Source organism: Hordeum vulgare, chromosome 3H, assembly GCF_904849725.1.
Source record: "Hordeum vulgare subsp. vulgare chromosome 3H, MorexV3_pseudomolecules_assembly, whole genome shotgun sequence".
In the NCBI taxonomy this organism is placed as follows: domain Eukaryota; kingdom Viridiplantae; phylum Streptophyta; class Magnoliopsida; order Poales; family Poaceae; genus Hordeum; species Hordeum vulgare.
The window spans coordinates 132,585,514-132,729,692 of NC_058520.1; the positions used below are offsets into that span (position 1 = coordinate 132,585,514).

Consider the following 144,179-nt stretch of genomic DNA (forward strand, 5'->3'; position numbering starts at 1 on the left):
GAAGTATTTTAGACTTAGATGTGATTTTCACATGCTTTATGATGCTCCCGTTATGCTTCAATTCTTGTCTTTTGTGTGAGCATCATTCCATCACCTTTTGCCTAGCTAAGGGCGTTAAACAATAGCGCTTGTTGGGAGGCAACCCAACGAATCTATCCTTTTTCTTTCTGTTTTGTGTTTTCCACACTTTCATAATTCTGTTATGATTGTGTTTTTTGTGTTTCTTTTTGCGTTTGTGCCAAGCAAAACCGTTATGACTAGTCTTGGGGATGATTGTTTGGTCACGCTGGAAACGACAGAAACTTTCTGCTCACGAAAAGAATTTTCATTTTTGTTCTGTAAGAGCTTGTGAGTTGATTCTTTTTGCTGCTGATTGCTACGCAAATTTTTCATACTGTCGTAATTTTTCAGAATTTTGGATGTACCAGAGGTATATGAAATATACAGATTGCTACAGACTGGTCTGTTGTTAACAGATTCTGTTTTTGTTGTGTTGGTTGCTTATTTTGATGAAACTATGGATAGTATCGGGGGGTATTAGCCATGGAAGATTGAAAATAAAGTAACCCAAAATCAGCATAAGTAGAATTTAAGTTTGCTACAGTACCTAAGGAAGTGGTGGTTTGTTTTCTCAAACTAATGTTATCACGAGTTTCTGTTTAAGTTTCGTGTTGTGAAGTTTTCAAGTTTTGGGTGAAGTTCTTATGGACAAAGAGATAAAGAGTGGCAAGAGATCAAGCTTGGGGATGCCCAAGGCACCCCAAGAGATTCAAGGATGTCTTAAAAGCCTAAGCTTGGGGATGCCCCGGGAAGGCATCCCCTCTCTCATCTTCAATCCATCAGTAACGTTACTTGGGGCTATATTTTTATTCACCACATGTTATGTGTTTTTGCTTGGAGCGTCTTGTATCTTAGGAGTATTTTATTTTTTTGTTGTGTCACAATCATACTTGCTGCACACCTAGAGAGGGAGACATGCACTCACCGTGATTTTGTCGAGCTTCACTTATATCCTTTGTGAGACAATTCAGCTCACATGTGCTTCACTTATATCTTTTGAGCTAGATACTTTTTCTCTATGTGCTTCACTTATATCTTTTAGAGCACAGCGGTGCGTGGCTTTGTAGTTGATCTATGCTTTGAAAGTAGTCTCAAAAGGGGTAGTTATCAAAAGGGATACGAAAACTTCCACCTTCATGTGCATTGAATAGTTAGAGAAGTTTGATTCATCTCAATTAGTTTTGAGTTGTGGTTATGGTAATTTTGAGGTCATGCTAGTAAGGTGTTGTGGATCTAGAAATACTTGTGTTGAAGTTAGTGATTCCCGTAGCATGCACGTATGGTGAACCACTATGTGATGAAGTCTGAGCATGATTAGTCTTTTGATTGTCATCCTTTGCGTGGCGGTCGGGATCGCGCGATGGTTTATGCCTACCAACCCTTCCCCTAGGAGTATGCGTTGAATGCTTTGTTTCGATTACTAATAAAACTTTTGCAACAAGTATATGAGTTTTTCATGACTAATGTTGAGTCCATGGTTTAGATTCACTTTCACCTTCCACCATCACTATCTTCTTAGTGTCGTGCAACTTTCGCCAGTGCACAAAACCCACCATTAGCCTCCCTCAAAACAGCCACCATCTACTATGGCTTTTTCAAAGTCATTCCGAGATATATTGCCATGCAACTACCACTATGACATATGCCACCACGTCTACATTTCCATTGCATGATCATAAGATAGCTAGCATGATGTTTCCATTAATTTCTATGCCATGCTAGATCATTGTCACGGTACACTACCGAAGGCATTCCATATAGAGTCATCGTTGCTCTAAGTTTTGAGTTGAAAGTGTGATGATCATCATTAATGGAGAATTGTCCCATGTGAGGAAATAAAAGAGGCCAAAGATGCCCACCAAAATTAAAAAAAGAGGCCAAATAGCCCACCAAAAAAATAAAAAAAATGAGAGAAAAAGAGAGAAGGGACAATGCTACCACATGTCCACACTTGTGCATATTAAGCACCATGATCTTCATGATTGAGAGTCTCTCGTTTTGTCACCACCATATAGCTAGTGGGAAATTTTCATTATATAACTTGGCTTGTATATTCCAATGATAGGCTTCCTCAAAATTGCCTTAGGTCTTCGTGAGCAAGTAAGTTCGATGCACACTCACTAGTTTTCCTTAAGAGCTTTCACATACTCTTAGCTCAAGTGCAGAATTTGTATGGCAATCCCTACTCATTCACATTGATATCTATTGATGAGCATCTCCACAACTCATTGATATGCCTAGTTAATGTGACCATATTCTCCATATTTTGTCTTGTAACCTCCACACCACTTATAGTGCTAAAACCATGTCTCACGCTCATGTATTGCGTGAGAGTTGAAAAGGTTTGAGAAAGTAAAGGTGTGAAACAATTACTTGGCCAATACCGGGGTTGTGCATGATTTAAATTCGTTGTGCAATGATGATAGAGCATAGCTAGACTATATGCTTTTGTAGGGAAAACTTTCTTTTGGCCTTGTTATTTTGAAAGTTCATGATTACCTTGCTAGTTTGCTTGAATTATTATTGTTTCCACGTCAATAGCGAACTATTGTTTTGAATCTAATGTTTCTGAACATTCACGTCACATAAGAGGAGTTACAAAGGACATCTATGCTAGGTAGCATGAAAGCATCAAAAATTCATTCTTTATCAGTTCCCTTCTCGAGGACGAGCAGGAGTTAAGCTTGGGGATGCTTGATACGTCTCAAACGTATCTATAATTTTTGATGGTTTCATGCTGTTATATTGTCATCTTTGGATGTTTTATGTACCTTTTATATCTTTTTTGGGACTAACTTATTAATTCAGTGCCAAGTGCCAGTTCATGTTTTTTCTGTGTTTTTGGCTCTTTTCAGATCCGATTTTGGAACGTAGTCCAAATGGAATAAAATCCCCAAAATGATTTTTTCCTGAATGGAAGAAGATCAGGGGCCTTGTAGGCCAAGCCAGGAGGGCTACAGGGAGCCCACAAGCCCCCATCCGCCACCAGGGGGCGTCGGTGGGCAGGCTTGTGGCCTCCCTGGCGTCCCCCTGACCTAGATCCTTCGCCTATATATTCCCTAAAGTACAGCAAAAAATCAGGGGATCCTCGAAAATACTTTTCCGCCGCCGCAAGCTTCCGTTTCCGCGAGATCTCATCTGGAGAACCTTCACGGTGCCCTGTCGGAGGGGACTTTGGAGTTGGAGGGCTTCTACATCAACATCATCGCCCCTCCAATGACTCGTGAGTAGTTCACTTCAGATCTACGGGTCCGTGGTTAGTAGCTAGATGGCTTCTTCTCTGTCTTGGATCTTCAATACAAAGTTCTCCATGATCTTCATGGAGATCTATCCGATGTAATCCTCTTTGTCTGTGTGTTTGTCGAGATCCGATGAATTGTGGATTTGTGATCAGATTATCTATGATATATATTTGAGTCTTTGCCGATTTCTTATATGCATGATTTGATATCCTTGTAAGTCTCTCCGAGTCTTGGGTTTTGTTTGGCCAACTAGATCTATGATTCTTGCAACGGGAGAAGTGCTTGGTTCTGGGTTCTTACCGTGTGGTGACCTTTCCCAGTGACAGTAGGGGCAGCAAGGCACACATCGTGTAGTTTCCGTCAAGGGTAACAAGGTGGCCTCTGTCGTAGATATGGGATTGTCCATCTACATCATGTCATCTTGCTTAAGGCGTTACTCTGTTCTTTTGGACTTAATACACTAGATGCATGCTGGATAGCGGTCGACGTGTGGAGTAATAGTAGTAGATGCAGAAAGTATCGGTCTACTTGTTTTGGACGTGATGTCTATAGATATAATCATTGCCATAGATGAAGTCACGACTTTGCACGGTTATATCAATTGCTCGACAGTAATTTGTTCACCCACCGTCTACTTTGTTTCATGAGAGAAGCCACTAGTAAGCACTACGGCCCCCGGGTCTATTCACACCTATCGTTTCCACTTTCCCTTTTACTTTGCTTTGTTACATTGTTGCTTTCAGTTCTCACTTGGCGAACAATCTATAAGGGATTGACAACCCCTTCATAGCATTGGGAGAAAGCTTTTTGTGTTTGTGTAGGCACTTGTGATACTCCTTCACTGGATCGATACTTTGGTTCTCAAACTGAGGGAAATACTTACCACCGCTACGCTACGTCACCCTTTCCGCTTCGAGGGAACACCAACGCAAGGCTCCAAGGCCACGGGGGAAATCCTTTGCATATTTGCCTAAGAAGTCCCTTAAGGCGTAGCCGTAGCGGAAGGATTCCTGGTGTCGTCAACACGACTATTTCTGGCTCCATTGGAAGGTCTTTTGTTGTAGTAGCACATAACTCACCTCCTTTTGCCATGGCGAATTAGAATATCCCTATAGATACACCTATCATTTTGGTTGGCGAGTTGTAATACCCTTGTAGATACACCTTAGATTATTTAGGCGGCAAGTCGCCATTCCGCAGTTCCTAACAACCCACCCTGCTCTTTTTCCTTTTGTAGTTACGAGTACTATCTCGAAATGCAACTGGCTGCCAACAAAAGTTAATGATGCCTATCTTGACAATTTTGTAAAAACGGGTAATCTAGATCCCATGGAAGTTATTGGGTGGTGGACAAAATTCGGAGAAACAATTCCCCAACCCGCCGAAGGAGAGGTAGTCGTGTTTGCTGATCACTTGGAGCGAGGTTTCAAGCCGCCTGGCTCAAAGTTTTTTAGAGACGCCCTGCATTTCTTCCAACTTCATCCTCAAGACTTGGGACCAAATTCCATCAGTAATCTTTGCCAGTTTCAAGCTTATCTGCAAATCGGGCCCACCGTGCTATTGTTTCGGAAATTTTTCTATCTGAACCGCCAAATAGAGTTTGCCCATGGGCCTAGTTTAGAACTGGGGGTAGTCAACATCCAGCGGCGCCATGAATGCGGGTTTCCGGCTGTTAATTTGCCCAGTCATCCCAAAGGTTAGGCAAAGTCTTGGTTTTACTGCGGCGACACTTCTCCACCTAACGAGAACCCTCTGCCAGGCGTCAGGGAGGATCGCCTACCCATGGACTTTGAGCTGCCTGAGAAGTTGTCTGACGAGGAAGAAGCCACACTCGTTCCTATCTTTGGGAAACTAAGGGCCCTTACCACCAACGGTCTTAATGGCATCGACTTGATCCATTGTTGGGTAGAAGGGATGATTCTGCCCTTAAGTCGCGAGAATAGTTTGACGTGTGAGTATGATGGCGACTTGAACCATCCCCAATGCTATTTCAATGTGACGCTCTCACAAGAAGACATTGTCAATATCATACAGACGCTGTGTGGCGAGCCTATTGAAAATTGCTCCCAAATTGGGCTCAAACCTTTTTGCATCACCAACCTAGCTCTAGAGGTAAACAACCCCGCTCCAAAACATAATTCTTTCATATACTCATTCATATTTCTAGTCCTAAACCTTCCACCATATTTAATCAGAGGGGTTCAGCGTTCTGGACCCGGAGAACCAAAACTATCGTCAAGAAGGCAACCAAACCTCCCTCCAAGACGAAGAAGAAGAAGAAGAAGAGCAAAGGCAAAGCTGCAGCCAAAGAGTCATCTGTCGTTGGCGAGTCTCGTGCTGTTGAAGAGCTGTCAGAGGTAAAATTCCTCGTTTTTATTGCTTCATTCTGACTTGTACTTATTCTTTACCGCCTGTTGTTTATAGGATGATGACTATGAGAGCCAGGATGAAGATGTCGAGGTAATTTCTGTGTTTTCCGACTCAACTTCTTCCCTCCCCAAGCCAGCCAGGCGAATTTGTAAGAAAGTTCCCATGTCTCACCCTGATGCTCATCTGGACCCCAATTTCCTTTTGAAGAAGGCGAGTTACACATCTAAAGGCCATACTCGAAGCCATTCTGGAGACCTAGTGTCCGGCTTTCCTGAAAGAGTAGCTGGTCGAAAACGGCAAAGCGAGGTATATCTTTATGAGTATCTTTTCCTTCTTGTGTAAAATATTCCCGCAATTCATGCAGTCCTTGAATTCTTGTTAGGTCTCACCTCCTCCGTATGGCGACTCCGCAATGTCGACTCTCCCCCCGATGATTCATGTTCAGGGGTAAGTTTCTTTACTAACACATTATTTGAATCATCAATGTCCTTTGTTACAGCATGGGTACCTTTGTTTCTCAGAGCACAAGCACAGAAGAGAAAGACACGCGACTCATCTTCAGCCCCCAAAGTGGCTGAAATGGCTGGTAAAGGCGCCTCCGTCCCAGAGGCTTCACAAGATCCACCTGAACTCCAAGGCGAGGCCTTTGAGGATATTCCTGATATCCGGGTTGAGCCTCCAAGCCCTCCAAAGGAGGAAACTGAAAATGTTAACCCGCCCAATCCAGCTTAGACGCGTCAAGATCCAGATGCAGTCATTGTTACTGGTATTGGTTACTCTAAGCCTGCAACTGCGGTGTTAACCAGGCATACGCCAAAAGATGCCCAAACATCAGAGAAGGATATCACCAAGCTGAAGCTTCCCCATTATGAAAAATTGGAATTTGAAGAATTATACTCCAGTTTTGTGAGCCACTTGGAAGCTAGCCGAGAGATGGAGAAAAGCCTGACCAACTTGATGCGAGTGAAACATGAGGTATGACATTTTTATTTTTGTGAATATATCCTCCCATTAACCCTTGAAAAGGGCGGGTCATCCATGATAAATCGTACTTTTGCATTATTTCAGCAATGTGTAGCCCCCAAGGGCCGGGTCTTCTTTTGAAAGATGAGCCGGGTCTTGAATATAAAATTTCTTGAACCTCTAGCCCCCAAGGGCCGGGTCATCTTTTGAAAGATGAGCCGGGTCTTGAATATAAAATTTCTTCAACCTGTAGCCCCCAAGGGCCGGGTCAACTTTTGGAAGATGAACCGGGTCTTGAATATAAAATTTCTTCAACCTGTAGCCCCCAAGGGCCGAGTCATCTTTTGAAAGATGAGACGGGTCTTGAATATAAAATTTCTTCAACCTGTAGCCCCCAAGGGCCGGGTCATCTTTTGAAAGATGAACCGGGTCTTGAATATAAAATTTCTTCAACCTGTAGCTCCAAGGGCCGGGTCATCTTTTGAAAGATGAACCGAGTGTTGAATATAAAATTTCTTCAACCTGTAGCCCCCAAGGGCCGGGTCATCTTTTGAAAGATGAACCGGGTCTTGAATATAAAATTTCTTCAACCTATAGCCCCCAAGGGCCGGGTCATCTTTTGAAAGATGAGTCGGGTCTTGAATGAAGGTATGACTTGAAAAGAATCATACATCAGTCCCCAAGTGTCAGGGATGTTTCTTGCATTAGTTATGAAACTTGCTTCCCCGAATTTTATTTGCAGGAATCCTTATCTCGGGCCGACTCAACCTTGGCTGTTTTAAAAGAAAACTTAGCCGAAAAACAGGATGCTCGAGCTAAGTCGGAAGAGAAATATTGCCTGACCCTTTCTGACATGGAGAAGATGAAAGTTGAACACCAGAAGTTTGAAGAGAAAGCCCATGCTGAGCAGGCCACCATCTTGAAGCGGGCGGAACAAGCCGAAGAAAAGCTAAAACCCGCTCTTCAAAACTTGCCAGCTTAAAACATCATGTCTCCAACATGACCCAAGCTATTTTTGGTAAGGGTCAATCCCCTTCATCTGAAAAGAGCTGCAAAGCATATTGCAAATTTCTAATCATCTCATTTTGTCCTTCGTAGGTCCGCGAGCCGCCACCCTTGCGATTTGCGTTTGGATTTTGCCGCTTTCATTAATATGAATCGCCTTTCCCAATTGCTTTGTCATATCTTGACAAAAAATGTCCTTTGCCCTGTGTATCAGAGAAAAGAATAAGCCGACTGAGTGAGTCGCGGCGGGTTGTGAACAATAAGCCGGCTCAGTGAGTCGCAGCGGGTTATAGGGATTTTATGAAACCTTTGGGCGATGCCGCAAAGATAGCCATAAAGTACGTCGGCTCGATGAGTTACGACGGGATAGGACGAGTTTGCAAAACTCTAGTGCTACCCCAAGAATGCTTTTGCAACAGCGTTTAATTGTTTTAGACCGGCTGATCAGGCGCAAGTCAAGCTTCAGTGAAGAAGGTTTAGTGAACCCATGGTTTGTCTATTTTCCATATGTCAACTTCCCCCAGTACCTTTCATGTTTTACCAAGGCAAGTTCAGGGTCCAAAAAGTGGATTGACTCGCCAAGAGTACATGGGACCATAGGGCGAGTCGTCAAACACATAGTCCAGTATAACCATTGTAATGCGTTAGTTTTTCGCTAGCCAAGAGGGTAATCAAGCTGAACTTAGTGAGTTGAAGCCCCCAAGTGACCTATGATTAGGTAAAAGCCAGACATAGGATTGCAGAAGCGTATACGCTCTTACTGCAAAACAACTTGGGAGCTAGTAGCCCCCAAGTAAGCCGGCTTAATTCTCAAAACCATATAAGGTGCCCATGTTTGAACCGTGCAACGTGGCAAATTTGGTTCTCTTTGGCGTATCAACATCCAGGTTTGAAATAAGCGCAACGTGGCGACTTATGCTCTTTGATGTTGATAGCGTCCATGCTTGGACGACTTGTAGAACAATAAAGACTCATGCTTTCAAGAAGCTAAAACGGCAAAGGACCCCGAAGTTTGTGGGTGCCGGCTTTATTGCTTTATAAATAAAATAAAGGATTACAAATTAGAAATTGTAAACATAAGTACGGAGCCAGTGGCTCTAAGTATACTATGGCCGCAAGTGGGCGATGTTCCATGGGCGAGTTGTCTCAACCTCTGTCGTTGGCCGATCCAGGCGAAGATCCACCAAGTAATATGAACCGTTACGAAGATTCTTGCTGATGATAAATGGTCCTTCCCATGGAGGGGATAGCTTATGCATACCAGTATGATCTTGAATCCACCGGAGCACTAAGCCGCCCTCTTGAAAAGCTCGACTCTTAACTCGTCGGCTGTGATAGCGTCGCAAGTCTTGTTGATAGATCGCTGATTGCGACGTGGCCAAATCATGCTCCTCCTCCAAGGCGTACAACGAATCTTGACGTGCTAACTCATTGTCATGTTCCACATAGGGAGCAACTCGTGGTGAATCGTGTCCGATGTCACTTGGCAATACTGCCTCTGCCCCGTAGACCAGGAAAAAGGGAGTAAAACCCGTAGATCGATTTGAGGTGGTTCTGATGCTCCATAAAACTGAAGGCAGTTCGTCAACCCAACATCCCAGGGTACGTTCCAGAGGTACCATAAGCCCGGGCTTGATTCCTCACAGTATTTCTTGATTCGCCCTCTCTGCCTGCCCATTGGACTGAGGGTGCGCAACTGCAGAAACGTCAAGCCAGATGTGCTCCCTTGCGCAAAACTCTTGCATAGCACCTTTTGATAACTTAGTACCATTATCAGTAATGATACTATGAGTATACCCAAAGCGGAAAATCAACTTCTTCAGGAACTTGACGGCCGTGTCTGCATCACAGCTACTAACCGGCTCTGCTTCAACCCACTTGGTGAACTTGTCAACCGCCACCAATAGGTGAGTATTTCTATTGGAAGACATTTTGAAAGGACCAACCATGTCTAGCCCCCAGACCGCAAACGACCATGTGATTGGGATCATCCGTAATTCCTGAGCCGGCACATGCATGTGACACCCATTTTTTTGGCAACCATCACATCGGTGAACTATATCCTTGGCATCCGCATGAGCCGTCAAACAGTAAAACCCAAGCCTAAAGGCTTTGGATACCAGGGAGCGTGAACCGGCATGATGACCACAGTCGCCTGCATGAATCTCGTTAACAATCGGACATCCTTCCTCAGAAGAGACACACCTTTGAAATAGTCCGGAGGTGCTTCGCTTGTGCAACTCGCCATTATGTATGACCATGAACTTGCATCGACGGACGATCTGGCGGGCCAACAACTCATCAGTAGGTAACTCACCTCGTGCCAGATACGCCATGTAGGGGATTACCCAATCCGGGGTAGCACGGAGAGCCGCCACAAGTTGAGACTCATGATGAGGAACCGCCAAGTCTTCCTCTGTAGGCAGCCTTACTGATGGGTTATGTAATACATCCAAAAAGACATTACGAGGGACCGGCTTATGCTGTGAACCGAGGCGTGAAAGTGCATCCGCCGCCTCATTGAGCCGATAATCAATGTGATCCACTTGATAGCCATGAAAATGACCCGCCACGTCTGACACGGCTCGCCTATAAGCCGCCATTAAGGGATCTCTGGAATCCCACGTGCCAGAAACATGCTGTGCTACTAGATATGAGTCGCCCAGACATCTGACTCAGCTGAGATTCATCTCTTTGGCGAGTCGCAACCCATGGAGCAGAGCTTCATATTCCGCCACATTGTTCGTACATGGGAACATGAGTCGGAGGACATAACAAAACTTGTCACCTTGAGGCGAAGTCAACACCACGCCAGCCCCCGAGCCTTCCAACGTCCTAGACTCGTCAAAATGGATGGTCCAGTATGTATGATCAGGTATGTCTTCTGGAATCTGCAACTCGGTCCAATCGTTGATGAAATCTACTAGTGCTTGAGACTTAATGGCAGTACGAGGGGTATATCCCAGATGGTGAGGTCCTAACTCAATGGCCCACTGAGCAATTCGTCCAGTCGCTTCTCGATTCTGTTTGATATCACCGAGTGGAGCAAAACTAACCATCATGATAGGATAAGTAGTGTTTCAACTTCCGACTCGTCATAAAGACCCCAAAGACCAGCTTCTGCCAATGTGGGTAGCGCTGTTTGGAGAGGGTTAGGACTTCGCTGATAAAGTATACTCGTCGTTGAACCGGGTATTCCTTCCCAACCACTGCCACACTTACCTCTTTAGAATTGGCCGTGATATACAAGAGCATAGGCTCCTTGTCAGTTGGAGCAGCCCATACAGGCGGCTTAGCTAGTTGTTGCTTCAGGGCTTCGAAGCCTTCGTTGGCTTAATCCGTCCAAACAAAGCGATCAGTTTTCTTGAGCAACTGATAAAGAGGGATGGCTTTCTCCCCAAGGCGACTTATGAAATGGCTTAGAGCCGCGATGCGATCCGCCATGCGCTGAACTTGACTGATATTGGCCAGCTTGCCTAGCGAAGTGATCGCTTCAATTTTATCCGGGTTAGCTTCAATGCCTCGCTCTGACACCAGAAATCCCAATAACTTTCCTGCCGGAACACCAAAAACACACTTGGTAGGGTTAAGTCTCATCTGGTACATGCGCAAATTGTCAAAAGTCTCCCCGAGGTATTCCAAAAGTGATTCCTTCTTCTGGGACCTGACTACGATATCGTCAACGTAGGCGTGAAAATTGCGTCCGATCTGGGTATGCACGCAATTCTCGATGCAACGTTGATAAGTCGCCCCCGCGCTCTTGAGCCCGAACGGCATGGACACGTAACAAAAGGCTCCAAAGGGGGTTATGAAAGATGTTTTCTCCTGGTCCGCCACAACCATCTTTATCTGGTGGTATCCTGAGTAAGCATCCAAAAAACACAACCGCTTGCAACCCGCCATAGAGTCAATGATTTCATCAATGCGGGGAAGGGCGAAGGGATCCTTTAGGCAGGCCCTGTTGAGGTTGGTGTAGTCGATGCACATGCGGAAGGTGCCATTCTTCTTGAGCACCAAGACCGGGTTAGCCAAGCATTCAGGATGGAAAGCCTCAATGATGAACCCGGCGGCCAAAAGCCAGGCAACTTCCTTTCCAATTGCCTTACATCGTTCTTCATTAAACCGACGAAGATACTGCCGAACCGGCTTTACTTTAGGGTCAATATTAAGATGGTGCTCAGCAAATTCTCTCGGCACACCTGGCATGACTGAGGGTTTCCATGCGAAGATGTCCCGATTCTCATGGATGAATTCGATGAGCGCGCTTTCCTATTTGGGATCCAGACCCGTCCCAATGGTGAACTGCTTGGTTGAGTCATCAGGCGTGAAGTCTATCACCTTCGTGTCATCCGTTGGTTTAAACTTGAGGGGCGGCTCTGAGTCGATTGTGGGTCTCTTGAGCGGTGTCATATCTGTCGGGTCAACATTGGCTTGTTGAAACTTGAGGTCCTCGGCCGCGCAAGCCGACTAGGCATAAGCCGTTTCTCCTTCCTCGCATTCTTGGGCTATTTTCCTATCCCCATTGATAGTAGTAGTCCCCCTAGGGCCAGGAATTTTGAGATTGAGGTAAATGTAACATGGGCGGGCCATGAACCGAGCGTAAGCCGGTTTGCCGAACATCGCGTGGTAAGGGCTCTTGATATTGACCACCTCAAACATGAGGGACTCGCTCCTGTAATTAGAATCCGTGCCAAAAGCTACGTTAAGTTTGATTCGCCCAATAGGGTATGCCGACTTACCCGAAACAATACCGTGGAAAACCGTGGAAGATGGCATCAAGTCTTTTTCTGAGAAATTCATCCGCCGGAAGGTATCAAAATATAAGATGTTAATGCTGCTGCCACCATCCATAAGGACTTTGGAAAGGGTGTAACCTCCGACTTGGGGAGCCACGACCAAAGCCAAGTCGCCGGGATTATCAACTCAGGGCGGGTAATCTTCCCTACTCCAGGTAATGGGTTGTTCAGACGAATTGAGGTACCTAGGGAGCGCCAGCTCAACCATCCTAAAAGTTCTATGTTTCACCTTTTGGTCCCGTTTGCAAGTGCTGGTGGTGAACACGTGATATTGCCCGCTGTTCAACTGCTTACGATTATTCTGAAAACCGCCATTGTCATCCTGCTGCTGGGGATCACCTTGTGGGGGCGTTTGCTGAAATACGCCCTGCGTGTTGTACCACTATTGATTGTGAACCTGGTACTGCCCGGCATTAGACTGTGACCCGCCCTGCGGGCCTGGGTTAGGGAACCCAACGAAAGGGCTTCGGTGTGACCCGGGCGTGCCGAACTGTTCCTGTCGCCCGCCTTGGTCACCTCCTTGACCTTTCTTGAGCGCCTCAGCTCGAAACTCCTGTATCACATAGCAATCCTCCCAAGCGTGGGTAGACGGCCCTTTGGCGGTGCCGTGTTGTGGGCAGGGGCCTTTGAACATCTCGTGATAGTTGCGTGGTTTCTTCCCGCTGAAGCCCCTTTTCTTCTGGCATTAGTTCCCGTTGCCAGCATTTGTATTAGCGATGAAGTCTGTGACACCTTCCTGCTATCTCCTTTTACTTTGTCCCACGTGGTTGTGGTTACCCCGCCCCTCGAATTGGGAGTGGACTTTTGATGACTCGCCTCTCCTGGCCGTGCTAACCTTGTCGTCATCCTCCCCGGTATCTTTAGTGTCGTTTGACTCGGCGTACCTGGTCAGGGTGTCCGTCAACTCGCCCTTGTCCTGCACCTTACGCTTGAGTCTCCCAAGCTTCAGCACTAAAGGCTCGGTAATGACAAATTTTCTCCAGAATTAGCACTGCCTGAGCCGCCGAGATGCCATCTGATGAATGAATGACCTCTGCAACCCACCGCGTCCAATGATGGGCCGACTCATCTGGGCGTTGGACGCAGTGTTGTAGGTCAACAATGGTCATCGGGCGTTTGCAGGTTCCTCGGAAATTTTGATGAAACGTTCCTTCAACTCGGCCGATGTGTTGATGGAATTGGGCGACAGGTTTTTCAACCATGTGCGCACCGTTCCCTCGAGCATCATGGTGAAATACTTGGCGCAGACCGCCTCATTCACATTGAGCATATCCATTGCAAGCTCGTATCTCTCGATCCACGACCCTCTCTCGAGATTTGGTGTGTAATTGGGTACCTTTCTCGGTCCTTTGAAATCCTTTGGCATACGCTCGTTGCGGAGGGTGGGCGTTAGACAGGGCACCCCAACGTGCCTGCCGCCTGTATCGGTCAATGTGGGAGGAGGCTGGGGGTAAGCCGGATAGCCTTGACCCGCCGGAGCTATCATCTCCATCAAGCGGGCGGCTCGTGCCGCATCCACGAGATCTTGAGCTCGTGTATCACGCATCCCGGGCGGGTTGGTCTGCGGAAGACGCCATTGCTCACTGGTCACCGCAGGCAGGTCAGCATGGCGACTTCTGGTATGACTCGCCTGGGGCGTGGAGTGTAACCGGTCAACGCTATGTGAATATTGTGCATGTTGGACCACCGCCGTTTTCAGCATCTCGATGGCGTTTCTCGCCTCTATTTTAGCCAGGGAGTTTCCATAAATTGAGAGACTCCAGGTGGCGGCTTGCCGCCATCACGTTATCCATGGGATTCGAGAAGTGACCACGTGGTGTCTGGAAACGGGGCGCACGGGCCTCCGTTGGCTGAGGTGGCTGCGGGTTAGGCGGCGGGCAAGCCGTATCATCCCCTAGAGCGGCCTGCCATGGTCGATCGGGTCCCATCCCGGGGGTATGCGGGCTGTCGAAGAGGCGAGTTGGGTTTAAATCGGCCGGGAGGTGGCAATGATGTCTCCTCTGGTGGATCGCATCGGAGGCACACTATTGTTGCTCAAGACGCCAGCCTCTACTGTTCAATCGCTCTGTCTCCGCGGTGATCTGGGCCTGCCGTGTTGCCATTCTGGCGGATTCCGCTTCCACGTCCCGCTGAGTCTTGGCCATCTCCACCCACAGTTTCGCCAGTTCGGCGTTGATTGTTTCCTGGTTCTCTGCTGTCACACGGATCGCCATGAGTTTGGCTATCTCTGTTGCCAAGTCTGCCATGATCTGAGCCGGAGCTTTTGACGACCCGCCAGTCTCATTGTTGCCCCCCGAGTTTGGCTGAGGCGGTGCCGCCCCTGCCATGTAGATGGCGACTTGCTGATGAGGTCCCTCAAAGTCCTTAGAGTTTGCTGTCCGTGGTAACCCCCCGACATCTCCCTCGTAGAGAGGGTAGATTGAATATGTGTCGCCCATAGATGACTCGTCGTCCGAGTTGGCGGGGGTGATCTCCTGGACTACCGGATCATCCTGCGTAAAACCAACGAAAACGTGATGTCCCCTCACCTGATGTGCGGTGGGGTGGGCGTACCGGGCAGGCTCGAGGATGTCGGTGAAGGTGTCTAGCTCAGGTACGGGCGCCCCAAACTTGTCGATGAAGACGTGGATCTTGCCTAAGGGGACCCTGTAACCAAATCCGATTGAATCGGCTTCAGGCCCCCACTACGAGTTGTCGATGTAGTATTTTCCACAGCGGCTCTGCGTCATGATGCCGACCGCATGGCTTCCTGACACTGGAAGGACTCCCTTTGAGAACTCAACTCCACCGTGCGCTAGACCCATGGTGGGCGCCAACTGTCGTGGTTTTGTCACGGCAGATGTCCTCGTGAAAGGACTTAGTGGAGGAGCCACCGCACGTTGGTGGCGACTCAAAGGGGGTGAGGAAGCGAGACTCAGACTTACCCAGGTTCGGCCCCTCGTATGGAGGTAAAAGCCTACGTCCTACTTGTGAATATTGATGGTGGATTCGATTACAAGGAGGGCGTAACTCGCCTCACCTAGCTCTCGATGATTTCTAACTTGATCTATTTGTCCCAAAGACTCGCCTTTATATAGAGGTCGAGGCCCCAGGGTTTACAAAGTCTTGGCCACGTTACAAATCATGGCCTTCGTTATCTCTAAGCCATCGTGTACCTCAAGCCAAGGAAGACTCCTTGGCGTCTTATCTTCTTTGTCCTTCTTGAACCGCCATCCGGCTCATGGGCCGTGGCGGCCTTCTTACAAGATCTCCCAAGACGCCCCAGGCCCAAACCATGATTTATGTTGGTCACGTATGTATGAGTTGCCACTTTCCTGACCCGGCCCAGTAGGGCGGGTCATACCGCAGGTAATATCCCCAACACTATGTGTGAGGAGCAGTCGGAGTACCGTTTCGTCAAGGCTCACCTCCAAAACCTTCCTAAAGTGCAACTCGGTGTGACCAACCAAAAAATCTTGGTTCCACTGAATGCCTAAGGTTGATCTATTTTTGGATCTCGGTACCACCAATACCATAATCTCGGTCGTAGCGAGTTCCCTTGTCAACTGGCAGTAGAGGAACTCGGTGACACCTAAATTTCAGTATTGGTGACACCGACAATGAAGGGTACTTATACCAGCGGACCCGACGTTTTCAAATTCTATCATCAAATGCCCGTGTCTCCAACCCTAATCTGCCGCACCAGAACCCTTGGTCGTCGCCCTTCTTGTCCCTAGCGCCTTCGTCATTGGTATCCTCGCCGTCAACGGAAATCTACACCGCCGTCGTCGCTGTGGTCGGACCATTGCCAAGTTAGGGTATGGTTCCGATCTCCTCATACGTTTCCAAGTCTGATTCAAGCGCATTAGTAAGTTTTCGTCTATAATCCACAGTGTGCAACCTTCCTATCCAAGAAAAAACCTCCATAGGTTAGAAAACGAAGGAATTTTGGATCTGATCTCCCGCAACATGCATCTCGGTGACACCGAGTAGATAGAATCGGTTACACCGATTCAGTGTTTAGGGTTTTCGAGAACCACTTCGGTGAGACCGAGTATTTCTTTTCGGCTACACAGAAAGTCTACCTAGGTTTGTGTTGATGCAAGTTGTAAGTCTCGGTGACTCCGAAAACACCATGTCGGTGCTACCAGAATTCATTCTGCAGTAGTTCATACCCAAAGTTTCTAAGTTAATTTTTTGAAAAATCTTTGTGTTTTGTGATGCTCAACCCCTCTTCTCTTCAATACTCTATTCACATGGTCAGACACGTCAGGTTCATATGACAGCCATAACGCTTCAAGAGTGCTTAGCATTGATGCACATCTAGTCACTAGTCGTGAGGCCAGTTCATCTTCCTTAGATGAACAAGGCACCCCTAGATCTCATGGGTTGCCTAAGGATCCTACAATAGCAAGAAATAAGTTGAACTTAGATGAAGAAGATACTTATTTTGTGCCAGAAGAGATTCTTGCCAATAAGCAAGACAAAGCAGAAAAAGCTGCCAAGAAATCTGCTACCGAGGCCACTTGTGCTAAGAGAGCTTAAGCAAAGTATATACCAGTTCTCATGCTTTGAGAGCACGTGAGAGTGTTAGGGCAACCAAGACCATTGAGAAGAAGTCATTGCCCAAGCAAGCAGGTATGAAGATCACTCTTGAGAAGCCTACTCATTATCGTACGAGGAGACTTGCAAAGAGGGAGAGAAACACATCTGTCTGTGTGAGATGTGACAAGGAAGCCGGCTACTATGTTAAGGACTCCTGAGCAAAGTAAGGCCGAGGAAGAGGAAGAGCCACCTGCTGAGGCTCCTCCTAAGAAGAAGAAGAAGCTGCTTGCTGATGCCATGCTCAATCAGGCCCCATCTAGGACCAAGCTAGCTGCACCCAAGAAGCCCACTGCTCCTAAGACTAAGAGGACAACTAGAGACATCCCAGCTGCAGCCAAGAACAAGGGTGATGCTTCAAGAGCTGCTGCTGAAGAGGATGAGATGTCTGTTTTGATGAAGCTGGGCCCCACCTTCCAGAGCACAATACCAACCATCTAGTTGCCGAGGACATGAAGAAGAGGAAGGATTCAAGGCTGAGAGAATGGAGAGTTATTGATCCTTATTCCCACAGGTGGAGGACTACTGTAGACTACATGTTCTACAACAAGAAGCAGCAAGACTTGTATGAGACTATTCTGCTTGATAAGAGCCCAGCTGTCAGTGATATGAGGTATGTGGATTGGAAGTGCATCAAGGAGAACCGGGTTTACTTTCCATGTGTGCAGGATAACTTTCACTACATTGTCATTGTAGATTTTGTTGGGAGAGAGTTCACTGCATGGAACGATGAGATGATCATGCTATTCTACTCCACTTCTCATTTCTATGAAGATGGTAGGATTGTATGGATGACTGAAGGCACCAGGTATGAATCCACTGTTGAGGAGTGGGCTGCCATCTTAGGAGCCCCATAGGTTCAAGAAGGTGATTTGTATGTCTACTTTGATTCCAAGATGAACCACAACACCATGGTCAACATGTACAAGAAAGTTCCAGCTTCTCATGTGCATTCACATAATATTGGCTCCATCTACTTTCTTCAGGATGGTCTTCGCACTACCAACACCATCTTGACGCACACCTTGATGCCTAAGTCTGGAGATGACAAGATGATTAGAGGTTACTTCATCAACATGTTGCACCACATTGACCTTCACACCAGATTTAGAGTGATGGAATTGATCGTTGAGACTATGAAAAGAACTACTGCTGATGAGAAGAGATCTTGTAGATATGCCCCGTAGATTCAGATGCTTATCAACTCCAAGCTGGAGAAGCACGTGTGTGCACTTGATCAACCACATTTGCCACTCCTGCCAGAATTTGAGGATAATGTTGTGGTGATGGATACTATACATCCCACTTCATCTACTACACAGGCAAAGACTGAGGCAGCTAGAGCCACTAGTGCTCCACTGCCCAGGTCCACGAACAAGCAAATGGATCTTCTTCTTACCATCGTTCTGAGATTGCAAAAAGACATCGGACACATTTTGGAGAATCAGTAGAATCTTGAGAGGATTGTTGAGGACAAGTTCCATACGCTCAACTACAAGGTGGAGGGGCTGACCAAGACCATGGATGATCTCAAGAAAGAAGTGGATGCAGTTCTTATTCCCCACACTTCTTCAGATGATGAGGAGACCACTCGCCCTCTCAGGCCCGATACTCAGTTCCCTACTCAGGCCAGATCTGCTATAGTCCAGTACAAGACTTGACACCATATTCATCAGTTCCTCCTATAGATCCTTTAGTTCCATCAGCTCCTCCAGCATCTCTAGTGACTACACCGACTCCATCCGTGACGTCCACCGATGTCTTCGTTGAAGCCGTTCTCTCGTCTCCTACAGCAGCTACCGAGGAGATTTGCCCCCAAGAGACGTTTAGTTCTATACGTTTGAACTTTTTAGTAACTTGTTGCCAAAGGGGGAGAAGTTGTATAGATCATAGGGCTTCGAGAGAGGGAGAGTGTTGCTTTTTATCGCTCTTCAAAAACATTGATATCTTTTGGTTTACCTTCTGTGTTAAAATTGTTTGTTGTTTGATCATACACTTCTTGTGTGTTGCCACTATTTCCTATCTTTGAGATGTTTATATGATGATCATTCACTCTTGCTTTTCGAGTTGTGCTATGTAGTTCATTCATATCATTCTCGCACACCACCAAGATATATATGACATGGAAGAGTGCCCCATGAACCTAATCGATTGTGCATTTGCATTCAAACGCAAATTCAAAATAGTGCACAAATTTTGGGGGAACTCTTTCTTATCACATACTTCTCAAAGAAACGATTACATCCATTCATAATATAATATTTCAAAGCTTTGATCTATATGTTGTCATTAATTACAAAAAAAGGAGGAGATTGAAAGAACATGTGCTCCCTTAGTGGTTCTGGTAATTAATAACAACATATAGCTCATTGGACTAATCTTTCCACTAAGCATATTTCAGGAAAAGTTCAATGATGAGATGACAAAAGGATTGTGGAGAGACCCCAAGATTCCATGAATAAGATTGGCAAAGTTTCAAGCTACAAGACTCTACATTTTACTTTGTGAGAAATCACTTTGACTCTATAGGAAATCCAATACTATTAAAAGGGGGTGAGGTAATGTTCGTGAACAAAATACTCCACGTGCAAACGTGATAGTCACCAAACACACCCACAAGCTCTTCCACAAATATTCTGTCCAAAGCCAAACACGCAAAATCGATGCCACCAATATTTTCCACTCGGCCCTACCGATTTTCAATCCTAGACAGAACCCTGCCAAAACCCACTTTTTGGTGCCACCAAGTGCCCAGTTTCGGTCTCGCCGAGAACATGAGCAACTCACCGGTATATCAAATTTTAGGATCGGTACCACTGGGTTCTCCGAATTGTTATCATCGAGTTTGATTGTCGAGTTCACTAGTTAGCCGTTATGCCACTTCGGTATCACCGAGAATTATATATCGGTCTCACCGAGATTCGAAAGTTGCCACATTTTGAGCAAATCGGTACCACCGAGTTTATCACTTCGGTGTCGCCGAGTTGGTTAGTAATGTTGTAACGGTTGGGATTTTGGAGATGCCTATATATACCCCTCCACCACCACTCACTCAGAAGAGAAGCACTCAGAACAGATCCCCACTTGCCATATCATATTTTCTAAGAGAGAGCCACCTACTCATGTGTTGATATCAAGATATTCCATTCCAACCATATGGAACTTGATTTGTACCGTCCCCAAGTTACTTTCCACCCAATCATTATTCTCCATCAAAGCCAAATCTGTGAGAAAGTGATTGAGTGTTGAGGAGACTATCATCTTGAAGCACAAGAGCAAGGAGTTCATCATCAATAGTGCATCTATTACCTTTTGTTGGGTGGTGCCTCCTAGATTGGTTAGGTGTCGCTTGGGAGTCTCCTACTTCATGTTGTGGAGTTGAACCAAGAAGTTTGTAAGGGCAACGAGATCGCCTACTTCGTGAAGATCTACTCCGAGTAAAGCTAGTCCTCCATGGACGTAGGCCATCATGGAATAGACAAGGTTGCTTCTTCGTGGAATACTTTGTGGACTCTCACAACCTTTACCATCTGCGGGTTGAAGTCTCCATAGACATATACATACTACAGCACCGCCTACCGAAACCACGTGAAAAATCTTCGTATCTCCAAATTGCTTGATCTTCCTCCCTACCCTCTACTACATGTGCTTATATTTACTTTCCGCTGATATACTCTTAGACATGAATGTGAAGGGTGTGGTTGACTTGCTATCATTGCTAAAATCTGCCAACACTTAAAATTGGGAAAAGGTAGAACTTTTATTTCATCAAGTAGTCTAATCACCCCCCTCTAGACATACTTTCGATCCTACAAATGCGTCCGAGTCATTGCCACCAAAGTTGCTGGATTTGTTGCCAGTGCTGGACATGCTCACAAGAGATTGGGAATTGACGAAATTGGATAAAAGGAGAAGAATAGGCAGAGAAAAATGGAGTAAAGTGGGATTATGCTTCGATCCTGATTGCGTTTTTGCGGGGACGCAGTGGGCGACGTTGGGCTAAGTTGACATGGCAGGCACCTGAGGCGTGTTCGGCCGCCTCATATCTGCCTTACATTTGGGCTGGACATGAGGGATGTCAGACAACCGGGGCATTTAAGGCCGGTTTGAGGTGTCCGGATGGGTCGAGTTTTCTTGACCGGTCCGCCCGCTCGAATGTTTTAGATCGGTGCGAGGCGCTCGACTGTAGATGATCTTAGTAGTACTACTCGCTCTGTGTTGATGTCACCCTCTAAAAATAAACTCTGGTTTATTTCGCGCAATACTCAAACAAGACTCAATGGTCGCCAACAATAAGGTTTTTCACGTGTATCATTTCCACGTTGATTACCAACACATGTATTGATCGGTTAGTTAAGGGGTTAAGGGAATCTTCAACGATGACCCACAAATCACCTCTCGCATCCATATACACATAGGGGGGGGGGCTAGTACGCGGTTTCGGATGTGGGAGTCGACCATCCAAAACTAGCCACATATGTGTGTTTATGTTTCAAACGGATTTTAACATAAATGAACAAATTTAATGCAAACTCAAACAAACCGGACAATATTCATTGATGCTTGCATGATTTTTTTCATAACACTGGAGAAAATTCATTACATTTACACATATTTCAACTAAACCAGATTCTAAATCTAGACTAAAATGATCGCCACCGCTCGTTTCTCATCATAGGCTGGCCATGAGCCCCCAAAAATGAAGCCACGCTAATGTCTACTACACAACTTTATTCGTGTAGACGTTGTTGGGCCACAAAGTGAAATGTTTTGTAGGACAATAGAAAATTTCCATAAAGTGGACGACCGAAGGTTTATCAGTCCGTGGGAGGTGTAGGATAAAGATGGTGTCTCTCAAACATCCTTGCAATCAAATACAAGAAATATCTTATATCCCCAACACACCCAATACAATGGCAAATTGTATGGGTGCACTAGTTCAGCGAAGAAATGGTGATACTAGTGTAGTATGGATAGTAGATATATACTTTTATAACCTGAATAAATAAAAACACTGAGGTAACAAGTAATAAAATTAAGCATACACGGTATTGCAATACTTGGGAATGAGGACTAGGGTTCTTACTTTCACTAGTGCAATCTCTCAACAATACTAACATAATAGAATCATCCCTCAACGTGTGACAAAGGATCACTCCAACGTTCCTATTAGTGGAGAACATAAGAAGATATTGTTGCAGGTGATGAACCACCTCAAAGTTATTCTTTTTGGCCACTCCATTGAGATATTCTTATAAGTGTCACAAACAGCCCTTGAGTTTGTACGAGAATAACACCTATGATACATATCAATCAAGCCAAATGTCACCTATATACTACAATGTCACCTCAAGTATCCGTGGGTTAATTATTCGACATGCATCAAACAGTTCCATATTCATCATATTCAATCCACAGAAAGAACTTCAAAGAGTACCCCAAGATTTCTATTGGAGAAAGTAGGACAAGAACGTGTATTAATCCATGTCCATAGATTACCCCATTGTAACCACATGAATCTCCAACTTGAGTACCAAAACATATATCAAGTGAATCAATAGAACACCCTATTGTAACCACGGGTATCCACATGCAAGACATACATCAAGTGGTATCAAATACAATACTCAATACGACACAACAAAATCACAACGGAAAGATTCAATTCATAACATCAAGATAGCAAGGGACAAATACCATATAACCAAACTATATTAACAAAGCTCGTGATACATCAAGAACGTGACATGTCAAGAACACGGGAGAGAGAGAGAGAGAGAGAGATCAAACACATAGCTACTGGTACATACCCTCAGCCCCGAGGGTGAACTACTCCCTCTTTGACATGGTGGCCGCCGGGATGATGAAGATGGCCTTCGGTGATGATTGCCCCCTCTAGCAGGGTGCCGGAAAAGGCTCCGAATGGGATTTCTTCTACACAGAGAGTTGCAACGATGGAGCAGAAGTTCTAGGTTAACTTGTGGGTTTTTTGAGATTTATAGGATTTTTCTACATTGGAATCACGTTAAATGCAGCCACGAGGTGGTGCCAACTAAGAGGGCACACCCAGGGGGTGGTATCGTCCTGTTGTAGTGACACCAACAGATGTCCCTCCTCCGGTGGTTTTTTGCTCCAGTATTTCTTATTTTCTCTAGTAAAATGACCAAAAAGTTTTGGGAGATTCCGAGAGCTTTTATTTCTACAAAAAAAATCAACATCATGGTATTTCTGCTAAAATTATCGTCAGTCTGGGTTAGTTCCAATTAAATCATATAGAGTGCATCAAAACTGTATAAAAGTATTCTAAACATAGGCAAATATGGCATGAATACTTCATAATTTATCGATACGTTGGAGACATCACCTGCCTCCTCCCCAGACCTTTGCTCCGCTAACATGTCTTACCCATGTACAATTGCCCGCTCCTTGTACTATTGGGTGCCCTAGAGGTATATGCTTCATCGAGAGGGCTAAAATAACCTTCGTCTTCTATTTATTCGACAATGCCTCTCATCGGAGTGGCACCGGAGGGATATGTTCAGACGGATGGGAAGGGTGGGCTCCGCTTTCGTGAAGCACAAGTTTGGGCTGTTTTTTGGGCGAGCGACGATGGTGCCCTGGGAGCGGGCAAGACACCAGCTGTGGATGTCAGTAATGCATCGGTGGTGGCCTCCTTGGGACCCAAGTGACGGGCTTCCCATGTTCTACTTTTCCTCGATGTTTGCGGAGGCCGTAGACGTGTTGGTCGTCGCCTTGTCGATCTCCGTGAAGCTGGCTTCTTTCTCCGCTAGCAGGGTGCGGTTCCGCGTACGTTGAAAGCGAATAGCATCGACACACGCATAGGAGGAGCGGGCCTCATTCACGGCAGCAACTTGCCACTCCTGTGTGAGCGTACTTGGAGCAGCGAGTTGTTGTGGGACGCGCCGCCTTGGAGCCTCTCCTATGGTATAGACGACCCGGGGTGACGGGAGAGGTTGAACAGAGAGTTTCTTAGCTCGTATTCGTGTCACGACCCGGTCCTTGATAGGGCCGTGAATATCTGTGCTTACTGTGTCATTCCCTCGATCAATAGTTGACACGCATAGTTGACGACGAAACACCAAGAATACATCACATGTCATACTATTTACATCGAAGATCCAGTGCTTTACAATACAAACCTTCTTAGCTCATGGGCGGAGATAGTGTTATAGTCTTGCGGCGGAGATAGTGTTATAGTCTTGCGGTGTCCATCAACTCAAAGGCAAGAGTTGAGTATAGTGTCGTAACCTTACTTCGTACCTTCCCATCGATGTGTAACCCTCCAACATGATACGTTGCAGCCACAGGGGCAATACATTGGATATATTGGGAAGTTTTATCACGATTGGATCGTTGGAACATAAACATGCAAATTGGTGTGGTTGGGTTTTCCTTTGCGCAAAAATTAGTTTTCTTATCTTTGTAATAGTTGTCTACCCTAATAGTTGGATATATCGTATCACGCGGTAATCTTGGACATACCGTATCAGGCAATAGTCCAAAGTAAGCATTTGAATATGTGGGCGTCCACATCACACTTCCTCCCCAAGCCTTTCTCCAGAGACCCTGGTTCACTCCCAGTCCTCCGAAATTAGCTCCACAGTCCGCTTTGGTTCAACCTATTGATTTTATAAGAAGAGGTGAATGCGATCAAGCTGACAATTCTTCGATGAGTTGCTCAAAATTTGTTCGTAACCGGGGACATATTTAATCATGTTCAACTGTATACACTCTGCACAAGTTTGTGTACTTTACCCATGATTCTCGATCACACCCTCCTCCTACTAAACTTCACTTGTGAAGTAGCTAGGTAGATCAAGATGCGAATTTTGGGAAGTAGTAGCCCTCTCCGAAATGATACACTGATACGTCTCCAATGTATTGATAATTTATGAAGTATTCATACCATGATTGCCTATGATTACAATACTTTTATATGGTTTTGATGCACTTTATATTATTTATTTTGAACTAACCCAGACTAACGTTGTTTTCAGCATAATTACCATGGTGTTGTTTTTTGTGCAGAAAAAGGAAGTTCTCAGAATTCCCAATTTTTTATAATGTTTTTAGAGGAAATCAGCAATATTAGAGCGAAGAACCACCGAAGGGATCCACTTGTGGGCCACAAGCCAACAAGCACCCCAAGGTTGCACCCTGATGGCTTGTGGGGCCCACGTAGCTCCATTTAGCGTGATTCCAATGCTGAAAAATCTTATATATGCGAGAAACCCCAGAAATAAAGAGAAAACTGCTGCTCCGCTGCCGCAACTCTCTGTATCGACAAAAAACCAATGTGGAGACGTTCTAGTACCATCCCGGAGAGGGGAAATCATCTACGGCGGCCATCTTCATCATACCGGCAAAGGCCATGATCAGGAGGGGATAGTTCACCCTCGAGCTTGAGGGTTTGTACTAGTAGCTATGTGTCTAATCTCTATCTCTCTCTCGCGCGCGCGTTCTTGAGATGGGACAATCCCGATGTATCACGGGCTTTGTTAATATAGTCGGATCATATTGTGTTCCTCCCTTGCCATCTTGTTGTGATAAATTGAATCTTTACCTTTAAGATCTCGATATGTTGGATTGAACATTTTGGCATGAGAGCACTTGATGTATGTCTTGCATGCGGATACCCATAGTGGCATTAGGGTATTCAAATGATTCAGTTGATATATGTTATGGCATCAACTTGCGGATTCTGGTGACCTTGGGGATCTATGCATAGGGGTTGATTGCATGTTTTCATACCACGTTCTCCGATTGTAATCTTGGGGTGCTCCTTGAAGTTATTTGTGTTGGATGGAATATGATACATCTGAAGTTGTTTGATGCATGTAATATAATTTACCCACATATACTTGAGGTGACATTGGAGTATCTAGGTGACATTAGGGTTGATTGACATCTATCATGGGTGTTATTTTAGTACGAACTCTAGGGTTGTTTGTGACACTTATAGAAATAGCTCAAAAAATTGATCAAAAAGAATAACTTGGAGGTGGTTCTACTACATATGCCAATTTCATCTATTTTATATCCGCTACATAGGAACTTTGGAGTTATTCTTTGTTGCAAGTTGAAGGATGATCATATGATTCTACTATGTTAGCATGGTTGAGAGATTGCACTAGTGAAAGTATGAACCCTAGGCCTTATTTCCAAGCAGTTATACAATGTTTTTCTCGTTGTTTTACACTTGTTACATTGCTGTTTTTATATTTTCAGACTACAAAAACTTGTATCCACTATCCATACTACACTTGTATCACCATATCTTTGCCGAACTAGTGCACCTATACAATTTGCCATTGTATTGGGCGTGTTGGGGGCACAAGGGATTTCTCGTATTTGATTGCAGGATTGTTTGAGAGATACCATATTCATCCTACACCTCCCACGGATTGATAAGCCTTAGGTCATCCACTTGAGGGAAAATTGCTACTGTCCTACAAAACTCCGCGCTTGGAGGCCCAACATAGTCTACAAGAATAAAGTTGCGTAGTAGATGTCAAGCCGTTTTCTAGCGCTTTTGCCATACACGTGAGTGCTTGCAGGTACATCTTTAGAACTTCCAATTAAATCTTCTAGTTTCTTGTTTTTTACTAGTTTGGTTTCATAAAAGAAAACTACAAAAAATGGAGTTTAGGTTGCCTCGTTTGCTTTGTCTTTATAATTTCTTTCATGAAAATGATGGTTCAAAAAATTGTGCTCAATTGTAGAGGAAGAATTTATAAAAATGCTTAATGTGAATTCCTTTAATGATGATCATGATAGTAATATTTTTAGTATGAATTCTGTGTATATCCATGATGCTAATGATATGCAAATCCACAAGCTTGGGGATGCTATGTTTGTTAAAGATGATATTTTTAGTCCTCCATGTTTTGATGAGCAAATTTATTATGAGGAATGCATGCCTCCTATTTATGATGATAATTGTGATGACATGTATGCTATAAACAGGAATAATAACCATGAAACTTGTCATCATGATTTTCATTTTCATTTGGATTATGCCACTCAAATATCACATGATATTTATTTTGTTGAGTTTGCTCCCACTACTTTGAATGAGAAGAATTTTGCTTGTGTGGGTAGTAAGAAAAAAATTATGATTGTGCATCATTAAAAGGATAGGATTTTAATTATCCAAGTAGTCTATTCACCCCCTCTAGACACCTCTTCTGTCGATCTCTCATCGTTAAAGAATGACGAATGAAAAATAAGTGACTCAAGACAATTGCAACAAATATCAAAGGTCACTCGCACAGGTAGCACTCAAAAGTTACCTCATTTGATGGATGATGAACCGAGAACAGGGGCACCAGCCTGGTCCCCCTGGGATTGTCGTGGGCCGGAGTGACGGCCATGAGCTTGGCCTCCACTGCGTCCGTCTCGAGTTCCTCTGGTTTCGTCCGGGTAGGATAACTCAACCTTGCATACATCCACATTGGATGGGCCTTGGCTTGCAGCGGCTGGATCATTCATTGAAAGAATACTTCCAGCATGTCCAAGCCATTGACGCCCTTACACACTAATGCTACCAACGTGATCACGAGGATGTCCACCTCCACCTTATTCGCTTTGGATATTGTCAATGAGGGGACCGACCGAATGCACTCTAGCGAGTACGGCGGTAGGCCCGACTGACCCTCGCTGACTGGAATGTCGTGGCAATAGAACTATGAGTCCTGCCAGCACTTCACCGAGTCCGGGAAAGACATCTGCGGGAAGCTACCCTTTCCCCTCGGCTGAATTTCTAGACCCCCCACACACCTGCACTATATTGCCCCCCAACCGAGTGGACTTGTTCATAGTGATCACTCCACATGTAAAGAGATGCTTAAACAATCCCCAATGGGGATGGGAGTCGAGGAAGTTTTCACAAAGGGAGACGAAAGAGACTAGGTAGGAAATGACATTGGGAGGAAGATGATGGATTTGAGCACCATAGAAATCTAAGAATGGGTGAAAAAATGGGTGCACCGACAAAGAAAAACCTCGCTCGATGATTCACTTTTCCCCGCGCTGCGCTGGCTTGACCTCGCCCGCTTCAAGCACCCTCCATCTACCAACAGCGAGGAGCCCCTAGCTCTCCATCTCCCGCAATCAGTCGGCGGTGGTCCGCGGCCACAGCCAGTTGCCGTGGATGAACCCCGTTGGCGCTCTAGTGCTCGAAGACTACCCGCATGACCCGCGCGACCCCTTCTTCTTCGCTTTCTTGGCCTTCGTGATCACGCTCTTCATCATCTCCAGCAAATCAGGCGGCAAGTTAGAGGCGGAGAAGAGCGGGGAGAAGTCCGGTGGGGCGTCAGAGAAATTGACGATTGGGAAAATGAGATATGTTTCCCTCTCGCTACGCGTGCGAGCATTTTATACTTAGGATCGACTCATCTTTAGCTATCAATTAGCAAGGATGCCGAGATCCGTGAGATCTCCTATGCAGCATTTCTGGGATACATGGCGGTAATCGTGACGCTAGGATCGAGGCGCCTCACCCACTTGCCCATTACTACGACGCAACCGTCCCCGCGTGTGCGCGTGCGTCACCCAGTATTTCAAACTGGCAAAAATCTTGCCATGACTTGACCTGAACGGGCGCGCCTTCTGGTTCACCCACAGGTTCCAAATGAACTTGCATACGAGCCGTGGGAATGTCCGAGTGAGAGAGAATCCATCGACGTTGGACCGCGCGAGGCATTCGATCTGGTTAGATCAATCGGAATCATAAATCCCGAATCTGTCGTGGTTGTTGAGATCGAGTGGGAAACTCATCAGATTGGTTTCCCGAAGGCTCCGAGACGTCGACGACACTCCTGGACGTCATTCACTCGACCTCTCAAACCTCAACGGATTCGGGAGCTACTAATGAGGTTTCCTACAAGGGGTGGGGCCATAGACCTGACATCTTGGGCCCACGTGGGGGCCCTCATTATCATTGAAGTCCTTGGACTAGAGATGCATTCAGATGCATCTGAACGAATCACTTAGATTCACCAAGTCACTCGGACTACATTCCACCAGTCGGATCAACATCTGCAGTCGGTATAGATGAAGCTGAGACGACATGGAAGCCATGACGTACGAGGGACTTAAATTCACACGTAAAGTACTGTAAATAATGGTGTCACCCGTAATGCTCCTTGTTAAAGCACTTGTTTCATGTAACATTTGCGGTTACTAGAATTAGTGGCCCTTGTAATGATGCTCACTCGCTGGTGGCGCACTCTATATAAGCCATCCCCGGGCGCGAGAGAAATGGTTCCACACTCTCAGTAATCAGATACCCCCATATGAATACACTTAGCCTCCGTGGCTCGAGACGTAAGGTATTTACCACTCCCCGGTGGAGCCCGAACTCGTACGTCCGAGTGCTTCATCCGCTCCATAGCTATGCTCCGCCCCCTTTTATTTGTATCCCCCATAATACTTTCAGGTTTATCCCCTCGATAGTTGGTGCCCATCATGGGGCTATGCAAATTCCGGTGCAAGCGGAGATTCATCTTTCCAGTCATCATGATGACACTCGACGATGAGATCATCTTTGGTTCCCTGAGCTTCACCACCGACGACTTGTCGTGGCTGTAGGAAGCATTGTTCGACATTGATGTGTTGCCCACCCGCAGTGCGACTCATTTCAGTGTGCTTGGTGCACGGAGTTTTCATTCGTCACCCTTCGATGCCGTATGCATGGTTTGGCACCTCCACGCCCCACTGCAGTCCGTTGTAAGCGTTCCAGGCGCTCATGATTGCAGTGTTGGATTAAGCACGCCGTGGCATTTTAAGCCACGGCTGGACTTGTGTCCATGCTCAGTTCCGATGAGCCCACCTCAACCTTTTCCCTTCTTTGTGCAAGGATTCTACGTATGAGTCCGAATGCGAGAGCAGCGGAAATGCTAGAGAGATTTTGATGCCGAAATGACTAAGGGAGCACACCCTAGCGCCCGTGACAATGTCAACGCCGATGCCTACACCCCCAACCCCTTAGTCGGGAGCAGTCGGAAGAGATCAGTCGTAGGAACAATCATGTTCTGCTCACGCCCATCGTCGGGAATACCCCGGAGGAGATAGCCTTGGAGTCCATGCATTAAGCCACTTTGGTTGTGCGTGAGAGGCTCGAGCGACTTCAGAGGTCACTCGACAAACACGCAGCAAGGGAGCAACCTAGATCCAGTCGTAGTCGTCGTCCATTTTTTCGGACGATTGGTCGAATGACATCCGAGTGATCCGCACACCGATGTTGAACTTGGCCTCAACCACTCGGATCGCTGAATCAATTCAGTCGTTTGACTTGGTGGCTAGGGAAGGCATTTGGCAGATCCAGAGACTACAGAAGACCGCCTTACAACAAAATTATGCGGTGTCACAATCGCACCAACTCATTCACAGCAAGTCTGTCCGGGCGAATAATGTGCAGTCATCCCATAGTCCACTTCCACAAAGAAGAAACCAGCGATCTCCTCCTCTTCCGAGAGGCCACCACGGAGGGCACTAGCATGACGACTGCGACGCTGCACGCCCCCTCTAAGGGGGGGTTCCTATGGCCAATGACCTTACAACGCTGGCCGACCCCGTGTGGATGAGCACAAGAGGAGTCCTGTTTGGCGATGGGGTTATGAGGAAGACTCCCTAGAACCTTCGTAGCTCGATGCCACAGACATCATAACCTAGAATGTGGTCGACAGAAACAGGCATAATAGACACCGACTGAGCGGCTGGGATACCTCTGGTCTCGAGTTCTTTAGTGGGTATATCCGAGAAGCTGAGATTTTCTGAACTACAGGTTGGCCACAAGGATCGGGAAGTTTATCGGCGAATCAAAGCCAAATACCTGGCTTGAAGATTACCGAGTGGCCGACTAGATCCATGGCGGTGATGACTCGGTTGCGATGAAGCATCTTCCTCTCATGTTGGAGGGATCTGCGCGGGCTTGGTTGAATTAGTTGCCTGCTAGTTGGATATGTTGTTGGGAAGACTTGGCCTGAGTGTTCGTCAAGACATTCGAGGGCATATACAAACGCGGGGGTGGTTTGACGGAGTTGCAGCACCGCATCCAAAAACAACAGTGAGATGCTCCATGAGTACATTCAGCGCTGTAGCACGTTGCACAACACCGTGGAGAATGTGTCTGAGCATCAAGCCATCTGAGCCATCAAGGTGGGCACTATGTATCGAGAGCTCATCCTGAAGTTCGGCCAAGCTGGAGACCTCCCTTCAGTTGGGCCATGGATATCGCTAACAAGTATGCTAATGACGAGGAAAAAAACCTCCTGCGTAGCGGCCAAGCTCTAGACGGTGACGCCCCTCACCCGAGAGGCAACACTGGGAAAAAGCAAAAGCGGAAAGCCGAGGCCTCAAGCATGGTGGAAGTTGCTGCCATCCCAGGCAAGGCCAAGGCAAGCCCAAACAAACTAAGAAGGAAGAATCAGCGGCCAAGATGAAGGGTGAACCCAAGAGCGACTTATTAGATTAGCTGTGCCAGGTCCACACCAAGAGAGATAAGGATGGAAACCCCATCTACCCAAAGCACATCAGTCGAGATTTTTCCTGGCACAAGCAGGAGATGCGAGGAGAGCCCTCATGAGAAAGGACGAAGACATGGAATGAGAAGAGGCCTCCAAGTACCCTAACATTGAAGAAGTCCTCATGATCTTCGTCGACGTCGAAAGCCAGATCTGATTGCAGGTTGTTAATCGGGATGTCAACATGGTAGCTCCAGTTGTCACCAAGTACCTCAACTGGGCGAAGATGCCCGTTACGTTTGACCAGTCGGATCATCCAACCCACATACCCACCTACGGGAGGCCGGCGCTAGTTGTCGACCCTGCTATCAACGGAGTCCCACTACGCACGGTCTTGACAACGGAGGCAGCAGGCTCAACATATTCTACAGTGACACGCTCAAGGCGATGGACATCCCAATGTCCTGATTGAGCAAGAGCAACATGCATTTCCACGGGGTCATCCCACGGAACAAGGCGGAATCACTCGGCCAAATCACTTTTGATGTCATTTTCGGAGGCGAGAAGATTTTTCGGAAGGAGTGACTGGCCTTGAACGTGGTAGATTTTCATAGTGCCTATCATTCTATCCTTGGTAGGCCTGGCTATGCACGTTTCATTATCCGTCTATGTTACGTGTATGTTAAACTTACGATGCCAGGGCCAAAGGGTGTGATCATAGTGTCCGACGAGTGCCTCCAACAGGCCTCCAAAATCACAAATGAGCATGTGCTCATTGTGAAACTCGACGGGTATGAGAAGACGGTGGACACTGCATATTTTCTCAAGTGGAAGCCACCGGCTACTGAATCAGATTTTTAGTCGGCGAATGAGACCAAACAGGTCCACGTTCACTCGAACGATCCGAGTGCCGCCGCGACGAACATCTCGACATCACTCAGTGAGAAATAGGAAGTCAAGCTCATCCAGTTCCTCCATGAGAACTCAGTCATCTTTGCATGGAAGCCATCTGACATGTCAGGGATTCCTAGTGTTCTGGCTATGCACCGACTCCGAGCCGACCCTAAGGTCAAGCCAGTCAAGGAGCACTTGCATCGATCCTTTGAAGAAAAGCAAAAGGCAGTCGACGAGGAGATTGCTCGACTCCTAGCTACCGAGTTCATTCATGAGGTATACCGCCCCGAGTGGCTCGCGAATGTCGTCATGGTGCACAAGAAGAAGAACTCACTCCGCATGTGTATTGACTTCAAGCACCTCAATCGGGTCTGTCCGAAAGACCACTTTCCCTTACCTCGTATAAACGAGATAGTAGATTCTACTGCTGGATGTGAACGCATGTCGTTCCTGGATGTGTACTCTGGGTACCACAATATCCAAATGTATGGGCCTCACGAAATGAAAACAACCTTCATCACCCTATTTGGTTGTTTCTCATACATCACTATGCCATTCGGTCTAGAAAATGTTGGGGCTACTTTCAAGCGCATGATTTAGAAATGCTTACAAAAGCATATCAGCCGTAAATTCGGGTGTTTCAGGACCTCCTTTAGGATTTTTGGGATATTAGAGAATTTATAGGCCAAAGAGGGACGTCGGGAGATCCACCAGGGGTCCACCACATATCAGGGCGCCCCCCTCGGGTGTGCCCTGGTGTGTGCTGGTACCCTCGTGCAGCCTCCTACCTCCTTCCGAAGGTTCGAAGTCTTTATTTGGTACAGAAAAAATCACCAGAAAGATTCATGGCAATTGGACTTCGTTTGGTACAGTAAACTTGAAAAGTGAAAAACATGCTAAAAACACCAACTGGCACTAGGCACTGGGTCAATATGTTAGTGCTAAAAAATATTATAAATTGGTAAATAAATGCCCCAAAAGTATCCTATAATGATAACATATCAGCATGGAACAATCAAAAATATAGATACGTTGGAGACATATCAACGGACAAGCCATGAAAATATCATGATAGCTATCTTATGAGCATGCAAAGAAATATGACAATGAACGCTCAAGTCATGTATATGATGAAGATGGAAGTTGGATGGCAATATATCTTGGAATGGGTATGGAAATACCATGATAGGTAGGCATGGTAGCTTTTTTGAGGAAGATATAAGGTGGCTTTTGTTCAACAAAGCGTATATGTCGATAGATGTGGATGCACCGGCGGAGTTTACACCAATCCTCGAGGTGAGAAAGGGAAATGCACGGTATCGAAGAGGCTAGCAAATATGAGGTGGTGAGAGTGCGTACATCCATTGATTCACATTTATCACAAAGAACTCACATACTTATTGCAAGGTTTTATTGGCTCTCCTGAAGCAAAGAACTACTCAGATGCTTCTAGGGAGGAGGTTGGTAGGAGTTAGTCCTCACGTGCCCCCGATTATAACAACACAAAGGATTTCCACCAAGGATAAATTATGCTCCAATATGCATCGCATAACTAGAGACTATACATGCTCCGGGAACCACAAACCGTAACATCAATATTCTTACTAATCGACAATCATCCACTAGTGCACCCACATATTACTATCTTAATGTCGCAAAACTATTGCAGTGAATCAAACATATCATATTCAGTGATCTAAAAGTTTTATCTAAGATTTTATGACAAACCATATAAATGACCAATTCTTGTTGACTCTCCAAATAGGTATAAGTGAAGGATGACAGTTTAATTCTTTCTACAAAATACCATGCTCTAATAAATATAAGTTAAGAAAATTACAAATATACAAATAATGGTTTTCTATATGTAGAGAAACACGCATACAACTTCGAATGATATAAGTGAAGCACATGAAGCATTCTATAAATCCATACTTAAAAGATACAAGTGAAGTGCAAAGTGTTGGGGAACGTTGCATGGGCAACAAAAAATTTCCTACGCACACACAAGAGCTATCCATGGAAATGCATATCTACGGCAGGGGGAGTGTATCTACATACCCTTCTAGATCGCTAAGCGGAAGCGTATATAACGCGGTTAATGTAGTCGTACTCTTCACGATCCAATTGTGGTCCAAACCGATCCAACACCGAATGGGTGGCACCTCCGCATTCGGCACACGTGCGGCACAATGACGTATCGTCCTTCTTGACCAACAAGAAAAAGATGAGAAGTAGATGGATCACAACCAGCATGCCAGTTTGGTCGTGGTGCAGATTCCAGCAAGGCTTCACCAAGCACTACTAGAAAAGAGATTAGCGGAGGAACGGGGTAATGGGAGGGAGAGGGCTGCCTTCGGGGCATGGGATTGTTGTCTCCAGACCTTCCCCTCTCATCTACTATATATGGAAGGCAAGGGGTAGGGTTAGGTCGCATCCATTGGCCCCTTCTTCACGGAGGGCTGACGGCTAGGGTGGAGTCCTCCCTCCACAAGGAAGGGAGGAGTCCCCCTCCTCCAAGGTAGCTCTGGGTGCCGTGTCCGTTTGGGTCTCTTGCTCCCAAGCCCAATTCTCCTCAAGGGGCTCGTGCCCCTGGCCTAGGGTGGCTAGGGAGCCACCCATAGAGCCCATGTGGGCCCACAGGGCAGGTGGACCGCCCGATGGACCCCCGGAACCCTTTCCGCACCCCGGTACACTACCGGTAATGCACAACAATTGTTCGGTAGGCAAAATAGGATTCCCCATATATAAATTTTTACCTGTGGAACATCCCGGAACTCCTCGTGGCATCTGGGATCTCATCTGGGACTCCAAATAACATCAATAGAGCGTTAATCGTGCGGACCCTACGGGTTCGAGAATCATGTGGATATGACCAAGACACATCTACAGTCGATAACCAATAGCAGGACCTGGATGCCCATATTGGTTCCCACATATTCCGCGAAGATCATTATCAATCGAACCATGATATCAAGGATTCAGTCAATCTCGTATGCAGTTCCCTTTGTCCAGCGGTATGATACTTGCCGAAGATCCGATCGTTGGTATCTCCATACCTAGTTCAATATCGTTACCGACAAGTATCTTTACTCGTTCCATAATACAAGATCCCGTGAATAACTCCTTAGTCACATTGGTTGCAAGCTTCTTGTGATGTTGTATTACTGAGTGGGCCCATAGATACATCTCCGTCATACGGAGTGACAAATCCGAGTATCGATCCATGCCAACCCAACAAACAACCTTGGAGATACCTGCAGAGCATCTTTATGATCACCCACTTACATTGTGACGTTTGATACACAAAAGGAATTCCTCCGGTGTCAGGGAGTTGCATGATCTCATGGTCATAGGAACATATACTTGACATGAAGAAAGAAGTAGCAGTAAACTAATACGATCAAATGCTATGCTTAAGGTTGGGTCTTATCCATCACACCATTCTCCTAATAATGTGACCCTATTATAAAATGACAACTCATGTCTATGGTTATGAAACCTTATACATCTTTGATCAACCAGCTAGTCCAGTAGAGGCTTTAAGAGCATAATTTTCCCTAAGTAGTTTTGGTGGTTGATGACAATAACCATGCAGACTAAGCATGTGCATTGAGCTTTCACAGATTGTTAGGTGGTACGAGACAGTTGTTTCACCCCTCATGTGTTAAAAGAGAAGACGACATTTTCCTATTGATTTAGTGTTGGTGGACTTGAGTCATAGGAAAATTCATACTATCAAGAGGGGATTGACATTTCTAAAGGTTGGAAGAATGAATCACGTACACATTCACATATTCCCTTCTTTCCCAGCACAATGGAACTGCTCCCTACCCTAAGGACCCTAAGTACTAGCGCAAGCGGTAGTACCGCTCTAATGGGCAGTAGTACCGCTTCAGTGGCAGTGTCGCCCTGTAGTACCGGGCTAAGTACCACTTATGTTTAGCTCTATCTTGTCATCGCACCCTTCTATCTATTGTGAGAGGATGTACCGCTGGGAGCAGAGCGGTAGTACCGCCCTCCCCTTCCAGGCCTACTTGCTCTTATAATTTGCTCTCTGATGTCTTTGGCACTTGAGTGGATTTTGAGCGGTAGTTAAAAGCAAAAGTACCGCTCTGAATGTCACTACCGTACTTCCCTCCTCTTATCCACTAAGTTTGGGGGTCTGTCAGTTCTAAGCGGAAGTACCGCTTGTAGGAGTGGTAGTACCGCTCAGGTAGAACTACCGCCTCCCTAACTTTTGTCAACTGACTGCACCGCCCTGTGCTTCCTTGCAAGCGGAAGTACCACTCCCCCGAGCGTTGCTACCGCTTATGCACGACTTGTGGGCATAAAGTGCTTAGATTTTTAACCACAATATAAGTGGGTATTCTTCCTTAGGGAGGTCTCACCTCTTTTTCCCCAAAGATCCTTTGTTGCTCCAAAATCTCATTCTTGCCTGATCTCTTTCCCTAGCCATCGATTCTTGTTGATGCTCTAGGGTTTGCTAGAGAAGGCCTCGATCCACACTTCCACCAAGAGAAATTTCATTTCCCCCCACTAATATATTTGCACACGAACACGTCACCATGTACCCTCGACGCCGGGAGTGATGCACCGCAGCTCATGTCGAAGGAGACCCGTCCGGAAGCGCGGTACACAACCGTCCGGCGGGCGCTTTTGTAGACCCGAAACCCCACAGGAATGGGAGGGACCCCGTCAGGGCGTGCGAGGGCTATGGGTTGCCCTAGGTTGGCCTGACGACTCCTAGGGCCTAGTGGATCACTGCCCTCCGATGCGAAGAACGAACAAAGAACGAGGAACAAGAAGAACCAGTGAGAAGATAAAAGTAAAGGTGAAAAGTGGTAGATTGATTTGTTCGATTGTATGGTGTACCGATTGGCCATCACCTCCAATATATATATATGAGGCGTCTGGACTTCCCGTACAAGAAAAGGACTAAAAATCCCGTCCAAAACGTCAAAACCCCTAACCTAACTCGGATAGGAAACTTTAGCAATTTTCCGGACAAACTCGGAGCAACCAAGTGATTTTTCTCGGTCCCACCGAGTTAACGTGGCCAACTTTCTGTAATATTCTGCATCTCACTTGGAATTTCGGAGTGATCTTTCTTGTAATTACTGAATCAACTCAGTGTCACCGAGTCAAAAAACATGGTGGTTCCAAAATGACTCCGCAACTTCTGTTGTTGATCTTGTCTGGGCTCCACAGGTTACATACGACCTCTGATGGAGACGATCTTTCTATCAAAATCATCCGTTTTGAGGAGACGCACAACTTTCAAGTTGAAATATTTTACATCAAAGGCCATATTAATAGATTCTCATGTCGTTATTTAATCTGGTGTCAATATGAGCATCTCTGATCTTGTCATAAGTTTTGCATCGGAGCTCCGTTTTAGAACATTCTCATATCCATCTTGATCTTCTCGAAGAAAGCCATCCAATGGTGACTTCCAATCATAAATTTGAATTAATCTTGACATAGATTTAAGCAACTTTTACGATTGTGCCACTTTTGAGCGTCAACATAATCCCTTGCGAATCTTGTTACTCTTGGGTGTTTGAGCACCCTAGACGGAAGAGGTCACCTCGAAGCCATATTCCATTATTGTGAAGCTTCGTGGTGGTGTTGGGAGCCTCCAATTAAGTTGTGGAGATTCCTAAACCTTGTTTGTAAAGGTCTGGTTGCTTCCTTCAAGTGCACCACTAGTGGAATCACAACATCTTGCATTGTGTGAGGGCATGAGGAGAATACGGTGGCCTTAGTGGCATCTTGGGGAGCATTGTGCCTCCACACTGCTGCAATGAAGACGTACTTCCCCTCAAAGGGAACAAACTTCGGTAACACATCCTCGTCTCCATCGACTCCATTTGTGGTTACTTCTCACCTTTACTAGTGCAAGAATTATTTATATTGTATCATTTACTTGCTTGTGTTGTTATTGTTGTTAGCATCATATATGTTGCTCACCTATTTACATATCTAGACAAACTATTTGTTGCTAAGCCTAATTTGTTAATGAAAATTTAAAAACGGGTAGTTGCCTATTCACCCCCCTCTATTCAACCACATCAATCTTTTGAGAGGCTCACTAGGGAGACACTATTATCTATATTTCCACACATGTATGTGAGTTTCCGATCGATACAATTCTAGCATGAATAATAGGCATTATAATGAACATGGAAATCTGATAATAACTAATTTATTATTGCCTCTAGGGCATATTTCCAACACCTCCCACATGCACTAGAGTCAATAATCTAGTTCACATCGCCATGTGATCCACACCCAATGAGTTATGGGGTTTGATCATGTTTTGCTTGTGAGAGAGGTTTTAGTCAACGGGGATGCAACATTAAGATTCGTGTGTACTTTGCAAATCTGTATGTCACATTGTAGATGGTGCTACCACACATATAGCTGGCCATGGGAAACCCGGCCTGGTCGGCCCGACCCTGCCTGACCTTACCCACGGCCCGGGCTCCGTACTAGATTTTGAGCTCGATGGTCGGTCCGGGTCGGGACCGGGTCCGTCATATTCACGTTTTACCGAAGAGGCCCGACCCAAGGCACGAGGCCTGGTGGGCTTTATCAGCGATGGCTCGGTCTTGGGCCTAAAAACCCCTAACCTAACTCAGACACGAAACTTTAGCAATTTTCCGTACCAACTCGGAGCCACCAAGTGATTTTTCTCGGTCCCATCGAGTTAACGTGGCCAACTTTCTCTAATCTTATTCATCTCACTCCGAATTTCTGAGTGATCTTTCTCCTAAACGAAATGACTCTGCGTCTTCTGTTGTTGATCTTGTGTGGGCTCCACAGGTTGCATACTACCTACGATTGAGACGATCTTTATATAAAAATCGGCCGTTTCAACAAGACGCACAACTTTCATGTTGAAATATTTTCCATCAGAGGCCATACTAGTCGAGTTCCATGTCGTTCTTTAATCTGATGTCAATATGAGCATCTGTGATCTTGTCATAAGTTTTGCATCGGAGCTCCATTTTAGAACATCGTCATATCCATCTTGATCTTCTCGAAGAAAGCCATCCCATGGTGACTTCCAATCATAAGTTTGAATTAATCTTGACGTAGATTTAAGCAATTTTTATGATTGTGCCACTTTTGAGCGTCAACACATGCCCCCTGTTTTTCGGTGAAGCTTGTGTGCCGAAAAACAACTTGTTTGTAGTTTTCTCTAAGGTCGGTGTCGACACCCCATCGGCCATTTATTCTTCTCACGGCGATAATCATATACCGGCCATGTTTTATTCTAAGTGAGATTGCCGGTGCACTAAAGACTGGGGTCTCATGTACCCCAAACTTGTGCACGGGCGCCGACAACACCCTTGGCGGCAGTACATGAAGAAGGCTCACGAGGAAAGATAACCCAAGCTCACCAAGGCCACACCCCTCCAAGGGTGTGAAGAAGAAGCCCAAGCTACAAGGCCCGGACAAGGCCTCCTTGCCGGGAAGACACGCAAAGCCCCGGCAAGCCCTCCTTGCCGGAAACACACGCAAGGCCCCGGCAAGCCCTCCTTGCCGGGAAGACGTCGAAGGCCCTGGCAAGACCTCCTTGCCAGGAAGACGGGTTAGGCCACTGGCAAGGACGCCAGGCCGGCAAGCTCCCTTCGCCCGCCAGGTGTCCCTCCTGCCACAGTGCCACCCACTACCACCGCTCCAGCGCATCCCTCATGCGCCAGCACAAAGCCTAGGTGTCAAAACACCTAGGTACGTGTCGATGCCACCTTGATGCAGGTCAGGGGCCTGACAAGGCATTTACTGCCCCTGGCACTGCGGTAGATAGATAGTTGTGAACCCACTACAGAGCACTGTTGGTGACCCCTTTGCCTATAAAATGAGGCCCAAAGCTCAGTTCTAGTGGTTGGACCTTTTGTGGTTCTGGACTCTTTGATAACCAACCGAAAGGCAATTACTGTAGCAAGTGGCCCTACAGTAAGCACCTAATACAACACACAAAGCAGGAGTAGGGTTTTACGCGCTAAGCGGCCTGAACCTGGGTAAAAGACCTTGTCAGTGCTGACCGTTAGTTCGGCTCTTGGCACCGCCTCTCTCCCTCCGCCGAACGATCAAATGATCCCTCGAGGTTCTCCCAACCACGTCATTTTCCCAACATATTTGGTGCGCCAGGTAGGGGGCTGCTGAGAGTTTTTTCACGAATTTGAGCAAGCTCCACACAAGATCTTTGGAAGTTGAGCGCATCGCCGCGGTTCCCCAAAGCGGGACGCAGCGGTGGTCTCTCCACTTTGCTATGGCCTCCTGGCGCCTGCGCGGACGCGCTGCTCCACAAGCGTGGGCCGAGGAGGTGTGCACCCCAAGTCCGACGCCATCAGGCTGATGCGTCGCTCCAGGACAATATGTTGTTGTCGAGTGCGTGCCTCGGAGCTTCGGCGAGGCCTCCGACACATACTCTGGCGGACGCACCTCTGCGGAGTGATGCATAGCCGTCGAGGATGCGCCAACAGGTCCCGAAGCCCCGACGCGCACTCCAGCAAAAAATTCTTCCCCCCTGGGAGTGTCACATCGCCACTGGAGATGCGCTCGGGGGCTCCGCCAGCATAGTCTGGCAAAAGAGAGAAAGGAGTTACACCCCCCAAACCCCTCTCCTACGTGATAGTCAAAGACTATTGGCAAGAACCTTGCCGGTAGGGAGGTTGCTGGGAGAGGATAACATCCTGCTTGCCGGGATCTGAGGCCTCGGCAAAAGATCTAGATATCGCGGGAAGAAGTGCCGCGACACAACAGATAAGTGACGAAAATTCTAGATGACAGTTTAGAGTAGATAGATTGTTTCCTTTCTAGAGATCCCGATCTTTGTTTGAGAAACCTGCGCGCAGAAGGAACCTTGCCAGGATCAATGCACCTTGTTTCTGTTTCGAACTCGTTCAATGACCTGAATGACCACAGAGCGCCTTCACACCATTTTGAACTTGCTCAACAGACCAAGTGGCTACGCAGCGCCTTATTTCGCATCGACCCGCGCTCAATGATTTAACGGTTGCAGTGAGTGCGGCAAGGAGTCTTGCCGGTAACGACCCCTCCGACGAACTGCTAAGGATCCGTTCCTCAAAGCACTAGCGGCAGGACCAGTCATGCCGGCAAGCTTCCGGAAAACGCAAAGGGTGTATCATACAAAGAGGGGGATCAGACAAAAGGGAAAACAACATTTCATTCATTTGTTTGAGGCAAGCTCACACATATTACATGGATGATTTTTACTACCCTAACCTATGATTGTCTATTGGCGAGGGACAAGCCCGCCGGACAGGAGTTCTAGAAGACAAAAAGCGGGAAGGCCCCCGGCGCAACCCAGGCCGACTTCTTCTAGACCAGCACTGCGTGGAGGAGAACGGGGCCACAAGGGACGGCGGAGCTGGGAACAAGGCGATGCCAGCAACATGCGGGAGTGTCGGTTCTTCTGGCTCGTCGGTCCTAACTCGGGAGGAGGAAAGCCATAGACATACGGTGATGGTGGGACCGGCGGTCAGTCCGAGGTCAGGTCCTCGTACCCAGGCTTAGCCTGCCGAGGATCTAACTCGTACCCGTTGTCACTCCCGTCTATTCCGTCCTTGTGCCCTCGTGCGAGGAAGGGCTTTCAGTCCCGCTCGAGCTCTCTTCGCAGCAGCTGAGGCACACACTTGAGCTCCCGTTTATTGTGACGGACAACAGGTTGTCCGTCATCATCTTGAAGTTAAGAACGTGCCCATCCCAGAGATTATGGGCATGAGCTAAGCTCTTCCACCCAAGGCCAAGGAACAAGAGCCGATGCCCCAGTTGCTCGACAACCACCGGTACGACGCCATTGCCGCAACCATTCACCCGAAGCCACAACATCGGGAGATTCTCTTTGCTCACCACCTTGGTGAAGGCGATGGGGAGTTGAAGCCGGGTCCTGATGCGGCCTTGCAGTTTGACAAGGAACTCTAACAGAGTCCTTTCAACATGACTCCCCGCGGGAACAAGCCTGGGAGAAGACGAGGGTGCTGGAGTAGCATCCCGCCTTCCCAGGCCACAGCCTCCGCGGCGACCGCGAAACCTCACCCCTCCGCCACCTCGGGCGCTCGGGCCACCCTCCGTAGCTGCGGCCCCTGAAGTTGTGGAATGATCCGAACGGGATCCCCTCGCTGCCCTGGTGGCTGATGGTGGCCACCCTCGTCCCCTAGCCATGGTTAGGAGCGAGCGCCACCTGAAGCTAAGAAAGATACTGTAGAAACAAGCTGGGGTGCTGAGCGTTTCGGCAGTTGGATGGATGAGGAAACCCCCCTCGCAAACAACCTAATTTATAGGGTGAGGCGCGGGGGTTAGCCCTCCTTGCTCCAGGAACTGCTGCCCCTCTCACCCAATCACCCATGATCACAAGCAAACACGGGCCGCCCTGCTGCACCAATGCATGCGGGGGCGGGCCCTGCCACGACTGCAACATTTAAGGCCAGTGATACGTCTCCATCGTATCTACTTTTCCAAACTGTTTTGCCCTTGTTTTGGACTCTAATTTGCATGATTTTAACGGGACTAACCCGGACTGACGCTGTTTTCAGCAGAATTGCCATGATGTTGTTTTTGTGCAGAAATAAAAGTTCTCGGAATGACCTGGAAACTGACGAGGATATTTTGTGGAATATATAAAAAATACTGGCGCAAGAATTACCCGAAGGCACGGAGCCAGGGGCCCACGAGCCCAGGAGGCGCCCCCCCTAGGGCGCGCCTGGCAGGCTCGTGGGGCCCATGTAGCTCCACAGCCTCCAACTCCAACTCTATAAAGTCTCTCTCGCCCACAAAAATTTAGGAGAGACGATTTCATCGCGTTTCATGATAAGGAGCCACCGCTACCACATCTTCTTCCTCGGGAGGGCAGATCTGGAGTCTGTTCTGGGCTCCGGAGAGGGGAAATCGACACCGTCGTCATCATCAACCATCCTCCATCACCAATTCCATGATGCTCTCCATCGTTCGTGAGTAACCTCATCGTAGGCTTGCTGGACAGTGATGGGTTGGATGAGATCTATCATGTAATCGAGTTAGTTTTGATGAGGTTTGATCCCTACTATCCACTATGTTCTAAGATTGATGTTGCTACTACTTTGCTATGCTTAATGCTTGTCACTAGGGCCCGAGTGCCATGATCTCAGATCTGAACCTATTATGTTTTCATCAATATATGTGTGTTCTTGATCCTATCTTGCAAGTTGTAGTCACCTACTATGTGTTATCACCCGGCAACCCCGGAGTGACAATAGCCGGAACCACTCCTGGAGATGACCATAGTATGAGGAGTTCATGTATTCACTATGTGCTAATGCTTTGTTCCGGTTCTCTATTAAAAGGAGACCTTAATATCCCTTAGTTTCCATTAGGACCCCGCTGCCATGGGAGGGATGGACAAAAGTGTCAAACCCCTGGAACCCTAATTAAGTATAGCATTGTGCTCATATCTTCTTTGCATTGCATCCAAGAAAATTGCAACAAGATCAAAGCAAGTGGTGAAATAAAACTCAAAAACACTAGCCACTTCTCAAATTCAAAGAAATTCTAAACTTGTTCAAATCAATGAACCCAAAATGGCCTCAAGAAAAGTTCAACTTTTCTGATAATTCATGGAAGCAAATAAGCAGTGAAGAAAACTATTTTCATAACACATTTGGCATTTTATTTAAATGCAAAAAGCTACTGGATTCAAGTTTAAATTTGAATTCAAAAACTTTATGTTTTCAAAAATGTTAAAAACTTTAGGAATGGTTGGATATATTCCAACAAATATTCTGGTGTGTTCAAAATATTTTTTGTAAACTATTTTGGAGCTGAAATAAATAGCAAATCAAAAATAGTTAGCAAAACAGAAACAAAACAGAAAAAAGGGAAAAGGAGCTTACCTGTCGCTCACCTCAGCCGACGACCAGCTCCCCAGTCGTTTTCCTCCATGCCAGTAGGAGCAGCAGGTGGCCGCCGCGACGCCCGGCGCCTCCACACAGCTCCCTGCCTGCCTGGCCGCCGCTTCACGCTGGCACGCGCGGGGATAACCTCCCCGAGCACTGCCCTATCCATTCCCGTGATCCATTTCTCCCCTCTCCTCACGGTTCCTTCGATCCCCTCTGCCGCCATTGACAGGAGCTCGAGCTCGAGCTGCCCATGCCTCTAGCCACAGGATCTCCCTCCTGAGTGCTCCATTCGCTCCGCCTCGACGAGCTGGTCATCCCTGCAGAAGCAGAAGGTCCCCCGATCCCTGCAACGCCCACGGCACCGTCGTCTTCAAGCTTAGGCCGCGGGCGAGCTTCGATCGATTCGTCGCCCACAGCGCCTCCCCGAGCCGTCTAAGCCCTCCTCTGCACTCTCCGTGAGCCTAGCAAGCTTTCCCCCAAGCTTCCCCCTTTGATCTCTTCCTCTAGGCCTAGTTCCACCGGAGCCCGACGAGGACCGCCGCTGCAGCTCGTCGCCGGTAGCTCTCCGGTGAACGGTTGGTCCTTCTGAGGCCACCAGCAGCTTCAGGCCATCGTGTAGATACTTTAGAAGACCAGCACTAGGCGATTTGTGTTGGAAATATGCCCTAGAGTCAATAATAAATTAGTTATTATTATATTTCTTTGTTCATGATAATCGTTTATTATCCATGCTATAATTGTATTGATTGGAAACACAGTGCATGTGTGGATACATAGACAAAACACTGTCCCTAGTAAGCCTCTAGTTGACTAGCTCGTTGATCAAAGATGGTCAAGGTTTCCTTACCATAGGCAAGTGTTGTCACTTGATAACGGGATCACATCATTAGGAGAATCATGTGATGGACTAGACCCAAACTAATAGACGTAGCATGTTGATCGTGTCATTTTGTTGCTACTGTTTTCTGCGTGTCAAGTATTTGTTCCTATGACCATGAGATCATATAACTCACTGACACCGGAGGAATGCTTTGTGTGTATCAAACGTTGCAACGTAACTGGGTGACTATAAAGATGCTCTACAGGTATCTCCGAAGGTGTTCGTTGAGTTAGTATGGATCGAAACTGGGATTTGTCACTCCGTGTGACGGAGAGGTATCTCTGGGCCCACTCGGTAATACAACATCACACACAAGCCTTGCAAGCAATGTGACTTAGTGTAAGTTGCGGGATCTTGTATTACGGAACGAGTAAAGAGACTTGCCGATAAACGAGATTGAAATAGGTATGCGGATACTGACGATCGAATCTCGGCCAAGTAACATACCGAAGGACAAAGGGAATGACATACGGGATTATATGAATCCTTGGCACTGAGGTTCAAACGATAAGATCTTCGTAGAATATGTAGGATCCAATATGGGCATCAAGGTACCGCTATTGGATATTGACCGAGGAGTCTCTAGGGTCATGTCTACATAGTTCTCGAACCGGCAAGGTCTGCACACTTAAGGTTCGACGTTGTTTTATGCGTATTTGAGTTATATGGTTGGTTACCGAATGTTGTTTGGAGTCCCGGATGAGATCACGGACGTCACGAGGGTTTCCGAAATGGTGCGGAAAGAAGATTGATATATAGGATGACCTCATTTGATTACCGGAAGGTCTTCGGAGTTACTGGGAATTTACCGGGAATGACGAATGGGTTCCGGATGTTCACCGGGGGGGGGGGGGGCAGCCCACCCCTGGGAAGCCCATAGGCCTTGGGGGTGGCGCACCAGCCCTTGGTGGGCTGGTAGGACAGCCCAAGAAGGCCCTATGCACCATAGATAGAATATCAAAGAGAAAAGAAAAAAAGGAGGTGGGAAGGAAGAGAAGGACTCCACCTTCCAATCCTAGTTGGACTAGGATTGGAGGAGGACTCCTCCTCCCCTTGGTGGCGCAGCCCTTGGGGCTCCTTGAGCCTCAAGGCAAGCCTCCCCTCCCCTCCTCCTATATATATGGAGCTATTAGGGCTGATTTGAGACAACTTTTTCCACGGCAGCCCGACCACATACCTCCACGGTTTTTCCTCTAGATCGCGTTTCTGCGGAGCTCGGGCGGAGCCCTGCTGAGATTAGATCACCACCAACCTCCGGAGAGTCATCACGCTGCCGGAGAACTCATCTACCTCTCCGTCTCTCTTGCTGGATCAAGAAGGCCAAGATCATCGTCGAGCTGTACGCGTGCTGAACGCGGAGATGCCGTCCGTTCGGCACTAGATCGAAGCGGATCGTGGGACGGATCGCGGGACGGTTCGTGGGACGGTTCGCGGGGCGGATCAGGGGACGTGAGTACGTTCCACTACATCAACCGCGTTTCTTAACGCTTCTGCTGTGCGATCTACAAGGGTACGTAGATCAGAAATCCCCTCTCGTAGATGGACATCACCATGATAGGACTTCGTGCGCGTAGGAAATTTTTTGTTTCCGATGCGACGTTCTACAACAATTTGACCCTGTTTCCGATGACCTCGACGATGGCCGAGCTTTGGTCGCTGCTGAGCTCCTCGCCGGCGTCAATTCCGGCCACCCCAGCCCCTGGGGTTTGCCCCATCGTGCATGCGGTCGAGTGGCCGTTCTCCCTGGGGTATCCACCGTGCGCGCGGTCGTCGGAGACGAGTTTCCAATGCCCTTCGCCGTCTCTGGTATCACCGGAGGCTCACCGCCGGCAAGGACGACCTCGTCGCCGGTGGATCTTATCTGTCCTGAGCCACTGATGCGTGGGGCTAGCTTCTGGATGATTTTGGTTAACAAAACTAAATTTAATTAAACTAATAAGTCACTAACATGTGGGTCCACTTTCGTTAATTAGCTAATTAAGTTTAAAACTAATCTAAAACTGACCAGGTTTGACTTTCAACGGCCAGTTAGACCTGCTAATGTCATGCTGACGCAATAAGTGGATTTTCTGATTTAAAAGAATTCCAAAAAATGTCCAAAAGTTCTAAAAATCATAGAAATTAATCTGTTACTCCAATGAAAATAATTTATATATGATAAAGTATGAGAAAAATCCAAGGAATTTGAATATGTCATTTTTAAACATGTTTGAAAATGTTACTGGACCAAACATGTAAAATGATGAATAGGTTAAATTCAATAAATGCTTTGGAGTTGGAAATTGAAAATCATTTGAATTCCATTTCAAATGCTATGATCAAACATTGTCCAATCACAACCAACAACTTAACATATCATTCCATGCATGTTAAAAACAAGTTGATCTCAGCAGCAGGTCGAATCAATTCAAATGGTATTCAGGAATACCTCGTTTGAAGTGATATTTGAAACTGATTCAAATAAACTTCAAACTTAATAAATGATAGCTACATTAGCATACCACCATGCATCTTCATGCCATGCTCATGCATCATTTTGTTGCATATGATTGTTATTGATTGATGTCATTTCTTTCGGTAGGCTCCGCTCCTCCGGATTCCACCGAATATCCGACTGACGAATATTGTCCCTCCTCTGAGCAACAAGGCAAGAAACCATTTTGATAATCCCGATAAATCCCATGTTCTCGCTCCTGCACTTACTTATTGCATTAGGATAAAATACTTCAAATGCTTTTGCCACGTTAGTTGAACCCACTTCCTTTGCATGACCTGTCTTTGTCACAGTAAATAGCTGAACCTTGCAACCTAGCATAGCTGGTAGATGCTTGAGCCATGATGTGCCTTATCCTGCTATGCATGCTATGCTTAGAGTTGTGTATGGTCTGTCATCTGGGAGATGAACAGAATTGTGAGAATGTTTTCAGTAGGTAAAGGTTGTGTGTTGAACCTGATTTGGTAAAGGTACCGGTGAAAGGCTATGTAGGAGTACATGGCGGGTTGTTTCATTGGAACCGTCCTTAGGAACTGAGTTTCGTGTATGTAATCCAAGACGAGATACTACCACATGCTGGGCCCTGAAATATGACCCCGCTCGACTTATTAATCGCTTAGTACTCGGTCCAGGAGTTGCAAGTAGTTTCTGGTGTTTATAGTCATGCTGGAGGTCGTGCATAGCACTGACCTGAGAGGTGGGCTGTGATGTGGTAGGCAGTGGCACGGTGTACCAAGTGGCACCAGGATGGTGGGCTTGGGAACCATGCGCACATCATTTGGGGCCGTGTGGGAAACCTCGGCCGGACTTCCGTGCGGGTTACCCTCAGATAGGCGATAGACCTGGACTAAGTATTAGCATGGTTAACCGTCGTGGCTGACTCCCTCGCTGGGCTTCCGCTTGAAGGTTGCCGAGGTGCATGATGTGCACATGGCGATAAGTGGCGAGAGCGTGTGTGAAGAAGTACACCCCTTCTGGGTTATGATCTATTCGAATAGCCGCATCCGTGGATATGGACTACTTGGAGACATATGTTGTTCATAGATAACTTCAATGGATACTCGTAAAATTGTCAAGATAAGCGTGAGTGTCGTAGACGGCATTCCCGTATGGAGACGGAATGATTCCACGATGGAGTATTGTTGTGGTGTTAGTGGACTCGTGTGCGAGAAATCAAGTTGTCAAAATTATTTAAGAATGCAAGTTGTCTAGCCACGAGTCAAATGCTGGCTTTCCGCATGAAACCCCACAATTCCTTATTGATACATTGCATGAGTAGATAGTTATCCTAAAGTCTTGCTGAGTACCCCCGTACTCATGTTTGCTTAATAATTTGTTGCAGAGGTTGCTAATGACCCTAATGGAGGGTTCTTCCTAGACATCGACGACGAGGAGTAGCTGGTATCCTAGCTACGATCTGGCCCTAGGGTGGGTCTGTAGTATAGTCAGGCCATGTGCCTTCTAGTTTCATCTGTCTGTACTCAGACAGTTTATCTACTTCCTTTGGCTTGTAACTTGAATGACTGTTATGATGGGTCGTGAGACCCCTACTTTGTAATATTATGTGTGAGGCTCTTCCGAGCCTTTTAAATAAAGCTTGTATGTTTATGGTTATGTTGTGATGCCATCGATGTATCTATACATATCAGTATGCTATGCGTACGTGCGTCATACTTGATATGTATGGGGTTCAATTACCTAGCCGTAGGCTTTAGTAGCATTCCTTATAGGGACATGCCCCTTTGTGACCCAACGAGCCATGGTAGTTCGCTACTGCTCCGGACACATTGGTTGACCGGCATGTGTCCTTCTTAGCTGTTGTGTCTGTCCCCTTTGGGGAAATGTCACGCGATGTAATGGAGTCCCTGTAGCTTGCTACGACTCGTCTACATTCGGTGGTGACCGACACCTGCTTTGCTGGGTCATGTATGTCTGTCCCTGTGCGGAACTGCCGCTTTGGTTTATGACTAGACATGTCGATCCAGGTTCTTTGTCACAGGATTGCTAGCGACACAATTGCATACGCGAGTCAAAAGGCGCAAATGGTCCCGGCTAAGGTAAGGCTGCAGCCGTGGGGATAACCATGCGTGAGACCGCAAAGAGATGCGATGTGTTACAGGCTGGATTCCTATGACTTACGATCGGGGTCTCGACAGCGTTGGTATCAGAGCATGACTGACTGTAGGACTACTAAGCCAAACTGGTCGAAGTTGAGTCTGGAATTGCTTTAGTTATATATAAGGGAATTGTTTGTGGAAGGGAACGTAAGACTCTTGTTCTCTTCTAAGGTTATTCTATTCTTGTCATCCTCGTCTTTTCTGCGGGAATTAAGGACTAGGTTACTCATCTTCTTCTAGGCTCGTGTTTCCGATCGGTAGATTATAGGACTACGGGTTGAGATATATTTGGGTTTCTTTTATCCCTAGGAAAATTAAGTAAGTTTGATGATCACAGAATTGAACTTGATAGTTGAGTGGTTACGCTATTCTATTTTTGGGTTGTCTCAAAATTGTTTTTGAGCATTTACAGCCATTATGCTGCCCAATTTTGCATTCTGAGATCTAATGCTTTTGCATTACTCTCTATTTTCAGATGCGTGGCCATCCTTCTCGTCAGGTAGTTCGTCTGACCAGGTGCATTGATGTGCCGGGTCATACGGCCATTCTCGTCAGGGTGATGTCGGTGTGCGGTTACTGCTGGTACCCAGAGTACACAGTGGAGGAACAGTACCGAGACTTCAACCAGAGCCAGTATATCTGCAATGTTAGGGTATTTCCAGACTACCGTGGAGCTGAGGAGCCAATCCATTGGTCCTATGGATTGGGAGTCACTGTTGAAATGGCAGTACAAGATGCTGCCTATTCAATGCTGACCATTATGAGGGTGAGACATGCACTGCTGCAGAATTCAGAGTTTTGCTATGTTCCTGCCTCTCAGCCAGGTGAAGAGGGATACCTCAGTGGGGTCTATTTTTATTCCTCTATGGAGGATTCCCTATTGCAGTCCACTGCTGAGATGCTAGAGAATAGAGACAGGGATGCTCGTGCCCTCCGCATGGAGCTTTATGCTACACGTGCCCGTCTGTGGACGGCTTTGACGCAGCTGGCACCGGTAGTCCAGACACGGTACGGAGATATGGAGATGTTGAACCCTGTTAGAACCCATCTTCCGGCCCATGTTGACTGGCCAGCTATAGGAGGAGTCACCACTCTCCAGGGACCCCTACTACCACCAGTCACGGGACCAAGGCCACATCTGTGTCCTTACGGATCCCAGGGATCTCAGGCTTGAGTATTTCCTGATCCGCAGGTTGAGCTTCCAGACCATGGAGGCAATCTTTATGAGATGTTCTATGCGGATGCCTGAACCGTGAGAGGAAGGATAGTATGGTAGTAGTTGTACTTTCACAGTCCTATGTGACTTGTGAAGTATGCTTATGTCGTGAAATGAATTCCGAAGGGATAGATAAATAATGTATAGGAAGCTTGTAAGCCTCTGATGAGTAGTTTCATAACTTCAGTAGTTTGCTCTTTGGTTAAGGTTGTACTGAACTATGTAAGGGTGTGTATGAACCATGGTGTATATATAGCAGTTGCTTGTTACCATGTTGTTCGGATATTCATTTCCGCATTCCATGCGTTCAGTGCATTCTTAATCCATAGCTAGTATTGATGTTGATATTGGTCTAAGTTGTGAGTTTGTTTGTCAGGATGGTGTTCACCAGGTTGAACCGTGCCCCTGCTCATGAGCAAGGCGAGGGTAGTCAAGCGTCGCAGGAAGACCTGCCTCACCCGCCCTCTCTGGCGGAAGTTATGCTTGAGGCACAGAGAAACAAAAGGGAGACTAACCGACTGTTAGAGCGTATTAAGCAAAATACGGCTCGTCAGCCTAGGAATGTTGCAGTGTCCCTCAATGACTTTGTGAAGCTGAATCCTCCAAAGTTCCATCACTCCGTCGATACCCTCAACTCTGATGATTGGCTGTGCAGTATCTCACGTAAGATTCTCTCTGCAAATGTTTCTGAGGCCGACAAGGTGACCTTTGCGGCGTATTTTCTGGAAGGACCCGCCAATCTATGGTGGAAGAACTTTGAAGCTATGCGTCCTGCTGAACCAGCAGCCACATGGGAAGACTTTAATGCAGCCTTTCGTCTGCACCATATTCCAGAGGGCCTGATGGACAGAAAGAGAGAGGAGTTCTGTGCATTCACCCAGGGCAAGTTGACTGTGGATGCCTATAGCCGCGAGTTCGGCAACCTCGCCCGCTATGCAACAGAGGAGGTGTCTACTAATGCCAAGAAGCAAGCAAGATTCCGTAAGGGTCTGAGCCGTGAGCTTCGTCGTGATTTGCACCTCCACGAGTGTACAAGCTTCCAAGCCGTGGTTAACAAGGCGATCAATGCCGAGACTGGTCATACCGACTTCGAAGCCACAAAGAAGCTCTCCCGTGACTTTGGCTCGTCATCTGGTTCCGCGTTTCCAAAACGTAGGTTGTGGGTTCCAAACAGTTCTCTGCCGCCAAGATACACTCCGAGGCCATCCTATGTGGCGCCTCAGACGAATCAGTCCAACCCTCCAGCAAAAACTTATGGTGGTCCAGCTAGCAATGCTGCACCACGTGCCAACCAAGTGATCTGTTACAAGTGTGAAGAACCAGGGCACTATTCCCGTGAGTGTCCTCAGAATGTGGGTGCCAAGCAACCCGGAAAGTCCGTCGGGCAAGGCAAGTCGGGCAAAGCTTACTTTGTGAAACCAACTCCTGCACGTGGCCATGTGAACTATGTCTCAGCAGAAGAAGCTGGAGAGGATCCCGACGTCATACTCGGTACACTTCTTGTTAATCATCACCCAGCGTCTGTTCTTTTTGACACTGGGTCTTCTCATTCCTTCATTTCAGAAAGTTATGCACAGTTGCATAACATGTCTTTCTGTGATATGCCAATTCCTTTGGTTGTCCAAACTCCTAGTAGTAAGTGGCAAACCTCTAGGATAACCTATGACCAAACTCCTGGTAGTAAGTGGCAAACCTCTAGGATAACCTATGACAATGAAATTCTAGTAGACAGGCTAGTTTTTCTAGCCTCATTGATAGCCCTGAAATCTTCGGATATTAATATCATCTTGGGTATGGATTGGATGTCAGCTCACTATGCCAAGATTCATACTCATTCTAGAAATGTTCAGCTTACCCATCCCTCGGGAGAGATAGTCAATGTCTCTACTCGAGTTGCCAAATGCCAACTCTATTCCCTCAATGCCAACCCTCTTCCGAAACGTGAAGACATTCCGGTAGTCCGTGACTTCCCGGATGTTTTTCCAGAGGAACTGCCAGGAATTCCACCTAACAGAGATGTAGAGTTCATAATAGATCTAGTTCCGGGAAGTGTTCCAATAGCCAGAAGAGCATATAAGATGGCACCCCTGGAGCTAGCCGAACTTATGAAGCAACTAGATGAGGCCTTGAATAAAGGTTTCATTCATCCTAGCTCTTCTCCTTGGGCTTGCCCCGTCCTCTTCGTCAAGAAGAAGGATGGAACGGATCGGATGGTTGTAGATTATCGACCAGTTAATCCGGTCACCATAAAGAACAAGTATCCACTCCCCAGATCAATGACCTCTATGATCAGCTCGCTGGATCCTCAGTCTTCTCCAAAATGGATTTGAGGTTGGGATACCATCAAATCAAGATCAAGAACGAGGACATTCCAAAAATGGCTTTCGTTACTCGTTATGGCCAATACGAGTACACCGTCATGTCCTTCGGTTTAACCAATGCCCCAGCCACCTTCTCTCGTCTGATGAATTCAATCTTCATGGAGTATTTGGATAAACTCGTCGTGGTATACCTCGATGATATTCTCATCTACTCGAAGGATGAAGAAGAACATGCCGAGCATCTAAGGCTGGTATTGATGAAACTTCGAGAGCATCGCCTTTATGCAAGTTTTCAAAATATGAATTTTGGTTACCAGAAGTGACCTATCTAGGTCACGTAATCTCTGGTAAGGGTATTGTTGTCAATCCCGAGAGAGTTCAAGTTGTCCTTGATTGGAGTCAACCTGAATCGGTTAAGCAAGTTAGGAGTTTTCTTGGTCTAGCGAGCTATTGTTACTGCTTCGTCGAGAACTTCTCCAAGGTTGCAACGCCTCTAACTGAACTCCTCAAGAAAGATAAAAAGTTCGAGTGGACACCACAGTGTGAGCATAGTTTCCAGGAACTGAAAAGACGCCTGACTTCTGCACCTGTGTTGCTACCACCAGATTTTTCTAAGGACTTTGTTATCTATTGCGACGCCTCGCGACAAGGATTAGGTTGCATTCTCATGCAAGATCGTCATGTGATTGCATACGCATCTCGACAGTTGCGTCCACATGAGGATAATTATCCCACACATGATCTTGAGCTTGCAGCTGTCGTCCATGCACTTTAAACTTGGCGATATTACCTTCTTGGTAATCGTTGCGAAATATTCACTGATCACCAAAGTCTGAAATATATCTTCACCCAGCCGGATTTGAATCTCAGGCAAAGATGGTGGGTTGAGTTGATCTCGGATTACGACTTAGGGATAACTTACACCCCGGGGAAGGCCAATGTTATGGCTGATGCACTAAGTCGTAAATCTTATTGTAATATTTTGATGCTACAACAAGGTCAACCACATCTCTATGAGGAATTTCGGAAGTTAAATCTCCATATTGTTCCTCTAGGATTCCTTTCTACCCTGGTGGCGAAGCCTACCCTTAAGGATCAAATATAGCTGGCCAGAAGCATGATAAGGGTATATCACGGATCAAGGAGAATATTATTAGCGGAAACGCTAACGAATTCTCCATGAATGATCAAGGTGTTGTGTTCTTCCAGAATCGTCTAGTGGTTCCTAAGAATCCACATCTAAGGCAGTTGACCTTAAGGAAGCTCATGATTCTCCTCTCTCCATTCATCCCGGTAGTACTAAGATGTATCAGGACCTACGCCAGATGTTTTGGTGGACTAGGATGAAGAGAGAAATTGCTGAGTTCGTTGCTAACTGCGACGTTTATCATCGAGTTAAGGTAGAACATCAAAGGCCTGCTGGCACCCTTCAACCCTTAGCTATTCCTAAATGGAAATGCGATAAAGTCAGTATGGATTTCATTAACGTATTTCCCAAGACCAAGAAAGGAAATAATGTTATCTTTGTGGTTATTGACCGTCTCTCCAAAGTAGCTCATTTTCTTCCAGTTCGTCAGAGTATAACAGCTAGCCAGCTAGCAGAACTATATATCTCTCGAATAGTTTCTCTTCATGGTGTTCCCCTGGAGATTAACTCAGACCGTGGGAGTATCTTTACTTCTCGCTTCTGGGAAAGTTTTCAGAATGCTATGGGGATTCACTTATCTTTTAGCACTGCTTTCCATCCTCAATCAAGTGGTCATGTAGAAAGAGTGAATCAAATCCTAGAAGATATGCTCCGAGCTTGTGTTATATCGTTCGGTATGAATTGGGAGAACTGCCTTCCATTCGCCGAATTTTCTTATAACAATAGTTATCAGTCAAGCTTGGGCAAAGCCCCTTTTGAAGTTCTCTATGGACAAATATGTCGAACACCTCTTAATTGGTCAGAAACCAGAGAGAGGCAACACTTTGGCCCGGATATGATCCAGGATGCAGAAGAGCAGGTTCGCATCATTCGTGAAAAGATGAAAATAGCCCAGTCTCGTCAAAAGAGCCAATATGATTGACATCATAAGGCTATGACCTTTGAAGTTAACAAGAAGGCTTACCTTCGGGTTACAACTTTGAAGGGTACCCATCGATTCGGTATCAAGGGCAAGTTGGCTCCTCATTACATTGGTCCCTTTTGCATTCTTGCCAAACGAGCAGAAGTTGCCTACAAGTTGGAACTTCCTATGCATCTTTCCAAGGTTCATGATGTCTTCCACGTCTCGCAACTCACGCGTTGCCTTTCGGATCCTATCCGTGAAGTGGACCACGAAACGCTTGATCTCCAAGATAACCTTTCATACCGAGAATACCCTGTGCGTATTCTTGATCAAGCGGAGCATACCACTCGACGTCGAAACCTCAAGTTTCTTAAAGTTCAATGGTCAAGTCATTCTGAAAAGGAGGCAACATGGGAAAGAGAGGATCGTCTCCAACTTGAGTATCCCGCGTTATTCCCGACGACTTCTAAATCTCGGGACTAGATTCTTTTGAGTGGGTGTGAGTTGTCACATCCGTGGAACCCTAATTAAGTATAGCATTGTGCTCATATCTTCTTTGCATTGCATCCAAGAAAATTACAACAAGATCAAAGCAAGTGGTGAAGCAAAACTCAAAAACCCTAGCCACTTCTCAAATTCAAAGAAATTCTAAACTTGTTCAACTCAATGAACCCAAAATGGCCTCAAGAAAAGTTCAACTTTTCTGATAATTCATGGAAGCAAATAAGCAGTAAAGAAAACTATTTTCATAACACATTTGGCATTTTATTTAAATGCAAAAAGCTACTCGATTCAAGTTTAAATTTTAATTCAAACACTTTAAGTTTTCAAAAATGTTGAAAACTTCAGGAATGGTTGGATATATTCGAACAAATATTCTGGTGTGTTCAAAATATTTTTTGTAAACTATTTTGGAGCTGAAATAAATAGCAAATCAAAATAGTTAGCAAAACAGAAACAAAACAGAAAAAAGGGAAAAGGAGCTTACCTGTCGCTGATCTCAGCCCAGGCCCAGCTCCCCTGTCGTCTTCTTCCTCGCGAGTAGGAGCAAGAGGTGCCCGCCGTGACGCCCGGTGCCTCCACGCAGCTCCCTGCCTGCCTGGCCGCTGCTTCGCGCTGGCACGCGCGGGGATAACCTCCCCGAGCACTACCCTATCCATTCCCGTGATCCATTTCTCCCCTCTCCTCTCGGTTGCTTCAATCCCCTCTGCCGCCATTGACAGGAGCTCGAGCTCGAGCTGCCCGTGCCTCTAGCCACAGGATATCCCTCCCGAGTGCTCGATTCGCTCCGCCTCAACAAGCTGGTCATCCCTGCAGTAGCAGAAGGTCCCCCGAGCCCTTCAACGCCCAAGGCACCGTCATCTTCAAGCTTCGGCCGCCGGCGAGCTTCGATCGATTCGTCGCCCACAGCGCCTCCCCGAGCCGTCTAAGCCCTCCACTGCACTCCCCGTGAGCCTAGCAAGCTTTCCCCCAAGCTTCCCCCTTCGATCTCTTCCTCTAGGCCTAGTTCCATAGGAGCCCGATGAGGACCGCCGCTGCAGCTCGTCGCCGGTACCTCTCCGGTGAACGGTTGGTCCTTCTGAGGCCACCAGCAGCTTCAGGACGTCGCGTAGATGCTTTAGGAGCCCAGCCCCGCGTGATTTGACCCTGTTTCTAATGACCTCGACGATGGCCGAGCTTTGGTCGCTGTCGAGCTCGTCGTTGGCGTCGATTCCGGCCACCCCAGCCCCTGGGGTTTGCCCCGTCGTGCGCGCCGTCGAGTGGTCGTTCTCCCTGTGTTCTCCGCCCTGCGTTTGGTCGTCGGAGACGAGTTTCCGATGCCCTCCGCCGTCTCTGGTGTCGCCGGAGGCTCACCGCCGGCAAGGACGACCTCGCCGCCGGTGGATCTCAGCTGGCCTGAGCCACTGACGCGTGGGGCCAGCCTCTGGATGATTTTGGTTAAAATAAATAAATTTAATTAAACTAATAAGTCACTGACATGTGGGTCCACTTCTGTTAATTAGCTAATTAAATTTAGAACTAATCTAAAACTGACCAGAGTCACTGACCAGTGGGTCCCACTGGTCAGGTTTGACTTTCAACGGCCAGTTAGACCTGCTAATGCCATGCTGACGCAATAAGTGGATTTTCTGATTTAAAAGAATTCTAGAAAATGTCCAAAACTTCTAAAAATCATAGAAATTAATTTGTAAATCCAATGAAAATAATTTATATATGAAAAAGTATCACAAAAATCCAAGGAATTTGAATATGTCATTTTTAAACATGTTTGAAAATATTACTAGAACAAACATATAAAATGATGAATAGGTTAAATTTAATAAATGCTTTGGAGTTGGAAATTGGAAAACATTTGAATTCCATTTCAAATGCTATGATCAAACATTGTCCAATCACAACCAACAACTTAACATATCATTCCATGCATGTTAAAAACAAGTTGATCTGAGCATCAGGTCAAATCAATTAAAATGGTATTTGAGAATACCTCGTTTGAAGTGATATCTGAATCTGATTCAAATCAACTTCAAACTTAATAAATGATAGCTACATTAGCATACCACCATGCATCTTCATGCCATGCTCATGCATCATTTTGTTGTATATGATTGTTATTGATTGATGTCATTTCTTTCGATAGGCTCCGCTCCTCCGGATTCCACCGAATATCCGACTGACGGATATTGTCCCTCCTCTGAGCAACAAGGCAAGCAACCATTTTGATCATCCCGATAAATCCCATGTTCTCTCTCCTGCACTTACTTATTGCATTAGGATCAAATGCTTCAAATGCTTTTGCCACGTTAGTTGAACCCACTTCCTTTGCATGACCTGTCTTTGTCACAGTAAATAGCTGAACCTTGCAACCTAGCATACCTGGTAGATGCTTGAGCCATGATGTGCCTTATCCTGCTATGCATGCTATGCTTAGAGTTGTGTATGGTCTGTCATCTGGGAGATGAACAGAATTGTGAGAATGTGTTCAGTAGGTAAAGGTTGTGTGTTGAACCTGATTTGGTAAAGGTACCGGTGAAAGGCTATGTAGGAGTACATGGCGGGTTGTTTCATTGGAACCATCCTTAGGAACTGAGTTTCGTGTATGTAATCCAAGACGAGATACTACCACATGTTGGGCCCTGAAATATGACCCCGCTCGACTTATTAATTGCTTAGTACTCGGTCCAGGAGTTGCAAGTAGTTTCTGGTGTTTACAGTCATGCTGGAGGCCGTGCATAGCGCTGACCTGAGAGGTGGGTTGTGATGCGGTAGGCAGTGGCACGGTGTACCAAGTGGCACCCGGATGGTGGGCTTGGGAACCCTGCGCACATCGTTTGCGGCCGTGGCGGAAGCCTCGGCCAGACTTCCGTGCGGGTTACCCTCAGATAGGCGATAGACCTGGACTAAGTATAAGCGTGGTTAACGGTCGTGGCCGACTCCCTCGCTGGGCTTCCGCTTGAAGGTTGCCGAGGTGCATGATGTGCACATGGCGATAAGTGGTGAGAGCGTGTGTGAAGAAGTACACCCCTGCAGGTTTATGATCTATTCGAATAGCCGCGTCCGCGGATATGGACTACTTGGAGACATATGTTGTTCATAGATAACTTCAATGGCTACTCATAAAATTGTCAAGATAAGCGTGAGTGTCGTGGACGGCATTCCCGTATGGAGACGGAATGATTCCACGATGGCGTATTGATGTGGTGTTAGTGGACTCATGTGCGAGAAATCAAGTTGTCAAAATTATTTAAGAATGCAAGTTGTCTAGCCATGAGTCAAATGTTGGCTTTCCGCATGAAACCCCACAACTCCTTATTGATACATTGCATGAGTAGATAGTTATCCTAAAGTCTTGTTGAGTACCTCCGTACTCATGTTTGCTTAATAATTTGTTGCAGAGGTTGCTAATGACCCTAATGGAGGGTTCTTCCTAGACATCGACAACGACGAGTAACTGGTATCCCAGCTACGATTTGGCCCTAGGGTGGGTCTGTAGTATAGTCAGGCCATGTGCCTTCTAGTTTCATCTGTCTGTACTCAGACAGTTTATCTACTTCCGCTACAGTGTAATATTATGTGTGAGGCTCTTCCGAGCCTTTTAAATAAAGCTTGTATGTTTATGGTTATGTTGTGATGCCATCGATGTATTTATACATATCAGTATGCCATGCGTACGTGTGTCGTACTTGATATGTATGGGGTTCGATTACCTAGCCGTAGGCTTTAGTAGCATTCCTTACAGGGACATGCCCCTTTGTGATCCAACGAGCCATGGTAGTTCGCTACTGCTCCAGACACATTGGTTGACCGGCATGTGTCCTTCTTAGCTGATGTGTCTGTCCCCTTTGGGGAAATGTCACGCGATGTAATGGAGTCCCTGTAGCTTGCTACGACTCGTCTACATTCGCTGGTGACCGACACCTGCTTTGCTGGTTCATGTATGCCTGTCCCTGTGCGGAACTGCCGCTTTGGTTTATGACTAGACATGTCGATCCGGGTTCTCTGTCACTGGATTGCTGGCGAAACAATTGCATACGTGAGTCAAAAGGCGCAAACGGTCCCGGCTAAGGTAAGGCTGCAGCCGTGGGGATAACCGTGCATGAGACCGCAAAGAGATGCGATGTGTTACAGGCTGGATTCCTATGACTTAGGATCGGGGTCCCGACAAAAACATATAATGCAAGTTCTTTCCATAAGCACGTATGACTAAATACGGAATACATGCCTACATTACATTGACGAACTGGAGCTCGTTACATATCACCCTATGTTATAACTGTTACATGATGAATGCCAGCCGACATAATTATCCATCACCGATCCAATGCCTACGAGCTTTTCTTATACTAGTCCTTGCTTAGTTACTTTACCGCAACTTTTGTCACACTTGCTATACAAATTGCTAGTGCTACTGTTACCGCCGCTATCGTTACTACTACCATTTTGCTACTAAAACTCTACTGCAGATACTAAGTCTTTCAGGTGTGGTTGAATTGACAACTCAACTGCTAATGCTCTAGAATATTCTTTGGCTCCCCTTGTGTCGAATCAATAAATTTGTGTTGAATACTCTACCCTCGAAAACTATTGCGATCCCCTATACTTGTGGGTTATCAGCCACGATCGCCACTTGCCTGACTGTTACTGCGCATGCCTCACACGTGGCAGTAATGCTTCAGGAGGTGGGAAGGCCACTGTGTGCACGCCACTCCACCTCGCGCGCTCAATGTGCGACGTGGGGAAAGGCCACTTGCAACGGCTCCAAGTTGCCGAATACCCTGACACAAAAGCTCGTGCACCACTTTGGGCCTGGCCCAACGATGCCTCGCGCGCGTGTGTGGCCCAGGCCCGGGGGCTCCTGTTGGTGCACTAAATACTGGGGGTCTCCTGTGCTCCAGACTTTTGCACGGGCACCGGCAACACCCTTGGCGGCAGTACGCGAAGAAGGCTGACGAGGAAAGATAACCCAAGCTCACCAAGGCCACACCCCTGCAAGGGTGTGAAGAACAAGCCCAAGATAGAAGGCCCCGGCAAGCCCTCCTTGCCGGGAAGACACGCAAGGCCCCGACAAGCCCTCCTTGCCAGGAAGACACGCAAGGCCCCTGCAAGCCCTCCTTGCCGAGAAGACACGCAAGGCCCCGGCAAGCCCTCCTTGTCGGGAAGACGTCCAAGGCCCCGGCAAACCCTCCTTATTGGGAAGACGGGTCTGGTCACGTGAAAGGATGCCAGGCCGGCAAGCTCCCTTCACCTGCCAGGTGTCCCTCCTGCCACAGTGCCACCGACTACCACCGCTTCAGTGCATCCCTCATGCGCCAGCTCAAATCCCATGTGTCAAAACACCTGGGTACGTGTCTATGCCACCTTGATGCAGGTCAGGGGGCCTGACAAGGGATTTACTTCCCCTGACACTGCGGTAGATAGATAGCGGTGAACCCACTATAGAGCACTGTTGGTGACCCATTTTCCTATAAAAGGAGGCCCAAAGCTCAGTTCTAGTGGTTGGACCTTTTGGGGTTTTAGACTCTTTGCTCACTGCTACCTCTTGAGCTTCCATTGGTTTTTCCCTTGAACAAGAAAGGGTGATGCAACACAGTAGCAGTAAGTATTTCCCTTAGTTTGAGAACCAAGGTATCAATCCAGTAGGAGTATCAAGGCAAGTGTCCAAAGTACGTGCGCAAAAACAGCAAACTTGCACCCAACGCTACAAAGTGGTTGTCAATCCCTTCACGATTGATTGCAAGGTGAGATCTGAATGCGGGAAGTGCAACAAAGTAAAAGTGTAGGGCTGAAAATATGATGTGAAGTAGACCCGGGGGGCCATAGTGTTCACTAGAGGCTTCTCTCATGATAGCAAATATTACGGTGGGTGAACGAATTACTGTCGAGCAATTGATAGAACCACGCAAAGTCATGACGATATCTAAGGCAATGATCATACATATAGGCATCACGTCCGAGACAAGTAGACCGATACTTTCTGCATCTACTACTATTACTCCACACATCGACTGCTATCCAACATGCATCTAGTGTATTGAGTTCATAACAAACAGAGTAACGCCTTAAGCAAGATGACATGATGTAGAGGGATAGATTCATGCAATATGATATAAACCCCATCTTTTTACCCTTGATGGCAACAACACGATGCGTGCCTCGCTACCCCTTCTATCACTAGGTGAGGACACCGCACGGTATGAACCCAAAACCAAGCACTTCTCCCATTGCAAGAATTATAGATCAAGTTGGCCAAACGAAACCCATAACTCGAAGATAATTACAAGCATACGAAATCATGCATATAAGAGATCAGAGGAGACTCAAATAATATTCATAGATAATATGATCATAAATCCACAATTCATCTGATCTCGACAAACAAACCGCAAAAGAAAGTTACATCGGATAGATCTCCATGAAGATCATGGAGAACTTTGTATTGAAGATCCAAGAGAGAGAAGAAGCCATCTAGCTACTAGCTATGGGCCGCAAGGTCTATGGTGAACTACTCATGCATCATCGGAGAGGCAATGGTGTTGATGAAGAAGCCTTCCGTGTCTGAATCCCCCTCTGGCAGGGCACCAGAACGGTCCCCAGATGGAATCTTCCGGAGAGAGAAGCTTGCGGCGACAGAAAAGTATTTTCGTGGCTCTCTCCCGTGGTTTCAGATTTTTAGGGAATTTATAGGTGGAAGAGGTAGGGCAAAGGAGCCAGGGGGGCACAAGCCTGCTAGGCGCGCCCCCCAGGCCACGGCTAGGGGGCTTGTGGCCTCCCCCGGGAGCCTTTGCCTTGGTTCTCAAGTTCCCTGCGTATCTTCTGTTTTGGAAAAAATTTATTTTCGGAGGATTAATGCCGTTTGGACTCCGTTTATTATTCTCCTCTGAAAAAGGTCAAAAACACGGAAAAAACAAGAACTGGCACTTGGCACTGAGTTAATAAGTTAGTCCCAAAAAAGATATAAAATGCATACAAAACATCCATAGTTTGACAAGAGAATAGCATGGAACCATAAAAAATTATAGATACGTTGGAGACGTATCAAGCATCCCCAAGCTTAACTCCTACTCATCGTCGAGTAGGGAAGTGATAAAGACTGAATTTTTGATGTGACATGAATGTTCAGATCCTAAGATTCAAAACAATAGTTTTCTATTAACATGAAAACAATAATACTTCAAGCAAACTAGCAAGGTAATCATGAACTTTCGATATAACAAGTCCCAAGAAAGTTATCCCTACAAAATCATATAGTCTGGCTATGCTCCATCATCCCCACACAACGAATTTAAATCATGCACAACCCCGATATTGGCCAAGTAATTTTTTTCGCACTCTTACTTTCTCAAACTTTTTAAACTCTCACACAATACATGAGCGTGAGCCATGGCTATAGCACTATAGGTGGAATAGAGTGTGGTGGAGATTGTGAGGCAAAAATAAGGAGATAGTCACATCGACTCGGCGTATCAACGGGCTATGGAGATGCCCATCAATAGATATCAATGTGAATGAGTAGGGATTACCATGCAACGGATGTACTTACAGCTATAAGTGTGTGAAAGCTCAAAAGGAAAACTAGTGGGTGTGCACCCAACTTGCTTGCTCACGAAGACCTAGGGCAATTTTGAGGAAGCCCATCATTGGAATATACAAGCCAAGTTATATAATGAAGATTCCCACTAGTATAAGGAGGTGACAAAACAAGAGACTCTCAATCATGAAGAACATGGTGCTATTGTGAAGCACAAGTGTGGGAAAATATAGTAGCATTGTCCCTTCTCTCTTTTTCTCTCCCTTTTTTTGTTTTTGTTTGGGCTCTTCGGCCTCTTTTCATTTTTTTGGTGGGAATTTTTGGCCTCTTTGCATTTTTCCTCACATGGGACAATGCTTTAATAATGATGATCATCACAGTTTTATTTACTCACAACTCAACACTTAGAGCAATGATGACTCTATAGGAAATGCCTCCGACAGTGTACTGGGATGTGCAACGATCTAGCTTAGTGTATGACGTTGAAACATCTCGCTAGCTATCTTACGATCATGCAATGGCAACATGAAAGTGATGGCACATGTCATGAGACAGAACAGTGGGAGTTGCATGGCAATATATCTCGGAATGGCTATGAAAAGGCCATGATAGGTAGGTATGGTGGCTGTTTTGAGGAAGGTATATGGTGGGTTTGTGCACCGGCGAAAGTTGCGCGGCACTAGAGAAGCTAGCAATGGTGGAAGGTGAAAGTGCATCTATACTATGGACTGACATTAGTCATGAAGAACAAATATACTTATTGCGAAAGTTTTATTAGTAATCGAAACAAAGTGCTAAACGCATACTCCTAGGGGAAGGTTTGGTAGGTGTTAACCATCGTGTGATCCTGACTGCCACACAAAGGATGACAATCAATAAATTAATTATGCTCTGACTTCCTAACATAGCAGTTCACCATACGTGCATGCTACGGGAATCACTAACTTCAACACAAGTATTTCTAGATTCACAACACCCTACTAACATGACTCTAATATTACCAAACCCATGTCTCAAAACTAATTGAGAGGAATCAAACTTCTCTTTACTAATCAATGCACATGAATATGAAAGTTTTTACTATATCCTCTTTGGATGCCTATCTTCTTTAGGACTACTTTGATAGCACAAGCCAATTACCTAGCTACTCAAAGAGAGCACTCTCAAAAAGATATAACTGAAGATCGAGAGTTCTCATCTCTCCAAAATATAACACCGCCATGCTCTAAAAAGATCTAAGTGAAGCACTAGAGAATAGTTATCTAGCTCAAAAGATATAAGTGAAGCACATGCGAGCTAAATTGCCTAACTCAAAAGATATAACCGAAGCTCAATGAGTACTATAGCAAATTCACAATGAGTGCATGTCTCTCTCAAAAAGGTGTGCAGCAAGGATGATTGTGACACAACAAAAAGAAAAGTATCCAATAATACACGACGCTCCAAGCAAAACACATATCAAGTGGTGAATAAAAATATAGCTCCAAGTAACGTTACCGATGGATTGAAGACGAAAGAGGGGATGCCTTCCCGGGGCATTGATGACCCACTAGTATAGGGGATCAATCTTAGTCCTTTTGATAAGTAAGAGTGTCGACCCCAACGAGGAGTAGAAGGCTCTGGTAAACAGTTTTCAGCAAGGTAATAACTGCAAGCACTGAAAGTAGCGGTAACAAGTGAAGGTGTAGTGAGGTGAAACGTAGCAAGCGAAAAGTAACAAGTAACAAGTAGTAGCAACGGTGCAGCAAGTGGCCCAATCCCTTCTGCAGCAAGGGACAAGCCTGAACAAAGTCTTATAGGAGGAAAAACGCTCCCGAGGACACACGGCAATTTCTGTCATGCTAGTTTCATCATGTTCATATGATTCGCGTTCGTTACTTTGATAGTTTGATATGTGGGTGGACCGGCGCTTGGGTACTGCCCTTACATGGACAAGCATCCCACTTATGATTAACCCCTCTCGCAAGCATCCGCAACTACGAAAGAAGAATTAAGACAACGTCTAACCATAGCATTAAACTAGTGGATCCAAATCAGCCCCTTACGAAGCAACGCATAGACTGGGGTTTAAGCTTCTGTCACTCCAGCAACCCATCATCTACTTACTACGCCCCAATGCCTTCCTCTAGGCCCAAGTATGGTGAAGTGTTATCTAGTCCACGGTCACATGACACCACTAGAGGAAAACACAACATACAGCATATCAAAATACCGAACGAATATCAAATTCACATGACTATTATCAGCATGAATTATCCCATGTCCTCAGGAACAAAAGTAACTACCCACAAATAATAATCATAATCATGATCACAGGTGTAATGAATAGCATCTAGGATCTGAACATAAACTCTTCCACCAAGTAATCCAACTAGCATCAACTACAAAGAGTAATCAACACTACTAGTAACCTTACAAGTACCAATCGGAGTCGTGAGACGGAGATTGGTTACAAGAGATGAACTAGGGATTGGAGAGGAGATGGTGCTGATGAAGATGTTGATGAAGATGCCTCCCCTCCGACGAGAGGAGTGTTGGTGATGACGATGGCAACGATTTCCCCCTCCGGGAGGGAAGTTTCCCCGGCAGGATCGTCCTACCGGAGCTCTAGATTGGATCTGCTCAAGTTTCGCCTCGTGGCGGCGGCGAAACCACGAAAAAGCTCCCCATTGATTTTTTCTAGAATGAAACCCTTCATATAGCAAAAGAGGGGTGGCAGTGGGCCGTCAGGGAGCCCACAAGCTTGCCAGCCGCCACGAGGGGTTGTGGTGGCGCCTACCAGGCTTGTGGCGCCCTGGTAGCTCCCCTCTCGTTCCTCTTTTGCCCATTATTTTTATATAGTCCCAAAAAATTCCACGTAAATTTTCAGGGCATTTGGAGCTGTGCAGAATAGTGGACTAAGATTTGCTCCTTTTCCAATCCAGAATTCCAGCTACCTGAATTCTCCCTCTTCAAATAAACCTTGCAAAATAAGAGAGAAAAGGCATAAATATGGTACCACAAAGTAATATAACAGCCCATAAAGCAATAAATATCAACATGAAAGCATGATGCAAATTGGACGTATCAACTCCCCCAAGCTTAGAACTCGCTTGTCCTCAAGCGAAAACCAAGTTCCATAAACATGTCCACATGTTTAGGGACGAAGGTGTCGATAAAACATAATACGAACATGAGGGCATCATGATCACACATAGAACAACAATACATCATAAAGATTCTTATGGGAAAGTAACAATTCCTTCACGAAGCAAAGTATGAAGCAAAAACCTTACTGAGAAGTAACCAACAACAGTCCAAAGTCATTGAAGCAATTGCTATTTATCACAACATCAGAAAGAGTCAAATAAGAGCTTGTAAGGCAAACCCACATACTCATTCATCTCTTTTGTTTTCCACAATTGTTACAACTCACGTGGTACTCATCGTGTCAAAGTTTCAGCTGGACACAGAGGAAGATAGGGGCTTATAGTTTTGCCTCCTAACTATTTACCTCAAGGGTAAAGTCAACAACAATAAAGCATAAGTACTCAACTCCAAGTTGATATAAGAATATAGATGTTCCCCAAGCATGTGATGGTAGCCAAGACAAAGGCAAAAATAGGGAATTGGTGAAGATCACCATGACTCTTACAAGGGCAAAAAGTAAAGGTACAAGATAGGCCCTTCGCAGAGGGAAGCAGAGGTTGTCATGCGCTTTTGAGGTTTGAATGCGTGTCCTCTTAGTGCGGAGGAACGTCACTTTATATTGCCTCCTGTGATAAAGAACTTTATTATGCAGTCTGTCGCTTTTATGTCTTCCTCATCATAGGTTCGTACAAAGCTTATTTTACACACGCTAATAAATCATACATATTAGAGAGCAATTTTTATTGCTTGCACCGATGACAACTTACTTGAAGGATCTTATTCAATCCATAGGTAGGTATGGTGGACTCTCATGGAAAAACTGGGTTGAAGGTTTATGGATGCACAAATAGTATCTCTACTGGTGCGGGAATTTTGGCTAATATGAGGTGGAAGCAATCGTCACATGCTAAGGGATCTCTAAACATATGACATTGTTTGGAACCAAGCAAACACAATTCATTATGTTGTCTTCGTTGTCCAACATCTACTCCTAAGCATGTAATAGTTTGGTGAGTGCTCACAATTGTAAAAAGTGTCTAAGATGATATATGTATATGTGAACCTCTCTTTCCATATTACTTGTTATTAATTGCAACAATGACTGAGGTATATGTTGATTTATTCTCAACAAGTTTCAATCATCATACGTGTCATATGTGAAGTTATCACTTTCCATAAGATCGTCTCGTGATTTTTCATGCTATCGTTCTTTTCATACTTTTGATCACGACATAAAGCAAAGCCCTTGACTAAGATACTCTTTATTATATAGCTCGCAAGCTCGAATACATCGGGGGATAGACAAAAGAAAAAGACTGAAACTAAACACTAAAGACTTATTCCTCTAAGAGAAGAAATAAAAACTGAAAAGGAAAGAACTAAAACAAAGGTAAAAGAAAAGATATAAAGGTGATACGATACCAGGGCAACTCCCCCAAGCTTGGCAGAAGCCAAGGGGATTGCCCATACCAATGCTTAGTTGTCTTCCTTTGGTGGTGATGGTGGTGGAGTTGTTGAAGTAGTCTGATCCTCCGTCTTCCAAGGCATACGTGCTCCATCATGGCAGAATGAACGAGTCGCCGGAATCCTCAAATCTGTAGCCAACCATATTGATTTAAATCTGTACTCATACTCATAGTTTTGGTTCTGCAGGTCATAGATCTGGCCCTGAAGTTGATCAACCCTGTCATAGAGCCTGGAGAGGTGTTTCCCAATGTCAATGGCGACCATCTTGTGCTTGCTGGTGAACTCCGTGATCATCATGTGGTTGGCGTTGAGTCCACGCTCCACCATCCCTTGGCACTTGAAGACTTGTTGCTCCATTGCTTCGAGCCTCGTCTCCATGCTTCCGGTCTTCTTAGGCCCCTCAACATCACGGATGTGCAACATCCCCTCGCTCATCTTGATAGATTGAGGGTGTTTCAGCACTTCCGTGAGGTAGGGATTGATGACCTTCTCGAAGATCTTGTCCTTAGGAGCATTTGGGGAAGTCATGATGATCTTGATCTGCCACAGAAACAGGCTCGAAACAAAAACAGAGGAAAACTGCCTGATACGGAGATCAAAACCTTCGGGCGAATATATAATGTTTTTTTCTCGACCAGAAGGAGTGCTCCGCAAGGAAACAGAATCCGGGAGGCACACGAGGTGCCCACAAGCCCTCCATCCGCCACCAGGGGGTAGGTGGCGGTTTCCAAGCTTGTGGCCGCCTCGTGCGCTCTCCGGACTGCTTTTTATTTTTATAATTTTCCAAAAATTCCAAAACGGAGGAAATTTCCTATTGGAAAAGTTTCGGAATCCAATTACTTACCGAAACACATACCTCTTCATTTTCAAGGTCTGAAAGAGGCTGATAATCATCCCTTATGTACTCCTCTGGAGTTATGATATTGATCATATTGGTCTCAACATTTATTGGAGTACCAGAGATGTAATGCTTGATTCTTTGCCCATTTACCACTCTAGGAAAATTTCCTTCGGTGTTATTGATTTTGATGGCACCGGAACGGTATACTTCCTCGATAACATAGGGACCTCCCATTTAGAGAGAAGCTTGCCTGCGGAGAATCTTAAACGAGAATTGTATAGCACGACATAATCACCTACATTGAACTCTCTTTTCTGTATTCATTTATCGTGCCATCTCTTAACCTTTTCCTTGAACAACTTGGCATTCTCATATGCCTGGGCCCTCCATTCATCTAACGAGCTGATATCAAACAACCGCTTCTCACCGCAAGTTTGAAATCAAAGTTGAGCTCTTTGATTGCCCAATAAGCTTTGTGTTCCAGCTCAAGAGGTAAATGACAGGCCTTACCGTAAACCATTTTATACGGTGACATGCCCATGGGATTCTTATAAGCAGTCCTATAAGCCCATAGTGCATCCTCAAGTTTGCTAGACCAATTCTTTCGAGATCTATTGACGGTCTTTTGTAGGATCAATTTGATCTCCCTATTACTCAACTCCACTTGACCACTAGACTGAGGATGATAAGGAGATGCAACTCTATGGTTGACATCATACTTAGCGGGCATCTTGTGGAAAACACCATGAATGAAGTGTGAACCGCCATCAGTCATCAAATATCTAGGGACTCCAAATCTTGGGAAAATGACTTCTTTAAGCATCTTAATAGAGGTGTGGTGATCAGCATTTTTATTGGGGATAGCTTCTACCCACTTAGTGACGTAATCCACGACAACTAAGATGTGAGTGTACCCATTGGAACTCGCGAAGGGTCCCATATAATCAGAGCCCCACACATCAAATGGTCCAATGACAAGTGAATAGTTCATAGGCATTTCCTGACACTTACTGATGTTCCCTATTCTTTGGCATTCGTCACAAGACAAGACAACCTTACGTCCATCCTTGAAGAGAGTGCGCCAATAGAAACCTGATTGCAATACCTTATGAGAAGTTCTATCTCCAGCGTGGTGTCCTCCGTAGGCTTCAGAATGACACTTCTGCAAGATTTGTCCCTGTTCTTGTTCAGGCACACAACGTCTAATAACACCATCTACTCCTTCCTTATAATGGTGAGGATCATCCCAAAAGTAGTGTCTCAAATCAAAGAATAATTTCTTATTTTGCTGATAGGTGAAACTGGGTGGTATGTATTTGGCTACGATATAATTTGCATAATCGGCATACCACGGTGCACTATGTGAAGTGCGGATGACACTTAGTTGCTCATCAGGAAAGCTGTCATCAATAGGTCATGGGTCATCAAGGACATTCTCTAGCCCAGACAAGTTATCTGCTACAGGGTTATCAGCACCCTTTCAATCAACGACGTGCAAATCAAATTCCTGTAGCAGGAGAACCCATTTGATCAGCCTCGGCTTAGCGTCCTTCTTCTCTATAAGGTACTTAATAGCAGCATGATCGGAGTGAATAGTGACTTTAGAATCAACTATATAAGATCTGAACTTTTCACATGCAAACACGACTGCTAAAAATTCCTTTTCTGTAGTGGCATAGTTTCTTTGGGCACTGTCTAGAGTTTTACTAGAGTAGTGAATGACATTCAACTTCTTGTCAACTCTTTGTCCTAGAACAGCACCAACAGCATAATCACTAGCATCGCACATGATTTCAAAGGGCAAGTTCCAGTCAGGTGGTTGAACAATAGGTGCGGTTATCAAAGCCTTCTTAAGTATTTCAAAAGCTTCCTCACAATACTCATCAAAAACAAAAGGAACATCCTTCTGCAAGAGGTTGGTAAGAGGCCTAGAAATCTTAGAGAAGTCTTTAGTGAACCTTCTATAGAAACCATCATGACCTAGGAAACTTCGTATACCTCTGATATCTGTCGGGCAAGGCATTTTCTCAATTGCATCAACCTTAGCCTTATCAACTTCAATGCCTCTTTCAGAAATTTTGTGTCCTAAAACGATACCTTCATTTACCATAAAGTGGCACTTCTCCCAATTCGAGACGAGGTTGGTATCTTCGTATCTCTGTAAGACTCGATCAAGGTTGTCGAGGCAATCATCAAAGGAAGACCCGTAAACGGAGAAGTCATCCATGAAAACCTTCACAATCTTTTCACAAAAGTCAGAGAATACAACCATCATACAACTTTGAAAGGTGGCAGGTGCATTGCATAAGCCAAAAGGCATACGTCTATAAGCAAAGGTACCGAAGGGGCAGGTGAAAGTGGTTTTCTCCTGATCAGGTTGTGCAACAGGTATTTGCGAGAAACCTGAATAACCGTCTAGAAAGCAGAAGTGTGTGTGTTTTGATAGCCTTTCTAGCATTTGGTCGATAAACGACAAATGATAATGATCTTTCCAGGTTGCCTTGTTCAGTTTCCGGAAGTCTATCACCATCCTATAGCCAGTAATATTGTGGGATTATTTCATCCTTATCATTTGGAACGACGGTGATACCTCCCTTCTTAGGTACGCAATGTACTGGACTTACCCAATCACTATGAGCAACAGGATAAATGATTCCTACTTCTAGAAGCTTTAATATTTCATTTCTAACGACCTCTTTCATATTAGGATTTAATCCCCTTTGATGATCAGCAACTGGTTTAGAATCAGGATCGGTTTTAGTCTTGTGCTGACATAGAGTGGGACTAATACCCTTAAGATCATCAAGAGTATATCCAATAGCAACGCGGTGCTTCCTCAGAGTTTTTAGTAACTTCTTCTCTCCGTGCTCTAAGAGGAGAGCACTAATAATAACAGGATATATCTACTTCTCATCAAGATAGGCATACTTAAGAGTATCAGGCAACTGTTTAAGCTCGAACATAGGATCACCCTTTGGTGGGGGAGGATCCCCAAGCAGTTCAATAGGCAGATTATTCTTGAGAATAGGATATTGTTCTAAGACAATTTTATCTATCTCATCTCTTTCCTCTATATGCATATCATTTTCATGCTCAAGCAGATATTGCTCTAAAGGATCCATAGGAGGTACGGCAATAGAGGCAAGAGCAATGATTTCATCCCTACCAGACGACTCTTTTTCATAGGGTTGTCTTCCAAACTTTGAGAAGTTAAATTCATGAGACACACCCTCGAAACTAACAGTGACGGTCTGCTTAATGCAATCAATGTGAGCATTGACAGTGTTGAGAAAGGGTCTACCAAATATGACGGGATAAAAGCTATCTTGTGCAGTACCAAGGATGGGGAAAGCAGTAGGATACTTCGTCTTACGACACATGACTTCTACGTCTCTCACAATTCCCAGAGGGCAGATAGTGTCTCTATTAGCTAGCGTAATAGTGACATCAATATGTTCTAGCTCAGCAAGTGCAATCTCATCTTTGATTTCATCATATAAGGAACGGGGTATTGCACTAACACTAGCTCCCATGTCACATAAACCATGGTAACAGTGATCTCCTATCTTGACAGAAACAACGGGCAGGCCAACTACAGGTCCGTATTTGTCTTTCGCATGAGGTTTAGCAATTCTAGCAGAGTCCTCCCAGAATTTGATAACATGCCCGTCTACGACTTTGGTTAAGAGATCTTTGATAGTAGCAACACTAGGTTCAACTCTAATCTCCTTATGGGGTGCAAGTGGTCTAATGTAACCCCTACGTATCACAGTTGGAGCTTTAGAATAATCCTTTGTCCTAGCAGGGTATGGTGGTTTCTCAGTGTAGGCACAAGGAACAACAGGATCACTAAAAGCAATGACTTTCTCCTCAACTAGATTGGTTTTGACTATGTTGCTTTCTAGAGGAGGATGATACTTAAACCACTTATCTCTGGGAAGATCAACATGGGCAACAAAAGATTCACATAGAGAAGCTACTATCTCAGAGTCAAGTCCATACTTAGCGCTAAAATCTCTAGAAGTGTTTGTCTCAACAAAAGATTTAACGCAATCAAACTAGAAATTCATAACTGATTCCTTACCTTCCTCCAGCTCCCAATATTCAGAGTTACGTTTGATTCTTTCCAATAAATTCCACTTGTGGTCAATATCCTTCTTCATAAAAGAACCGGTACAAGAAGTGTCAAGCATGGTACGATCTTCATGAGAAAGTCGAGCATAAAAGTTTTGAGTGATGATTTCTCTCGAGAGCTCATGATTGGGGTATGAATATAGCATTGATGTAAGCCTCCCCCAAGCTTGAGCTATGATTTCCCTGTCACGAGGCCAAAAGTTATAAATAAAGTTCCGATCACGATGTACTAAATCCATAGGATAAAACTTTTGATGAAATTCCAATTTCAACCGATTGTAGTCCCATGATCCAGTATCATCACATAGCCTATACCATGTCAATGCCTTATCCTTCAAAGATAAAGGAAAGACTTTCTTCTTTATCTAATCCTCGGGCAAACCTGCAAGCTTAAATAGACCACAAACTTCATCTACATAGATCAGATGTAAGTCTGGATATGAAGATCCATCTCGTGTAAAAGGATTAGCCAGCAGTTTCTCAAGCATATCCGAAGGAATTTCATAAAAGATATTTTCAGTAGGTACCTCAGGTTGAGGAACAACTCCTCGTGCTTCCGTTCGTGGTGAAGATACCCCGAACAAACTCCTCAAAGGAACAGTTTCCATAGTGACAAGTGAAAAAAAAATTCAGCACAGTATATAAATGTTTCCTTACCAATTTCCACTTACCAAAGGCACTTCACTCCCCGGCAACGGCGCCAGAAAAGAGTCTTGATGACCTAAAAGTATATAGGATCAATTGTAGTCCTTTCGATAAGTAAGAGTGTTGAACCCAACGAGGAGCAGAAGGCTCTCGTAAACAGTTTTCAGCAAAGTAATAACTGCAAGCACTGAAAGTAGCGGTAACAAGTGAAGGTGTAGTGAGGTGAAACGTAGCAAGCGCAAAGTAACATGTAACAAGTAGTAGCAACGGTGCAGCAAGTGGCCCAATCCCTTTTGCAGCAAGGGACAAGCCTGAACAATGTCTTATAGGAGGAAAAACGCTCCCGAGGACACACGGGAATTTCTGTCATGCTAGTTTCATCATGTTCATATGATTCGCGTTCGTTACTTTGATAGTCTGATATGTGGGTGGACCGGCGCTTGGGTACTTCCCTTACTTGGACAAGCATCCCACTTATGACTAACCCCTCTCGCAAGCATCTGCAACTACGAAAGAAGAATTAAGACAACGTCTAACCATAGCATTAAACTAGTGGATCCAAATCGGCCCCTTACGAAACAACGCATAGACTGGGGTTTAAGCTTCTGTCACTCCAGCAACCCATCATCTACTTACTACTCCCCAATGCCTTCCTCTAGGCCCAAGTATGGTGAAGTGTTATGTAGTCGATGTTCACATAACACCACTAGAGGAAAACACAACATACAAGATATCAAAATACCGAACGAATATCAAATTCACATGACTATTATCAGCATGACTTATCCCATGTCCTCAGGAACAAAAGTAACTACTCACAAAGCATAATCATAATCATGATCAGAGGTGTAATGAATAGCATCAAGGATCTGAACATAAACTCTTCCACCAAGTATTCCAACTAGCATCAACTACAAAGAGTAATCAACACTACTAGTAACCTTACAAGTACCAATCGGAGTCGTGAGACGGAGATTGGTTACAAGAGATGAACTAGGGATTGGAGAGGAGATGGTGCTAATGAAGATGTTGATGAAGATGCCTCCCCTCCGACGAGACGAGTGTTGGTGATGATGATGGCGATGATTTCCCCCTCTGGGAGGGAAGTTTCCCCGGCCGGATCGTCCTGCCGGAGCTCTAGATTGGATCTGCTCAAGTTCCGCCTCGTGGCGGCGGCGAAACCATGAAAAAGCTCACCATTGATTTTTTCTGGAACGAAACCCTTCATATAGAAAAAGAGGGGGGGGGGCAGTGGGCCGTCAGGGAACCCACAAGCATGCCAGCCGCAACCAGGGGGGTGGTGGTGCCTACCAGGCTTGTGGCGCCCTGGTAGCTCCCCTCTGGTACTTCTTTCGCCCAGTATTTTTTACATAATCCCAAAAAGTTCCACGTAAATTTTCAGGGCATTTGGAGCTGTGCAGAATAGTGGACTAAGATTTGCTCCTTTTCGAGTCCATAATCCCAGCTGCCTGAATTCCCCCTCTTCAAATAAACCTTGCAAAATAAGAGAGAAAAGGCATAAATATGGTACCACAAAGTAATATAACAGCCCATAAAGCAATAAATATCAACATGAAAGCATGATGCAAAATGGACGTATCAGGCATCCCCAAGCTTAGGATTTTTGGTGTCCTTGAATTTGGCTTGGGATGTGTTGGGCATCCCCAAGCTTGAGCTGTTTCCACTCTTTATCCCATTGTCCATGAGAACATCACCCAAAACTCGAAAACTTCACAACACGAAATTTAAACAGAAACTCGTGATATCATTAGCATAAGAAAACAAACTACCACCTCTTTAGGTACTGTAGAAAACTTTATTTCTATTTATATTGTTGTTCTATTATTGTATTCTCACTTTTCCATGGCTAGTACCCCATGATACTATCCATAGTTTCATCAAATTAAGCAATCAACACCCCAAAAAAACAGAATCTGTCAAAAATAGACCAGTCTGTAGCAATCTGTATACTTCGTATACTTCTGGTATCTCAATTTTTTTGAACAATTATGACAATTTGGGAATTTGGCATATCGACCAGAAGCAAAAAGAATCAACTCAAAAGCTCTTTCTGGATAGGAATTAAAAATAATTTCGTGAGCGCATAGTTTCTGTCTTTTCCAGCAAGATCAAACAACCATCACCAAAACTAGTCATAAAGGTTTTACTTGGCACAAACACAAAAAGAAACAGAAAAAAATCATAACAAAATTATTACGGTGTGGACACAACAAAACAGAATGCAAAAAGCAAATATAAATTCATTGGGTTGCCTCCCAACAAGCGCTATTGTTTAACGCCCTTAGCTAGGCATAAGGCGACAGAATCACGTATCGTCGTCTTTGGTACTCAAACCATAAGTAGCCCTCATCATGGATTCATAAGGCAATCTTATTTTCTTTCTAGGAAAATGTTCCATGCCCTTCTTTAATGGAAATTGAAATCTAATATTCCCTTCCTTCATATCGATGACAACACCAATAGTCCTTAGGAAAGGTCTACCAAGAATGATAGGACATGTCGGATTGCAATCAATATCAAGCACAATGAAATCTACGGTTACATAGTTCCTATTTGCAATAATAAGAACATCACTGAGCCTTCCCATAGGTTTCTTAACAGTAGAATCTGCAAGATGCAAATTAAGAGAGCACTCATCAATCTCATTGAAGCCTAGAACATCACATAAAGACTTTGGAATAGCGGAAACAACAGCACCCAAATCTCACATAGCATTGCATTCATAGTTTTTGATCTTGATTTTGATAGTAGTTTCCCAATCATCATGAAGTTTTCTAGGAATAGAAACTTCCAATTCAAGTTTCTCTTCAAGATATTTCATCATAGCATCGACGATATGATCGGTAAAGGCCTTGTTTTGGCTATAAGGATGTGGAGAGTTTAGCATGAATTGCATCAAGGAAATAAATTCAATCAAAGAGAAACTATCATAATTGAATTCCTTGAAATCCAAAGTAGTAATTTCATTACTACTCAAAGTTTTGATATCCTCTACTCCACTTTCAATGCTTTTAGCATCAAGATAGATAGACCTTGAATCATTGGGGCGTTTCTCAACCAAAGTGGATTCATATCCAGCCCCATCATCGTTAGGTTTGACATTAAAAACATGGATTCAATGGGAGTCACACCAAACACTCTAAGATCTTCGTGATTCTCATCACGAGAACACGCCTTTTTAAGCCATTCATGTCTAGCACGAATTTGGGTGGTTCTTTCTTTACTCTCATTCATGGAAACACGCATACCTTTCAAAGTTTCATCCATATTGATCTTGGGAGGAGCACATCTCGATTTCAAAGCATCAATATCAAGAGACATTCTATCAACGGTCCTAGCCAAGTCATCAATTTTGAGCAGTTTTTCTTCTATGGATGCACTTAAAATCTTTTGCGAGTTGATAAACTCTTTAATATTACTCTCTAGACCAGAGGGTAATTTATTGTAATTTCCATGAGCATTCTTGTAGGAGTTGCCAAAGTTATTAGAGGGATTCCTAGGAAAAGGCCTAGGAATATAGTTACCTCTAAAAGAATTGTTGTTGCCAAAATTATTCCTACCAACAAAATTAACATCCAAGCTCTCATTGCTACTCAATCAAGGAAGACAAGGGCATATCATTTGGATCTAAAGGAACACCTTTACTAGCAAACAATTTCATTAACTCATCCATCTTAGCACTCAAAGAGTTAATTTCTTCTATATCATGCACTTTTTTACTAGTAGGTGACCTTTCAGTGTGCCATTGAGAATAGTTTGTCATGATATTGTCTAGGAGTTTGGTGGCTTCTCCTAATGTGATTTCCATGAAAGTTCCACCGGAGGTGGAATCAAGGATATTTCTAGAAGCAAAATTCAAACCAGCGTAGAAGATTTGTATAATCATCCAAAGACTCAAGCCATGAGCGGGAGAATTTCTAATCATAAATTTCATTCTCTCCCAAGATTGTGCAACATGTTCATGATCTAGTTGCTTAAAATTCATGATATCATTATGGAGAGAGATAATCTTAGCCGGTGGAAAATACTTGGATATATAAGCATCTTTACACTTGTTCCAAGAATCAATGCTATTTTTGGGTAAAGATGAAAACCAAGTTTTTGCTCGATCTCGCAATGAGAACAGAAATAGCTTCAATTTTATCACATCATTATACACATCTTTCTTCTTTTGCATATCGCATAACTCAGTGAAGGTATTAAGATGGGATGCGGCATCTTCACTAGGAAGGCCAGAAAATTGTTCTTTCATAACAAGATTCAGCAAAGCAGCATTGATTTCATATGATTCCGCACTAGTGGCGGGAGCAATCGGAGTACTAATAAAATCATTATTATTAGTAATTGAGAAGTTACAAAGTTTGTTGTTTTCTGTCATGGTGACTTCAGGAAGCAGACAAGCACACAAGCGAACAGAAAGAAAGAGAAAGAAAAGGGCGAACGAAAAAGGCAAATATTTTTTGTAAATTTTTGGTTTTCAGAAGTGGGGGAGAGGAAAATGTGAGGCAAAAAAAGTAAATGCAAGAGATGAGTTTGCGACAGTTACTTGGATAAGCTTCACTTAGAATAGTCCCCGGTGCCATAAATTGACACGTTGGAGGAAGACTATTCTTGACCTGATGCTCCCCAATAACGGCGCCAGAAATTCTTCTTGCTACCTCTTGAGCTTGCGTTTGTTTTTCCCTTGAAGAGGAAAGCGTGATGCATCCCAGTAACAGTAAGTATTTCCCTCAGTTTGAGAACCAAGGTATCAATCCAGTAGGAGTATCAAGGCAAGTCTCCAAAGTACCTGCGCAAAAATAGCAAACTTGCACCGAACGCTACAAAGGGGTTGTCAATCCCTTCATGATGGATTGCAAGATGAGATCTGAAGGCGGAAAGTGCAACAAAGTAAAAGTGTAGGGCTGAAAATATGACGTGAAGTAGACCCGGGGGCCATAGTGTTCACTAGAGGCTTCTCTCATGGTAGAAAATATTACGGTGGGTGAACGAATTACTGTCGAGCAATTGATAGAACCGCGCAAAGTCATGACGATATCTAAGGCAATGATCATACATATAGGCATCATGACAAGTAGACCGATACTTTCTGCATCTACTACTATTACTCCACACATCGACCGCTATCCAGCATGCACTACTAGGAAAAGGGCTATAGATGATATAGATACTAATGGCGCACCACACAAGCAGTGCGCCACTACTATATAATAGTGGCGCACCATGTGAGGTGTGCCATTAGTGTGATGGATACTAATGGCGCACCACACACTCGGTGCGCCACTACTATATTTTTTTATTTTTATTTTTTTGCAAAACTACTAATGGCGCACCAGCAGCTGGTGCGCCATTAGTAACCAGGGTTACTAATGGCGCATCTCTTAGTAGTGCGCCACTACTATAATTTTTTTGGGTTTTTTTTCGCAAACTACTAATGGCGCACCACAGCTAGTGCGCCATCAGTAACCAGTGTTACTAATGGCGCATCTGTTGGTGGTGCGCCACTACTTTTTTTTTGCAGAACTATTCATGGCGCACCAGAGGAGGTGCATATGTAGGTGGTGCGCCATTAGTAACCTGGGACCAGCTAGATATTTTGGACAGCCACCTACCACACTCACTTTCCCCACTTTCATTCTCTCCACCTCCTCCTCCAAGCTTGTCTCGGGTGCCTCCTCCTCCTCACCTCATTTTCATCATAGATTCACCCAAATGAAGTGGTTAAATTACCTTTTTTTTATAGGTAAGTAAGGGGAAAGCTTTTATGTTGTAGATTTACTTGTTTCTCCCTCCAACAACGTGAACATGCACTTTTTATGGCCTAGCTAGATCTACGTATGTTTGTGGTGTTGCATATGTTTGTGGTGTTGCATATATGTTTGTGTTTGCAGGTACCGGTATTTGAAATGCGATAGTTGCCAATATTTTCCCGGAATGTTGATTCATTTCCGTTTCGGCGAGAATTTGGCACTATGCATTCTTTTTTGTCCTATTTTTAGGAAAAGTCATGCCAAAAAAATTTTGGTTCTAAAATATCGTTTTGCTCTACCCCGCAGGCGACCATGGTCCGCACGATGACCGAAGGCATCGTGAATAGGTTTTTGAGCTCCGCGAAGGCCGAGATGCTTCAAAAGAACGAGACGGAGATAAGATATCCGTGTCGAAGATGCAAGCTGAAGAGCCTTATGGACCCGGATTTCGTAAAGGTGCGGGACCACCTACTCTTGCGTGGTTTCATGGATGGCTATCGGTGGCAAGGTGATGAAGATGAGTATGAAGTCGTCCATGGGGACCGGGAAAGAAATGAGGAAGGGCATGAGCAAGACAACCGCGACGAGGGCGGGCGAGAAGACGAAGAATCTCCAGGACACAGTCATCATGTAGAATATGCCGGACATGATGATGAGGAAGATGCCGGAGCAGACGAAGGGCATGATCACGAAGATGAAGATGCCGGAGCAGACGACGATGGACCGTCGATGGCCTGGGTGCAGGACCCTCGTATTCAAGAGCTGCTTCTCAAGAAGACGGATAACGCAAGAGCTTGAGATGTACTTCCCGCCCGCATTCTTCGACGTTATGGTGCATCTGCTGGTCCATATCGTGGAGGATATCATCCAACTCGGGCCGACGTTCCTGCACGACATGATGCCGTTCGAAAGGATGAATGGTGTCATCAAAGGATACGTTCGCAACATGTCACGTCCAGAGGGAAGCATAGCCAGGGGCTTTCTGACCGAAGAGTGCATCTCCTACTGCACGAATTATCTAGGCATCAAGAACTCCATTGGTCTGCCCGTCAACAGGCACCTCGGCAGGCTCGCTGGATGGGGTCACCGTGAGGGTCGCCGCGAAATGCATGTCGACTTCGAGGGTCGACTCGCCGACTTTGAAAGAGCAAACCTAGTCGCGCTACAACACATAGACGTGGTCGATCCTTGGGTCGTAGAGCACAAAACCTTTATTGAGAAGACGTACAATGACCGAGGCCAACAGAGGACGGACGGAGATATAATCAAAGAGCACAACTCATGTTTCACGTGTTGGTTCAAGCAGAAGCTTCTGTCGTACCCTTTACATGAGGATTCTTCCGCGGAAGAACAACTCATATTCGCCTTGTCACAGGGCGCCGAGCACAACCTGATGACATATGAGGCGTACGATATCAACGGCTACACATTCTACATCGAGGGAAAGGACATGAAGAGCGATGGTTATCAGAACTCCGGGGTAACGATGGAATCCTGCACCGGTAACGACAAGGACAGATACTACGGAAGGATCGAGGAGATCTGGGAGCTGAGCTACGCTGGAGAGATGGTCCCGATGTTCCGTGTCAGATGGGCCATGAGCGTCATAAAAGAAGACCGGTATTTCACCACCATGATTATACCCGAAGCCAAATCCAAGACCGCGGGCGCAAACTTCACCGCGAAAAATGAGCCATGGGTACTGCCTTCCCAAGTGGACCAATGCTTCTTCATTACCGACCCGCCAAAGCCCAGTCGTGTTGTTGTGAGGAGAGGAAAAAGGAAGATCATCGAAATGGATGGAGTAGCCAATGAGCAAGACTTCGACAAGTACCGCGGCCCGAAGATGGAACATGACGACGATGATGAAGTACCAGCATACACCACAAGAAGAAGCAGGACCACCCTACCTAAAGGACATCCGTTCAAGAGAACTCCATTTACGAAAAATAAGGGCAAGAAGATTGTGAACAAATAGCTAGCTAAGATCGATTGTATTTAAATTGTAGCCTTCATTTCTCGATTGTATTTTGAGATTTTCAAATTTGATGATATTTTTTCATATTCAATATGAAAAAATATTGAATATTCATGCGGACACTCGATCTCGATCCCCTCCATCTCGATCGCTATCACCCCTCGCAAGATCCCCCTCGCCGCCGAGCACCCCACGCACCCTCCTCCGCTCCACCGCCGCCGCCGTCGGCATACTTACCACTGGAACACCTATTCACAAGATTCAACTCCTATTCATAGGCATCTACTTGTTAGGATTACAAAGGTTGAAACCTGATAGCTAGGTATTTTTCATATGACTAAATATGTATTTTTTAAACATAATTAATCAAGTAAGCAAGTACAACATATAATTATGATAATTCGGTATAATTATTTTGGCAAGCTATATAAATAAAATGGCAACTCGGCAAAATACAAATGACATGTACTAGTATGTGATTTTTTTTAACAAGCTACATGAATTAAAGATGGACACAACTAAACACTGGACAACTAAGATGTAAAAATAGTTGACAATTAGTAGTGCCGTCCAAAAAAAAGGAAAAAAAAGATGGACACAACTAAACACTGGACAACTAGTAGTGAATTAAAGATGGACACAACTAAACACAGGACAACTAGTAGTGCCGTCCAAAAAAAGGAAAAAAAGAGGGGGGAAGAGGATTCGAACCCGCCACCTCCTGCTAGGAGGCAAAACCCACGCACCACTGCGCTACTACTTCGGAGGTTAACAACATAGAGAAGGCGCACCTCATATACATGCGCCATTACTATATAAAAAACATTCTAATGGCGCACCGCTCGGGGTGCGCCATTCCTAAGCCGGCTGCCCTCGCGCCCTCATCTCTTCTCTCGCGGCCTCCCCCCTACCCCCTTTCCACACCGCCCAGCAGCGCGCGCCGTCTCCCCGAACCCTAGCTCCGCCGCCGCGGAGGGCCACCACCTACCCGACCTCACCGTCTCGGCCGCCACCTCAAGTCCCCCTGCAAGACCCACGCCGTCCTCGTCCTCTCCACCGCCGGCGCCCCTTCCTCTGCCCCTGCAGCGCAACACCAGTAAATAGCCGATACTCCGCCGTCGCCGCCGTCCCGGACCTGCCCAAGCAGGTCCGCCCCCCTCCATCGCCAACCAGGCGCTCCTCATCCCGCTCGACACCGACCCACTGTGAGGCACACACATCCTGCTCGTAGGAGAGGCCGGTGCTCCACATCGCCTTCCGAATCACCTAACGATTTGGCATTTCCTTTCTGCTGTAAATAATACGTCCGACTATCAACGTTAATCCAGTGAACTGAAGATGAGTTCCATTTTGACAGCTCTTACGTCTTTGGAGAGGATGTGGGTTTCGGCGGCGTCTTCCGCTGCACGACAGGGCTAGCCGAACGATTCGGGAAACAGAGAGTATTCAATACGCCATTGTGTGAACAGGTGCATCTTTACTTGCCGTACCCGCTTAAGTATACGGCAACACTACAGCAAAATGTGAAAGAAAAAAAAAGTGTTTACAGTCTGCTATGCTTGACTACAGACATACATTTGAGTTCACTATGCTGAAGTTCGTATGGCTTAGGTGTAGTAGTGCAGTAAGTCCTTAATTCAGCATTACACGTGTTCTCGGAAAAATTATAAAACCAACACATAACTCTGGAAACAAAAACGATGGACCAGATCTGAATTTTGTACTATTCACAGTCTGATTTATCTTTCCTGATTTGTTTATGAAACTCTACACAAGAGTTGGAGTTGAAATTATGTGTCATGATGTATGTGTATTATCGTTCTGTCATTATTTGTTCTTGGATTATTTTTTCCTGACATTCAGACGTGTTTTGATGCACTTTGGTGCACTTGTATATGCCTTAAATGTGCTTGCGCATGCTATATGCCCTGTTCTGACCAGTGATCAGTTCTTCTCAAACAGGGTATTGCCAGATTTGCTATTGTCTTAGCAGCAATGGTGAGTCAAAGACAAAATTGAAGTTTTCTTGTAAAAATACATTTCAGGTTCCTTGGTTTACCAATAGTAATTTGTTAATAAGTTTTGTGCAAGTACCGCAGTTAGGAAACATACATCTTACTAGTAATTATGATTTATGTCGCTTGAATTTGTGGAGCCTAAAGATTCCTTTGGATGGGAGAATGGATATGTCATATGTAATTTATCATACATCATTAATTCCAGTCAAAATATTTACATGGAACAAAAGCCTTACAATCCACCTTTCACTGGAAAGTAAGGGAACCTTACAATCTTGCGTCACTGAGTAACCTTTTGCAAGTGAAGGAATCACTATTCACTTCTATCATCTTCGCAATGGAAGCCTCATATTATTTTCTTATCTTCAACATGCAGGACAATAGAGCTATTGCTGAAATCCAGTTTGCAGATTATATCTTTCCAGCATTTGATCAGGTATGTCTCTGATTCCATTCAAGATTATTTTACCTACAAGAGTTCTTTCCTGATGGACAGGAGACACTTTTAAATGGTTGCTATATAGACTGCATTATATTACTGTGTTATCTTAGTTGATGGAAGTACCTTGTCTACTTGTTGCCCGAGATTATTGGAGCTTCACTTTCTTAGTGGACTCTGGACTCTGCATTGTCACTGTCGCATTCAGTTATAAAACCATTTTATTTCTTGAACATTGTCAAGTTGACTCAATTTATATAAATTTGATCAATGTCTTGTTCCAACCTGTTCATACTACTTCTGATGCAGATTGTCAACGAAGCCGCTAAATTCAGATACCGAAGTGGAAATGAATTTAACTGTGGAGGTAACCATTTTTCCCTGCAGAAAAAATAACTGTTTCCCATTTTGAAAGGGATCGTTCCATGTCCCATGCTGATTTTCATGTTGTTTAATAGTGAAACATCGTGAAGTTGTCATCCCTTATTTTCTAGGTTTAACAATTCGATCTCCATATGAAGCTGTTGGACATGGTGGTCACTACCATTCAGTCACCAGAGGCTTTCTTCTGCCATGTTCTTGGCCTGAAGGTTAGTCTGTATATCTAACGCCCTCTGCCAATATTTGTAATCAGTTACAGTAAATAGTTAGGATACAAGTGGAAACCACATTGCCTAGTTGACTAAGATTTTTATTTGTAAAATCAGGTAGTATAACAATATCAAGCATCATTTTCTGGTACTCCTGTTTGACGCTCTACGACATTTCTGAAATTGTGTACAGAAATTTATGTTCTTGTTTCGCGAGTACTAAGAAAAATGCTATTTCAGGTTGTCATATCTCGGAGTCCACGTGAGGCCAAGGGACTTTTGCTGGCCAGCATTCGTGACCCAAACCCAGTCATCTTTTTCGAGCCAAAGGTAGAGCAAAAATTTGAAAGAAGTTTCTCAGTTGGTTAAGACTCGTATATATCCATCTGGTATATCCATCTGGTAGAATAAGCGCAAGAGAACAGCTGATGGACAATATTGAATTGATTATTTGGAATGCTCTTACAAGCAGCTTTCCTCTCTTAACAGTGGTTGTATCGTTTGTCTATTGAAGAAGTTCCTGAGGGGGACTATATGCTGCCTTTATCCCAGGCGGAAGTGCGTATATCTCCATCCCGCATATTGTTTTTGTGACGAGGGAACCCAAAAATATTTATGCAATATTTATACTTTAGGTGATCCGCAAAGGAAGTGATATAACACTTGTTGGTTGGGGAGCTCAACTTGTAGTGCTGGAACAAGCATGTGAAGATGGTTCAAAGGTCAGTTATTCATGCTAGTTCTTGTATGTCTCTGTGAATTGGTACTAACGTTTTGTTTGGCTAGTGCATAGAGATGCCGTCGTATGTCGTGTACAAGGGTAAGGTTCCGGGAGTCTACGACGACTGGGAGGAGTGTCGGAGTCAGGTTCACCGATTCGGCGGTAACAGTTACAAAGGGTACACCACAAGGGCAGAGGCGTAAGTTAGATACGCGCGCTATCTAGCGGGAGAGAGGAGGGAGCGTTGGAGGAACCGGATGAAGACCAGTTTCATTGCGATTATGCTCATCGTGATGACCGCAGCTCTCTTCTATGTGATGGTAGTTTAGATGGTCGATATCAACTTGTAATGTGAAGACAAACTCGCTACTCGCGGTCTCGAGACTTGTAATGTTCTAACTTTGTTCGATATTTTAAATTCAGAGACTAATATGATGAATTGTATTCGGAGACAAATCTTCTATTGTATTCGATAAATCTGTTGTTTATATGTTGTGCTATCTATATTCTGTGCAATAATATATTTTGTAATCTATGCAAATATCAGAAAAAATAAAATAAATACCTAATATTCATACTAGTGGCGCATCACTCACCATACTAGTGGCGCATCACTCACCATACTAGTGGCGCATCACTCAGCACACTAGTGCGCCATTAGTAAGCCAGAGCATATGGGTAAATATGGCCCTGGGAGGCATACTAATGGCGCACCATAAGCTATAGTAATGGCGCACCAGGATCTATACTAATGGCGCACCAGGATCTATACTAATGGCGCACCAGGATCTATACTAATAGCGCACCGGGATCTATACTAATGGCGCACTACTTAGTGCGCCATTAGTATACCAGATACTAATGGCGCACCGTGAGCAATACTAATGGCGCACTTCCTGGTGCGCCATTAGTATACCAGATACTAATGGCGCACTTGTGGTGCGCCATTAGTAAAAAAATCTAATGGCGTGATGCTAGTGGCGCACCTATAGTGCGCCATTAGTAGCCAAAATAGGTGTGCCATTAGCAAGCCTTTTCCTAGTAGTGATGCATCTAGTGTATTCAGTTCATAACAAACAGAGTAACACCTTAAGCAAGATGACATGATGTAGAGGGATAGATTCATGCAATATGATATAAACCCCATCTTTTTACCCTTGATGGCAACAACACGATGCGTGCCTCGATACCCCTTCTGTCACTAGGTGAGGACACCGCACGGTATGAACCCAAAACCAATCACTTCTCCCATTGCAAGAATTACAGATCAAGTTAGCCAAACGAAACCCATAACTCGAATAGAATTACAAGGATACGAAATCATGCATATAAGAGATCAGAGGAGACTCAAATAATATTCATAGATAATCTGATCAAAAATATACAATTCATCAGATCTTGACAAAAACACCGCAAAAGAAAGTTACATCGGATAGATCTCCATGAAGATCATGGAGAACTTTGTATTGAAGATCCAAGAGAGAGAAGGCGCCATCTAGCTACTAGCTATGGACCCGAAGGTCTGTGGTGAACTACTCATGCATCATCGGAGAGACAATGGTGTTGATGAAGAAGCCCTGCGTGTCCAAATTCCACTCCGGCAGGGCACCAGAACAGTCCCCGGATGGGATCTTGCGGAGACAGAAGCTTGCGGCGGCGGAAAAGTATTTTCGTGGCTCTCTCCCGTGGTTTGAGATTTTTAGGCAAGTTATAGGCGGAAGAGGTAGGGCAAAGGAACCACGGTGGGCCCACAAGACTACTAGGCGCGCCCCCCAAGCAGCGGCTAGGGGGCTTGTGGCCTCCCCCGGGAGCCTTTGCCTTGGTTCTCAAGTTCCCTGCGTATCTTGTGTTCCGGAAAAAATCTTTTCGGAGGTTTGATTCCGTTTGCACTCCGTTTGATATTCTCCTCTAAAAAAGGTGTAAAACAAGGAAAAAATAGGAACTCGCACTTGGCACTGAGTTAATAAGTTAGTCCCAAAAAGATATAAAATGCATACAGAACATCCAAAGTTTGATAAGATAATAGCATGGAACCATCAAAAATTATAGATACGTTGGAGACGTATCAATCACCAGCCGAAAGGCAATTACTGTAGCAAGTGACCCTATAGTAAGCACCCAATACAACAAACAAAGCTAGAGCAGGGTTTTACGTGCTAAGCGGCCCGAACCAGGGTAAAAGACCTTGCGGGTGTTGATCGTTAGTTCTGCTCTTGGCGCCGCCTCTCTCCCTCCGCCGAACGATCAAGGGATCCTTGGAGGTCCCCATAGGTGTCATTTTCCCGACAGCGATAATCATATATTGGCCATTTCTTACTTAAGCTTCATGACATACACTCGGGTGGTATTTTTCCAGATACTTGACATTGAGAGCTCGAGGTAGCATTGTCCCTTGAATTGATTCCACCAAATATGAGTTTCCGGGAACTACTCTTGCAATCTTAAAAAGACCTTCCCAGTTTCGAGACCACTTCCTCAATTTTCTATCTCTTGAACCAATCGGTAGGATCACTTTCCACACGAGATCACAAACTTGAAAATTTTCAATTTGACCATTTTATTATAACCTCTTGCCACTCTTAACTTGTCTCTCCCTATGGCCTTTGAAGAAGCCGAACGTTTATCGAAAACTTCATCAATATTGTCCATCATTAAGTTATAAAAGTCCACGCCGATAAATCATTTTGTTTGGCTATTCACAAAGCACTCAAATTAACTTCCACTGGTAAAACGGCTTCTTGACCATATACTAGCTCATAAGGTGTTACTTTTGTAGCACTGTGCTTTGATATTCGATGTGCCCACAAAGTCTCAGACAACAACTCATGCCATCTCCTTGGATTATACTCAATCTTCTTTTTTATGAGCTTTATTAATATTTTATTGCTAGACTCAGCTTGTCCATTAGCTTGGGCATAATATGGAGAGGAATTGAGCAACTTTATCTTATAAGATTCAGCGAATTCTCTAACTTGATGTGACACGAAAGATGAACCTTGATCCGTAGTCAATGTTTGCAGAATGCCGAATCTATGAATAATGTGCTCGGTTATGAATTCAATTACCTCTGTGTGTGTCATATTTTTGAGAGGTACCTCTTCAGACCATTTAGTGAAGTAATCGGTTGCCACCAATACGAACCGATGCCCCTTTGAAGAAGACAGATGAATTTCTCCAATGAAGTCTAAACCCCATCCTCTAAAGGGCCACAGTTTGACAATATGATGTAACATGGCAGCGGGAGCCAATTGAATATCACCAAACTTTTGACAAGCTTCACATCGTTTATAATACCTGAAGCAATTGTTCATCTTCGTCGGCCAATTAAACCCAGCACGTCGCAACAACCACTTCATCTTCGGAGCCGACTGATGAGTTTTACAAATACCTTCATGTACCTGCTGCCGCAACAAAAGTCCTTCCCTGGCGCGTAGGAATTCTTCTTGTTACTTCTCTGGTTTCCGTCGGTTTTTTCCTTGAAGAGGAAAGGGTGATGCAGCACAGGAGCAGTAAGTATTTCCCTCAGTTTGAGAACCAAGGTATCGATCCAGAAGGAGGGCCTCGTCAAGTCCAAAGTACCTGTGCAAACACAAACAAGCTTGCAACCAACGCTTAAAGGGGTTGTCAATCCCTTCCAGATTGTTTGCAAAGTGAGATCTGAAGGCGGAAAGTGCAACGAAGTAAAAAAGTGTAAGGCTGAAAATATGGTGTGGAGTAGACCCTGGGGGCCATAGTGTTCACTAGAGGCTTCTCTCATAATAGCAAATATCACGGTGGGTGAACAAATTACTGTCGAGGAAGTGATAGAACCGCGCAAAGTCATGACGATATCTAAGGCAATGATCTAGCATATAGGCAACATGTCCGAGACAAGTAGACCGATACTTTCTGCATCTACTACTATTACTCCACACATCGACCGCTATCCAGCATGCATCTAGTGTATTGAGTTCATGAATAACAGAGTAACGCTTTAAGCAAGATGACATGATGTAGAGGGATAATCTCAAACCAAAGATGAAAACCCCATCTTTCTACCCTTGATGGCAACAACACGATACGTGCCTCGCTACCCCTTCTGTCACTTGGTGAGGTCACTGCATGGTATGAACCCAAAACCAAGCACTTCTCCCATTGCAAGAATCATAGATCTAGTTGGCCAAACAAAACACACAACTCGAAGAGAATTACAAGGATATGAACTCATGCATAAGAGAGATCAGAAGAAACTCAAATAAGATTCATAGATAATCTGATCATAAATCCACAATTCATCGGATCTCGACAAACACACCGCAAAAGAAGATTACATCGGATAGATCTCCATGAAGATCATGGAGAACTTCGTATTGAAGATCCAAGAGAGAGAAGAAGCCATCTAGTTACTATCTATGGACCCGTAGGTCTATGGTGAACTACTCACACATCATCGGAGAGGTCATGGTGTTGATGAAGAAGCCCTCCATGTCCGAATCTCCCCTCCTGCAGGGCACCAGGACGTGCCCCAGATGGGATCTTGCGGAGACAGAAGCTTGCGGCGGCGGAAAAGTAAGTGCGGTCGTTTCTTGATTTTTTTGGGAATATTTGGGAATTTATAGGCGCAAGATCTAGGTCAGGGGACCTCCAGGGGGCCCACAAGCCTGGATGGCGCGACCCCCTGGCCGCGGGGTGGGGGCTTGTGGGGCCCCTGGGGCTCTTCTGGCTTGGCTCCCAAGTCCTCCGATCTTCTTCCGTTCCAGAAAAAATCTTTTCGGGAATTTTGTTCCATTTGGACTCCGTTTCAAAATCTCCTCTGAAAGTGGTCAAAAACATGGAAAAAACAGGAACTGACACTTGGAACTGAGTTAATAAGTTAGTCCCAGAAAATAAATAAAAGGCATGCAAAATATCCAAAGTTTGACAAGATAATAGCATGAAACCATCAAAAATTATAGATACGTTGGAGACGTATCAAGCATCCCCAAGCTTAACTCCTGCTCGTACTCGAGTAGGGAAGTGATAAAGAATGAATTTTTGATGTGGAATGCTACCTAGCATAGTTGTCCTTTGCAACTTCTTTCACGTGGCATGAACGTTTAGATCCGCAAGATTCAAAACAATAGTTTTATATTGACATGAAAACAATAATACTTCAAGAAAACTAGCAAAGTTATCATGTACTTTCAAAATAACAAGGCCAAATAAAGTTATCCCTACAAAATCATATAGTCTGGCTATGCTCCATCATCCGCACGCAACTAATGTAAATCATGCACAACCCCGGAATTGGTCAAGTAATTGTTTTCGCACTCTTACTTTCTCAAACTTTTAATAACTATCACGCAATACATGAGCGCGAGCCATGGATATAACACTATAGGTGGAATGGAGTGTGGTGGTGGTTGTGAGACAAAAAGGAGGAGATGGTCACACTGACTCGGCGTATCAATAGGCTATGAAGATGCCCATTGATAGATATCAATGTGAATGAGTAGGGATTGCCATACAAGAGATGCACTAGAGCTATAAGTATGTGAAAACTCAAGAGGAAAACTAGTGGGTGTGCATCCAACTTGCTTGCTCATGAAGACCTAGGGAAATTTTGAGGAAGACCATCATTGGAATATACAAGCCAAGTTATAAAACAAAGATTCCCACTAGCATATGGTGGTGACAAAGCAAGAAGCTCTCAGTCATGAAGAACATGGTGCTAACATGAAGCACAAGTGTGGAAAAAGATAGTAGCATTGTCCCTGCTCTCTTTTTCACTCATTTTTTTATTTGGGCTCTTAGGCCTCTTTTTTTTTTCTCTCCTTTTTGTTGTTTTTGGGCTGTTTGGACTCTTTTTTTTATTTCCTCACATGGGACAATGCTCTAATAACGATGATCATCACACTTTTTAGTTACTCAAAGCTCAAAGATCACAATGATGATGACTCCATAGGAGATGCCTCCGGCAGTGTACCGGGATGTGCAACGATCTAGTATGATCATGCAATGGCAATATGAGAGTGACGGCACAAGTCATGAGACGGAACGGTGGGAGTTGCATGGCAATATATCTCGGAATGGCTATGAAAATGCCATAGTAGGTAGGTATGGTGGCTGTTTTGAGGAAGGAATTTGGTGGGTTTGTGCACCGGCGAGAATTGCACGGCACTAGAGAGGCTAGCAATGGTGGAAGGTGAAAGTGCATCTATACCATGGGCTCACATTAGTCATGAAGAACTCATTTACTTATTGTGAAAGTTTTTATTAGTAATCGAAACAAAGTGCTAAACGCATACTCCGAGGGGAAGGGTTGGTGGGTGTTAACCATCGCGTGATCCCGACCTCAACACAAAGGATGACAATCAATAGATCAATTATGCTCCGACTTCCTAACATAGAGGTTCACCATACGTGCATGCTACGAGAATCACTAACTCCAACACAAGTATCTCTAGATTCACAACACCCTACTAACATAACTCTCAATATTACCGAATCCACGTCTCAAAACTAATTGAGAGGAATCAAAACTTCTCTTTCTATTCAATGCACATGAAGATGGAGGTTTTTGCATCCTCTTTGGGTACCTAGCACATTTGTGACTACTTTCATAGCATAAGCCAACTACCAAATCACGCACCGCCGTGCTCTAAAGATATAAGTGAAGCACTAGAGCAAAAGTATGTAGCTCAAAAGATATAAGTGAAGCACTAGAGAAAAAGTATCTAGCTCAAAAGATATAAGTGAAGCACTATGAGCATTCTACCAAAATCATGGTGAGTGCATGTCTCTCTCTCTCAAAAGGGTGTGTAGCAAGGATGATTGTGACATAACAAAAAGAAAAGAGTCCTAAGATACAAGATGCTCCAAGCAAAACACATATCAAGTGGTGAATAAAAATATAGCTCCAAGTAATGTTACCGATGGATTGAAGACGAAAGAGGGGATGCCTTCCCGAGGCATCCCCAAGCTTAGGCTTTTTTGGTGTCCTTGAATTTGTCTTGAGGTGCCTTGGGCATCCCCAAGATTGAGCTCTTTCCACTCCTTATCTCTTTGTCCATGAGAACGTCACACAAAACTTGAAAACTTCACAACACAAAACTTAAACAGAAACTTGTGATAACATTCGTACAAGAAAACAAACTACCACTTCTTTTTGTACTGTAGCAAACTTGAATTCCATCTATATTGATGATGGGATACTGTAATCTCACTTTTCCATGGTTAGTACCCCCCAATACTAACCATAGTTTCATCAAAACAAGCAAGCAACTCAACAAAAAACAGAATCTGTCAAAAACGGACCAGCCTGTAGCAATCTGTATACTTCGTATACTTCTGGTACCTCCAAAAATCTGAAAACTTACGACGGTTTGGGGAAAAAGCATATAAATAAGCAGAAAAAATAATAAACTCATAAACTCTTTCTGAATAAAAATGAAAAATCATCTCGTGAGCGAAAAGTTTCTGTCTTTTTCTAGCAGGATCGAACAACCATTACCAAGACTAGTCATAAAGGTTTTGCTTGGCTCAAACACAAAAAGAAACAAAAGAAACACAATCACAACAGAATTATGAAAGTGTGGACGCAACAAAACATAAATAAAAAGATAAATTCATTGGATTGCCTCCCAACAAGCGCTATTGTTTAATGCCCTTAGCTAGGCATAGTAGCGACAGAATCACGTATCATCGTCTTTGGTGCTCAAACCATAAGTAGCCCTCATCATGGATTCATAAGGCAATCTTATTTACTTTCTAGGAAAGTGTTCCATGCCCTTCCTTAAAGGAAATTTAAATCTAATATTCCCTTCCTTCATATCGATGATAGCACCGATAGTCCTTAGGAAAGGTCTACCAAGAATAATAGGGCATGTAGGATTGCAATCAATGTCAAGCACAATGAAATCCATGGGTACATAGTTCCTATTTGCAGTAATAAGAACATCATTGATCCTTCCCATGGGTTTCTTGATAGTTGAATCAGCAAGATGCAAATTAACAGAACACTCTTTAATCTCATTAAAACCCGGAATATCACATAAAGACTTTGGAATCGCAGAAACACTAGCACCCAAATCACACAAAGCATTGCACTCATAGTTTTTGATTTTGATTTTGATGGTAGGTTCCCACTCATCATGAAGCTTTCTAGGGATAGAGACTTCCAATTCAAGTTTCTCTTCAAGAGCTTTTATCATAGCTTCGACGATATGATCGGTAAAGGCTTTGTTTTGGCTATAAGTGTGTGGAGCGTTCAACATGGATTGCATGAAATAAATGCATTCAATCAAGGAGCAACTATCATAATTTAATTCCTTGAAATCCACGGTAGTAATTTCATTACTACTCAAAGTTTTAATGTCTTCTACTCCACTTTTAATGCTTTTAGCATAAAGATAGATGGACTCTGAATCCTTGGGGCACTTTTCAACCAAATTGGATTCCTATCCAGCCCCATAATTATTAGGTTTGACACAAGAAAACAAAGATTCAATGGGATTCACACCAAGCACTTTAAGATCTTCATGATTCTCATCACGAGAACACGCCTTTTTAAGCCATTCATGTCTAGCACGAATTTGGGCGGTTCTTTCTTGGCTCTCAATCATGGAAACACGCATAGCTTTCAAAGTTTCATCCATGTTGATTTTGGGAGGAGCACATCTAACTTCCAAAGCATCAACATCACAAGAAATCCTATCGACGCTCTTAGCCAAATCGTCAATTTTGAGTAGGTTTTCCTCTATGGACGCATTGAAAATCTTTTGAGAGTTGACGAAGTCTTTGATATTACTCTCTAGATCAGAGGGTAATCCATTCTAATTTCCATGGGTATTGTATTAGGAGTTTCCAAAGTTATTAGAGGAGTTACTAGGAAAAGGCCTAGGAACATAGTTTCCTCTAATAGCGTTGTTGTTGCCAAAGTTATTCCTACCAACAAAATTAACGTCCGAGCTAGCGTTGCTACTCTCAATCAAAGAAGACAAAGGCATATCATTAGGATCCAAAAGAGCACTTCTACTAGCAACCAAATTCATTAACTCATCCATCTTAGCACTCAACGAGTTAATTTCTTCTATAGCGTGTACCTTCTTACTAGTAGGTGACCTTTCAGTGTGCCACTGAGAGTAGTTCGTCATGATGTTGTCTAAGAGCTCTGTGGCTTCTCCTAACGTGATTTCCATGAACGTTGCACCTGAGGCGGAGTCCAAGATATTTCTAGAAGCGAAATTCAAGCCAACGTAAAAGATTTGAATAATCATCCAAAGACTCAAGCCATGAGCGGGACAATTTCTAATCATTAATTTCATTCTCTCCCAAGCTTGTGTAACATGTTCATGATCAAGTTGCTTGAAATTCATGATATCATTACGGAGAGAGATGATCTTAGCCGGCAGAAAATACTTGGATATATAAGCATCTTTGCACTTATCCCAAGAATCGATAATATTTTTGGGCAAAGAAGAAAACCAAGTTTTTGCGCGATCTCGCAACAAGAAAGGAAAAAGCTTAAATTTAATCACGTCATTATCCACATATTTTTTATTTTGCATATCGCAAAGCTCAATGAAGGTATTGAGATGGGATGCGGCATCTTCACTAGGAAAGCCAGATAATTTCTCTTTCATAACAAGATTTAGCAAAGCGGCATTGATTTCGTATGACTCCGCACTAGTGGCGGGAGCAATCGGAGTACTAATAAAATCATTACTATTAGTATTCGAGAAGTCACAAAGCTTGGTGTTTTAGTTCATAGTGACTTCAGCAAGCAAGCAAGCACACGAGCAAACAAAAAGTGGGCGAGAAAAAGGGCCAACGAAAAGGCGAACGAAAAAGGCAAATTGGTGAAGTGGGGGAGAGGAGAATGAGAGGCAACTGGCAAACAAAGTAAATGCAAGAGATGAGTTTGCGACACCTACTTGGATGGGTTCTTGACTTGATCTTCCTCCCCTACAACGGCGCCAGAAATTCTTCTGCTGCGGCAACAAAAGTCCTTCCCTCGCGTGTAGGAATTCTTCTTGATACTTCTCTTGTTTGCGTCAATTTTTCCCTTGAAGAGGAAAGGGCGATGCAGCACAGGAGCAGTAAGTATTTCTCTCAGTTTGAGAACCAAGGTTAGCGATCCAGAAGGATGGCCTCGTCAAGTCCAAAGTACCTGCGCAAACACAAACAAGCTTGCACCCAACGCTTCAAAGGGGTTGTCAATCCCTTCAAGATTGTTTGCAAAGTGAGATCTGAAGGCGGAAAGTGCAATGAAGTAAAAAAGTGTAAGGCTGAAAATATGGTGTGGAGTAGACCCTGGGGGCCATAGTGTTCACTAGAGGCTTCTCTCATAATAGCAAATATCATGGTGGGTGAACAAATTACTGTCAGGCAATATATAGAACCTCGCGAAGTCATGACGATATCTAAGGCAATGATCTAGCATATAGGCATCACGTCCGAGACAAGTAGACCGTTACTTTCTGCATCTACTACTATGACTCCACACATCGACCGCTATCCAGCATGCAACTAGTCTATTGAGTTCATGAAGAACAGAGTAACGCTTTAAGCAAGATGACATGATGTAGAGGGATAATCTCAAACCAATGATGAAAACCCCATATTTTTACCCTTGATGGCAACAACATGATACGTGCCTCGCTACCCCTTCTGTCACTAGGTGAGGTCACCGCACGGTATGAACCCAAAACCAAGCACTTCTTCCATTGCAAAAATCATAGATCTAGTTGGCCAAACAAAACTCACAACTCGAAGAGAATTACAAGGATATGAAATCATGCATAAGAGAAATCAGAAGAAACTCAAATAAGATTCATAGATAATCTGATCATAAATCCACAATTCATCGGACCTCGACAAACACACCGCAAAAGAAGATTACATCGGATAGATCTCCATGAAGATCATGGTGTACTTTGTATTGAAGATCCAAGAGAGAGAAGAAGCCATCTAGTTACTAGCTATGGACCCGTAGGTCTATGGTGAACTACTCATGCATCATCGGAGAGGTCATGATGTTGATGAGGAAGCCCTCCGTGTCTGAATCTACCATCCGGAAGGGCACCAGGACGTGCCCCAGATGGGATCTTGCGAAGACAGAAGCTTGCGGCGGCGGAAAACTAATTTCGATCGTCTCTTGATTTTTTTGGGAATATTTGGTAATTTATAGGCGCAAGATCTAGGTCAGGGGACCTCCAGGGGGCCCACAAGCCTGGATGGCACGGCCCCCCTGGCCGCGGGGTGTGGGCTTGTGGGGCCACTGGGCTCTTCTAGCTTGGCTCCCAAGTCCTCCGATCTTCTTTCGTTCCAGAAAAAATCTTTTTGGGGATTTTCTTCCGTTTGGACTCCGTTTCAAAATCTCCTCTGAAAGGGGTCAAAAACTTGGAAAAAACAGGAACTGGCACTTGACACTGAGTTAATAAGTTAGTCCCAGAAAATAAATAAAAGGCATGCAAAAAATCCAAAGTTTGACAAGATAATAGCATGAAACCATCAAAAATTATAGATACGTTGGAGACGTATCAGTACCTCTCCCGTAGCAATTCTAGATTGGTCTTAGTCCAAGCATTTCAAAAGAATATCATCAACTGTTCGGTGATAAAGGTCATCATCCCTCATCACATATTTGAAAGCCATACGCCGAACAACCCTTTCCACCCTTTCACTCGGATCACACAAGTAATCAATAATGGGCTTCCTCCAGTCTAGATTTTCACCTTTACTAGATTCTTTGTTAGTGGCCGAAGTTGTGTGTTCTGGTTCAACCTCTCTCATATTGGCAAAGATAGACATCGGCTTTTCAGAAATATGAAACATGCCATGACTAACATGATAGCCGGATGCTTTTTGTGCCAAATCATTCGCTCTCCAATTGTCATGTCTAGATATATGAGCAATGCTAAAACAATCCAAAACTGGAATTCTATCTAGACATTTATCCAGATAAATATTAAGTGATTCATCAAAATATTGAAAACTCTAGATATTTGTTGTACAACTAACAACAATTCACCAAAAGCGTCAACATGTGTACCACCTATAGCAAGCAACATTTCTAGGCCGAATAACAATGCTTCGTATTCGGCTTGATTATTTGTGCAAAAATATTCTAAGCAACATGAGGCTTCAAAAAAAGCACCATGAGGAGATATATGAACAATACCAACACCTTGGCTATTGCGACAAACTGAAAAAACATAATCTCCATGGTACTACTGAGACAACTTTATATCTACATTGTCCTTGTCATTAATCCGATGCTCCACAATGAAACTAACAACTATTTGTCCTTTCATGGATTTGAGAGATTCATAGGCCAAATCATATTCAATAAAAGAATAATCCCATTTGCCAATTCTACCATTAAGAATTGGTCTATGCAACATGTACTTAATGACATCGGTTTGACAAGCTACAATGCAAGCACTCGACACTAGGTAATGTCTCAGTTTCCAATAGGACTACAGACGATGCAAGTATATTACATCGACCACACTTAGATAGATTCTTAGGGCGATAGATAAATACGGGCCACAATCATAAGATACATGTCAACTCCATCCACCAAAATCATGTATAGCCAAAATAAAGAAATGAAATAACAAATAAAGTATTTTGGCTCTTTGGACTAGCAACAAACTTGTAGCTAATCAAATGTATTGTGATTGGGTAATACCCTTTCATGATATAAGAAATTGTATTCCATCCATTGATTATAATAAGCCGTTGTAGGGTAACCAATCAAGCATTAATGGCATAGTTGAAGAATATGGATGTTGTTTGAACCAAATATTTTGCACAAACCTTCGGCTAAGTTGTGCGGAGCTTTCACTTTTCTCCTTCTTCACCTTTGTTGCACTTTTTGCAATGGAAGCTTTCACATCATTATTTTGAATACTTCCTTTGGAAATGCATGCCATGTTCCTCTTTTCGTGTTCTTGTGCACTAAGCTTTTGCAATTTCTTCTTTTGCCAACATGATAAACCGAGTGGGCACCTCGGTTGTGATTCTATTTCAACCAATGGCAAATCTTTTTTGACCTTGGGTACCTTCAACTTCTTTTCTTCAGATTTGTCAGTTTGATTTGTAACAATTGATTGCTTCCCTTTTTTTTCTTTTGTAGCCAATTTTAATTATTTTAATTGGCTCTTTATCTTTTGAGGTCAGATCTAAAATAACACTCTTACAACCATCTCTTTTAAAGCGGTACACTTGCTTGACCACCTCTTTCTTCTTCCTTGTGCTCTCGACTGATTCTTTATAATCGAAATGGTCTTTGACATGTGATTTTTCAAATGTTGATCTTCTTGGAGCTGCATAATATTGGTGAGATGGTTTAACATAAGATGAAGAACGTGCCCTTGTATCATACTTGTCCCATGATAGATATGGATCGACATGAGCATGGGGAGGTATCCATGTCATTGGCATTGGAGTGACAAAATAAGGATATGAATATGTTGCATTGAAATTATCAATTTGCTAATACCGCTTCTTGGATTTGCGCCTAGGGGTTGATCTTGATGCTTTTGCATTAGTTCGTCGATAAGAAATTTTCTCTTCACTCATTTTTTTTTATTTATCTAATAGTTGTGTAAAAGTGACTTTGGATTTCTTGTCCTTGTGTTTATTGCGGCCTTTATCTCTTTTGGATTCATTTGCATCAATCTTTGGACTTTGTTGTTGCCCCCCACTCCTTGGTGTCTTCATTGTAGCTTCTATGCAATTTGTCCCCTCAAAATTTTGTTTATTCTAGTCTTCAACAACTTCTGTACTTGAAAGTTTGATCTCATTACCTAAAATTTTTACCTTCTCTTTAAACGAATCAACTTGAAGCATCCGATGCAAGAACTATTTGCCTTCAGTACCAATTGCAATAGACTGGCCATCTCATGGTGTTGCAACAAATTTCAATCATCCTCGTTCAATGGACGATTTAACTATTTGTCAAAACATGCTGCAATCCTCAAAACTATGCTTGAACGAAACATGCAACTTACAATACATTCGTCCTTGGATAAATTTCTCGACATTTTGATCAGGAATTCTAATATAATTATTTCTCAACAGCAAACGAAAGATTTGATTACACATGTTTGAATTGATGGTATACATTTTATCTTCTAGTCGGTCTTTTTGTGAGAATGGCTTTGGAAGTAAGCAAGAAAATGGTTCAGATTTGGCATCCCCCATTCGGCTATGAATTTTATTTTGCATACCTTTTCCGTTGATATTGCAAAACATATTATATTAGCATCGGTTTTCTCAACATATTTTAACATTGGCATTAAATTTCTGAAACAAAAATAGTTAAAATTTACATGACCCAACTGAGACCAAGTGCAAGCCAAGTAATAAATAAGCAAAGATACCCAATTATATATGAACTTCAGATAAAGCAATGGGGAAAGCCTTGGTCGTAACAATAAGTCACTATCGGTCTTTCTGAATGGCGCAATGGGTTGACCAATATGCTCTATAACAATTTCCTTGCTAACAAATAAATTTTCCTTCTTCATTGGTCTTTCAAAATTACTTATGATAATTTTTTAATAGATGCATCAACAATAAAATTGTGACCAAATCTGCAAACAAGTAACTTACTTGCTAGACATACCTCTTCCAATATGTTGGGAGTGCATGATGGAGGTATGACTTCAACAATATCTCGCTCTATCGTATGGCTCCCCAATGCCTTTTCATTATCTTTTTCTTGATTTCGTGCATCATTACTTTGAAAATCTTTGTCACCCGAACTTTGTTTGGCTACTTCTTCTTGTCCTTGAGGCTTGTCGATGGATATGGCACGGAACTCATAGGGAAGGAAGTAGGTTCCATTAACTTCAGAAAAATCAAGCTTGACAGTTTTGTTGTGCTTTCGATGCCCTTTCTCAATAATACTTGCCTCTTTGGATTTTATGGATTCGAAATATATACTACTTGGTTCGACTTTTTCAATCGAAGCACTTTCATGTTTCGAATCATTCTTATTTTCATTCATTCTACCAATTGGCAATGCTTATTTTCTTTGAGCCAATTCTATTTTTGTTTGCTTCTCACAGTGACCGACAAAATTGGCTTTAAGTTTCTTCTCAATTTCAACCCACACTGGATATGGTTCCCCCCCAAAGCATTTAGACTGTTTCGGCAATGACACATGGGTGATGCCGAAACATTGCAATTTTGTAGGGTGTGTGTAATTTTCAATGACACATGGGCGTATAGGATGGATTATATGCTACAACATTAGGTGATGGTACATGCACCCTTGTAGAATTTTTCACTTATTCGGCTGTGACCATGAAGGTGCAGCGCCGAATTATGAAGATCCACAGTTGTGTACGGTGCCAAAAAATTACTAACACGAGGTGTAGCATATGATGGTTGAGGGTAATTGGCCAAATAGATAGTAGCATGGCCAATTCTCCCGTCCATCGACATGTTTGGATCAACATATTGCAAGTTAGTTGTCGATGAACAAAATGGTGAAACACTTTGTTGTATGCTATTGGAAGTATCTACATGGGGTGTTTCAACTTGATTAACCGAGCTCATCATGTGGTTCATCGGCATACATATTTGTGGGGTTGCCGATCCATGAGAGTTGGAATACATATGTTGTATGTTACTAGAATTATATGAAGTTGAAGCATGGAGATTATTCTGAATAGGCTGTTGCACACAATTATATGCACGATGCATAAAATTAGGGCTAGCTGATACATTATGCTCATTAAACGATCCAGCAACAACATATGGATTGTTTGCATCTACATAAGTGAATTGGGTATTCATACTACCTTTGTAGATTGCAAACCCTAGATGACGATCTCTTCGTAGCAAGAACGGGTTGAAGACCGTTCAAAGCATTCTCCCCAGCGGAGTCGCCAAAAAGTGTGTTCGCACACGAACACGTCACCGTGTACCCTCGTCGCCACGGGTGATGCACCGCAGCTCACGACAAAGGAGACCCGCCCGGAAGCGCGGTATGCAAGCGGTCCGACGGGAGCTTCTGTAGACCCGAAACCCCAGAGGCCCGGGAGGGACCCCGTCAGGGCGTGCGGTGGCTATGGGTTGCCCTAGGTCGTCCTGATTGCCCCTAAGGCCTCGTGGATCGCTGCCCTCCGATGCGAAGAACGAACGAAGAACGAGGAAGAAGAAGAACAAGGGAGAAAATAAAAGTCAAGGTAAAAAGTGGTACACTGATTTGTTCGATTGTGTGTTGTTCCAATCGTCCATCACCTCCAATATATATATATATATACATATGAGGCAGCTGGACTTCTCGTACAAGAAAAGGACTAAAAATCCCATCCAAAACGTCAAAACCCCTAACCTAACTCGGACAGGAAACTTTAGCAATTTTTCGGACCAACTCGGAGCCACCAAGTGATTTTTCTCGGTCCTACCGAGTTAACGTGGCCAACTTTCTGTAATATTCTGCATCTCACTTGGAATTTCCGAGTGATCTTTCTCGGAATTACTGAGTCAACACAGTGTCACCGAGTCAAAAAACTCGGTGGATCCGAAATGACTCTGCAACTTTTGTTGTTGATCATGTTTGGGCTCCACAGGTTGCATACGACCTCTGATGGAGACGATCTTTGTATCAAAATCAACCGTTTTGAGGAGACGAACAACTTTCAAGTTGAAATATTTTACATCAGAGGCCATCTTAATATATTTGCATGTTGTTCTTTAATCTGGTGTCAATATGAGCATCTCTGATCTTGTCATAAGTTTTGCATCGGAGCTCCGTTTTAGAACATCTTCATATCCATCTTGATCTTCTCAAAGAAAGCCATCCAATGGTGACTTCCAATCATAAGTTTAAATTAATCTTGACATAGCTTTAAGCAACTTTTACGATTGTGCCACTTTTGAGCGTCAACACAATCCCTTGCGAATCTTGTTACTCTTGGGTGTTTGAGCACCCTAGACGGAAGAGGTCACCTCGAAGCCATATTCCATTATGGTGAAGCTTCGTCATGGTGTTGGGAGCCTCCAATTAAGTTGTGGAGATTTTCCAAAGCTTGTTTGTAAAGTTCTGGTTGCTTCCTTGAAGTGCACCACTAGTAGAATCACAACATCTCGCATTGTGTGAGGGCATCAGGAGAATACGGTGGCCTTAGTGGTATCTTGGGGAGCATTGTGCCTCCACACTGCTCCAATGGAAACGTACTTCCCCTCAAAGGGAACGAACTTCGGTAACACATCCTCGTCTCCATCGACTCCATTTGTGGTTACTTCTCACCTTTACTAGTGCAAGAATCATTTATACTAGTCGTCAACCCGTGTGGTTGCACGGGCTAGTAATATCAAAAGGAGCATGATGATTCTTTTAAATAAACATTCAATTTATGAAGTTTTATGCAAAGACCACCTGGAAAAGTGTGTGAAGTAGGAAAGTAATCTACACCTCAATATCTAGATCTATACCACTTAGGGCTAATTTCTAAACATGGAACATCAACGTTCAATGAAGTCAGAATACAATACATTAACTTATCATGACATACCCCACATCCATGGCCACATGTGATACAAAGAACTAACTATAAATGTGATCTGTGGGATAATTTTGTATAGACAGATGGTGCTCTGGGTTTATCATAGAGTTATATAGGTGTAGAACAATCTGAAGTATAGAAATACCATTAAGCAAATAGTGTTTTTCCTCCAAATGAAATTTTACCATACAAAAAATAGAACCAAAATAAAATGAACATATATACATCCATGGCAGAAATCATACTGCATGGCTAGACATAGTGTAACCGAAAGAAAATATATGACAAAACCGGTCGTATGATAACAACAAAATCACAATACAATACAAAACAATACTGTGTCATATCTATATTTTAAAGAATGCTTGTAACATTTAATAGAGTAATAACAAAATCAGATAGAAAAGGGCATGTTACACTTGAATAAATTTAATGAAATAATTAGTTCTAAGAAAAGACAACCGGAAAAAATGTGTGAATAAGGCCAACAATCGAACCCAGATGATAGAATAGTGCCACTTAGCGCTAGTTTCTAAACCTCATACAACAACAATTACATAAAGGCATCAGCTTCTTAATCACTTAGTATAGCAAGCTTAATAAAATGAATCACTTGTGTAGTGTTTAAACAGCTGGCAACAAAAATCTAGCTAATTTGTCTATTCAAAATGAGAAACATATGATTCATACCATTGTGCTAGAGGGACATATCTAACGACACTGAGGTTGAAATACACGAATTTGTTTTGTTAGATCCCCACATGTATGGCCACGACTAAGACAAAGAACTAACTATAAGTCGATGTAGTGACCAAACAACGTGAGTGTTTCTATCTCCATGTTCATGTATTCTTTAAGAAAAAACAACAAAAATGTGATAGAAATACAACATACGTTCTCATGAAAATTAGCTAAGGATGCACATATTTTTTTCATTAGTACAGAAGAGACTCTCGTATGTACATATCACAATGAACACCTTGTGCCTTTAATAACACATAGATGATATAACTGTGTGCTGAACTGCTGATATAATGGAGAAAAACAGACCATGGCTTAAAATATATTGTCGTACCAAAGGTTAGATTTATCATCTTGTAATAATAATATTTTTCTAGTCCAAATGGCAATTCCAATTTTCACGAGGAAACAAAATATAATTTCAAAGTTCAATTGCTCCTTGTTCTAAGCTAGGACTCCACTTATTATATCTTATACCTTCTTTGCAATAGTTTCTGGATCACATACAGTCTTGAATCTGCACATGCTAAAACAAAAATGTTCCATGAACCATCATACTTGCCAAATTGTATCAAGCAGAAAGGGGAAAAAAATCCTATAAATTTCACTGGGGAAAACAACGAGACGACAACATAAATCCCCACATTTTTACAGGGGAAAATATGATCAATGTTAACATTTAGGGAGGAACTTGTTTCACACCTGCGATAACCTTTATTCATGCTCCATTACTGTCGGTGTTGTAATGCCCCAGATGTAACCCTTGCTATTTTCGAAACCTTTCCTATTTTGGAACCATGTTTCAATGTTATAAGAGTTATCATTTCATGTGGCTTTGTATTGTGTCTCCATCTTGCATCATGGCATTCATTTCCATGCATGATATTCCATTGTGATGTTGTTTTTTGCTTGATCCATTAAGAGTGATAGGTGGTTGTGTTGATGATTTCAAACTAGGTTGCTTTAAAACAAGGTTTCAAAACCCCCTTCTCCATTATATTTAAACTCATGAATTAACCTTGATTAAACTTGTTTTAAATTATTTGATCATTTGTTGTTTTATCTTATGTATGAAGGGGTGTTGTCTTGGGGTTTCAAAACTTAAGACATATAGGGATTTTATCAACAAAACAACATAGGAAATTCTGTTTTGAATATAATTTAATTACTCCAAAATTCTGGTTTTCATTTTTGTTAAATAGGGCATATTTCCTTATGCCCTATGTATTTTTTTCCAACCCCTGTGTGGCTGTGTGCATTCTTGTTTGAGGGTTGTTATTTTAAAATGAGAAACCTTTTTCTTCTGTGTTATCAGGTGCCAGGTGGGCTAGCTCCCTCCTTCTCCCCGGCCCATCTCCTCCTTTTCCCCGCGCATGTCCATCTCTGTCACATCCCTGACACCTTAAGCAAGTTAGTCTTGTGCTCATGTCTTCTTTGCATTGCATCTAAGAATTTTCCAACAAGAACAAAAAAAGTGGTAAAGGAAAAACTCAAAACCCTAGCGACTACTTTAAATAAAGGAAATCTCAAACTAGTTAAAATCAATGAATCCAAAATGCCCTCAAGAAAAGTTCAAACTTTCTGATAAATCATGAAAGTAAATGAGAAATGAAGAAAACATTTTTCTTGACACTATAAGCATTTTAAATAAGTGCAAAAAACTACTGGTTTCAAGTTTTAAATTTGAAATCAGAAACTTTAAACTTTCAAAAATGTTGAAAACTTTATGAATGGTTGGAAATATTCCAACAAATATTCTAGGGTGCTTAACATAGTTTTTATAATTTTTTTGGGAACTGAAATAAATAGTAAATCAATGTCAGAAATTAAAACAGAAATAAAACAGAAAGAAAATGGGAAAGAAGTTTCCTCTCGCCTAGCCGGCCCGGCCCAGCTGGCCCTGTCGTCTTCCTCCTCGCCAGTAGGAGCAGGAAGTGGCCGCCGCGTCGCCGCGCGCCTCCACGCAGCTCCCTGGCTGCCTGGCCGCCGTTTTGCGCTGGCAAGCACGGGGATAAGCTCCCCGTGGCCGACCCTATCCATTCCCAGCGCCAGATCCCCCCCTCCTCTCGGATCTCTCCTCCCTCCTTCTGCCGCCATTGGAGCCCGAGCAAAGCTCAAGCTGCCCATGCCCCTAGCCATAGGATCCTCTTGCTGAGCACGCCGTTAGCTCCGCCTCGTCGATCTGGTCCTCCCTGCAGAAGCCGAAGCCCCCCCGAGCCCTGCAACGCCCACGGCACCGTCGTCTTCAACCTTCGGCCGCCGGCGAGCTCTGCTCGATTCGTCGCCCTCAGCCCGTCCCCGAGCAAACTAACGCCACCACTGCACTCCCCGTGAGCATGCGGTCATTTCCCCTAAGCTCTCCCCGTCGATCCCCTCCTCTAGGCTTAGTTCCATCGGAGCCCGACGAGGACCGCCGCTGCAGCTCGTCGCCGGCAGCCCTCCGGTGACGGGTTGGTCACTCAGAGGCTACCAACAGCCTCAGGACATCATGTAGATGCGTTTAGTGCCCAGCCCCGCGCGTTTTGCCCCTGTATTCGATGGCTTCGACGATGGTCGAACTTGGTCGCCGCCAAGCTCGTCGCCGGCATTGATCCCGGCCACCCCAGCCCCTGGGGCTTGTCCCATCGTGCCCGCCATCGAGTGGCCGTTCCTCCCATGGTCTCAGCCGTGCGTTTGGCCCTCAGTGCGTCATTTCCGAACCCCCCCCCCCACGTTTTGGTGCTCGCCGGAGGCTCCCCGCCGGCGAGGACGACCTCGCCGCCGGTGGATCTCGGCTGGTCTGAGCCACTGACTGGTGGGGCCAGCCTCTGGATAGTTTAGAAATAATAAAAATAAATCAGATAAATTAATAAGACACTGACATGTGGGTCCAGTGAGTTTTATTAACTAAATAAGATTAATACTAATCTCAAATTGACCAGAGACACTGACCAGTGGGTCCCACTGGTCAGGTTTGACTTTCAACGGCCAGATGGACCTGCTGATGTCATGCTGATGCAGTAAAAGTATTTTCCAGTATAAAAATACTTCCAGAAATGTTTAAAACTTCAAAATTTCATAGAAATTAATCTGTAACTCCAATGAAAATAATTTATATATGAAAAAGTATCAGAAAAATTCAAGGAATCTGAATATGCTATTTTCAACCATGTTTGAAAAAGTTACAGAACCCAAACATGTAGATTAATGAATAAGTCAATTCTTATAAATATTTCATAAATGGAATTTGGAAAATATTCAAATTTCATTATGAATGATATGATAAAACAATGTTCTAATAACAAACCAGTACCTTAACATGACATCTCATGCATGCTAACATCAAGTTGATCTGAGCATCAGGTCGAATCAATTAAATCGGTATCTGAGAATACCTCGTTCGAAGTGATATTTGAATTTGATTCAAATCAACTTGAAACCTAATACATGTTGACTATATTAGTTTATCACCTTGCATTCTCATGCCATGCTCATGCATCATCTTGTTTGCATATGATTGTTATTGATTGTTGCCATTCATTTCGGTAGGCTCCGCTCCCCCGGATTCCACCGAATATCCGTCTGACGGATATTGTCCCTCCTCTGAGCAACAAGGCAAGCAACCATTTTGATCATCCCGATATATCCCATGTTCTTGCTCCTGCACTTATTTATTGCATTAGGATCAAATGCTTCAAATGCTTTTGCCACGTTAGTTGAACCCACTTCCTTTGCATGACCTAACCTTGTCACAGTAAATAGCCGAACCTTGCAACCTAGCATACCTGATAGTTGCTTGAGCTATTTTGTGCCTTATCCTGCTATGCATGCTATGCTTAGAGTTGTGTATGGTCAGTCATCTGGGAGATGAACAGAATTATGAGAATGTGTTCGGTAAGCAAAGGTCGTGTGTTGAACCTGATTTGGTAAAGGTACCGGTGAAAGGCTGTGTAGGAGTACATGGCAGGTTGTTTCATTGGAACCGTCCTTAGGAACTGAGTTTCGTGTATTTAATCCAAGGCTAGATACTACCACATGCTGGGCCCTGAAATATGACCCCGCTCGGCCTATTAATCGCTTAGTACTCGGTCCAGGAGTTGCAAGTAGTTTCTGGTGTTTATAGTAATGCTGGAGGCCGTGCATGGTGCTGACCTGAGAGGTGGGCCGTGATGCGGTAGGCAGTGGCACGGTGTACCAAGTGGCACCCGGATGGTGGGCTTGGGAACCCTACGCACATCGTTTGAGGCCGTGGCGGAAACCTCAGCCGGACTTCCGTACGGGTTACTCTCAGATAGGCGATAAACCTGGTTAACGGTCGTGGCCGACTCCCTCGCTAGGCTTCCGCTTGAAGGTTGCCGAGGTGCATGACGTGCACATGGCGATAAGTGGCGAGAGCGTGTGTGACGAAGTACACCCCTGCAGGGGTATGATCTATTCGAATAGCCGCGTCCGCGGATATGGACTACTTGGAGACATATGTTGTTCATAGATAACTTCAATGGCTACTCATAAAGTTGTCAAGATAAGCGTGAGTGTCGTGGACGGAAATTCCGTATGGAGACGGAATGATTCCACGATAGTGTATTGTTGTGGTGTTAGTGGACTCATGTGCGAGAAATCAAGTTGTCAAAATTATTTAAAAATGCAAGTTGTTTAGCCACGAGTCAGATGCTGGCTTTCCGCATGAAACCCCACAATACTCTTTGATACCTTGCATGAGTAGTTCGATATCCTAAAGTCTTCCTGAGTACCTTCGTACTCATGTTTGCTTAATAAATGTTGCAGAAGTTGCTAATGACCCTAACGGAGGGTTCTTCGTAGACATCGACGACGACGAGTAGCTGGTGTCCCAGCTACGATCTGGCCCTAGGTTGGGTCTGTAGTATAGTCAGGCCATGTGCCTTCTAGTTGCCATGTCTGTACTCAGACAGTTTAAACTCTTCCGCTGGCTTGTAACTGAATGACTGCTATTATGGGTCGTGAGACCCTTAATGTGTAATATTATGTGTGTGGCTCTTCCGAGCCTCTTAAATAAAGCTTGTATGTTTATGGTTATGTTGTGATGCCATCGATGTATCTATACATATCGGTATGCCATGCGTACGTGTGTCGTACTTGATATGTATGGGGTTCGATTACCTAGTCGTCAACTTTAGTAGCACTCCTTACAAGGAAATGCCCCTTTGTGATCCAACGAGCCTTGGTAGTTCGCTACTGCTCCGGACACATTGGTTGACCGGCATGTGTCCTTCTTAGCTGTTGTGTCTGTCCCCTTTGGCGAAATGTCACGCGATGTAATGGAGTCCTGGTAGCTTGCTACGACTCATCTACACTCGTTGGTGACCGACACCTGCTTTGTTGGGTCATGTATGCCTGTCCTTGTGCGGTACTGCCACTTTGGTTTGTTACTAGACTTGTCGATCCGGGTTCTGTGACATTGGAATGCTAGCGACACTATTGCATACGTGAGTCAAAAGACGCAAACGGTCCCGTCTAAGGTAAGGCTGCAGCCGTGGAGTTAACCGTGCGTGAGACCGCAAAGAGATGCGATGTGTTACACGCTGGATTCCTATGACTCAGGATCGGGGTCCCGACAATCTCTCCTTTCTTCTCCCTGACGTCGTTCCCTTTTTCTCCCATCAAACACAGGCGAGTGCACGAGAGAGGTTCGGCGCATCGACGACGTGAGTACACGGACGTCGGGGGGCTATTTAACCTCGACATCCGTGCCCCTCCTCCTAGGGTTCCGCGTCTCCCCTCCTCGCTGATACGTCTCCAATGTATCTATAATTTTTTATGGTTTCATGCTATTATCTTGTCAAACTTTGGATGTTATGCATGCCTTTTATATATTTTTTGGGACTAACTTATTAACTCAGTGCCAAGTGCCAGTTCGTGTTTTTTCCATGTTTTTGACCCCTTTCAGAGGAGATTTTGAAACGAATTCCAAACGGAAGAAGATCGGGAAGCTTGAGAGCCAAGGCAGGGGAGCCCTAGGGGCCCCACAAGCCCTCACCCCACGGCCAGGGGGGAGGCCGCGGCCCACAGGCTTGTGGGCCCCCTGGACGCCCTCTGCCCTAGGGGTTGCGCCTATATATTCCCTAAAAATTCCAAAAAAATTAGGAGATCATTGAAATCACTTTTCCGCCGCCGCAAGCTTCTGTCTCCGCAAGATCCCATCTGGGGCACGTTCTGGTGCCCTGCCGAAGGGGGGATTCGGACACGGAGGGCTTCTTCATCAACATCATGACCTCTCCGATAATGCGTGAGTAATTCACCATAGACCTACGGGTCCATAGCTAGTAACTAGATGGCTTCTTCTCTCTCTTGGATCTTCAATACAAAGTTCTCCATGATCTTCATGGAGATCTATCCGATGTAATCTTCTTTTGCGGTGTGATTGTCGAGATCCGATGAATTGTGGATTTATGATCTGATTATCTATGAATCTTATTTGAGTTTCTTCTGATCTCTCTTATGCATGATTTCATATCCTTGTAATTCTCTTCGAGTTGTGGGTTTTGTTTGGACAACTAGATCTATGATTCTTGCAATGGGAGAAGTGCTTGTTTTTGGGTTCACACCATGCGGTGACCTCACCCAATGACAGAAGGGGTAGCAAGGCACGCATCGTGTTGTTGCCATCAAGGGTAAAAAGATGGGGTTTTCATCATTGGTTTGAGATTATCCCTCTACATCGTGTCATCTTGCTTAAGGCGTTACTCTGTTCGTCATGAACTCAATACACTAGATGCATGCTGGATAGAGGTCGATGTGTGGAGTAATAGTAGTAGATGCAGAAAGTATCGGTCTACTTGTCTCGTACGTGATGCCTATATGTATGATCATTGCCTTAGATATCGTCATGACTTTCCACGGTTCTATCAATTGCTCGACAGTAATTTTTTCACCCACCGTGATATTTGCTATTTTGAGAGAAGCCTCTAGTGAACACTATGGCCCCTTGGTCTACTCCACACCATATTTTCAGCCTTATACTTTTTACTTCATTGCACTTTCCGCCTTCAGATCTCACTTTGCAAACAATCTTGAAGGGATTGACAACCCCTTTGAAGCGTTGGGTGCAAGCTTGTTTGTGTTTGCGCAGATACTCTGGACTTCACCAGACCCTCCTTCTGGATTGATACCTTGGTTCTCAAACTGAGGCAAATACTTACTGCTCCTGTACTGCATCACCCTTTACTCTTCAAGGGAAAAACCGGCGCGAACAAGAGAAGTAGCAAGAAGAATTCCTAGCGCCAAGGAAGGACTTTTGTTACCATAGCAGATGGATTTCTGGCGCCGTTGCCGGGGAGGAGGATCAAGTCAAGAACTCATCCAAGTAGGTGTCGCAAACTCATCTCTTGCATTTACTTTGTTTTCCAGTTGCCTCTCGTTTTCCTCTCCCCCACTTCACCAATTTGCCTTTTTTTCGTTTGCCTTTTTCATTCGCCCTTTTCTCTCGCTTGCTTTCTGTTCGCTTGTGTGCCATGTGCCTTCAATATGCTTGCATCTTCGCTTGCTGAGAATCTAGTGATATGGATCCTCATCCACTTGCTAATCTCTTTAAGAGATCCAGTTATGTTGATCGAATTGCTAGTGAGTTGAGTGCACTTGACTATCTTTATGGAGTTTTGCTTGAGATGCGTGAATCTGAAAATTGTGAGGAAAAAATTTATGAAGTGATTCACGAGGGCTCCTTGGATGAAAAGCATGATTGCAATGGTTTCACTATAAATTCTATTAGTGACAATCATGCTAAGAATATGCAAATCCCTAAGCTTGGGGATGCTAGTTTTTCTATGTCCACTACTTGTTGCAATGATCATGAGCGGGGCGATGATTTTTCTTATGATCTTGAAAATTTGTTTAAGCCTCTTGATGAATATGATATTTGCAATATTATTGAAAGTGGGTTTGGAGAAGTCATGACTTTAGTTGATGATAATCCCACTATTTTTGAAGAGTGTCAACTCTGCATGCATGTGGATCATGAAAAGAGTATCCTATGTGATAGTTACATTGTTGAATTCGGATATGATCCCACATGTAATTATTATGAGAGAGGAAAATATGGTGGTAGAAACTTTCATATCACTAAATCACCTCTCGTTATGTTGAGATTGCTATTGTCTCTTTGTTCTTCCTTGCATATGGTAACTATTGGTTGTCTTGACAATCTGTTTTCCTATAAAATTCCTATGCATAGGAAGTATGTTAGACTTAGATGTGATTTTCACATGCTTTATGATGCTCTCGTTGTGCTTCAATTCTTGTCTTTTGTGTGAGCATCATTGAATTATCAATGCCTAGCTAAGGGCGTTAAACAATAGCGGTTGTTGGGAGGCAACCCAATGAATTTATTTATTTTTCTTTCTGTTTTGTTGCGTCCACACCATAACAATTCTGTTGTGATTGTGTTTTTTGTGTTTCCTTTTGTGTTTGAGCCGAGCAAAACCTTTATGACTAGTCTTGGTAATGGTTGTTTGATCCTGCTGGGAAAAGACAGAAACTTTTCGCTTACGAGATGATTTTTCATTTTTATTCAGAAAGAGATTTTGAGTTGATTCTTTTTGCTCCTGGTTGATATGCTTTTTGCCCGGGCCATCGTAATCTTTCAGATTTTTTGAGGGACCACAAGTATACGAAGTATACAGATTGCTACAAACTCGTCTGTTTTTTACAGATTCTGTTTTTGTTGAGTTGGTTGCTTCTTTTGATGAAACTATGGTTAGTATCGGGGGGTACTAGCCATGGAAAAGTGAGAATACAGTAGCCCAACACCAATATAGATGGAATTCAAGTTTGCTACAGTACCAAAATAAGTGGTAGTTTGTTTTCTTATGCTAATGTTATCACTAGTTTCTGTTTAAGTTTTGTGTTGTGAAGTTTTCAAATTTTGGGTGATGTTCTCATGGACAAAGAGATAAGGAGTGGAAAGTGGTCAAGCTTCAGGATGCCCAAGGCATCCCAAGACAAATTCAAGGACACCAAAAAGCCTAAGCTTGGGGATGCCCCGGGAAGGCATCCCCTCTTTCGTCTTCAATCCATCAGTAACATTACTTGGAGCTATATTTTTATTCACCACATGATATGTGTTTTGCTTGGAGCGTATTGTATCTTAGCAGTCTTTTCTTTTTGTTGTGTCACAATCATGCTTGCTGCACACCTTTTTTGAGAAATAGAGACATGCACTCATCGTGATTTTGCTAGAATGCTCATAGTGCTTCACTTATATCTTTTGAGCGAGATACTTTTGCTCTAGTGCTTCACTTATATCTTTTAGAGCACGACAGTGCGTGATTTGGTAGTTGGCTTATGCTATGAAAGTAGTCCCAAATGTGATAGGTACCCAAAGAGGATGCAAAAACCTCCATCTTCATGTGCATTGAGTAGAAAGAGAAGTTTTGATTCGTCTCAATTCGTTTTGAGACGTGGATTTGGTAATATTAAGAGCTATGTTAGAAGGGTGTTGTGAATCTAGAAATACTTGTGTTGAAGTTAGTGATTCCCGTAGCATGCACGTATGGTGAACCGCTATGTTAGGAAGTCGGAGCATAATTGATCTATTGATTGTCATCCTTTGTGTTGAGGTCGGGATCGCGCGATGGTTAACACCTACCCACCCTTCCCCTAGGAGTATGCGTTTAGCACTTTGTTTCGATTACTAATAAAAACTTCCGCAACAAGTATGTGAGTTCTTCATGACTAATGTGAGTCCATGGTATAGATGCACTTTCACCTTCCACCATTGCTAGCCTCTCTAGTGCCGCGCAATTCTCCTCCGTGCACAAACCCACCAAATTCCTTCCTCAAAACAGCCACCATACCTACCTACTATGGCATTTTCATAGCCATTCCGAGATATATTGCCATGCAACTCCCATTGTTCCGTCTCATGACTTGTGCCGTCATTCTCATATTGCCATTGCATGATCGTAAGATACACTACAGGAATCAGCTATTTTGATGATAGGTATAATCTTTGTCGTCAGCAAATCGTCGCGGCAGACGTCAAACGGGAAGTTTGCCGTCATGGGCAGATGGCAAAGTGCTACTATCGCCAAAAATCATGTAAAGTAGACGGCAAAAAAAACCACACAGCAAAAAATAGTTTTGCCGTCAACTATATGGGTAGATGACGGCAAAGGCATGATTTTACCTGTCTACTTATGCTATGGATGACGGCAAACAAAGATGTCCACGTTCCTGTTAACTGACCCAAACGGCAGGCAGTTTTGCCGTCTTGGATTAGCAAGAGAAGACGGCAAAAATTAGTCTTTGCCGTCACGTACGTCATTATGAAGACGGCAAAGACTAAAAACACAGGTTGCCTACCTCCCTCCCTCTCGCGACTGGTGGTTCCCTCCGTCTGGTGCAAATATCTAGGGTTCACAGCCGCCGTCGCCGGTGCCCTCCCCGGCCACCGCCGCCGGTGCCCTCCCCGGCCGCCCTCGTTCGTCTACGCGACATGGCGGGAGGGTAGGCCACCTCCGGTCGGGCCTCCCTCCACCACACCTCTAGTCGGTCCTCCTGCCAGTGCCCTCCCCGGCTGACGCCGCCGGTGCCCTCCCCGGCCGCCGTCGTCCGTCTGCGCGACATGGCGGGAGGGTAGGCCGCCCTCCCTGCGTGTCTCCGGTTGCCACCAAGTGGGAGTGTAGGTCGAACCACTGGTCGGGCCTCCATCCAGCACCGCCAGTGCCCTCCCCGGCTGACGCCTCCGATAGGCCTCCCTCCACCACACCTCCCAGCCGCCGCCGTCGGACCTCTAATTCCTGTAGTGTGTATGGAATTGCTTTGTTGATATTGCTATAGCTAATGCCTGTAGTGTGTATGGCATTGCTTTGTTGATATTTACTCTAATGCAGCCAGTGAGTGTATTAGTTCAGGTACTTTCTTGTGTTAAGTAATACATACTAGATACTACTCCCTTCGTTAACATATATAAGATGTTCTAACTTTTTTTCTGAATCGGATGTATATAGACACATTTTAGTGTGTTTATTCACTCATTTCAGTCCGTATATAGTCCATATTGAAATATCCAAAACATCTTGTATTTGTGAATGGAGAAAGTATCATTTATCTGAGTTCTTCTTCTTATCCTAAATTTCTCAAATCCTTTTTCTCAGTATCGTTGGATTGCGTATACGGCCATTTCCATCGGATGTTGTTTTGTTGTCGCGTTCTTGATTGGAACATGAAAACCTTATTTGGACATCTAGATTACAAAGTTATAGTCCCATGTTCTTTTGAAAATGTTCTTAACTTTCAGTATGTTTTCCTTTTCTTTTATTGTCAGTTCGTTTCTAACTTTGAATTCTGTAGGTTAAATCAATTATGTAGGTTTATCAGTTCAGTCTTACATGCGGTGTTACACATTACATGTATCCCTTAATTGGTTTTTACTATCCTATTCTGTGTTGTAACTATCTTATGATTATGTTTGTTTCAATTTATGTAAGAGAACATTAAAATATACTAAGTAAGAACTACTAGAATTAAAAAATAATTTGATATACAGCAGAATCACTGAGTAAAAGAAATAACTTCAAAGGAGTGATAGAATAGTAGATAGATATCCTTCAGGAGAAGCCTAGATAATCAACATACCTTTTTTTGCACGAAAAAACAGTTTTCTGCGTGTTCTATTAATAAAGGAGGAAATAATTTAATAATCTCCTTGGTTCTACCTTGAAATAACATAAGATAACTCTATACTTATTTGGTTGCGTATGAAATCGATGGAGGATAACACGTTCTCTATCAGTAGCAGGTTGTGTATTGTTGTTGTATTGCCATCGTAGTGTTGCGATTTTGGTGATAGTCTAGTTTCTGATTATTTCACTTATAATTTTAAGACTTTTTAGGCGCATACTATTTTAATTCTCATAATATATCATCGTGTTCTTCTACATTCCCATAGGGACCTGTTCCTGAAAAGCCCAATTAAAAGCAAGCCAAGGTCCTGGTGTTCCATTGAATATGTTGAATTTGAACATTTATAAATGGTGTACTAAATGTAAACTTATTTCTTATGCAGGATAGGACTTGAATTTTGTATTGATTGCCAATAGACTGCCAAACATAGTGATGTCTCTGAACAATTTAAGGGGCTTCGCCTTAGCCACGTCATCGAGTGCTTTTATTGGATCTAGCTTTGTGATCAAGAAGATTGGCCTGAAGAAAGCTGGGGACGTTGGGGTAAGAGCAGGTTGTGCCTCTCTCCTATATCTATTTCAATGTTTTTTATCGCAGACAAGGTGAAAGATAAAGTTTTAATATTTGTACTGCGTTAATCCATTAATAATTAATCTATGCTTTTTACCCTCATGATTTATAGGTTCTGGAGGCTACTCATACTTATATAAACCATTATGGTGGATAGGAATGGTAACTAGTAAGTATCACTTACACTGAGTTGTTTCTTTATGTGGTGGCGTTACAGCAAAGGCACTCAGTAGAGATACTAACCCAATTTTCTTTTCTTTGTGGGGCAACACCCCACAAAAAAACTGAGTTTTGTTGCCACACAAATATCTTCGAATAGATGTATATTTTGGTAGTTTTTACGTCGGGCATTAGATGTCAGGTGAGGATAGTGTCCGTGCTTGTACCATTGATGAGAAGAAGGATGGTCACCTCCTTACAATACTAGAACACAGGAGCCTAGTTTGACTATAGTTTTATTTGGAATGAACAACATTTTCTAATGATATGATGGAGGCTTGAAGTCATGTTTATCGCTCTCTATTATTTCTTGCAGTGATTCTGGATGAGGTGGCCAATTTTGCAGCATATATTTTTGCTCCAACAATACTTGTTATTCCTCTTGGAGCATTGAGCATCATATTTAGGTTTTCCACATGCCATCCTTCCTAAGCCATAATTCTGGTGAACTGATAATAGAATGTTTCCTTAATTCTCTTTCGTTCGTGCAGCGCAGTGCTAGCACACTTCATTTTGAATGAGAGGTTGCATATGTTTGGCGTGGTTGGTTGTGCATTGTGTGTTGTTGGTTCAGTTGATATAGTGTTGCATGCCCCAATGGAAAGAAAGATTGATTCAGTTAGCGAAATATGGCAACTCGCAACTGAACCAGGTATCTCTTTTCAAGTCCTTAAATAGTTCTTGCTGCCATTTCTCATAGTTTTCCCTTTGAACGAATGTTCATTGTGACCATGTGTCCCTAATAATATACTTTGCTTTATAACCAATTTACCATCAGTGGTTGTTTGAAATGCATTGTTCGGTAAACAGTAGATGCAGTAATATTTTCTAATTCTCACCAGAGTTTTCCAGTTAGTTTCATATTTTTCCCAAGTAGGGCTCAGAAATATCTTGGCTACATTATTCGACAAAAAATATATCCTTCTGTTAGCCGCTCCTTTTGTGCTTGTTCCCTTATAGTGTTTGCTATTGTTCATTCTTTTAATGGATGACAGTGCTGCAGTGCTACTGATTTGGCTTTAAAAACATAAAATGCTAGAGACAGGAATCAGTTCCAAAGCTAACAGTTCAATTTATTTGCTTGTTTTGTGGACAAGACATGTTGTGTCATTCTACTAGAGTTAATACCATATATGTTTATATGCACTATATCTGTGTGATACTTCCATAAAAACTATATGGTGTTACACCACCAAGAAAGTATCTGAGGGAAGTTGTTTCCCTTTGTGCAACATTCTTTATGTTTGTGGTTATGTTTTATATCCCAATTTTTCAATAAAATATTTATGTTATCAAATCCATAACATCATACCAGGACATGAGTTGTTCAAATTGATTTATAATGCCCTGATGAAGTACTATATTTGGAACAGGTTATCAGTGTTAAGTCAGTGGCCAATGCTTTAAAGCTCTCATTTAATGGAGTGAACCAATTTGTCTACATCCAAACTTGTGATTATATGCTGTTTAGTGCAGCTGAATTATTTAAACAAGGTAAGCTTTCTCGTCATATTCGATCAACTCAAGTATACTGCCATACATATGAATTGATGGTTCTACGCATCTTTGAGATCTGCTATGGTTAGTGCCTCCATATCTCATTTACAAGTAGAGACCACTTGAGATCTTCATGATTTAGAGACCACTTGAAGCTATGTATTTAACCCATTTGAACCCATAGAATGACATAGCAGAATTGTTAATATGCTCTAATTGTTAATATCATGTCATTGTTTTTGGCGGGGTAGGGAACACTGATTTTACTTTTCCATCGCTACCATATGCTTAGGTAGCAGGCACGATTGGAACAACTAAATCTAAATCTGAAGTCCTGAACCTGCAAAAAGAAATTCAGAATAAATCAGTGCTAGAACATGAACCTGATGTAGATGCGAAAAATAATATTAATGTGATAGGCTGAGCGCTGGAGATCCATATCGCCACTCCCCTCTTCTAGGTTGAAAATTGGGAGAGACACAGATCTGTTTTCATATGGAGAGTTTGAGAAAGAGATGAGAGTTTGAGAGAGGGAGAGAGAGAGAGGGAGGGAGAGAAACCTGAGAGATACATAGAGGCATACATGCCAAAATTACTTGCTCCAATTCAAGAGAAACGTGGATCTCTTTCTGAAAAGAATATGAGGACAAACATGGATCGAGGGAGGGAGATTGAGGGAGAGAATATGATTGCTTCAGGTCGTTTTTTTAACTGGGAAAGAAAGAAATGCTGGAGATATATATTTGAAGGCATCTCTTTTAATTTTTTCGCAACTTGTATTAGTTAATCTGAACCGTAATAACTTGGTCCCATCATTAGATGTACGGCTCGTTTCTGAACCGTAATCTGAACCGTACAACTTTGATAATAGTTAATCTGAACCGTACAGCTCATTTTCCCCCAACTTGTATTACTTAATCTAAACCGTAATCTGAACCGTATAGCTTTGATAATATGATATATGCTTCACATGTTGTTGAACTAAAATAGATGTATTAATCCAGCAACATCAGACATAGGCGTCATATGTAGCAAATAATAGGTATATGATGTTAGTTGGTGATTGAAATTGATGTAAAGAAGAATAGTGGTATCCTATGTTATGGCTTTTCCATTTTTATATTTAAGTTAGACAGATAGCAGACAATAACTAGTCTTTTGACGAAATCGTTTTCCCTTGGTTCTACAAGTCTGTAGTATTTCTATAGGCATAACTAGACTGTCAGACTTGGACCAATCTGATGAGTCTCGAAATATACTATGGCTATAACTCTCAGACATGATAATCCGGTCCTTATACTTTACGTCGTATCTTTGGTAGTGGCTCCAACGGGGATTTCATCAGGCATCTAGCTAGTGAAAAAAAATCAGAACTCTTTGTGTGAATCTATAACTATTGACTGGCGACAAATTTCATTTAGGTACAAACGATTTAGCGCACCTTATTTTCTTGTTATGGACATGAAAACCTTTATTTATTGTGTTCCAAAATCTGACATATGTGCATGACTTCATTTTACAGGTTGTCGTAGGGATGTTCTTTGGACTATGATATTGACATGAAGACATTTATCGTAATGCCAAATATTATGACATGGATGTGATATGGATTATGCTATATATACATGGATGTCCTATGGATTATGCTATATATCCATGGATGTGCTATATGTTGAACGGATTATGGATGTGTTATATGTTGTATGGATTAAGGATGTTATATATATGATGTATGGATTAATGATGTTATATATACGATGTATGGATTATGGATGTGTTATATGTATGGATTATGGATGTTATATATATGTTCTATGGATTATGTTATATTTATATATATGTTGTATGGATTTTGTTATATATTTATATATATGCTGTATGGATTATGGATGTGTTATGTTATATATGTATATATATGCTCTATGGATTATGTTATATATATTTATGTTGTATGGATTATGTTATGTATATATGCCGTATGGATTATGTTATATATATATATATACACTGTATATTTATGCTCTTTGCTGTCATGTTCATGACGACAAATAAATGTGGCACCCCCAACATGTGGTTTGCCGTCTTGTCTAACTTCACAAGACGACAAAAGTTTGGCATATTTTGCTGTCATGTACAGGTTCCGCAGACGGCAAAAAATGTGGCATATTTTGCTGTCATGTATAGGTTAGGAAGACGGCAAAAAATGCCATATTTTGCTGTCATGTATAGGTTAGGAAGACGGCAAAAAAGGCTAACGTCGTCCGTTAGCTAGGCCGTTCTGTCTTCTGACCATTTTTTTGCCGTCTATCAAAGTAGCTGATGGCAACATAATTCCACTGACGGCAAACATATTGCCGTCTGCTATCCCGGTCGCTGACGGCAAACATATTGCCGTCTGCTGTCCCGGTCGCTGACGACAAAGACGCCCTTTGCGGGCACATTGTCTGACGACATTATTTGCCTTCATGGGCTGACAGCAAAATTTTTGCCGACCGTAATTCGCTCTTTGCCGTCTGTAGCGTCCTGACGGCAAAATGCTCGATTCCTGTAGTGATAGCTAGCGAGATGTTTCAACATCATACGCCATGCTAGATCGTTGCACATCCCGGTACACTGCCAAAGGCATTTCCTATGGAGTTATCATCATTGTGAGCTTTGAGGTGTGAGTAAATAAAAGTGTGATGATCATCATTATTAGAGCATTGTCCCATGTGAGGAAATAAAAAAAAGAGCCCAAAGAGCCCAACAAAAGTAGAAAAGAAAAGAAAAGAAAAAAGAGAGACCTAAGAGCCCAAATGAAAAAAAGAGAAAAAGAGAGAAGGGACAATGCTATTATCTTTTTCCACACTTGTGCTTCATAATAGCACCATGTTCTTCATGATTGAGAGCTTCTTGCTTTGTCACTACCATATGCTAGTGGAAATCTTCATTATATAACTTGGCTTGTATATTCCAATGATGGGCTTCCTCAAAATTGCCCTAGGTCTTCGTGAGCAAGCAAGTAGAATGCAGACCCACTAGTTTTCCTTTTGAGCTTTCACATACTTATAGCCCTAGTGCATCTCTTGTATGACAATCCCTACTCATTCACATTGATATCTATTAATGGGCATCTCCATAGCCTTTTGATACGCCGAGTCAATGTGACCATCTCCTACTTTTTGTCTCACAACCACCACGCCACACTCTATTCCACTTATAGTGCTATATCAATGGCTAGCGCTCATGTATTGCATGATAGTTATAAAAAGTTTGAGAAAGTAAGAGTGCAAAAAAATTACTTGGCCAATATCGGGGTTGTGCATGATTTACATTAGTTGTGTGAGGATGACGGAGCATAGCCAGACTATATGATTTTGTAGGGATAACTTTCCTTGGCCGAGTTATTTTGAAAGTTCATGATTACCTTGCTAGTTTGCTTGAAGCATTATTGTTTTCATGTCAATAGCAAACTATTGTTTTGAATCTTACGGATCTGAACATTCATGTCACGTGAAAGAAGTTGCAAATGACAACTATGCAACGTAGCATTCCACATAAAAATTCATTCTTTATCACTTCCCTACTCGAGGACGAGCAGGAGTTAAGCTTGGGGATGCTTCATACGTCTCCAACGTATCTATAATTTTTGATGGTTTCATGCTATTATCTTGTCAAACTTTGGATGTTATGCATGCCTTTTATATATTTTTTGGGACTAACTTATTAACTCAGTGCCAAGTGCCAGTTCTTGTTTTTTCCATGTTTTTGACCCCTTTCACAGGAGATTTTGAAACGGAGTCCAAACGGAAGAAAATCCACGAAAAGATTTTTCCGTAACGGAAAAAGATCGGGAAGCTTGTGAGCCAAGGCAGGGACGCCCCAGGGGCCCCATAAGCCCTCACCCTGCGGCCAGGGGGAGGCCGCGGCCCATAGGCTTGTGGGCCCCCTGGATGCCCTCTGCCCTAGGGTTTGCGCCTATATATTCCCTAAAAATCCGAAAAAAATCAGGAGATCACCGAAATCACTTTTCCGCCCCCACAAGCTTCTGTCTCCGGAAGATCCCATGTGGGGCACGTTCTGGTGCCCTGCCGGAGGGGGATTCGGACACGGAGGGCTTCTTCATCAACACCATGACTTCTCCGATGATGCGTGAGTAATTCACCATAGACCTACGGGTCCATAGCTAGTAACTAGATGGCTTCTTCTCTCTCTTGGATCTTCAATACAAAGTTCTCCATGATCTTCATGGAGATCTATCCGATGTAATCTTCTTCTGCGGTGTGATTGTCGAGATCTGATGAATTGTGGATTTATGATCTGATTATCTATGAATCTTATTTGATTTTCTTCTGATCTCTCTTATGCATGATTTCATATCCTTGTAATTCTCTACGAGTTGTGGGTTTTGTTTGGCCAACTAGATCTATGATTCTTGCAATGGGAGAAGTGCTTGGTTTTGGGTTCATACCGTGCGGTGACCTCACCCAGTGACAGAAGGGGTAGCGAGGCACGCATCGTGTTGTTGCCATGAAGGGTAAAAATATGGAGTTTTCATCATTGGTTTGATATTATCCCTCTACATCATCTCATCTTGCTTAAGGAGTTACTCTCTTCGTCATGAACTCAATACACTAGATTCATGCTGGATAGCGGTCGATGTGTGGAGTAATAGTAGTAGATGCAGAAAGTATCGGTCTACTTGTCTCAGACGTGATGCCTGTATGTATGATCATTGCCTTACATATCGTCATGACTTTGCGCGGTTCTATCAATTGCTCGACAGTAATTTGTTCACCCACCGTGATATTTGCTATTTTGAGAGAAGCCTCTAGTGAATACTATGGCCCCCGGGTCTACTCCACACCATATTTTCAGCCTTACACTTTTTACTTCTTTGCACTTTTCGCCTTCAGATCTCACTTTGCAAACAATCTTGAAGGGAGGGAAATACTTACTACTCCTGTGTTGGGTGCAAGCTTGTTTGGGTGCAACATATTGACAACCCCTTTGAAGCGTTGGGTGCAAGCTTGTTTGTGTTTGCGTAGGTACTCTGGACTTGATGAGACCCTCCTTATGGATTGATACCTTGATTCTCAAACTGAGGGAAATACTTACTACTCCTGTACTGCATCAGCCTTTCCTCTTCAAGGGAAAAACCGACGCGAACAAGAGAAGTAGCAAGAGGAATTCCTAGCGCCAAAGAAGGACTTTTGTTGCTGTAGCACTCGCCGCCGCCACCTCTTCCTTCTCCCCCTTCGTTTCACCTCTGCAAGGTAGGTTCAGAGGACGGATTCAGAGTGTCTGCCCGTCGACCCCGCTGTTCCCTCGTCGCTGGTAGCCCCTCCGGGAAGGCCAAGGGGGTAGGGAGGATGCTGGATCCTCCCTCGACCCGTTCCCGCTGCTAGGAAGCTCGATCCCCTCCTCTGCCCTCTTCTCCACGTCTGCCTCGTCGGAGACAGAGCGAAGCAGTGGTCGTCGCCAGTCGCCCCGCCTCTTCTTCCTCTTCCTCGGCATAGAGCGTGTCTCCGAGTTCCTCTGGGTGAGCATCGTCTCCTCCTCTTCTTCCCCGCGCTTAGGTTCCCCTCTCTGAGCCCGTAGGTCACCGACGTCGAGCTCCTCTTGTTCCGCCACAGCCGCCCCATCGCGTCGTCGTCGCGGGCCTTCTCCTATGGATTTTGGCACGGGAATGGGTTCCCCCAGCCTCCCGCGTCCTGCATCGTAGTAGTCGTAGGTGGTAGATCGCCGGAGTGCCGCCGTTGTGCCTCCCCTGTTCTGGCCGCCGCTGGCCTGCAGTAGGAGCAGAGGGGGATGCTCAAAAGAGCAACTCCCCCTCCCTGTCAAGTGTATGTCTGTAGCCCGACTGGTTGCTCGTGTGGGCTCGTACGCCTCAGGTATCGGGTTCGAATCCTCCTGGCGCCCCCTCTTTTTGTTGTTTCAATTTAATTCAGTGTGTAGTATCGTCAGAGCTAGCTTACTTGTTCTGTTGCTCCTACTAGTGCAGTAACAGGATGCTAGCTGGGTTGTGCTACCAGGGAGGTACTGCGTTCGATTCCAGGGCCTCCCCATTTTATTTTTGCTTCCCCTTGTTTTTTCCCTTTTCCTTTTCTTGTGCAGCAAGTAATGCTTTGTCCTTTTTTTAGCAAAACCACTGCATGTTTGTTTCTTTTAGTGCCTAGAGTTCATGCATGAGTGTGTGTGTATGTGTGTGAGAGAGTGCTTGTGCTCATGAGTGTGTGTATGTATGTGGGAGTGTGTATGTCCAATGAGTGAGTGTATGTATATGTGAGTGTGTGTGTGTGCATGTGTGTGCACATATGCACATGTGCAAGGGGGCCTAACCTTCATGTTGCACATACTTTTGTAGAGTGTGTGTATGAGCACATGTATGTGTGTGTGTCTGCTCATGCATGTGTGTGTGTGGGCATGGGTACACATATGCACTTGTGCATGAGGGCTAACCCTTCATGCTTGCCACATTGGTGTGGTGTGGTTGTGTGTGTGCATGTGTAGGTGTAGATGTTGCTACTTGTGCTATGTTTACATTTGATATTGTTCCTATATGTCATATTCGATTCTAGGTGTGTTTTTCGAGCTAGCTTTCTGCCTGGATGTTACATGCAAGTACCCATGTATTATATATGATTTTGGGGTAGAATCATCCCAGGAATCCATTGATGCAATCAGATTTCACTTTAGAGCAACTTCATAAAACTGTTATTTTCTGTCATGATGCCATGTTTAGTGCTTTGTATTAGGTGGTGCCTTGACGCTATGAGGATGAATCCTTGATGAAGTAGTAGTGGGTGAACCCCTCTACAGCATGGGGTCTTTGTTTTGTTCATAGGAATCTGTATGCACCTATTGTGCCTTGTCAAAGTTGACACTTTGCTGAAACTCACAGATTTGTGAAAATATCTGATTTTCACTAAGTCTGGGAATCTGATGTAATTTTCTTCCCTCTTGTCTTGGTTGCAATAGCTCCTATGTTGGGAATCAGCCCATGCAAAAAACTAAAGTTTGTGAGATTTTATGTTTGTCGAGCTCCCTATTAAATTTCATGCTTATTAACTTCCTCTAGATATCATTTTGGAGGCTGCCAAAATGGTTCAGAGCATAAGCAGCTGGTGAAAATTTGTGATTTTCACTAAGTCCCAGAATCTGTGATATTTTGTCCAAGTTTGTGTCCATAGATCTGTTCAGGGGTGAATCCTTTGTATTAACTTCTTGCACAGGGTTGTAAAGCTTTTGAATGGCTTTCGCCTCATATCTTCTTTGGCTCATTTGGCTGGCTCTAGCTACTTTAAATGTTGTAGACAAACTGCTATTATACTGTTAGAAACAGGTTGCATGTTTTTCTTGATTTGAAGCTTGTGTGGGCATTGTTGATGGTGTGGTGTGTTTCCATGCACCACTCCACTTATATTTTGTTGCTTGAGCATGTGGCAACCTAGTAACACCAGAGGAGTGCCATTGGAGTGTGTTTGTGGCTGATTTGAACCGTAGGTCTCCATAACTTGTTTCGTAGTTTTCGGTTGATCCGTAGCTCCATTCTCTATGTTCTTTATATGTTTTTGCATCGTTTTATCATGATGCACATGTTCCTGCCATATTCATGCATGTCAAGATAACTTAAAATGAGGTTCTGTCCCAAATTCGATTAACTCAACTAATGCATACGAAAGTGACTAGAATAGTGATGCACGCTTCCTTCTTCACACCTGCATCATATTGCTTCTTGCATCATGTTGTGTAGGTTTTCATTGGCTGGTATCTTATCTTGGCTAGCATCGGGATCGGAGAGCGAGTACGTGGATTCTGGAGAGTACTTGCAGGAAGATCAAGAGCAGTTCCAAGCTGAAGACATCACAGGCAAGATGACCATGACCTTGATATTGTATCTAGCTTTGTTATGCTTAGAATCACGTTTCCTTCGATACATGCTCGCTGCCTACCACTTGATATAAATTCCACCTGTCATTGCCATGAAACCCAAACACCTCCCTCTCCTAGCAAAAGTTGTTTGGCTAAGTAGGCTTTCTCAACCTCCAATGAATAGCTTTGCTAGTTGCAATTGCCAGCTGTCTCATGTGATAACATGAGTATTTTGATATCATTATGTTTAAACTACTATTTAATTAATGCACCTATATACTTGGTAAATGATGGAAGGCCTAGCCTTTTGCCAGGTGATTTGTTCCGTTGTTGTCGCCTTAGTTTCGGTTACCGCTGTTTGATTCCATAACTGATCGCTCCTAACACGTTCGGGGTTGTTATGGGGACCCCCTTGATAAATCGTGTAGTGTTAAGGCTTGTCCGGTAGGACCCAACATTGGTTTTAATCTGCTAATCACCTAATAATAATTTGCATAGGGACTAGCAACCCCGAGGAATTAATCAACAACCCGGGCCAGTGCTCCTCGAGGAAACTTGAGGTTTGGCTCCCGTAGCTAGTTCCATCCGTCGTGTACTGAGACTGAGTTACGCGGCTCTTATCGGGGTCGTCGACACGTCGGGAGGTCCTGATAGAGTTGTCTTACCTTAGCAATATATCTTGCGTATAGGAATCCCGGTGAAACTTTGGGTCTCCTAAAATATGAGGTTTTCCTCTAAGGAATCCGACGAGATCATGAGTTTCGTGATAGAGGATTACTTTGCGGCCCGTGATAGTTTGTGATGGACTAGTTGGAGTACCCCTACAGGGTTTAATCTTTCGGAAAGCCGTGCCCACGGTTATGTAGAAAATATGGATAATTTGTTAACATCCGGTTCTAGACAACTTAAAGTAACTCTAATAAAACTGCCAACTGTGTGCGTAACCGTGACTATCTCCTTCAAAGACCACTCTTCGATCGGGAACACGGTGGGTTATGTTTGACGTAAGTATGTGTACAGGATCACTTAGTGATCATCTAGTCTTCGATCAATCGCGTAGAACACCATGTAAATTACTCTGTTCATCGTAAGTTAGCCACCATATATGCTTAGGTTGCTGCAAACCCATACACTAAACCTTCCTCACCTAATAACTTGACTAGATTCAGTACCAAGGTCATTATATTGCTGAGTCCCCGTGGCTCACAGATTACTACAAACCCCAACCGGTACAGGTACGCCCGACGCGGGAGATCCTGATGAGAACCAGCTGAAGTGGGAGTTCGATGAGGACTCTGGCCATCTGTATGTGAACTATCCGGAAGACTGAGGCCATGGTCGTGATCGTGGGCTAGCATACGGGATGTGTTAGATCCGTAGCTCGACTTGCTGCTATTCTGAATAATGTGTGTCTATAAGTTATGATATATTCTTAACAGATGGAAAGTGTATGCCCTACTTGTTAATCTTTAATTATGTATTGTGATGATTATCCCGTTTGCGAAACCCGTAGATGCGCCCCTTTCCCCTTTTGAGGCCTCGCCCCCAAATAAGGAAAGGGCCGCATCTTAGTCGTTACAAGTTGGTAATCAGAGCCTTACGACCATAGGAGCATTTGTGTGATCGAACTTGGCCGAGTCGAGTCTAGTAAAATGTTTTGAGTCTTAGTTATATCGGAGAGTAGGTTTCTTTTTTCTCCTCTTCTATGCTCTGGTGAGGTTCTCGACTTAGGAAATCTTAATTCTACTACTCTTCTCGCTCAATTTTTTTAGGATCACGTGGGTATTTTCAAATCTATATGATATCGATGTGACGGAGTTCTGTCTTGGTGCCTCCTGTATGACTTTATTTCTTCCGGGGAGTTGAGCTCCAGGGGATTCTTCTGCACATCGCCATCATTCAGATTTCTTAGTATCTCAGGATGGAGTATGTTCGTAATTGCTTCAATACTAGTTGTGACGAGAGGAGTCCGGCTTCCCCAGTACTGGTGCAGAGAGTTCCAGATGTATCGCCACACTTTGTATCATTGTGATTATGAGGATCTGTAGTAGATGAAGGTCCGAGATTCTGGTTATTTGTTGACGGATGTGATACACTGGACGTGTTAGTATAGGAGTTGTGTGACATATTACTCCTTGTATCCGTATACCAGATTACATGACCAGATATTTCGGAAATTCACATGTGGGATATCAAGTAGTGACTTATGGGACAATCTTCCTACAAATGCATGATGTGAGGTTGGGATTCGACATTCAGTGGGTACGTTTGTTCACGGTCATCTTATAGTGGTTCTCGTTGTGTCTTAAAGAGTCCTTGTAGCTTGCTACGACTCGGGGATGCTTCGTAAGTCGTGTGCACTGCCTTGCACAGGATGGGTACTGTAAATTCGAGCCTGTGCAATCATATCCACGAGGATATCGGATGGAATTTCTATCATACGTTTGTTCCGAGCAGTTCTAGCTCATACTTGGTTTGCAAGTGGTCTTTAATCAGATTTTGTCGACAGTCACTTTGAGGAAGCATTCTTACTATTTTGTTCGAGTGCAATTGCTAATATTCTTGTTCAGATATTCCTGCCTTTTGATTCAGCTTTACCTTCAATGTTATTCGCTGGTCTATTGTGTTGTCCGTCTAAAGGATGGCTCCACCAACTCGTCAGAATCCAGGTCGTGACGGTGCTGATGTTCCGCCACCACCTCCTCCGCCTCCTCCTCTGCCGTCGCCTCCTCCTGCAGAGGCTTGGCAAGCGGTGATGGCTGCAAGAAATGCTAACACACAGATGTTAACCCAGCTGTTGCAAGAGAGGACAAATCAGCATCAGGCCAATTTCAACCATGGTGGTAATCAGTTTGCATCTCTGAGTCAATTCCTGGCAAACCAGCCGAAGACCTTCACGACTCGTGATCAGCCGTTTGACTCTAAGGACTGGATTCGGGACATGAACAAGCACTTTGAGTGCAACAATGTCCGTCCAGAGGACTTCGTCAAGTTTGCAACATTTCAGCTCAAGGGGCAGGCAGAAGTTTGGTGGCAGCAGTTGAAGGACTCCAAGGGTGGCAGATTGATCAGTTGGGATGAGTTCTGCTGAGGTTATATGTTCCACTATATCCCGTCTAGCTTTGTGGAAGAGGTGGGTGAGAAGTTCAGACGCTTGAAGCAAGGTGGGTCCTCTGTGTACAAGTACTACATCGAGTTCCATGAGCTGGCTTGATATGCCTTGCAGGACATTCCAGATCAGAAGAGAAAGATCTATCAGTTAAGAGGTGGTCTCACAAAGGACTTGCAGCTGGCCCTCGCCTTGCACGGTACCGATGAATTTGATAAGTTCTATAATTTGGCTCCCAGGGCTGAGGCAGCTTTGCTCAGGGTGGAGAATTCGAAGAAGCGTTTTAGAGAGTCCAGTTCGTCGACCTCAACTCAGGTGGTTTCAAAGCGGCAGAAATACTGGGTGTCTCCTACTCCTCCTCGGCAGACTCAGCAGTTCAAGCAATCCGGTGGTCGTGGTTTTTCCCACCCACCCAACCTAGCTTTCCAGCAGAGGTTTCAGCAGCAGAAGCAAGGGAATCCTCAGGTGCAGTTCCGTTAGTCGGCAGATGTTTCTTGTCACAAGTGTGGGCAGAAGGGTCACTATGCCAACAAGTGCACCTCTCAGCGGCGTCTTCCGCCTCCTCCTCCACGGAAGCCTCCAAGCAATGCTGTAGTGAAGTTCAACCTCAGGTCTGCGAGATTCAATATGGTGAATGCAGTTGAAGCAGAGAACTCCCCAGACGTGATTATGGGTAATCTCCTCGTTAATGATATTCCTAGGTTTTATTTGATTTGGGTGCATCGCATACTTTCATGTCATATCCCTTTGCATCTCGCAATAAATTTGCGACTGAGTTTTTACCAAAGTTAGTGCAAGTTGTGTCTCCGGGAATGCGGATGAGCTCTCAGATGTTTGTTCCAGAGGTCACTGTCAAGATGGGTGATTATGCCTTTCTGGCTTCTCCTATTGTCCTTGGCAACTCTAATATTGATTTGATCATTGGTATGGATTGGTTGGCTATGAACAAGGCGTCTATTGATTGTGAAGCTAAGGAAGTGAAGCTAACTCATTCTTTGGAGGATGTGATTATCTTTGCAGCGCGTGATGACACGGTCCGTCTGTTTTCCTTGAATGAGAAGGGTGAGATCTCTCCAATTTCGCAAGTCCGAGTGGTCTGCGAATATGAAGATGTTTTTCCGGAAGAACTGCCAGGAATGCCTCCTCAACAAGCAGTTGAGTTCGTAATTGAGCTTGAAACTCGTACTGAGGCTGTGTGCAAACGACCGTACAAACTAAGTCCAGAAGAGCTGAAGGAGCTGAAGAAACAACTGGATGAGCAAGAGCGTCTGGGTCTGATCAGACCAAGCTCATCTCCTTGGGGCTGTGGAGTTCTTTTCGTCAAGAAGAAGGATGGTACAGACCGACTCTGTGTCGATTACCGTCCATTGAATAAGAAGATGATTAGAAACAAGTATCCACTTCCTACCATCAATGAGTTGTTTGAGCAATTGAAAGGGTCTAAGATCTTCTCGAAGCTTGATCTCAGGATGGGTTATCATCAGATTCGCATTCGTGAAGAGGACATTACAAAGACTGCTTTCAGAACAAGCTTTGGCTCATATGAGTATATTGTGATGTCTTTCGGTCTGGCCAATGCTCCACGGACCTTCTGTCGGATGATGAATTATATCTTCTCCCCATTCAAGAATGAATTGTCTTATTGTATCTTGATGATATTCTGGTTTTTTCGGAAACTGAGGAAGAGCATGAAGAACATCTCAGTCTTGTGCTTGATAAGCTAAGAGAGCATAAGTTCTATGCTAAGTTTTCCAAATGTGAGCTCTGGTTGAAAGAAGTTGTCTACCTTGGGCACATCATCTCTGCCGAGGGCATCAAAGTTGATCCGTCGAAGGTGCAGGCCATTGTTGAGTGGGAACCTGTGCAAAATGTGAAGCAGCTTCGATGCTTTCTCGGGCTTCCAAGCTGTTGTAGAAGATTCATTGAGAATTTCTCCAAGATTGCCAAGCCTCTGTCAATTCTTCTTCGGAAGGGTGTGAAGTATGTCTAGTCTCCACACACTCAAAGAGAAGCTCACTTCTACTCTAGTCTTGGTACCTCCTCATGACTCCAAACCTTATCAAGTGTTCTGCGATGCCTCTCTTCAAGGTCTTGGTGCAATGTTGATGCAAGACAATAAAGTGGTAGCTTATACCTCGAGGCAGTTGAAGCCAAGTGAGAAGAATTATCCCACTCATGATCTTGAGTTGGCGGCAGTGGTACATTCTCTGATGACTTGGAGACACATCTTGTTGGAGAGAAAGGTTGAAGTGTTCACCGATCACAAGAGTCTCAAGTACATCTTCACCCAGCCTAACCTCAATCTTCGGCAAACTCGTTGGGAGGAAATGCTCCAAGATTTTAATCCGAGCGTTGAGTATACTCCAGGCAAAGCTAATGTCGTGGCAATTGCTTTGTGCAGGAAGGCTTACTGCAACAGTCTCATTCTGAAGCCTCTCCAGCCTGATCTTTGTGAATCTTTTAGAAAGCTCAACCTTCAGTTAGTACCTCAGGGATTTCTTTCTAATCTTCAGATTTCTCCTACCTTGGAAGACCAGGTCCGACAAGCTCAACTTCTTGATGCAATGGTGAACAAAGTTAAGATTGGCTTGGCAAAGGGAGTTCCTAAATATAAGTGCTTCAGTGTTGATGCCAGAGATACATTATTTTTTGAGGATCGTCTTGTCGTTTCGAAAGGGGATCTCAGAAAGGTTATCAGGGAAGAAGCTCATAAGTCTCTTCTCTCGATACATCCAGGAAGTTCCAAGATGTATCAGGATTTGAAACAGACCTTCTGGTGGACTCGCATGAAGCGTGAAATTTCTCAGTTCATAAATGAATGTGATGTATGTCGAGGAATGAAAGCAGAGCGTCAACGTCCAGCAGGTCTTTTGCATCCATTGCCCATTCCTGAGTCGAAGTTCGACCATATTGAGATGGATTTCGTCACCGGGTTTCCGAAGTCCAAGAAGGATAACGATGCCATCTTCGTCACCATCGACAAGTTGAGCAAAGTAGCTCATTTCCTTCCAGTCAAGGAGTCTATCTCGGCAGCTCAGCTTGCAGACTTGTACACTTCGAGGATACTCTCATTGCACGGTGTCCCAATGCTGATTTCTTCGGATTGCAGAAGCATCTTTACTTCCAAGTTCTCGGACTCATTTCAGTCCGCGATGGGTACTAAGATTCGATTCAGCACAACCTTTCATCCTCAAACTAGTGGGAAAGTTGAGAGAGTGAATCAGGTCCTAGAGGATATGCTAAGAGCCTGCACCATTTCCTTTGGCATGAAGTGGGAAGACTGCCTATCTTTTGCTGAGTTTTCACATAACAACAGCTATCACGCAAGTTCAGGCAAAGCTCCGTTTGAGATTCTCTATGGTAGGAAGTGTTGTACCCCGCTCAACTGGTCAGAGACTGGCGAGCATCAGATTCTTGGGAATGACTTGATTGAAGAAGCAGAAGAAATGTGTCGTGTCATTCAGGATAATCTCAAAGCAGCGCAGTTCCGTTAGAAGAGCTACTATGATAGCAAGCATCGTGACATGCCTTATGAGCTCGATGACTTCATCTATCTTAAAATGTCTCCTATGAAGGGCACTCAACGTTTTGGCATCAAAGGCAAGCTTGCTCCTCGTTTTGTTGGGCCTTTCAGAATTTTTGGCAAGAGAGGCGACCTTGCATATCAACTAGAGCTCCCTTCAAACTTCGCAAATGTGCATGACGTGTTCCATGTCTCTTAGCTCCAGAGATGCTTCAAGACTCGCGAGCGCACAGTTGATCTTTAGGATATCGACCTTCAATCCGACCTCTCCTATCGTGAGCATCCAGTTGCAGTTCTTGAGATGACTGAGCGCAAGACCCGCAATAAGTCAATCAAGTTTCTCAAGGTGCAGTAGTCACATCATTCCGATAAAGAGGCCACTTGGGAGCACGAGTATCACCTCCGTTCTGAATTTCCAGAGTTCTTTCAGTCCTAGATCTCGGGTCGAGATCTTCTTGTAGTGTGGGAGAGTTTGTAATGCCCCAGATGTAACCCTTGCTATTTTGGGAACCTTTCCTATTTTGGAACCATGTTTCAATGCTATAAGAGTTATCATTTCATGTGGCTTTGTATTGTGTCTCCATCTTGCATCATCGCATTCATTTGCATGCATGACATTCCATTGTGATGTTGTTGTTTCTTGATCCATTAAGAGTACTAGGTGGTTTTGTTGATGATTTTAAACTAGGTTGCTTACAAACAAGGTTTCAAAAACCCCTTCTCCATTATATTTGAACTCATGAATTAACCTTGTTTAAACCTGTTTTAAAAATGTTGATCATTTGTTGTTTTATCTTGTTTATGAAGGGGTGTTATCTTGGGGTTTCAAAACTTAAGACATATAGGGATTTTATCAACAAAACAACATAGGAAATTCTTTTTTGAATATAATTTAATTACTACAAAATTCTGGTTTTCATTTTTGGTAAATAGGGCATAATTTCCTTACGCCCTATGTATTTATTTTTCCAACCCCTGTGTGGCTGTGTGCATTTTTGTTTGAGGGTTGTTATTTTAAAATGAGAAACCTTTTTCTTCTCCGTTATCACGCGCCAGGTGGGCTGGCTCCCTCCTTCTCCCTGGCCCATCTCCTCCTTTTCCCCGCGCAAGACCATCTCCCTCTCCTTTCTTCTCCATGACGCTGTTCCCTGTTTCTCCCGTCAGACAGAGGCGAGTGCGCGAGAGAGGATCGGCGCATCGATGCCGTGAGTACACGACGTCGAGGGGCTATTTAACCTCGTCATCCGTGCTCGTCCTCCTAGGGTTCTGCGTCTCCCCTCCTCGCCGCCGTCACCTCTTCCATCTCCCCATTCGTTTCCCCTCTGGAAGGTAGGTTCAGAGGGCGGATTCAGAGTGTCAGCCTGTTGACCCCGCCGTTCCCTCATCGCCGGTAGCCCGTCCGGGAAGGCCAAGGGGGTAGGGAAGATGTTGGATCCTCTCTCACCCATTCCCTCCTCTAGGGAGCCGGATCCCCTCCGCTGCGGTCTTCTCCATGTCGGCCTCGTCAGATACGGAGCGGAGCAGTGGTCGTCGCCGGTCGCCCCGCCTCTTCTTACTCTTCCTCGGAGTCGAGCGCGTCTCCGAGTTCCTCTAGGTGAGCGTCGTCTCCCCCTCTTCTTCCCCGCGCTTAGGTTCCCCTCTCTGAGCCCGTAGGTCACTGGCGTCGAGCTCCTCTTGTTCTGGCGCAGCCGCCCCATCGCGCCACCGTCGCGGGCCTTGTCCTGTGGAGTTTGGCATGGGAATGGGTTCCCCCAACCTCCCGTGTCCCACACCGTAGTAGTCATAGGTGGTAGATCGCCGGAGTGCCGCCGTTGCTCCTCCCCTGTTCCGACCGCCGTTGCGACTCCCCTGTTCCGGCCACCGCTGGCCTGTAGTAGGAGCAGAGGGGGATGCTCAAAAGAGCAACTCCCCCTCCTTTTCAAGTGTCTGTCTGTAGCCCGACTAGTTGCGCGTGTGAGCTCGTACGCCTCACGTATCTGTTCGACTCCTCCTGGCACCCCCCCCTTTTTGTTGTTTCGATTTAATTCAGTGTGTAGTATCGTTAGAGCTAGCTTACCTGTTCTGTTGCTCCTACTAGTGCAGTAACAGGGTGCTAGCAGGGTGGTAGCCGGTGGGTTGTGCTACCAGGGAGGTACTGGGTTAAATTCCAGGGCCTCCCCATTTTATTTTTGCTTCCCCTTGTTTATTTTTTTCCCTTCTCCTTTTCTTGTGTAGCAAGTAATGCTTTGTCCTTTTTAGCAAAACCACAACATGGTTGTTTCTTTTAATGCCTAGAGTTCATGCATGAGTGTGTGTGTATGTGTGTGAGAGAGTGCTTGTGCTCATGAGTGTGTGTATGTATGTGGGAATGTGTATGTCCACATGAGTGGGTGTATGTATATGTGAGTGTGTGTGTGCATGTGGGTGCACATATGCACATGAGCAAGGGGGCCTAACCCTCATGTTGCACATACTTTTGTAGAGTGTGTGTGTGAGCACATGTATGTGTGTGTATGTGCTCATGCATGTGTGTGTGGGCATGGGTGCACATATGCACTTGTGCATGAGGGCTAATCGCTCATGCTTGCCACATTGGAGTGCTATGGTTCTGTGTGTGCATATGTAGTTGTAGATGTTGCTACTTGTGCTATATTTACATGTGATATTGTTCCTATATGTCGTATTGGATTCTAGGTGTCTTTTTCGAGCTAGCTTTGTGTCTGGATGTTACATGCAAGTACCCATGTATTATATATGATTTTGGGGTAGCATCATCCCAGGAATCCATTGGTGTAATCAGATTTCACTTTAGAGCAATTTCATAAAACTATTATTTTCTGTCATGATGCCATGTTTAGTGTTGTGTATTAGGTGGTGCGTTGACCCTATGAGGATGAATCCTTGATGTAGTAGTAGTGGGTGAACCCCTCTACAGCATGGGGTCTTTGTTTTGTTCATAGGAATCTGTATGCACTTATTGTGCCTTGTCAAAGTTGACACTTGGCTGAAACTGACAAATTTGTGAATCATACCATGCAACAAACTAAAGTTTGTGAGATTTTATGTTTTCTAGCTCCCTGTTAAATTTCATGCTTATTTACTTCCTGTAGGTATCATTTTGGAGGCTGCCAAAATACTTCAGAGCATAAGCAGCTGGTGAAAATCTGTGATTTTCACTAAGTCCCAGAATCTCTGATATTTTGTCCAAGTTTATGTCAATAGATCTGTTCAGGGGTGACTCCTTTGTATTAACTTCTTGCACAGGGTTGTAGATCTTTTGAATGGCTTTTGCCTCATATCTTGTTTGGCTCATTTGGATGGCTATAGCTACTTTAAATGTTGTAGGCAAACTACTATGATACTGTTAAAAACAGATTGCATGTTTTTGTTGATTTGAAGCTTGTGTGGGCATTGTTGATGGTGTGGTGTGTTTCCATGCACCACGCCACTTATATTTTGTTGCTTGATCATGTGGAAACCTGGTAACACCAGAGGAGTGCCATTGGAGTTTGTTTGTGGCTGATTTGAACCGTAGGTCTCCATAACTTGTTTCGTAGTTTCCGGTTGATCCGTAGCTCCGTTCTTTATGTTCTTTATATGTTTTGCATCGTTTTCTCGTGATACACATGTTCATGCCATATTCATGCATGTCAAGATAACTTAAAATGAGGTTCTATCCACAATTCAATTAACTCAACTAATGCATATGAAAGTGACTAGAATAGTGATGCATGCTTCCTTCTTCACACATGCATCATATTGCTTGTTGCATCATGTTGTGTTGGTGTTCATTGCATGTTATCTTATCTTGGGTAGCATCGGGATCGGAGAGCGAGTATGTGGATTCTGGAGAGTGCGTGCAGGAAGATCAAGAGCAGTTCCAAGCTGAAGACAACACAGGCAAGATGACCGTGACCTTGATACCATATCTAGCTTTGTTATGCTTAGAATCACGTTTCCTTCGATACATGCTCGCTGCCTACCACTTGATATAAATTCCACCTGTCATTTCCATGAAACCCAAACAGCTCCCTCTCCTAGCAAAAGTTGTTTGGCTAAGTAGGCTTGCTCAACCTTTAATGAATAGCTTTGCTAGTTGTAGGTGCCAGCTGTCTCATGTGATAACATGAGTATTTTGATATCATTATGTTTGAACTGCTATTTAATTAATGCACCTATATACTTGGTAAATGACGGAAGGCCTAGCGTTTTGTCGGGTGATTTTTTCCGTTGTTGCCGCCTTAGTTTCGATTACCGGTGTTAGATTCCATAACTCATCGCTCCTAACACGTTCGGGGTTGTTATGGGGACCCTCTTCATAAATCGTGTAGTGTTAAGGCTTGTCCGGCAGGACCCAACTTTGGTTTTAATCTGCTAATCACCTAATAATAATTTGCATAGGGAATAGCTACCCCGAGGAATTAATCAACAACCAAGGCCAGTGCTCCTCATGAGTGTTGGTCCAAACTGGACTGCCTACGGGGCCTCCGTGAGGAAATTTGAGGTTTGGCTCCCGTAGCTAGTTCCATCCGTCGTGTCCTGAGGCTGAGATACGCGGCTCTTATCGGGGTTGACGACACATCGGGAGGTCCTGCTAGAGTTGTCTTACCTTAGCGATATATCTTGCGTATAGGAATCCCGGTGAAACTTTGGATGTCCTCAAAGTTGAGGTTTTCCTTTAAGGAATCCGACAAGATCACGACTTTCGTGATAGAGGATTACTTTGCGGCCCGTGACAGTTTGCGATGGACTAGATGGAGCACCCCTGCAGGGTTTAATCTTCCGGAAATCCATGCCCGCGGTTATGTGGGAAATATGGATAATTTGTTAACATCCGGTTATAGACAACTTAAAGTAACTCTCCTTCGAAGACCACTCTTCGATCGGGAACATGGTGGGGTCATGTTTGACGTAAGTAGGTGTACACGATCACTTAGTGAACATCTAGGCTTCGATCGATCACGTAGACCACCATCTAAATTACTCTGTTCATGGTAAGTTAGCCACCATATATGCTTAGGTTGCTGCAAACCCATACACTAAACCTTCCTCACCTAATAACTTGACTAGATTCAGTACCAAGGTCATTAGATTGCTGAGTCCCCGTGGCTCACAGATTATTACAAACCCCAACAGGTACAAGTACGACCGACGCGGGAGATCCTGATGACAACCAGCTGAAGTGGGAGTTTGATGAGGACTCTGGACATCTGTATGTGAACTATCCGGAAGACTGAGGCCATGGTCGTGATCGTGGGCTAGCATACGGGATGTGTTAGATTATCTGTTTTTCTGTTTAAGCCTGTAGCTGGACTTGCCGCTACTCTGAATAATGTGTGTCTGTAAGTTATGATATATTATTAATAGATGGCAAGTGTATGCCCTACTTGTTAATCTTTAATTATGTATTGTGATGATTATCCCATTTGCGAAACGCGTAGATGCGCCCCTTTCCCCTTTTGAGGCCTCGCCCCCAAATAAGGGAAGGTCCGCATCTTAGTCGTTACAGGTGTTTACTCACAACATAAGCCATTGGTAGGCTAAAGATGGTGGGAGCCGAAGTGGCACTGAGGATGGTACAAGCCTGGAACGCACGATGTACCCAGGTTCAGGGCTCTCCGTAGAGATAACACCCCTAAACCTGATGTATCAATGAGGCTACAATGTGCTCCTTGAGCTGTTCCATGGAGGAGGAAGAAGGAGCAGCCAGCTAGCATCTACCTCTCCTGTGTGGCGTGTGTTTATGAAGTTGACCAACCCTCTGCATGGAGGGGAGCCGAGGGGTTTTATAGACGAACCCACTGACCTACAATAAGGAAAAAAGTATAGAAGTGGGACCCGACTGGTAGCCTCGTCGGCTGGCCAGGGGGCCCACGGGGGTCTTGTCTTGTCGCTGGAGGGGCCCGCCGGCTGCGAGGTCCCGTCTGGGTGTGGGACCCGCTGGCTAGCCAGTAAGGTTCTCGTGTAAGGTTGACGGAGGACATGTGTGGTACGCTCGGTGTCGTCCAGCGAGATTCGTCATGGGCCGTCAATACGGCCGTCTCCATTGTTCCCACACCGAGTGGAGTAATGGAGTGGGAGTTTGACGGGCCGACACTATGCAGGATGACGGATCAGAGAAGGAGGAGGTCAGCGGCATGGCCCCCGACGTTGTACCTTCCGTGCACCCCGATCTAGTACCTTGGCTGACGCGCAGCAACCTTTAACCGTAGGGTCTCGTCATGACCTACGACCTGATGTGAATTGAGCTCCCTAGCCGGCTAGTCGCTTAACTAGCCGGCCTAGGTACGACCGCCTCGCCTGTAGCCGATAGGCTTGGCCTAGACGACGAGAGGGAGGTAACCCTCTCGCCTCTAGCCGGCAGGGGCTTCCTGGCCGGCCACAGGGTTGGCCGTCTCGCCCCTAGTCGGCAGGTGCTTCCTAGCCGGCCAGGGGGACTTGGGCTTTTTAGAATGTTTCATTATGCTCCTTCATCGTAGAAGGCAAAGTAGTAGGTTCGATGAGCCTACCCCGGGGTTATCCCCCTGACAGTAGTCCCCGAAGCAGGGGAGGCCCTCCGCCTTGGAGCGGGTGGCCTCGCCGGCTTGAGTTTTTTGTTGTTGAATTCTTGTCGCCGCCTGCGGCAGGAGACGCCGGCTCGGAAGCCGGTTGGCTTCCAAGCGACGCCTCGGCTTTGTCGTATGTTGCACAAATTACGCCACGTGCCAGGGCCCAGCCTGACGTGATGATGGATTATTCAGATGATGGGATTGGGCCAGAGCCCTGGGCCCCGCCATGACGCCCCCTCGGTCCCCGCGCAGAGGATCCTTTGCGGATTTACTCCACAACGGTTGGGTTTCGGGAGTCGTAATATCCCCGTAATAATCAGGGATGGTGGGTCATGTGCACACCAAATCCCCTTCCCACGATCCATCGTGCGGTTTAAATGGGGTGTGGGGGTACCGAGGAGGCCATTCGCCCCCTTCTCGCCCCGCACTTGCGCTCCCTCCTTCCCTGAGCCCATAGAAAGAGACGGGCTTCTCCTTCGTCTTCGTCTTTGCCGTCGCGCCGACCACCGCCGCCAACCTCTTTCGAGATCTCGTTGCCCGCTATCAATTCTAGCGGCTCCTCCAAGAAGGGCCAGCACAACGGTGCGTGGCTTGGCAGCGACATCTGCGCCGACCATATCGATGCGCTCCGTCATTGCCGTATGCTGCCTCCGGCCTCCCTCATGGCCGTGCGTATTCCCGGAGCCAAAACTGCCTCGACACCGAAGGAGGGAGAAGTAGTCGTGTTTGATGAACACTTCTACAGAGGCTTCGGGCTCCTGGCGAGTAACCTCTTTGCCAACTTTCTTACTTTCTTCGGCTTGCAGCTGCACCATCTGGCGCCGAACGCCATTCTTCACCTCGCTTCCTTCATCGTCCTATGCGAGGGCTTTCTGGGGATCGAGCCCCACCTCGACCTTTGGCAGAGCCTCTGCTTCTTCAAGCAACAGTCCATAAAAATGGACAAGGCCGAGGAGGAGAAGCTCACGGGCCCTCGCCCGATGACCCCGTGCGACACAACACTGGTTCATCATGGGACGAAGTGCGGCTTCCCCCAGATGCCGCTCTAGGACTCCATCAAGTAGTGGCAAAGGGGATTCTTCTACGTGAAGAATGCCAGCCCCTCCCACGATGCCATCAACATGCCCCCCTTCGCCATCGAGCCTCCGACGGTGAAGCAGAACTGGCAGGCCAAATACCCGAAGTCGATTGCCGAGGTAGCGCGGATAGGTGCCTACCTCGAAAGCCTGAAGACTCGCGGCCTCCTAGGCCATGACCTGCTCACCACCATGACGACCCTTCGGATCCTGCCTCTGCAGCACTACAAGAAATAAGGTCAATTTTGACTCCCTTTATTGGTCATTGATTCGTCATTGTTTTCGTTTATTGACCTTTTTTGACCAAATTTACAAGGTCAACAGTTGGTTGTCAAGAATGAACAAACTTGACCTTTCTAAAATTTTGGTCATAGATCTCTATTGACCAAAATTTTGGTTTGGTCATTACCTATTTGTGTGAGCCACGTAGGATCTGACGTGGCTGTGCTGACATGGCATTGCTAGTGACCAAATGAAATCATCATAAATTTCACAGCCCAATTCAATAATCTAGTCTACATGGGCATCCACCAATACTATTTTATTATTTTATTATTACCAAAAGCATGTATATCTCAGGATAGACCCATTAAAAAACAAGTACACAAGATTAAAATATTGCAAATTAGTTGTATATATTACATTTCAGTAACACATCACATGAATTACAATACATCATCCATCGACTCCTCTACACATAAAGGTCCAAGGCCCAACAAGTGCACAACAAAATAGTTCTACAAGTGCAGGTGCACAGTAAAAGGGCCTAATAAGTGCATAATCATACATCAACATAGTTCGACAAAGATTGGAGAGAACATTGTAAGTGCGAAGGCAGTTTGGTGGAACGGGGAGATTGCTCATCACAAATCCATCCTCAAGAATATATCCCTTAGCAGCAATCTGCCTTCTTCTTTTTTCTGAGATCTTCTCCATTATTTTCTGAACCTAGGAAACAGAAGAACAAAATGTTAATACCTCTAGCACCTATTAATTCTTGAAGTATTCTTTAATTTGTCTTGTCATAACCATTTCTAATGCAAAGCAGAGCAACTAAGTTCTAATGCAAACCAGAAACTAACACCAGCCACTAATGGTTCTTATTATCATTATTTTTTTTAAACTCGCTGTGGGGGTTCCCCTTACAGTTTTCCTTTAAAAAAACTAATGGTATTAATTTAAACTTGAACTTTGGGTGGAGTTTTGTACTGTTTGTTGGTTTGCGTAATGTGGTGGAATTTAGCCATAACAAATGCCTAGGCTACTGAACAGTGTGTGTTAAATAAAGCATGGCATCTGCTTCCTTTGGAGATAATTGATATTGTAGTTGCTACATGCATTCTAACTATGCACGTGTTGCTTTTGAATTGGATCATACATCTTTCTGGGAAGATCCAAGTTATGCTAGTGTCACCTCCAAATTTCAGCTCATCATCTTCTGTGACTACTCTAGTGTTTAAGCTGAACTACTTGCACTTGCTTTGTATTTAACTGCTCTATGCTATATCTGCTAGCAACTTTTCCAAAGAAGTTATTTCTCACCATCACCATTTCAGTTATTTATGTATCTATTAATTGACTCGGTACCTTAGGATTCTTTTGGGAAATTAGAGTGAGCTACATATGAAAGTGCATATTGTGCAGACCAACCTAACCCTACTAAAGTAGACTTGAACAGTTTGATCTTCCTCATCAGTTATCACTTAATTACCTGACAATATGAACATGAGGTGAAGCTGCTCTCCTTTTCTGCATTTTTTTGTTTCTGTTGCAAAGTAGAGAACTTCCATGTTAATTCAGCCAGCCATGAGAAGACGAGTTTTGTCAGAAAAAAAAATGAAGATGCAACATGCACACATATCGGCAATGTCTCTGAGTCAGAATCTTAGATCAAAGATTGCAGAACCTAACATGGATATGCATGCAAAAAATTTAGGTGGGAAGAAATTACAACAAGCTCTTTGACAGCTCAGTAGATAGGTAGCATCAAGCTTGGAACATCTAAAAAGTAGTAGAAATAAAAACAAGAGGAAAAATGAACAAGGGCGGTCTACAAAAAAGTAAATGCAAACTAATAGTGTAAATGGATGATCCCTTCCATTTCTACTGTAGAAAAAAAGGGCCGACATTTCTTCAGAGTTAGGCCTTTTTTAACAGACGATGATCCCTTCTATTGGGTTTGCTGAAGCAAACGTTTGGTTCAGGGTTCTGAAATGCAATGGAAGCGACCCTTTTATCTGTATGTATGTGTTCCAACAGTGTTGTTGTTGTTGTTAGATCATTATTGTATTTAAGTCATGCTTGTGTATGTCATCACACATAAACAACGGCGTTCTAGCTTAGGCTCTGCTTCTTCTGTTCAACTATTTGGGAGCATACCCAGATTTAGCTTTCCCTTGTTTATGATTTAAACTATTAGTTTGCGTTTACTTTTTGGTAGCCTGCCATTGTTCATTTTTCCTTTTGTTTTTATTTCTACTACTTTTTAGATGTTCCAAGCTTGATGAACAGGAGATACCTATCAGTTGAGGTAAATGCTCACACAGAAGTGATTTTACCAAGAATACCTCTGACAATGTATAACACTCAAGTGAGTAGTCAGCTAACTTTTGTTGAATATCCCTTAACCAATGTAGCCATCATCGGTAACTAAGTAGTTATGTTCCATTAAACTGAACTTTAGCTGAATGTCGTTCAGTTTGTTTTTATCTAGTTTCAGGAACTTGAAAAATTATATCTAGTTCGGTTCTGAACTTGTCACACATGCACTCAACTGTTTATGCAGGATTATCAAACATTGAACTAGCTAGCCGACCAAAAAACACAGTGATACTTGCATTTTTTTTCTCTTTGCGTAGATCAATTGATGGGCTAACACAAGCAAACTACTAGTGGGTTGATTCGGTAGCAGGTAAAAGTAACAGAGAGAAAGTGGCAAGTGAGTCACCTTCGCACTCGGCGAGGTCGGTGCCGCCGCAGGAGTCGCAGGAGCCGAGCCGCAGCGGCAGACCCAGCGCCCGGTTCCGGGCCAGCTGGTCCGGGTGCAACACTGGAAGCTGAGGTGTTTAGACCTCACCTCAGCTTTCCAATGCCTGAATTACTTCCTGGATATAGATCATCAGAGTCATACGAGATGATATATTCAGTGTGTGCCCCATGTCTGAATCGTCGAGCAGCCAGTAAAAATTTCCCTTTATCTGTTAGGGCTATCAAAACGGTACAAGTACAATTAGAAGAGCATAAGAATCTGCATTCTGATATGTGATATATCTATCTAGGCATACTACATGAAACAGAGACCCACAAGTTAAACAAAAACACCGAGGGTCTGGTGGCAGAACAAAATCAATGTACGACACTGCAGAACTAATTAGTTTTCAGCAGTCCTACCACACCTAAAACCTCAGCGAGAAGTATCACAACATGACAAGTAGCGAGGAAGAAGATTGGATATATGGGACACAGTGGTGGAGCTTGAAAGAAATCTCTGGAGGGGCGAAGCTGTGAAAAAAATCAAATACAAAATCATATGAACACAGCAAGTTAGATATTTGTGGACTAACTCACAAATTTTTGGATCAGGGTAGCACTAGTGGTCGATAGATCTAGTACCTTGTCATTGAACCTGAATTCTAATCATCAGTTTTGGTTGCATTATTATGTTCAGTACAAAATCAAGAACATTTTCTATTCAGTATCGCTCGCTCAATAGTTTTCCTCTTAAGCATCACTGGCTCCCTCTCACTGTATCACTGGCTCAATAGTTTGTCCCTTAAGCAGTCCTTAAACATGAGTGGCTCCCTCTCACTGTAAAAAACATTTTCTAGTCAGTAAAAAATGCAATTGTATAAATTATGACGAGATGACCTAATTAGGCAACGTACATGAGCAAAATCAAGATCCAGCTAGCAGCCTAGCAGTGTTGACATAGTTAGCTAGCTAGCTTGCTAGGAAGCCCAGAGTGAAGAGATTAACTAGCAGACTAGGCAACCTACAGATGCAAAATCAAGATCAAGCGAGGGCAGCAGCTCACCAGTGTTGTCTGCAGCAGAGGCCAAAGAGGAGGAGTGGGTAGAACAGCGGCTAGCCCTAGTCGGCCACCCGACATCGGCCACGCTGGCTAGCCACAGCGGCCGGTCTGCCGGATGCCGGTGCGCCATCCCCTACTCAGGCTTCAGCGGTCGGCGGCATGTCAAAGGGGATTAGGGGAAATCGATTTGGTCGCTGGTGGGCGGTGGCTGGATTCGTTCGTCTCCAGGCAACGAAGATTAGTAGTATTCGTCTGGTGGAATCGCCGTCGCCGGAGATGAGGTGGCGGCCGAAACCCTAGCTATCCACGGGGAACAATGGAGGGTAGGAGCGCGGATTCTGGACGAAGGGGAAGGACGCGTGGAGCTTGGGGAGCTCGAGGGAGTGCTTCCCGTTGTCGGAGCTCACCGGAATAGGCCGGCGTGGGTGGTGGCGGCGGCGAGGGAGACGGGATCGTGGAGAGAGAGGAGCCAGGTTACAAGACAGAGAGGAGGGGATGAACCTGGAGTTAGGTGGGCTCTCTCTCCCTCGTGGGCTCATTTTTTTTTTCTCCTTTTCTCTATGGATGGATGGACGGATGTGGGGGTGGAGAGCTAGATGGATAGATGGATGGATATGCACCATGTCATCGATCCGCGGAACAAATGTTTCCACCAATAGGAATCAAGCTCATGCAATTGTGTTCTTCTTTTTATTTTTCTTCTAATTTTTTCTACCCTCTTGACCGACGAAGGAGGGAAAGTACTGACTGCATCCACATC

At 44.4% G+C, this 144,179-nt stretch overlaps 1 protein-coding gene and 1 pseudogene across 1 annotated transcript; both read left to right on the top strand.

The window, feature by feature from the left end:
* Positions 1-28,190: 28,190 nt before the first annotated feature.
* On the top strand, positions 28,191-85,242 carry LOC123441572 (annotated as a pseudogene).
* Positions 85,243-116,305: 31,063 nt separating this feature from the next.
* On the top strand, positions 116,306-118,863 carry LOC123439677. The gene is made up of 3 exons (XM_045116367.1): positions 116,306-116,455; positions 117,177-117,297; positions 118,823-118,863. The coding sequence occupies exons 1-3, from the start codon at positions 116,393-116,395 to the stop codon at positions 118,861-118,863; spliced, it is 225 nt and encodes a 74-aa protein (XP_044972302.1). The 5' UTR covers positions 116,306-116,392.
* Positions 118,864-144,179: the final 25,316 nt, after the last annotated feature.

Excerpts from the sequence above, each read along its gene's own strand:
- LOC123439677 (XM_045116367.1), top strand. The coding sequence starts at position 116,393 with ATGCCCCAATGGAAAGAAAGATTGATTCAGTTAGCGAAATATGGCAAC. Across the intron at positions 116,456-117,176 it reads GCAACTCGCAACTGAACCAG|GTTATCAGTGTTAAGTCAGT; the intron begins GTATCTCTTTTC and ends TATTTGGAACAG. Across the intron at positions 117,298-118,822 it reads AGCTGAATTATTTAAACAAG|GTTGTCGTAGGGATGTTCTT; the intron begins GTAAGCTTTCTC and ends TTCATTTTACAG.